The sequence below is a fragment of the Acomys minous genome (assembly GCF_964271855.1).
Source record: "Acomys minous genome assembly, chromosome: 13".
Lineage (NCBI taxonomy): Eukaryota > Metazoa > Chordata > Mammalia > Rodentia > Muridae > Acomys > Acomys minous.
Genome location: NC_140495.1, coordinates 20,155,676 through 20,299,489, shown reverse-complemented (window position 1 = coordinate 20,299,489; position 143,814 = coordinate 20,155,676). Strand labels below are relative to the sequence as shown.

Sequence of the window (143,814 nt, the reverse complement as noted above, 5' to 3'; positions counted from 1 at the left end):
TGGTGTGTGTGTAAAACAATAAACTCTCCAGATACGAAAGGAATGATGCATATTTTTTTTTAAAAAATTCTGTTAGTAATGCACAGTATGCTGCCTTAAATATCTGTAAGTAGGCAGGGGAGAGCTGGGCAGAGTGACGCATGCCTGTAATCTCGGCACTCAGTCAATCAGGAACTCAAGGTTCATCTGAACTGCCCAAGACCCTGTCTCAATAATAATAATAATAATAATAATAATAATAATAATAATAATAATACAAATGCAACACAGGGGTAGTGCACTGCATATGCGAAGCATATGCAAGGCCTTGGGTTTACTCCCTAGCACCAGAGAGATAGCAAGCAGGGAGTACAGACCCAGGTACACAGAATTCTCTTAGCTATAATTACAAAATTCAAAAACCTCTAATTAAAAAAAAATGGCAAAAGTATGTTTTGCAGCAAAAGCTAAATTCAACTGGCAGCTAATTATGGATTTATCTTATTGGTGCTGAAATATTAGTGTTTTATCACAGAGTGTGCACAATCCACAGAACAGCGCCTTTGTTCATTCCTTGAATTCCAAATTCCAAACTACACTGCTCCCACAGTTTCCAGATAAGGGATTATGGACCTATAACCTGGTTTATCTTTTTTTTCCCTCACTCTTGATATTAAAAATCTCCCTGCAAGAATGCAGGACAGACGAGCCCTGGTGGCCCCCATGAAGAAGCAGAGCTGCTGTGAATTCGAGGGGTGGGGTAGGGGGGAAGCACTTTTGAAGGTTTTACAAAATATTTGGATACTTTCAAAACAGGAAAAAAAAAATCAGATTTAAACCCTCAGTGCCTTCACTGAAGTCCTGCCCACTGCCCGTGCTGGGCGTGGCAGGCTGCCTGGGAACTTAGACCTGGAAAGTAGGGCTTGCGGGTGGGGCCAGGTGGCATGCGTGCCTCACCTCTGAATCATAGTGCTGCCCTGGGCACCGTAGCGTTGTCGCCTCCCTAGAAAAGTGCAGATGATGAGGGTGACTCACCCCGCCCCCCATCAGCCCCTCCACACTTTTTCCCACTAAGGGTTGAAAATCCACCCCTCACAACACCTCATCACATGTCCCCAACAAAGAATCAGGGCAGGGACACTGGGTCCCAGCATCAAAGGGCATTTGAAAAATGTTTAAAGTACCCAGCAATGTGGGGCCAGCCCCTAGCAAGCAGAGGAGAGTCGAGATTCTATCCTGGAAGGGACCATCTCAAGGCCACAAAGAATAAGAGAAGTCACACAGGCAAGCAGATGAGGACAGACAGGAGCAAGGCCTGGACGTGTGTGTGTGTGTGTGTGTGTGTGTGTATAGTTTTTATTGTATTTTTTATATCTTTTTCCCATGTATATGAGGGTTTGCCTGATGTATATATATATATTTATCATGTGGGTCTCTAGTATGCTGAAGGCCAGAAGAGGGTGTGGGGACCCCCCCCCCAATCTGAAGTTACAGATGCTGTGAGCCTTTGTGTGGGTGCTAGAACCAAACCTGGGTCCTCTGCAAGTGCGGCCCGTGCTTTTGATGGCCAAGCCCATCTCCCCACCTCCTTTGTCTTAGTTTTAAAAAAATGGTCTTGCTAATTTTCCCCAGGCTGGGCCTGAATTTCTGAGCTCAAGACATCCTCCTGCCTTAGCCTTCTGGGTAGCTGAGACCACAGGTATGGTCAGCAAATAATGGAAGGGATTCATTTTATTAAAACTGGGATGACCCAAATGGCAGTTGAATGTGACAGCCTGGGATGTATGGCAGTTCTTTCCTTCTTTCTTTTTTTTTTTTTTTTTTTTTTTTTTTTTTTTTTGGTTTTTCAAAACAGGGTTTCTCTGTGTAGCCCTGTCTATTCTGGAACTTTCTTTGTAGACCAGGCTGGCCTGGAACTCACAGAGATCCCCCTGCCTCTGCCTCTGCCTCCCCAGTGCTGGGATTAAAGGGTTGTGTCACCATGCCCCGGCTCTTTCATTATTATTATTATTACTACTACTATTATTCATGCAGTATTGTCAGCACATGTGCCTGCCTGCCACAGGAAGGCACTGGATCTCATTACAGAGGGTTGTGAACCACCATGTGATTGCTTGGAATTGAACTCAGGACTGTCAGAAGAGCATATAATACTCTTAACCTCTGAGCCATCTTTCCAGACCCTCTTTCTTTTATTTGTTTATTTATTTATTTATTTTTTTCAAGACAGGGTTTCTCTGTGTAGCCTTGGCTGTCCTGGACTCCCTTTGTAGATCAGGCTGGCCTTGAACTCACAGCGATCCACCTGCCTCTACCTTCCAGAGTGCTGGGATTAAAGATGAGCACCACTGTACCTGGCTGATTTATGGCATTTCTGTACAATCTTTTTTTTTTTTCTTTTCAAGAGGTCCTTGTAAAGTACGTGTGTTTCTTTCCATATTCTTCTCTAAATTTCTGCATGCAAATATACATGAGGATATAGATACGCAAATCTATTTGTATACATGATACACACTTATGCATATTCCATGTCTCCACAGGAATATTTGTACATATGTACCCACATTTATGCTCACACATACATTTATATACAAGCATATATACACAGATATGTGTCAAATATGTCACAAACTCAAGAATAAACCTGTCCATTATTCATTCACAGAATTTTTTCCCAATAAATCTCAGTCTCTCTCTTCTCTCTCATTTTTTGAGACAGGACTTCTGTAGGCTCTACCTTCTCCAAACCTACTTTATTTGGGGTTCTTTAATGCGTATACCTCCCTTCCAACCTACTTACCCTAGATGGGTGAGAAAAGAGGTTAATGGGAACAGGAGAAGTAGACCTTGCTTAATTCAGTTCCTGGGAGCGATTCCCCTGACATAGTTGGCAGGATTTCAGCAGGCCAGCAATTCCCAGGAAGTGGTTCGACTTCTAAGTGGAGAAGCATCACCTGTTCTCTCACAGAGTCTGTTCCCCATCCCACACTTGGGATCAAAACAAAAACATGTTTACATCCACTACAGGTTTCTCCGTATTTCTTCGGCTGTCCTGGAATCACTTTGTAGATTAGGCTGGCCTCGAACTCACAGTGATCCACCTGCCTCTGCCTCGCAAGTGCTGGGATTAAAGGCGTGCGCCATCCTTCCCAGACCCCATCAATGTCTTGAAACTCAAACCCCCAACTTGATGACTGATCCTTGGAGAATGCAAACCAATAAAACACACATACACATATATAAATATAAAGCACACACACAAGGCTTTATACATCAATGTTTTATAGTACTACAGCAACTATAATGATAATATTGTGCAGATATTGATAGGGGTTGTAGTATTGTCACAGCATTTTTCACAGTGTCTAAAAGCAATGTCCATTCATGAGTTACGGTCAAATAAATTACCTTGCATCCATGTTTAAGAATGATCTGCAAGGGGCTGGAGAGATGGCTCAGAGGTTAAGAGCATTGTCTGTTCTTACAGAGGCCCTGAGTTCAATTCCCAGCAACCACATGGTGGCTCACAACCATCTATAATGTGATCTTAAAAAAAAAAGGATGATTTGCAAGCCAGGTGGTGGTGGTGTATGCCTGTATCCCAGCACTCGGGAGGCAGAGGCAACTGGATCTCTGTGAGATTGAGGTCAGCCTGGTCTACAGAGTGAGTTCCAGGACAGCCAGGACTACACAGAAAAACCCTTTCTTGGACTCCGCCTCCACAAAAGTCCTTACCCCCTGCTTTTGAAGACGACCCAAGTTCAGTTCCCAGCGCCCACATGATGACTCACAACCATCTGTAAGCCCAGTTCCAGGGGACCTGACGCCTCTTCTGACCTTCATGAGCACCTGTACAAATGCATGCCCAGAAAATAAATATTTTTTAAGAGAAGAAACTGCCAGCGCCATTAAAAAGAGTGAAAAGGGGGCCACCGAGATGCCTTAACAGTTAAGAACACTGTCTGCACTTCCAGAGGACCTGGCCTTGAGTCCCAGCACCCACATGGCAGCTCACAAACACCTGTAACCCCAGTTCCAGGGGATCTGATGCCTCCTCCTGGCCTCCACAGGCAGCAGACACACTTGTGGCACACAGATACGTGTAGCCAAAAGATAGACACATTTAAAAATAAATAAATAAATATATTTTTTGAAAAAAATAAATGAAAGAATTAAACTACTCATGGACTTTTGTTCTTTATTTCAAAGAATATTATTTCTTTATTTTTTTTGAAACCTCCATACATATATACAATGTCAAGCTAGTGATAGATTTTTCACTGAGCATTAATGCATAAGAAAAGATATGCCCGGTATCTAAATATTGATTTTAAAGATTTACTTTAATTATATAAGTGTGTGTCTGTGCGTGTGCCCGCAAGTGTGTGTAGGGGTGTGTGCATTCAAGTGCACAATAAGGAGGCCAGAAGATGGCATCAGATCCCCTGTAGCTGGCGTTACAGGCAGTGATGAGTTGTGTTAGGAACTGAACTTAGGTCTTCTAGGGAAAAGTATGTGCCCTTAAGCACATAAGCCATTATTCATTTTATGTAACAATTTTAACTGAGTGGCTTTTGAATGGTCTAAATCTGTACATTAAACATCGTATCTGAACACTCCTTTATCTGTAAATATATTAGTAGTAACAGCGATGCATGTTATATTTCCTTTTCTTTTAAAAATTACTACATTTTGTTCAGTGTGTGTGTGTGTGTGTGTGTGTGCAGGGCACGCATGTGGTGTGTGCTTGCCATGGCATGCCTGCCTGTGGAGGGACTTGCTGAGTCAGCTCTCTCCTTCCACACCGCGTGCGTCTCTGGGACCGAACTCTGGTCATCAGACTTGGTAGCCAGCTGAGCCATCTTGCTGGCTCTAATTAGTTTGCTACTGTTCTCTTCCCAGTTATTTAGTTATTTACAGAATGTAGACGCGGTTGGTTCTCATTGTGACCTTGCTCTCAAGAACCTAATCCTCCTGCCTTAGCTTACCAGGGGTGCAGGCATGAGACTCTGCGCCCAGCACTTTTGTTTTCATGTTGACTTAGTCATATTAATACCAGTAAGTTCTCACGATTTTTTTGGCTTGCTGATGGCTCTTACATCAATTGCCAAAATGTCTACTGAGTCATTATTTTTTCCAATTTTTAGATAGTCATGCTTAAATATTCATCAGCTTTAGATTTGTGTGTGTGTGTGTGTGTGTGTGTGTGTGTGTGTGTGTGTGTGCCTTTTGTTCTCTGGTTTACAAATACTTTCCAAATTTGTTTGTTTGTCGTCTTTGTGCTTTTTTTTTTTTCAACACAAAGAGCTCAACAGTTTTGATGCAGTTAAATGTATGTCTCTCCTTTTTTAATTTTCAAAGCACTGGTACTTGTCAGGGCTTCTCTCTACCCTGTCTTTGTGGTTCAAGAAGGTTATTAGAACTCTAGCTATTCCATCTGCATCACAGGCAGCAAGAGAGAAAGGGTCTAGGAGAGGAGTCCACCTTCCTGTAAAGCAATGGCTCTCAGCTGGGCGTGGTGGCACACGCATATAATCCTAGCACAGGCAAATCAGAGACAGGCAGCTCTCCGTGAGTTCGAAGCCAGCCTGGTCTACAAAAGGAGTCCAGGACAGCCAAGACTACACAGAGAAGCCCTATTTTAAAAAAAAAAACACAACCATACAACAATATCAAATAAATAAATAAATAAACAAACAAATAAAGCAATGGTTCTCAACCTGTGGGTTGGATTTTTTTTTATAGAGGTTGCAGATCAGATACCTTGCATATCAAATATTTACATTACGATGCACAACTGCAGCAAAGTTACTATTATGAGGTAGCAACAAAAATAATTTTATGGTTGGGAGTCACCAGAACATGAGGAACTGTATTAAAGGATCAAAGCATTAGGAAGGTTGAGGGCCGCTGCTTTAAAGGCATCTTTCCAGAACCTTCTGCGTAATAATTCCTGCTCAGCCTTAGTTTGCTGTGATGTTGTCATGGCATGGTTGAGAAATGCAATCCTGCACTCACATTCGGAGCCAAGAACACCCTTTCCTCTCGGCACTCAGTAGACAGGAGAGAAAGCACACTACTGGGGGCAGCTAGAGCCTTGCAACCCATCTCTCGGGACAGAAAGAGCCTCTCTCCTGCCTACAGAGAACACTCGCTTGGCAGGGGCCTCAGCCCAGAGACCACCATGGTCAAAATCTCAGAATGGTTGTAGTTTCCCAAGGTGATGCCTCTGCCTCTGGCTGTTCTCTCTGTGACCACCCCAGGGTTATGGTTTGTGGCTGGGTGAGGTAGCTAAGCCTACTGCCTTGAAGGGTTGACGGTTCTGGACTGTGGGAACTACCACTAGGCGTTCCCAGGCAGATGGAGGCTTGAGAGAATTACTGTGATTCATGCTAATCGGATGGGTGTGTCTGTGCCAGAAGGAAAACAAACAAACAAACCATCAGAGGTACTTTCTAACTGGACTGCCTCCCTCCCTTGCCACCAGCAAGCCCATTTGTCTTTGACAAAAGGCCCAGATCAGGGCCAGGCATGTCTACCTAAGATCGAGTTGGTAAAGACATCGGGGAAAGAATGGTTCAATGGAGGGCTGGGGCCATGAAGGAAAGGAATTAGGAAGGCACAGCTTCCACCAGAGGCAAAGCATCCTGCCTGTTTGTGCGGTACTTGGATCCTCAGGACAGGCCTGCATGCGAAGGCCAGCTCTACCAGTGAGCGTCCTCTTCTTGGACTCCCCCAGCTACACTGAGCAAAGGGACAGTGGTGTGTGGTCCTGTCTCTGGTGTGGATGGATACGTGAGGAGGTGTCCGGTTAGGTCTTAGGCTTCTGTCTCAGGTATGAACATGTCTCATGTAGTTCTAATCTGAAGAACACTGCTACAGTGCTTGCTCTCTCTCTCTTTCTCTCTTTCTCTTTCTCTTTCTCTCTCTCCCTCCCTCCCTCCCCCCCCCTCTCTTTCTCGACAGACAGACAGACAGGGTTTCTCTGTGTAGTCCTGGCTGTCCTGGAACTTGCTCGAACTCACAAGGATCTGCCTGACTCCTGAGTGCTGGGATTAAAGGCTCGCGCCACCACTGCCAGCCTAAATTTTTGATATTTTGTTTACCATTAGCAAACTTGTTCCTCTGAGGCAGGATCTTAACCTGAGCTACTCTACCTGGGTCTCTCTGGGTTGACCTCTATTTGAAAACATGAGACGACAAAACATGTGTGCAGGCCTAGGGGTGTAGTTCAGTTGGTAGAATGCTTGTCTAATGCACATGATGACCTGGGTTTAATCCCCAGAACTCCATATGATGTGTGTTGGGGCTCATACCTGTAACCCCGGACCTCAGGAGTCTAAGGCAGAGGAATGATGAGTTTGAGGCCAGCCTGGGCTACATGAGACTCTGTCTCAAAATTAAATGAATAAATAAACTACTTTGAATATGAAGTTTTTGTTTGGTTGGTTTTGGTAATTCTACTTCTCTGGGCAATGGGTCCTGTGTCAGTGGACGGAGGCTTGAGAAAATTGTTGTGAGGGGTATGTCTGTGCGAGAGAGAAAAAACACACCATTGGAAATACTTTCTAGGGCTGGGGAGACGGCTCAGCAGTTAAGAGCACTGGCTGCTCTTCCAGAGGTCCTGAGTTCAATTCCCAGCAACCACATGGTGGCTCACAACCATCTGTGACGCGATCTGATGCCGTCTTCTAGTATTCATGAAGACAGAATGCTCATGTACATAAAACACATGAATAAACAAATCTTTAGAAATACTTCCTAGGGCTGGAGAAATGGCTCAGTGGTTAAGAGCACAAGATGCTCTTCTAGATGACTCTGGTCCAATTCCCAGCAACCACACGGCAGCTCACAACTATCTGTAACTCCAGTCCCAGGGCATCTGGCATACTCACACAGACATACATGCAGGCAAAACACTCAATGCACATAAAAATTAATGAATGTTAAAAAAGAAAAAAAAAGAAGGAAAGAAAAAAGGAAGGAAGAAAAGAAGGAAAGAAAAGAAAGAAAAAAAAGGAATATTTCTAGGCCAGGCAGTGGTGGCACACCTTTAATCTCAGCACTCAGGAGATAGAGGCAGGCAGATCTCTGAGTTTAAGTCCAGCTTGGTCTACAGAGTGGGTTTCAGGACAGTCAGGACTACACAGAGAAACCTCGTCTCAAAACAAAACAAAACAAAACAAGCAAACAAACAAACAAAACAAATACTTTCAAACTGGACTTCCTCCATACCTAGTCACGTAGAAGCCCACCTGACCTTTAACATAGGCCCAGACAAGGGCACATCTACCTATGTCTGCTTAGTAAAGGGCACTGGGGAAGGCATGGTCCAATGGAGGGCAGGGGTCATGAAGGAAAGGCGCCAAGATGGCATGGCTTCCACCAGCTCTACATTGTAGACTTTGTACCACTCACTGTTGGGAAGCTCAGCATAGTTTATTTGTTTGTTTGTTTGTTTCCACACAGGGTTTCTCTGTGTAGCCCCAGCTGTCCTGGAACTCACTCTTGCAGACCAAGCTGGACTCGAACTTAGAGATCTGCCTGCCTAAGCCTCCCACGTGTTGGGTCTAAAGGCGTGCACCACCACTGCCTGGCCTTTGCTTGTTTTCAAACTGTCCAGTTCGGCTCCGTGCTCCCAGCACTGTCTGGTAGGCACTCCATGCTCTTTGTGGGGTAGGTGAAGAAAATGAACTGGTAAAAGAGCTCAGACACTATGCACATCCTCATGTAGGCACATTTTTGCACACGTCACACAGACCAGAAGAGAAGGAAGAGAAACAGAAGCTACAGTGACAGCGTGGGTCCTAAGGTAAGCCGGGACAGCCTCTCTATTGGCCAGAGGTGGCTGCTCAATTTAAGTATCCCCCCCGCAGGCATACCTAGAAGCACTTTTGTGTGTCTTCATCATTTTCCCAAATGGAGCCATCACCACTGCTCTGGTCTGGACAGTTGACACCAAACCCCTGTCGCATCCCCACCGTGGAACTGGCGAGCACACACTCATGTAAAGGCACATGCACCCGGCCTGAGATCCTTCCCCCAGAGGATGGCTGCAAATCTCCCTTGGAGACTGGGGTCTGTTAGGCAGGCCGCTTCTCTTCCTGGGCATCAGTTCTGAACTCCTGCCTCTAGGCCTGCCTCCTCCTCCAAGCCAGGGCAGTAAGGGATTTTCCCAACCCCAACCCACTGACATGTGGAATTTAAAAATAACAAAGCCAGACTCCAAGAGAGGAAATTCTAAGAACATGAAATAAGTCGGGAGAGCAGAGGTGGGTGTTTATTTTCCATGACTGCCTCCTCCTCTGTGCCCCCACCTCCCCCGGGGCTGGGGGAGGGGTCAGATGAAAGTGCCACAAAGCCAGAGGAAACGCATCTTCCTGTGTTTGCAGAGGAACAATGCTGCAGGCGCCTTTCCAAGGCCTGCAACTTTTCCTCTGGACCTAGGGTTTTAGGCCTCCATGCATTCCTGGGAGGAGGTCCTCCAAGGAATGTCGGATGTAAACAGTGCCCTTTCAATTACTCCATTTCATATGCGACACACAAAAGCCATAATCCCCTGGAGACTCCTTTGCTCCGGTCCATCCTACCAGGTGGGCATGGGAGAGTGCATTTGGACTCCTGGCCCCACCCTGAGAGTGCTGCTCTCATTGGCTCCTCTGTCCCTACCTCCCAGCACTGCCTTCTGCCTATGCCTCCACTTCTGCCCACTCCTTCCCTGGACTCTTGCCCACCTCCAGCCTTGCTGGCCTCAGTGTGCATTGCCTCATGCATCCTGTCCCCAGCCCATGGACCATCCTCCACACTCTAGCCACGCCCTTTCCCCTCCTAGAACTGCCCATCAGCAGCACCAGGGGCCCTGGGTGTATTCTAGGACCTTTATGATAACCGGGACATACTAATCTCCACTGCTGCACATGACCATACCTGAAGGGGAGCCAACCAAGCTGCTTAGTGGGGTCTTGAGACGCTGCACAGTGTTTCATGGTGCTCTGCTCAAAGAGCATCAAAACCCCCATGTCCTGAGTCCCCAGTCCTCAGGCGGAGTGAAGGCGCCACAAACCAATCAACGTCATAGGCTGGCAGAGTAGACACTCCGTCTTCACTGTAATTCCGCTGGGCATTTTGGCAGGCCCTTTGGGTGGCCGCTCAGGTCACATGCTTTCCCTCCCTATGCAAGGTTCCCTTGGTCTAACAGTAACTCTCACTGGTCTTTCAGGTGACTAGCCAGGACCTCCCAGGGGCTCTTCCTGCATCTTGCCCCCCCCCACCCCCAATCTGGGCTATTCCAATTTTTACACACACACACACACACACACACACACACACACACACACACTCTCTGTATCACAGACTGATGTTAGAATCTTGGGGAGAGTGGATGCTTTTACTTCCGTGTCCCCAGAATTGAGCTGACGATCTGGCTGTGAGCAGAGGCTTAGTAAATATTTGTGGAATGAATTAAAGCCCTACTCTTGGGTATTCAGTCACTTTGGCTAGTGTGAGAGCATCTAATCCCTCACAGGGTCATCTGTCTTCCCCCGCTTCTCCGCCTTACACAGTAGGTCTCCCAAACTCAGCAAGTCTGGGGGATCTTGAGCCTGCATGCCTTGAGGCAAGTAGCCCAGAAGAACAAATCCTATGCCTCCTTCCACACAATGGCCATTTTCCAAACGTCCAAATATACTGCTTTGGGTTTTCCCTAAACCATAATTGGCCTCAACACTTCTCTGCAGGGGCCTAGGGCCAAATCCCCTGCTGTCCTGACAGCCCCAGGGACTCGGGACTTGTCCTTCACCTGGGTGGACAGGGCCCAGGGCTGCCGCATTCTGCAGGCTCAGTGGGGTGGCTGACCGGGTCCTGCCTTGTGTTCAACGGAGGGAGGAGGACCAGCTTGTGCATCCAGGGCGAACAGTGAACACCCTGTTCACATTCCTGCGCGAGCCGGAATGCTGGGACGAGCCAAAGGCCGCATTCCTCAGACACCGGCCAGATCCCTCCCGCCCCGCCTCCCTAGCTAGGCCAGGCAAGCCCTGCAGAGAACCTTGGCCCCAGTCCGTGAGGACGCCCCCTCGTGGCCGGGGCTATCATGGCTCCCTTGGGCTCTCCTCCGGTTCGCAGTTTGGATTGGAGCATGGATCACACCACCTTCCTTCGGCCGGAAGCGTCTAGATTCCAGGCACCGTGACTCCCTTCTACAACTCCGTTCTGCTGGTTGCAACCTCGACCTTTTCTAAATATCCTGGTACCCGCCTCCCATTTCCCGCCCCTAGCTGCCTCTCGGAGGAATCACCACCCAATGTGTCACCTTCCTGTAGATACTTTCAAGGCTAGATAAAGACCCAGATGAGTGAGTGGCAAGGCCTCACCTTGGCCCAGTTACTCAGTGCCCACAGAGTGACTTTTTCGAGATTCCAGTGAGGTCGAAGGGAAAGTGTAAATGTAGTTAAGCCCCTCTCCTTGGTGGCCCCGGGGCCACACATCAGGACTGTAGAGTTAAGATTGCTGGGAAGGTTGAGAGCTGAGGCCATAGGAAGGCAGCTTCCTCGATGTTGTAAGAATGTATACCTGTATTGGAATGCTGTTCAAAGACGTAAGCAAAGGATTTTTCTTTTTCTTTTTCCCTGAAGCCAGGATTAGGCAGTGAATGCTCCACTGAAGGGACAGTGGGATATCTAAGTTTCACCATAGTTGGTCAGTAGGGATGTTAGACAAGGAGGCAAACCGGTGGGCTTGTGCCCATTTCCCCGGTTTGTGGACTTGTTACATTGGAACCCAGGCATGGCTATCTGCCCTGGCAGCTGCTGATGTACCAGGGAGCCCAGCGACAGAAGGCAGCCTGGAACTCGCATTGCTAACCGGCAGGAGGGTGGTTACCTGGAAACGTGAGAAAGCAGGGGCCGATCGCTCATCGGCTAACATTTCTGCTTCTAGAAAGTGTGGGGACATAGGAGGGCTGTGCTCAGGGTTGAGTTTGGTGGTCAATTTGCCTTGTGTGGTGGCTGTTTTCTTGGCCTCGTCAAGCAGGAAGAAAAAGTGGCCTTTTCTTAGCTGGCGTAGGTCTTGGCCACCGTGTAGGCTATATAGGTAGGCCCACAGTGACAGGGAGGAAAGAGGCCATGAAGCTCTGAGTTTGAGGGTGCAGCCCTTGGCTCAAGTCCTACCTCCTCATGACACAGAAAGTGGAGGTTCCACACTTGTCACTCTGCCCTGGCACCTCGTCAAATAGACACACCAAGGAAATGTTTCAGCGGGCCGGGCGAATGCTTGGTGTGGTAATGACTAAGTCAGACTCAAAAGAAGCCTCACCAACGAGTCTACTCCTTTCTCAATGATTTACCAAACTCGGCTCCTATTCCCAAGAATCTCAGCGTTCCTTGGAGGCAACAGTGCATAAGTGACCAGACAGAGGCAGGTCCAGGCCCAGCGCAGGCACAGAGAGATGGGTGTTGGAGCCATCTAGAGTAGAGCAGAACACAGGGTGGGGCAAGGGGGGTAGGGCTCTAGAAAGGACTTTAGTGGTAGTGCAGCCCTGATAGAGGGATGTAGAAGGTTTTTCCAGAGGGGGCGGGGCTCTTCCCTGCCTCCTCCCCGCAGTCTTCTTTCACGCCTTGAGGCCACTCTGTCCCCGTGCAGATGTTTTGCCGGACCATTTCCATCGGTTCTGCAGGTCACATACCTAGATCAGGCTAGCCTGGAAGCCTAGTCACTTTCTGAAGATGCATGTGACCAAAGACTTCCCTAGGCAAGGGTCTGGTTTCAAGGAGGAATTAGTCCCAGGAATTTGGCCTCTTCCTCTTGGTAATACTTCTAGCCAGAGCCTTCTCTGTATCGAACCTCAGACCTCTCTGTGTGCCCAGGGGCTGCATGGAATGGAACAGGCAGGGCCCAGTCTCATAAGCAGGATGCATCCCCAGCACAGCGCCACCCCGTCCACTCCTACCTTTCCTAAATAGGTGGGCATCTGGCCTCTACCCTTATGCTTAGAAGGAATTGACAACTACAAGACTCTATCTATTCCGTAAGAAAGAAATGAGATTATAAGGGCTCATGAATGATGTGTGTTGGTGTTTTGTCTGCATGTATGTCTGTGCGCCATCTGTGTGCCTGGTCCCATCAGAGGCCCCAGAACTGGAGTCACAGATGGTTATAAGACACCATGTGGTGCTAGGCACCGAACCTGGGTCCTCTGGAAGAGGAGCCAGTGATCTTAACTACTGAGCCATCTCCCCAGCCCCCAGATAATAAGCTGTTTACAGTTTTTCTTTTTCTGTTCTATTCTTTATTTCTTTTACATTTATTGACTTGTTTTGTATGTGTGTGCGCCTGACGTGGCACTCTGTGGAGGTCAGAGGTCACCTTTAGGAAGCCGGTTCTCTCCTTTTGCCATGTGAGTTCCAAGGATCAAACTCAGGCTTGATGGCAAGAGCATCTCATTGGGCTTTCATTCTCTTCCATATCTTGGATAGAGTCTTTAACTTTGAATTCTTCTTCCTCTGCCTCCCAAGGGCTGGAATTACAGGCATGCGGCATTAAACCCAGTTAATGCTAGGGATTCAGCCTAAAGCTTCCTGCAGCCTAGGCTAGTGCACTCCCCACTTGAGACACAGCCCAGCCTTTGCTTTTTTTTCAAATGTATCCTGTAATGTTTCTCAAACATTGGCGTTGGGGTAGGGGGGCAGGCTTGTCAACATGCCTCCTGGTTCCACTCAGAGATTCCGAAGCAGGAGGTCTTCAGTGGCCTCCATGACTCTGCGCATTTGAAACTCATCCCAAGGAATCCTGCTGCCGCTGGATTCTGACCAGAATGGTAAAGGGGACTCTGCATTTCTTCCCAGATAATCCATTGAGTGTGGACTTTTCCTCAGTCAAGACTTGGACACATCCCACAAGATTACTTTTTAAAGCATCTGTCCCTAAAAAAAAAAAAAAAAAAAAAAAAAAAGAATTCCACAGAGGGACGCAGTTTCAAGGAAGGACCTTCCATTGTACAGGGAGGGAAAACACACAGCAAACTAAGATGGAGCCAGAAAAGCTCCACAGCGCCAGGAGACTTGCTCCAGTGAAAAAGACAGGGTACTGCGCAGTCGAACCAATGCCGTCTCCTTTCCTTCTGTACCAGGTGCCAGACGTTCATGAGGCAGAACAAAGCCAGACAAAGCCCAGCTGATATTAAAGGCTTTAGCCATCACAGAACCAAAGTCCTTATGGGTCATGGTTCTAGTATCTTTCGCTTGAGCCAGTAACAATCCAGTGGCCCAGGTCCTTGGCCCCAAACAAACTCAAAAGAGTTGATAAGGTCAGAACACTGCCTTCTTGGCTGTGGCACACACTTCCTCAGCCCTGGCGTATTTTTGCTTGCATTCCCACTACGGCATGAGCAAGCACTCGTGTCACTGACTGCTGTTAGTATCAAGGCACAGCGACCTTCGATATTACTTCAAGCTTCGTCAAAAGGGAGAGTTGATATCATTTCAAAAAGGTTTGACAGGTTTGAATTTAGAAGACACGCCTTGTCGGAGCTGTCAGTGGCTCAGTGTCATCCTTCAGCTAAGAGTTCGGACAGGCATGAAAGTGACAGTTTAGGCATTTCCCCCAGAGCATATGCAGGTACTGGTGGCTGTACTGCATTCAGCCCTCATCTCTAAAGGATGGGATGCTTGGCAGCCAGTGAGGACTCCTTTATTTACTTTGTGACATCCCGTTCCACCAGTAAGTAGAAATGTTGTAGGTTACAGAATCCTGGTCCAGGGAGGTGGCTCTGCCTTCCTCCCTAGTTTCCCATCACCTGCACTGCTCTTGATATTTTGAGCCAGTGTCTCTCATATTTCTATTTTTAAAGTTATAAGGTAAATACATAAATAAATGTTGCCGAATGTTCTTTCTCTTGCCCTTAACAGATCATCTTACATACTCCCAGTTTGGAGTCCATTGACCTGACTAGAATCTTCCCAACCCAGGACCCACAGCTCTGAAAGCCAGGTTTCCTCTTTCAAGAAGAGAGCCCTCTTCCCCGATCCCAACAAGCAAATAAAACCGGGTGGGCAGTCCCCTACCATGCAAAGAAATTCTATCCTAGGAGGAAAATTACACAGTCCAGTTCATACTCCTGCTTCTGAATCTGTGAAGCCACGCTCCTGATATTCTGTGTCGGGTAGGCCCAAGATTGGGGGAAGTGAAAGTGGAGAGGGTACCAGGGAGTCTGGATTTGCGTAATTTCCTTTGGACTCACAGGCAGTTCTCAAACTGCATTCCTGAAGGGACAGAGAGGGTGTGTGTTGCCGGTCTGAGCATGGAGAAACAGCGACCCCTGGTGGTGAAGACATGAAATGCTCCCCAAACTCTGGATTACAGGTATCCTCCACCACCAACCAATGCAGTTGTCTTAAAAGCCCTTAACGGGTTCACTTGCATATAGACTAGGCGCCTAGACTAGGTTTGGTGAAGGAGAAATGGGTAGGCTTGGTGTACCCAAAGAGGCACAAAGGATCTTATAAGTCTTAGTAAGGCTGTCATGAACCTTTTGTCCTTCCAAACTCTGTAAGCATTTTCAGAGTGGCGCAAAGAACCTGGAAGATAAAAATGTGGGCACCATTTGCTGCTGTGTTCCCTCTTCACGTAAGTACCAGCCTCTGACTTATGGGTAGCTATCGCCGCAGCTCTGAGAGGTATGAGATGGTATGGCATTTGCTAATGTCATCTACTCTGTGCGGGCAGGGCTCCCACGATGGGTGGTGAACGGCGTCCAGACTGAGGCTAGGGTTCCTGCCAGATGGAAGCTTCTCTCTCGGGCCTCTTCCGTCTCTCTTTGTCGCCCTCTCACTTAGGGACCCTGAAGCTCGATTTTAGCCTGCTTATCTCTCCACTAAAACATGAATCATCAGTGTTCATGTACCCCAGCACTGAAATACAAGAGGACCGCACAGTCGTTGGCTGCCTCATGGCTCCTTTCTCGGAAGACAACCTACTACACACCGTGGAAAGGTCTGACGCAGCCATTTCAGCTTGGAGCGGGCTGGCCTGGGAAATGGGTGAAGAAGCACCGATGATCACGATAAAGAAAACATGGTTCCCATAAAAACATCCGGAAGCCAGCTGATTTCCAAAGCTGGTCTCTGGATGCCTGTGGACGTTTTTCCTCTTCAGATTAGAGGACATGAAAACACTTCACCCTTCCCCTGCCTTGCTCCTTTCCCTGAAACGAGATCTGTCTCTCTTGCCCCTGTCCTTTCAGGGAGGAGAGAAATAAAGGAAGCAGTAAATCCATGGGCAAAGGCTCTCAAAAGCTCAAAGGAGCCGGGCATGGTGGCACACTCCTGTAATCCCAGCACTCTCTGAGTTCCAGGCCAGCCTGGTCTACAAAGTGAAGCCCTGTCTTGAAAAAACAAAACAAAACAAAACAGCGCAAAGGTATTTCCAGTTTTTTTTAAAGAATAGATATTGAACACCATCAACAGCAGGAAAGGGCCAAGTAAACACACCACAACGAAGTTTACTCCACTGAGATATGACACATTTATGTGAAAAAAATTGCCATAATTTGACTAGATGGTGAGGGTGCACGTCTTTAATGCCAGCACTCAGGAGGCAGAGGAAGGCAGATTTCTCTGAGTTCAAGGCCAGCCTGGTCTACAGGTCCACATGGAGAAACCCTGACTTGAACTACCTGCCTCTCCCCTTTAAAAAAGAAAAAGAAAAAGAAAAAAATGTGATAATTTAACAAAAACTTGGGAGACAAAACTATCGCAGTAAGACTGAGGAAATAGGCATGAGAGACAGAGATGGTGTGACCGCTCAACACTTGTTTTCTAGGAAAGGAAGCTAAAAGATACCATCTGGGGATCTGGAGAGATGGTGCAGCTTGTGGCCAAACCAGATGACTTGAGTTTGATCCCCAGAAATCATACAGCGGAAGGAGAAAACCAACTTTTGAAATCATCCTCCAACCTCCGCATATGTTTATAGTGGATGTAAACATGTTTTTGTTTTGATCCCAAGTGTGGGGTGTGAAACAGACTTGTGTGAGGGTGTGTGGTGTTTGTCTGATAGAAGAAGGACTACCTCATGCCGGGACATGGTTTTTTGACAACTGCTAAACATCTTGGTACGGACTCTGAGAAGAGATCTATGTGAGCCCCCAAAACAGAGACTGGATTTTTGGTTTGGGGCCTTTCCCATCGCTTTACATCACTTGGCTGTTCATTGCTCCTCTTCGAGATGTTCCTAGAGAGAAACTCTGCAGAGAATACTTCAAGATTCCAACTTCCAGCCGGCTGCTGCTCTCGTTCCAGCTGGTGTGGTTGCAGTCACTGTTAGGATTCTGCTTCAGTCCGCCTACTTGTGATGTCATTGCTTACCTGCCACGGGGGCGTAGCCCTGTCCAGGGCCATATAAAAGGACAAACTGTCCACTTGGTTCTCTCTCTTCTCTCTCTCTCTCTCTCTCTCTCTCTCTCTCTCTCTCCCTCCCTCCCTCCCTCTCTCCCTCTCCTCTCTTCTCTCTCTCTCCCTCTCTACTCTCTTTCTCTCTCCCTCTCTCTCCTCTCCCTCTCCCTCTCTCTCTCTCTCTCTCTCTCTCTCTCTCTCTCTCCCCCACCCTCCTTCCCTCTTCCTCTTTACTCTCTTCTCATACTCTTGAGAATGTAGACCAAGTTGGCCTCAAATGCATACAGATCTGCCCACCTCTCTCCCAAGTGCTGGGATTAAAGGCATGTCCCACCAAATTTAAAGATAGGAATTAGGAGTAAAAATTGAAGGTGAATGCCATATATATATATTTTTTAAAACCATGAGCTGTATCTATTTTAATTATTTTAAATGAGCTTCACGCCAGGCATGGTGGTGCATGCCTTTAATCCCAGCACTCGGGAGGCAGAGGCAGGTGAATCGCTGTGAGTTCAAGGTCAGCCTGTTCTACAAAGCGAGTCCAGGACAGCCAAGGCTAACATGAGAGACCCTGTCTTGAAAAACAAGATAATAAATAAATAAATAAAATGAGCTTCACATGCTTTTTTGATTTTTCAAATATAATAATATAGAATTTTAAAGAAACAAGTAAAATCGATGATAATGTTGATAAACATTTTAAGTGATTTATTTATTTTCACGTTATGTGCATTGGTGCCCTGCCTGCTTGTATGTGTGTGAGAGAGTGTTGTAGCCTCTGGAACTGGAGTTACAGACAGGTGTGAGCTGCCATGTGGGTGCTGGGAATCGAACATGGGTCCTTTGGAAGAGCAGCCAGTGCTCTTAACCACTGAGCCATCTCTCCAGCCTCAGTAAACATTTTAAAAGCAGTATAAAAAGGCCAAAAGCTGAAAGGTGTGGGCTGAAAATAAAAGGACACTCAGACCAGTCCAGATGTCTGACTCCAGGACAGTGGCCGAGATGGCAGAAGATGAAGCCAGGGGAGACAGGAAAGGACACTTCCCTGAGAAGACACACACGGCCATTGAGATCCATGAGGCAGGAATATGAAGAGGGAAGGAAGTCAAGGAAGAGAAACACCCATGGCCAGCGGTCGGAAGAAACAATACTAAGCTGCAAATACAGAAGGAAATGAAGCTCAAACACCAAAGTCTGAGGCCTGTGACTGTGGCCTGATGGGAGAGTTCATGCCTGGCATGACCAAGCATCTGAATTTAATGTCTAGCACTTAAAAAAATAAAAATTTAAAAAAAAAAAAGCCAAACTCTATTTTGTTTTTTTTTACTTCTTTTGTTGTTGTTGTTTTCTGTGACAAGTTTCCTTTATGTAGCCCTAGATGTCCTGGAACTAGCTATGTAGACTAGGTTGGCCTCAGACTCACAGAGAGCCCTCCCTCCCCCCCACCCCCCTCCAATGCTGGGATTAAAGGTTTGTGCCAACAAGCCAACAAGGGCTCCTCTGCTTGTTTTGAAGCAGAATCTCCCATGGCCCAGGCTAGCCTTAGATGCTACGTGCTGAAAGGAAGATGAGCTTGAATCGCTAATCCTCCTGCTGTGACCTCTCAAGTTCTGGAATGACAGGCACGCACCACTCCACGTCCCCAGAAATGGTGATTAATATCTGGCATTATTCATATTAGCTGGCCAAGGAATCAGACACCCAAATAACACTACAGAGAATGTAATGATACAACCTTTTTGTGGCATAAATTAGCCTCTAAAAATCAAAAGTTTTAAATGTCTAAAGGCTGAGAGTGTCTTTCAGTGGTAGAGCACCAGCCCAGTATGGAGAAGGCCCCGGGTTTGATCTCTGCACTACAAAAAATAATAACAATTACACAAAATATCTCACTTTTTATTCCAGTACTTCTGATCTAAGGAGCCATTCCTTGAATAAGTTTATTTATTTGTTTGTTTGTTTGTTTTATGTACATTGGTGTTTGACTGCATGTATGTCTACATGAGGGTATCAGATTCCCTGGGAACAGGAGTCATGGACCGTTGTGAGCTGCCATGTGGGTGCTGGGAATTGAACCTGGGTCCTCTGGAGGAGTAGTCAGTGCTCTTTAACAGCTGAGCTATCTCTACAGCCTCCTTGAATAAATTTGTTAATGGGTTTCCTGCTGATTTTATGTAGAGCATCAAATTTTAAATGAGCAAAACTTCTGTCAATCATGTACTGATGCGACCAGTTTTGATGCACTCACTAAGCAAAGTGAGGGGAAACTGGCTGACTGTGAGCTCTACTGCCACCTAAGATACGGTGAATATGTGGGACATGCACTTCATATTTCTAATTTTTTTAATGATGTGTTTATTTTGTATGGTGTTTTGCCTGCATGTACACCTGCAGGCCAGAAGAGGGCACCAGATCACATTATAGATGGTTGTGAGCCCCCATGTGGTTGCTGGGAATTGAACTCAGGACCTCCGCAAGAGCAGCCAGTGCTCTTAACCTCTGAGCCATCTATCCAGCCCCATATTTCTATTTTTTATCTTCTTATCTTCATTTATTTTTATATGATGTGTGTGTGTGTGTGTGTGTGTGTGTGTGTGTGTGTGTGTGTGTGTGTGCGTGTGTGTGTCTGAGTGCATGCATATTTGGGTTTATGTGCACCATGTGTGTGCAGGTGCTGGTAGAGGCCATAGGATCCTCTGGAACTGGAGTTGTAGGCTATTATGGGCTGTCTGATAGGAGTGGAGGAACCGAACCCAGGTCAAGTAGAGGAGCAGTATTCTCCCCCCCCCCCCCCCACCTCCCTCTTTCTTTGGTTTTTCGAGACAAGGTCTTTCTGTGTAGCCTTGGCTGTCCTGGACTCGCTTTGTAGACCAGGCTGGCCTTGAACTCACATGAATCCGCCTGCCTCTGGGATTACAGGCATGTGCCACCATGCCTGGCTCTTCTTTTTTTTTTTAATATTTTGTTTATTATTATACAATATTCTACCTGCATGTGTGCCTGCATGTGTGCCTGCATGCTAGAAGGAGGCATTGGATCTCACTATAGATGATTATCAGTCACCATGTGGTTGCTAGGAATTGAACTCAGGACCTTTGGAAGAACAGCCTGTGCTCTTAACCTCTGAGCCATCTCTCCAGCCCAACAGTAAGCATTCTTAACCACTGACCTTTCACCAGGTCCTACGTTGTAAAAAGTAAACAACATATGCCAGCATAAAATTCTTAAAACTAAAAAAAAAAAAAAAAAAATCTTAAAACTGGCTGGATGCCCACCAAACCAGAGAGGCTGGTGCTGTGTGAGGGGAGGGGCTATGGGTGAAGACGCAGGAGAGCTGTTTCTTTCAACACAGACTGGAAGAATCCTTCCACTCTTCGCAAGCTAATATACTGTCTCATGCATGAAGAACATAAATTGGCATCCTCTGGATGGTGGTGTTTTAAGTCCAGTAGTCATAGTTTTCCTAATATCTTTGGTATTAAATAAAAAAATTTAGTCTTGTGATATATATATTATATATACATACATACATACACACACACACACACACACACACACAAGCATGCACTGCTACACCTGGATTTTACATTTGTGCTAGGGGATTTGAACTCAGATCCTTATGCTTGCAATGCAAACATTTAACAAAGGAAACAGATAGAATGTAAACGCTACAATCCTTGACCAAGTGGGGAAACAGTTCTGACAGTCAAGAAGCTAAATTCTCACCCCACCTCTCTTTCCCTTTCCCCTCTCTTCTCTCTCTTCCTTCCTCCTCCTCCCGTTCCTCCCTTCCTCCTTTCCTCCCCACCTCTCCCTCAGACATGGCTTCTTGATGTGTGCCAGGCTGGCTTTCATAGCTCAAAAGTATCCTCAGACAGAACATGAAGGGAGCAAGGCTGGCCTGGCTGTGTTCCAACAGCACCTTTATATATGAGACAGTATTTACCAGTCCCAGGGCCCTGTGTCTCAGACAAATCCCTCAGGAGGGATGGGGAGGAGAGTCCCTTAGCAGCCACATATGTGAGGCAAAGATTCCCCTTCCTGGCTTCTTTGGGGTTCCACACGGCTTGCAGGGGGTCTAGAAGTCCCTGTGACGTAAAGATGCTATATCAGACAGAAATTGTTTTTACAGTTAGCATCGAAGTACACACCTTAATAGTGTCTTAGAATATACATGCAGACTTGTTTCATCACATAAAAGCCTGAAGGGTGCCACCCAGGCTGGTAAAATGTGCAAGACCCATGCCATCTGTTTTTTTTTTTTCCTTTCTTTCTTTCTCTACCTTTCCTGTGTGTCTGTCTGTGGCCCTCATTCACTCAGTCTAAGCTAGTGGTGGAAGCTGTTGCCATGTGCCCACCACAGCCAACTAGCAGGAAGAGGAAAGCAGTGTGGTGTTGGAGACAATAGACTATATGGCCAATGTTCAGCCATGTTGTCAGAGCCTGCACCTCTAAGTCTCTGTTTTTCCCAGAGCTTGCCTTTCACCAGAAACTAGCTGACTCTGTTATGGGTCGGCAGTTAGACTAAAGACAGATAGAGATGGAGCAACCCTGTTATGATTTAGCAGTTAGACTAGACAAAGATGGAGCCAGATACCCTGTGTGGCAGGACATTATGACCCTGCCTGGAATTCCCTTTGTTTTGAGATAAGCATGCAGCTGGGTTGCTATAGCAATATGCATCCCTGCCTTCTGACTTATAAAAGCTGCTGCCTGACTAATAAAGTTTGAGAGTTTGATCAATCAGACTTGCTCTCCTTCTTTGTGTCTTGCATTTTCCACAGGTGAACTTCCTCCCGAGTTTTAGTCGAACCCCGCAGGCAGGGGCGGGGTGGGTCAGCCCTCCACCCTCTGTCTGAAGGCTCTTCCCAGAGACTGTATTCCTAGCTGAGCCTCAGGGCTCAGTGGCTGTATCTAGCTGGAAGTGGTGAGGATGCCCCCTTGAGCTTTAAGGGCTAAGCGGAAGAGGGGAGCAGACAGCAGACAGCAGACAGCTAGCAGTCTCCATCGCAGTTGCCTGGAGGAACCGTGAACTGGCAGAGACCAGGGGTTGCTTAGAAACGCAGTTCACAGGGAGGTGGTCCCTCCTGCAGAGGGTGTCAGTGTGCATGGCCAGCTTCCTGGCCTGGTGGGCCTCAGAGGCCTCCTGCTCAGAACCCCTGCACTAGGTTTCGTGGTAGGCTGTCAGCATCTTGGAATTCTTTGTCATCTAATGGAGCACTGGATATGAGCCTGACGTCAGAACGGAGTGGGTCTTTGCGGTTCCTTTCCTCATATTGCGTCAGTGGTGTCCACAGCACATTCAGCCAGTACGAGGGTCTACACTTGTACACAGGCACTACTTTATTGTTTTCCTTTTTCTTTTTCTTTCTTTCTTTCTTTCTTCCTCTCATCTGTTTGTTTTTGTGTGTTTCTATACGTATGGAGGTCAGAGGACAAATTGTGGGAGCTGGATCTCTCCTTCCACTATGTGGATCCACATCCAGGGATCAAATTCAGGCCACCAGTCTTGGCATCACATACACCTTTATCCACTGAGCCATCTCATTGACCTTGCTATATGGGTTTCGCTGTTACGTTTAAATTAGTCTTATATTTGCCTCATATTTTCCTTTTGTTCCTGTTTGTGCCCCCTCCCATTTTTTCCTTTTCCTTTTCTTTTCTTTTCTTTCTTTCTTTTTTTTTTTTTGAGACAAGGTCTCACTGGCTCCTGGCTCCCTAGGACTTGCTCTATAGACACAGAGACTCACCCTTCTACGCCTCCAGAGTGCCGGGAGTAAAGGTCTTGCCCCCTCCTCTTAAGTCAGGGCCTCGTGTACCCCAATGGCCTCAAACTTGCTATACAATTGAGAGTAACCCTGAAATATGACCCTCCCACCTCCCCCTCCATGGGATTACAGGCATGTGTTTCTCCTGGTATTATGGGGTGCTGGAGATCAAATCTAGGGCCTTGTGCATGGGACACAGGGACTCTGCCCTCTAGTTCCGTCCCCACTCCTGCATGTGGTTTTATAGGTGCAATCCAGAGAGAAGGGGTGTGTACCCCCATTCTACTGCACTTGCAATATCCCAGAATCATGTTCGCAATATCACAGAATCATGGGATCCTGGCAGACCCACAGTGTTAGTGTCGCAGCAAGATCCAAAGCAAGTCCAAGGTAGCCGTGCCGTGTCTAGGATTCCCACAGGGGAAATCCCGTGCTTAGAGACTAACCTTGCCATTCAAAACTGAACCCATTTTGCATGGGAAAGGAGGCAGGGCACGGTCTGGGAAATACGAAAAGAACTAAGAAACATCCTTCTAACAGTGCTTCCCTAGGTTAGCTAGTCCCTAACAGTGAACGGGATAGCAGGCACATAGGGCAAACACATCCGTTCTTTTATCGTTCGGTCTTGTAACAAGCAGGTGAAGGGAGCAAGAATGCCAATACCATGTGTACTTTCCAAAGAAGTAAAACTACTGGCTGGACCGGCTGGGAGAGATGGCTCCTTGGATAAAACACTTGCCTGGCGTTTACATCTCTAGAACCCATTTAAAAGATGGGCGTGTGTGGTGGCTGGCTACCTGTAATCCCAGCCCCTGTGAGACAGAGACAGGGGAGCCTGTGGCAAGCCAGCGAGCTAGCTATGCAGAACTGGCAAGCCCTGAGTCAATGAGGAAGAAACGTGACATCAACTCTGAGCCTCCACATGCATGTAACACACGCACACATACACACACACACACACACACACACACACACACACACACACACACTGGGGATGTCACTTAGCTGGCAGGAAGCTTGCCCAGCATGCTTTCCATTCCCAGCACCACACAGAGTTTGTACCTGTGCATTCCTGGGATCCTAGCATTCTGGAGGTGGCGGCAGGAGGATCAAGTCATCCTCCACCACACATGGAGATCAAGGCCAGTGTAGCTGAAGTGAAGTCCTGGCTCAAAAACAACAAGGTTCTACTGTGCCACGTTTCTATTTGTTCTAATAATAATGTAACACACATCTGGTAACCTATAAAATGAACTATAAACTCCCCATAATTTTGGTTTTTTGTTTTGGTTTTGGTTTTTTGGTTTTTTGAGACAGGGTTTCTCTGCGTAGCCTTGATTGTCCTGGACTCGCTTTTGTAGCCCAGGCTGACCTCGAACTCACAGCTATCCGCCTGCCTCTGCCTTCCAAGCGCTGGGATGAAAGGCGTGCGCCACCACCGCCCAGCCTCTTCCCATAATTTTGTATGTAAGTTAAATGCTCTTATATTTTCACTTAAAACTGGGGAGGCAGAATATAATAATGAATGGGTGGAATTCATACTAACTGGAAAAATTTCATTTTCCCTTCCTTAGAATGACATTAAGTAGCAAATAAAATGCCACAATAAATCAAGAAGAAAGAAAAACATTCATAGGCCAGGTTCTTTGGTAGTGTTTTCTGTGTTTGGAGCAAGGAGCCTCTGTACTCGGGTTTTTGCACAGCACTCTGCCCATCCTGTAACCAAGGATAAAAGAATGCTGCTTCGGGCTTCTACACAGGAGGGTCATGCATATCCCAGGTCCCTGCTAAGGGCAGATGTCTCCGCTCACAGCGTGGGCCAGACACCCCAACATATGAGGCTCTTGTCACACAAAGCCTTGGGCACAGAGGATACCTGTTCTGCACATACAGCCCTCATCCTGGCTCAGGAAGATAAAGTGAGGGCTCTTGTTTAGCAAATACCCAAACTGACATCTTGGAGAGTAGGAGGAAATGTGGACAGAGCTCAGAAACACAGAACTCGGAGACCCTGTATTTTCCAAAGGCCCCTCGGGAAGCAGCCAAACTAGGATGTTCCACTCCAGACAGACCCAAGGTGGAGCCTGTTCTAAGAGAGGGGGGTGTGAATGGTTCAAAGGCAAGCCTAGGCTGCCCACTACCCAGGGGGTGGGTCTACTCAGGATGCTTGTCTGTGTATTCTGTCCCAGGCAGGGGTGATGGGGTGTGCCTAGAATCAAACCCACAAATAAAACAAGGCCAGTCACATGAAGCAATGCTTCTATTTTTTTCTGATAAAAATGCAATATGCATGGGTCTGGAGAAGATGACTCAGCGATTAAGAACACCAATTGCTCTTCCAGAGGATCCAGGTTCAATTCCTAGCACCCACAAGGCATCTCACATCTGTCTGTCTGTTACTCCAGTTCCAGGAGATCTGACACCCACACACAGGCACCTGAAACACCAGTGCACATAAAATTTAAACAATGTTTAAATGAAAAAAAAAATGCCATATGCATAGGATAACCAATGAAACAAGCAAAAACCAAAACAAGACTTGGGATGTGGAGGCTAGAGGGTCAGTTGAAGACCAGCCTTGCTGACATAAGGGCATTCCCACAAAAAACAAAGCCAGGCAGTGATGGCACATGCCTTTAGTCCTAGCTTTCAGGAGGCAGAGGAAGGTGGAGTTCTGAGTTCGAGACCAGCCTGGTCTACGGCATGAGATCCAGCCCTGACTTGAAAAACCAAGGGGAAAAAAAGTACAGCCATAAACACACAAAATGTTTTATTGAGAATATCTATTTTTTCTATGAGACACATAGTGACACAGAAATAAAAGACCATAATGTATGTATCAGCCTCATCTTATGCAAAGTGCACCTGATGGGACTCAGCCAGTGCTACAGGGGATCTCGTAGCTTTTTAGTGATAACGATCTGTAGGTGCCTTCCTTGTTCTCTGAGAATCCTTAGCAAACTGGCTCACAACAAAAGATGCAGTCACGTCATGCCAGCTGTGGTAGTGCATGCCTTTAATCCCAGTACTCAGGAGGCAGAGGTTGGTGGATCACTGTGAGTTCAAGGCCTGCCTGGTCTACAAAGTAAGTCCAGGACAGTCAAGGCTACACAGAGAGACCCCATCTCGGGAAAAAAAATAAAAATAAGATGCAGTTATAGTGGACAGTTCCCCCAACAGGCTCTCTCCCACGCTTCCCTGCTGAGAAGCTCACTGTTAGCACCCAGCAAAAAGACAGGGCACCAAAAAGGAAGTGTCACAGCCAGAGGTTTTCCTGTCACTCCACAGGGGCTGACCACCAATGTCCCTGAGCAGGAAGGAGAGGTACTTTTGGGTGAACTTATGCTATTTTCATGGTTTCCCTAAAATGATAGGAAACTTGTGGTGAAACCCACTTCCTTCCCTTATGCTAGAAGGTTCTGCCCACGTCCACTGCACTAACTACCATCCTTTCTATTTGGGGTGGTACAAGGAACTGACACAGCTCTCGTACAGGGGATGGGGGAGGTTGTGTACATGTGGAATTCAACTGGATCTCATCACCTGCCCTCTGCCTCCCTTCCCAGTGTGGATCATCTCCCACCTGGTTCACCAGAACACACCTGTGCTGTTTTCTTCATCTCACTCTAACGTCCTAAATCCCTTTGTCCATGTTTGGGTGGCCAGGTAAACTGTAGGACACTAGAGTTAACATTTTCCTTCCAGGTAAGCAACGGATGATGCTTTTTAGTAAAAAAAAAATGTCACCAATATCATATACATTTGTTATCGTCGGATATGTAGTATATACTAATACTAACAAGCATCTGTCTGAAACTGATTTAACTGGACGTCGTGAAGGCTTGGTTTGGTTTCGTTTTTTTTTTTTTTTTTAATATTTTGTTTTGTTGTTTTTTTTTTTTTATTTTGAAACGGTTCTCACCGCGTAGCCCTGCGTGGCTTGGGACATGCATGTAGATCAGGGCTGGCCTTAAACTTGCTGTGGTGCTCTCAGGTCTGCTACCCAAGTACAGGTGTTCAACCCCTCCAACGCCCCACCCCCACCCCACCCCCATGCTCAAATAACATCATGAAATTTTTATTTGCGAATTCTCATAGCTCTTCCCTGTCTGTGGCAGGAGAGCCAGATGTAAATTAGCTGCGTCACTCACTCCTGCTCCAAATCCACCCAATTTCCCATCTCTGAGCAGTGTCCTGAGGTAGAAATCCTCAGATGTGCTCTCCCAGGACTTCCGGCCCCTCACTTACTCCTTTTCCCTCCTCCACTTGCTCCAACCACAGAGGCTTCCTTGTTCCTTGCCCTTCTCCCAAATTTCTAGCTCCTTCTCCTTCTTCTGTTTTCGCACATGGTAGTTCTCTGGAAAGCTCTCTCTCTGACACCCCATTAGAACCTGAAGCCTCACTACTCTCACACCTCTCTCTGTTTCTTTCTCTGTGTCCCCCACTTTCCAACCTACCACACACAGATTGGAAGCGGAGCCTCTGAGGACAGGGTCTGTGCCTTGCTCAAGCTGAGTCTTCAGGCCCTGCCTCTGCCCAGCAACCACAGACACTCAATAAGGATTTTGTGAATCAATGAGGAAACCCAAGGGCAGGAAGTACAGCCAGAAGGCCAGGAATCGGCCTTCGCTTTGTCTGCCCTCCACAGGCTTGTGTTAGACTAGATCCACTTACTTTTCTTGCCTAAGGCCACCCTTGGCCACTGTCCCAGGTCTCGCTAGGACTTTTCCAAGCACTGTAGAGAATGGTAATCTATTCTCCCTTTCCTTCCCTCCCTCCAGTTCCCCCACTTCTCTCTCATCTCTCCCTCCCCGTTAGCATTTATAATTTAAAAAAAAAATAAGTTAGTGGTGCTGATGGCTCAGAGGTAAAGTGCTTGCCAGACACACACGAGAACCTGAGTCCAATCCTGGCTTTGGTGGCATAAGCTTGTAATCCCAGCAGTGGGGAGACAGGCAGATCCCTGAAGCTTACTGGCTAGCCAGCCTACCTGAGCTGAAGAGCTCCAGGCTTTAGGCCAGAGAAGAGGCCTGTGTGTCTGTCATTAAAAAAATAAAAATAAAAATAAAATAAAATAAAAACAAAAAACCCAAGGAACAATATCTGAGGTTGACCTTTGACCTCTAAACATAGGTGCACATGCCCCTCCCTGCACTCTACCCACACCCCCTACCAACACATACACAAAATAAGTGAGTAATGTTCCTAGAAAACACCTCACTTTGTAAATGCTGGCATTGAAGACTGGTTTGGGGGCTCTGAAAGCCAAGAACAATGCCAGCCAACATCCCCCTCTAGTCATGATGTCCCAAGCTTGGGTTCCCTGCTGAGAGTCACCAGCCTATAGGGTTCCAGTCGGAGGGGAGGCCTTTACTCTGGAAGCACAGCTGCAGGCACTGAAAACAGCTCTTCACTTCCGGCTCTCCCCGGGAGTCCAGTGGGAATTGGCAGGCGCTGCACAGTGCCGTGTCTTAGACGTGTAGGATGACCTTACTGTCATCTGCTGAAGTATGGTCACATGATCTGGTCATTGCCTTCAGAGCAGGGAGCAATACAGAGGACATATGCAGGCTCCTAATCTCATTTGCATATTAGTGAACGTCATCTTATTGTCCAGGATCCGTCTGGATTCTGGATTTGTAGCTCTTATGTCCCTGGGGAGGAGTACATGTCTTTTCCCAGAAGCACTCTTCAGGGAGAGGCAGAGTGAGTGAGGAGGAGCCTGTTCAAATGCAGCGGGCCCCCTACTCACGCATCCCACCTCTCAGGCAATAGCAGAGAATTAGGACAAAATTGTCTTTTATTTATCCTGAGCCAAGACTTTTTGGTTTGTTTTAATGCAGTAAGTACATGGAGACCATTCCTCTCTGCCGAGGGAATGTTACAGGCTCAGAGAAGCTAAGAGAACTAAGGGCTTTGCTGGCGCCTCAGTAACCCCCCTGAGGCACACCACGGTTCCTCTGAGGGAATGTTCTAATTTCATTTCTGTTGCTGTGATTAAAAAAAAAAAAAAATACCGTGACACACACCTTTACTCCCGGCACTCAGGAAGAAGAAGCAGGTGCATTTCTGTGAGTTCAAGGCCAGCCTGGTCTATGTAGCCAGGGCTATCTTAAACAAAAAACAAAACATCTTGACAAAAAGGCGACTCAAGAGATAAAGGGTTTTATTTCAGCTTACAAGTGTTCCAGGTTATAATGCATCATTTTAGGGAAGTCAAGGCAGGAACTTCAACCAGCTAGTTTTGCATCATATTCACAGCCAAGAGCAGGGCCTGAATGCATGCTCACTTGCTTGTACTCAGTTGGATTTCTCCACTCTTATACAACTCAGGATCCCTTGCCTAGGGAATGGTGCTGCCCGCAGTGAGCTGGGTCTTCCCACATCAATTAACTTAACTAAGACAATCCCCTACAGAGATGCCCAGAGGCCAAACCCAACATAAACTTTTTTTTTTTTTTTGACACAGGGTCTTACTATGTGCTGGAACTCATTCTGTAGACCAGGCTGGTCTCAAACTCATAGAGATCCACCTGCCTTCCTCCCAAGTGCTGCTAGGATTAAAGGCATACACCACCACACCAGGCTTGTACACAATCTCTCGCTCTTCATGTAATTCTAGGCTGTGTGAAGGTGACAAACGTAACTGTCACAGGAAAGAGCCCAACTGCTGCCTCAGATCTCTTCAGCCACATTTGTTGGAAACCCTCACTGCAAACCCTCTACTACTCACAAAAGGCTGACTTGTAAGCACTATAAAGTACAGCGTAGGAAACAGAACTTGTATCTCCATGTAGAAAACAGAACTTGTATCCCTAGGTGGGAAGTGGGGCAAGAGAAGGGGATTCAAAGCATAAAGATTAGGGAAATCTCAATAGGATCACACCCCTCTCCACTTCCCCAGTGGGCTGAGCTGTTACTCTAAGCATATTGGTTGCAAGCAAGGACATCCTGAATTTGGGTCCTGGCTCTGCCACCTGCATGCCACTCAACCTCATGTGAATGCCATCCTTACTCAATCGGTTCCCATGCCTATAGGTGGTCATTACAGCATCTGCTTTCTGTGGGGGTTGGGCGAACATGTTGCAGGCTTCTGTGGAGGCCAGCACACAGCTGACCTTCTATTAATTGTGGTTGTGTAGGTTAAAAGGAAGCCCAGAGGAACCGTGAGGTTCAGAAGGAAGAGCAAAAGAAGCCAGAGGGACCCTCCCAACATTTCCTTCCCTTTCCTCCCTCTCTTTCTCTGTCTTTCACATCATCATAATCATCGGCGGCAGCAGCAACAGTAGTAGTAATAACTGATATGCTGCAATAATGCAAATGGAAAAGTTTAGGGGAAAGAAGGAAATAAGAGAATAAATACCCATATTGCATTATGGCAAACAAAATATTTTGTTTATAAATAAGCTTAAATCCTCTAGATGCTGTGTCTTGAAATCTTTTCTATGCTGCTCTCAAGGAATAAAACAAGTCCAGTGCCAAGCAACACCTAGGTCTCAGGGGCTCATTCCTTATTCCTCAAGAGTCTCCCTTAGCTCAGAGTGACTCTCACACAGGCTGGCCTCCACCAAATGACTTAATGATGGAGGCCGCTTAGACCCGTGGCGCCTTGGGCTAACGTAAGCCTTGATGTAATAGAGACGTCACACAGAGGCTCTGGAAGGCTTGAGTCCAGAATAAATATTTATCACCTCCCAGTGATGGTCAGAGCTAGTCCTGAGGCCATGTCTTGCTGCAAGACAGCGTCGGGAGGCCTGGGAAATGCAGCCAGCCAAGAGCCCAGGAGAGGAGAATTGAGAGCGACACTGAGTAACGCTTTCAGTCTTAGATGTGCATACCTTCCGTGAACGACACATTCCACAGACATTTTGACTCTTGCTAGTTTTTCAGTATCACAACATAATTTGCCTCTCCCAGTTTCACTGTGGTTGTAGTTGGGGGTCAGCACTAGCTTTGATAGGGTGCTATTACGCGATCTGGGAACCACCCACTTTGGGCAGCTCCTCAGCTCCATCTCCATCTCCCCAAACCACACTGTGTGCGTAGGTTGAGGGTCATCACCCAACTTCTCAGAAATTTGTATCAAGGGTTGCATGTGAGACTCTGCTCCTGACATAGCTGTGGGTACTGGTCAGCGCCTGGGACAGATGCGGTCCCTGCACCCATGCTGCAACACCTACCCACACCACCTCAGCTGCAGAGAGCATCACAGAATGCTCTGAGAACGCCTGCACACACAGCGTGCTGGTCCGTGGTGCCAGGGAGAAGTACACAGTGTGCTTCTGCCAGCTCTGTATAAACTTGGCTGCGTGGGGCTGGAAGCTGCACTGTTTGGACACAGGACCTCTTAGAGTCCTTCATCAATTCTGAGCCTTCCGCTTCTCCCATAAATGCTCAACGCTCGTTGAGGCATCTATTTGTAGGGTGATGAAGACTCAAACACTGTCATCTCTCAAGGCCCTCACTGAGGAGGAGGGATCTCAGCTCCCTTAATGTTTATGTCCTGTCTGATTGGATCTAGGGTCTCAATGAATAAATATAAGAGCAGATTAAGAGCACCAAGGTGTTTCTAAACCGCTTGCACATGAGAATCTTCACCAGAGGATGAATTGGTGAGGGTGTGTGTGTGCTGATTTTATGCTTTTTAAGACTAAGAGTGTTATATTTATGAAATGACAGGACAGTGGAGAGCTGGATGGAATACTACCTTCTAGAGACATCACTATGCTGAATGGGGTGACGAAGAAGCTACTAGAAGATAAAGTGAGTTCTGCACGTGTGTGTGTGTGTGTGTGTGTGTGTGTGTGTGTGTGTGTATGTTTGGGATCATTGCTGCCTTGCCAGCCTCCAGGACCAAGGCCATTTTCTAGCCTTGTATGATGTGTAATCTTGGTTGTCAGCTTAGTTAGGTATTTGGAGCCACCTGGCAGACATATCTCTGGGCACGTCTGGGAAGGATTCCCAGAGAGGATTGACTGAGGGGGAAGGCCTGGAACTCACTATGTACCTCTGGCTGGCCTCCAAATCATAATGATCAGCCTGCCTCTGCCTCTGGAGTGCTGGGGTTGAAGGTGTGAACCGCTTAACTAGCCCAAACTAAAGCCCTTTCTAAAGTTCTAGTTCTTTTTTATTTTGTCTTGTTTTTGTTGTTTGTTTGTTTGTTTGTTTTGAGACAGGGTTTCTCTGTGTAGTCATGGCTGTCCTAGACTCCCTTTGTAGACCAGGCTGGCCTCGAACTCACAGCAATCTGCCTGCCTCTGCCTCCCACTGCTGGGATTAAAGGTATGTGCCACCAGGCCCGGCCAAAGCTCTAGTTCTTGAAACCATTTCTGCTTGAACTAATCAACGTTCCAACTTGGCATATTTTGGGATGGTTTTCTTTATCCTCTATTCTGGTGCGCCTTACTTTTGTCACCACTATAAACAAATCGCCTGGTGGATGCATCTAATGGGAGGAGGCATTGATTTTGGCCTAGACTTCAAAAGCTGTCTTGCGTCATTGTGGAAAGGACATGGTAGAGCAAGCAGAGACCCTTGCAGCTTCCTTCTTCCTCTTAGTCCACCCAGGCTCCTACACACAACCAGAATAGGTCTTCTCCACTAATAAGTGGAAACAAAGACTCAGCCTACAGGTGTGCTTCCTTGAGAAGCAACCATGTATCATTGAGAAGGTCATGGGGAAAGGCTCAAAGCAATCAAGTTGACAGTTCACCATTAACTATCACAAACCTCAGTGTTGCCTTCCTACCCATGTCTTACACATTCTTCAACCCAGATCTCTAAGCTACCCTGCAGATTAACAGATATAAACTCCTACATGTATAGAGGACCTTCCTCTACCACAGCGGTTCTCAACTTGTGGCTGTGACCCTTTTGGCAAACTTCTGTTTCCCAAAATATTTACAGTACGATTCATAACAGTAGCAATGAAGTAGCAGTGAAGATGGTTTTATGGTTGGGAGGGATCACTACAGCATGAGGAGCCATAGTAAAGCATTGCAGCCTTAGGAAGGTTGAGAACCACTGCTCTACCATCACTCACTGAGCTCTGGGGCTCAGGGCAATCCAGAACTTTCTGGAAATCGCTAATGCTTGCCACCATCTAGAAGAGTGCCAGGCTTCATTTAGGTTACTCCTTGGTGTAAAGTTTCAGAAGTAGGGTAACACGGTCCAATCATAACAACATTGTTCATGCCTCTTAGTTCAAGTTCACAAATTGTCTTCCTCCATTCACGTGATGGGACAAGAACTGTACATAATCCTTGCATAGTTTCCAGGAGCAGTGACTGTCTTCAGTTTTGCCATTGTCCTCAACAGAATAATAATGCCTCTCCTTTTTTTGATTCATGTTTCTGAGACACCCTCAGGCTTTCATCCTTTGCCGTGCTTGTTCGTAGAAGTGTCTCCACTCGGGTGATTTGTGGGTGCAGATGTCGGGTAACGTCTTCAGGCCTTAATTTCTTAAACCGATTTTGGGAAGCTCTTTATATGACAAAGATGCTGGGCTTCTGTCTGTGGTAATTGCGTCTTTGAACTTCTGTGCAACCACACTCATTCCCATGTGTTTGTTTCTTATTTTGGTTACTTAATTTTCATTGTTTTGTTTTTGCTTTGTAATGCAGAAGTTTTAAATTTTCATTTATACAAGTTTGTCAGTCTTTTGTGGCTTCTCTCTCTCTCTTCTTTGTTTTTACCACAAAGCTTACACATATACTTCCTATCCAAAAAGTATTAGTATTTGACTCTGTTTTTCTCTACTTTGTCAGATATATTATATATAATTACCTATTATGTTAAATATAATATATACATATGTGAACTAAATAAAGTATTTTTGGATCATGACATTTTATACTTTTTAGTAATAATAATTTCTAATTATTATTATTAAGACAGAGTCTCCTTGGCCTGAAATTCACTATGTAGATCAGGCTGGCCTCAGACTCATACAGAGCTGCTGGCCTAGTGATGAAATTAATGATATTTGCCACCATGCCCAGCCTGATTTTTTTAAAGGTTATTTTATTATTGTATTTTACATACATGGTTATTTTGCCTGAGTGTATGTGTACCATTCTCATTCCTGGTACCCGTGGAGGCCAGCAGTGAGTAACAGATTTTCTGGGACTAAAGTTACAGACAGTTGTGAGCCACAATGGGGGGGGGGGGTGTGCGTGCTAGGTCAAACTCGAGTCCTCTGGAAAAGCCTGTGATCTTAATCCCTGATCCATCTCTCCAGCCTCAGATTTTTTTCTTTTTTTAAAGTAAGAATCAACTCCTTTTTTTTTGGTAAAAATTTATTTATTTTTATGTTATGTGCATTGGTGTCTTGCATGCATCTATGTCTCTGTGAGGGTATTGAGTCCTCTGGATTCAAGCGGGAGTTACAGACAGCTTTGAGCAGCCATGTGGTTTCTGGGAATTGTACCCTGCTCCTTTGGAAGAGCAAGCAGTGGCCTTAACTGCTGAGCCATCTCTCCAGCCCCCAAGAATAAACTCTTAAGGCAGGGGCGGTGTGGAGGAGTGAGGGGAGACTGCCATCTGTACAAGAGGTACGCTGACTGAGTGAGAAGCCAATGGAGCAGGCTGCCCTGAGAGGAAGCAATGTTGGGGACATTCACACTTCCAAATTTTGTGAACAGTGCTTTGTTGTCTTTTCTTCTTCCCACAGGAGTAAAATTTACAATTGTCCCCTGTAGCTCTGCTCCCTGGTGGGAGTTCTTCCTCTCAACCTCTACGCGGGGGTAGGGGTGGGGGTGGGGGTGGGGGGTGTCTCTAAGGAACAGAGCCCATGGGCTGGGGAGATGGCTCAGAGGTTAAGAGCACTGACTGCTCTTCCAGAGGTCCTGAGTTCAATTTCCAACAACCACATGGTGGCTCACAACCATCTGTAATGTGATCTAATGTGCACTGTATACATAATAAATGAATAAATCTTTAAAAAAAAAAAAAAAAGGAACAGAGCCCATAGAGTGAATATATATTAACAGAATTATTAAATCGGCTTACGGTAAAGCAGCAATGACGACAGCTGTTTCACACCTGAGAGGTTGAGAACTTGATAGTTACCCGTCTGTGGGTCTGGATGCCCCAACAGTCCTCATCCGGTGCGGGAAAACCTGGAAGGTTCCTGGAGAGCTGCTGATCCTCAGTCTCCCCTGCCTCCCGCTCTGCCCCCCCCCCACCCGCCCCGCTCCCCACCCCATGGACCCAGCAAAGGACTCAGCCGCAGCAAGAGGATGAACCAGTTGGGCTGCAAGACAAGAGGCCAAGTGAGCGAAAGGTGAGCGAGCTTTCTTCGGCCACGCCCCTTTTCATCTGGACTGCTGCGCGAAGGCGCTAGGCACAGGATGGGTCTTCCCACGTCAATTAAGGCAATTGAGGCAGTTCTTCAGGTGAGGGCTCCTACTCAGGTGATTGTAAATTGTGGCAGGCTGACAATAAAACCATCCGGTCACTCCCACAGGCCGAGCACTGAAAAGCAGTGTGGCCCCCCCTTCTCCTACTTCCTCCCCTTTTCTCCCTCCTTTTACTCTTTGATTCCCCCGCCCCCCCCCCAGCCCCTCACTCCTGTCCCCACCCCCACCCGCATTCTTGTCTCCACTTATGGCAGCCAGAAAGAGGAGGGGACAATTACTAAAAGCCACCAACCTCACCTCTCTTCTCTACCATTTTAGTTCGCCTTAGCAGGGGAAACTGTTTTGCTTCCAGGAGTAAGAGAATATATTTAGGGTTTTGAATTCCAGGCCCACGGGGCCAAATGTTAAGTTCTGGTCGTTGTTGGCTGGAAGGATCTGGAACAGCTGGCTCCCTTGTTTCAGGCTTACCGAACTACACACTGCACCCTATCTCTGATTCCTCTCCTTGCTTGCTCTGTCTCTTGGCATTTTAGAGTTTGGGCAGAGCCTGCTCAGGCAAGCCTTCCTTTCTGTTTTTAGAGAAGGAAGCGGGATACTCGTCTATTCATCAACTTTGGCTGCGCCGAAGCCACACTTGGCCCAGCCATGCATCCAGAGCCAACAAAAATCCATTTCTAAAAGCTTGCAGTCACAACAGCCTTTACTGGATGTTTTCCCAAAAAGGTTCAATAAAGAGAAGTTTATGCCACCTGACCTAGAAAGTCTCCTGGTCTTCATTTATGGCTCTCTCTGGTCCCTCCTTGGGCCACTGGCCACTCGCTCGCTCTGTCTCTTCCTTTCTTTCCTTCTTGAGTCCTCAGGAGAGCATCCAGGCCCTGCTTTCCACCCTGCATCCCGCAGACCTAGCTGGTCCTGACAAGACGCCTCCTGTCTCTGAGTGTTAGCAGTCAGAAGTGATGTGCATCCCATGACCCCATGACCCCAGTGAGAAGGCTCCCGTTGTAATTGTTCAGGCCTGTGTCCATTCCCTGGTGCCACTGTCACACGTTGTCACAAGTTGAGCATCTTTACACAACAGAAAAGTATTGCCTCTTATTAGGCTGCAGTCTAGAAATCAAATGTGCATTTCCTGCCTCTTTCAGCTCCTAGAGAGGTGCCCGTGTTGGCCAAGCTTCACCATCTACAAAGCACCAATCTCATCCTTTGGACCTCTGTGTTCACTGATACAGTTCTGTCTCTGACTGCTGTCTGCCTTTGCCATCTGTGCTGGCTGGTTCTATCAACTTGCCACAAGCTAGAGTCATCAGAGAAGAGGGAGCCACAACTGGGAAAAATGCCTCTTTAACATCAGGCTGCAAGCAAGCCTGTAGGGCCTTTTCTTTTCTTTCTTTTTTTTAAATTTATTTATTTATTTATTTATTTATTTATTTATTTTTTGGTTTTTCAAGACAGGTTTCTCTGTGTAGCCTTGGCTGTCCTAGACTTGCTTTGTAGACCAGGCTGGCCTCGAACTCACAGCGATCCGCCTGCCTCTGCCTCCCAAGTGCTGGGATTATAGGATTAAAGGTGTGTGTCACCACTGCCCGGCTGTAGGGCATTTTCTTAATCAGTGCTCAGTGTGGGAGGGCCCAGGCCAGTGTGAGTGGGGACAGTCCTGGGCTGGTGGTCCTGAGTTCTATAGGTAAACAAGTTGAACAAGCCAGTAAGTAGCATTCTCCCATGGCTTCTGCCTCAGCTCCTGCCTCCAGGTTCCTGCCCTGTTCCTCCCCAAGTTGCTTTGGTCATGGTATTTCATCACAGCAACAATAAGCCTAACTAAGACACCATCACATACTCAGAATAACATTAAGTCCTCATTCAGGGAGGAAGAAAAACACCATTTCTAGACGAGAGACTGCAGAGTGCTCACGTCTTTTGATCTGAGAGCCAACTCCAGATTCTGATGTTTATTAAGCCTGGAGAGATAGTCTCCAAAGATGGCTGCCAACAATCCCTTACCTCTGTAAGCGCACTTGATGCTCCTTAGAGACAAGTGGCATCACCCCCAGGCTAGCCAAGGTGTATCGTTTGACTAATGAAATGTTGTGGAAGTCCTGGGTCTCTTGAGGCTAAGTCACAATAGGCTTTCGCATGGTGTAGTGAGAATTTCGGTTTCTCAAAAAACCCAGGTATGTTAGGTGACTATGTTTTGGTTTTAGTCCCAGGTATGGGATATGGGGCTGCTTCAGACTGTCCACAGCTGCTAACTATGATTTGTCCCCTGCTCTAGGTCGGGTGTGGTTTTGTCAGCAGCAGATAGTTTCTGCAAGTGTGTGACCTCTAGAATTCTGGCAGCTTTTCGGAGGGTATAAAGGTCAGAACCCCAGAGGAACCAGAGGTGCTCTGTGATTCCCCTGCTCTCATGGTTGCTGGCAAGTAGTTTGAGAAGAAGTTGTAGCTATCCTGACAACAAACATTAGACTTGCCCCAAGCAACCCAGTGGCCCAAGTCAGCAGGAAATAGTTTAAAGAGGTCTATGTCCCCTCTCCCCTCTGACCTTCTTTCTCACCTACCTAGTATTGTGGGGGTTGGAAAGGGAGGTAGAGGTGTAAGACTCCAAAATAGCTAAAAAAAAAAAAAAAAAAAAAAAAGGATACTGACAGCATGGTCTTCAAACCATTACTTCCTGAACCCCAGCAGAGTTCTGTGAGGAGCCCAGGATATAGGGGACTCCAGATGACTGATGGGATTAGATCAGTTTCCAGTCAACAGTAGCATGAACTCTCTTGTATCGCCCATGGAATACTTCTGAGACTGGCTCTTCATGGTCACTCAGGGACCCTGGTCCTCCAAGTCAGCACTTTGCTATCTTGACAATGTGGTTGTCACCACTAGATCTAGGCTTCTAGCCACTGATGCCCATGCCGAGAAGTGGCCTCATCATTTTCCTTGGGTATCTTTTGTTTTTTGTTTTTTGGGGGGTTTATTTGTTTGTTTGTTTTTTGAGACAGGACTTCTCTGTCTTGGCTGTCCTGGACTCACTTTGAAGGCCATCCGCCTCTTACTCCTGAGTGTTGGGATTAAAGGCGTGCACCACCATGCCCAGCTCCTCAGGTATCTTTACTGAGAACTTGATCCTATGTGTGACCACACCTAAACGCAAAGGAAAATGGGAAATGTAGTCCAGGAGGCAGTGGCTAAACCAGGATTTTGATTACCGGGAAGAAGCCAAGTTGATGAGGTCAGTGACACAAGTTAGGTCACAAGTTCTTATCTTTTTCTCATTCTGAGAGCTGAGTCCAGGCATGAACCACACGTTCATCTTGGCCCCTAGCGCTGAGCCAGTGATGCCCCAGAGTGGTGCTCCACTCCTGGCTTCTGAGAGGCCACAGCAGCAGTCTAGGCTGGTACAGTTAAAGGTGTGAGCAAATGTAGAGAGACCTGAGTTAGGAAAGAGAAGACAGCTGTGGAGGAAAACAGGGAGCACACAGGGCTTGATGGATCTTGCCAGAACACAGAACTGTTAATGTTATGCTTTGGGGAGGGGGGGATTTAAGTTGACAGCTCCTTGGCACAAGTTGAAAGACCTCGAGATGAATACCTCACTTTGCAGCAATTTATTGAACAGATTCCAAAATTAAGAAATTCCTCAACTGTTTCAAAATCGTGTTAGGAAAACATGCGTGCCTGGAGCTAAAAGGCTCTTTGGGTCACTGCCACCCCGGCTACTATCAACAGGCCGGAGCAACCCGGGCGCACATCAGGGCCTCACCTGGCTGCCATGCCGCATCCCCATCGGGTCTTCTTGGTTCCAGCAATACTTCCTGGATATTAGCAGTACCCAGAACACGGATGCTCACGCTCACACACAGATGCCAGGCACCGGCTTTGTGGCTGAGCCTCGGTTGGACACACCATCTCTGGAAGTCAGCACAGACTTTGGAGTCTGAGTTCTGGATCAGCAACGTACTTTGGCTGAATGACTTCACCTGTTCAACTCTGCCCCCTTCATCTGTGAAACAGGGATGTATTGGGGCTACATTACTGGGTATGCGGGAATGGAATGGGATTCTGTGCATTGGGCCCTTGCTCCCACCAAACAGCAGTTAACAGTGAACAATAGTTCAAACGATTATGAAAGCTGGGTTTCCAGGCCTGTGTGGTACTTCAAGGATATTAGTAACCATCCCAAAGCCAGGAGTAGTGGCTCATGCCTGCAATCCCAGCACTTGGGAGGCAGAGGCAGGCAGATTATTATGGAGTTGAGGCCAGCCTGGGCTAAATAGTCAAAATTGTAGACCAGACACAACTACAGAGTGAGGCCCTATCTTAAATGAGCGAATGAATTAAATAAATAAATAGGAAATAATACCTAATTATAGCCATGGACAAAACAACTGTGCAGAAATGGGATATTATTCATTTTTAACCCTGTGGCTCTGGCCTGACTCCTGCTGTGTTTGACCTCACTCCATGACTTCTGGGCTAAGTTTGTTGTCGCTACATTCCACACCCGCCCCATGTCCATGTCCTCTGACCTCCTCCTGGGCTCAGCTGTAATCTGAGGATTTTCCCATCAGCCACCTCGAGGAGGGAGCAGTGACTCCCTCTTTAGGTTACCCATGCCTTGGGAGCCACGCTGTCGTTGGCTGCTGACGGTCTGTGGCCTGTGTGTGGTGCTTTCTCAGTGGCCTTGTGATCTCCAGTCAGCGGCGGAGTGTTCTGTTCCATCCTCCAGCTCTTTCTCTTGTCCTTCCCTCACCCACAGCAGTCAGGCCTGTCCCTTCCTTCTTCTAGGCTGAAGCCATCCTTCTGGTGGGTGGGTGTCACTCAGGTCATTGTGGCTCCTAATACCAGCTGACAAGGAGCTCACAGAAGGTCTACAGGCCTCAAGCCACCATTCTTCCGGCTTCTCTTGACCAGAGAATGAAAGCCCTAGGTGAGCAACTGCAATTGGGAAGCAGAGCCCACTGCACGGTCCTTCACTCACACACCCATGCCCTCCCAGGGATACGGTCCTTCTCCCCTCACAGCGGAGCTCACAGTGAAAAGATGGATCATTTACTATTTACCACCTGCTCTTCCTCTGTAATTCTCTTCCCCAGCACAAAGCTTGGCTACTTTGTGTAAGTTGCAGGGACACACACACACACACACACACACACACACACACAGAGAGAGAGAGAGAGAGAGAGAGAGAGAGAGAGAGAGAGAGAGAGAGAGAGAGAGAACACGAAGGGGGCCAAATTCTCCAAATTTGTATACGCTAGCTTTTCCGGTAGAGCTCCTTTGACATGCTGGGTAAAGGAGTTGGCTCCTCTTGTTATCATCAGCCATTTATGGTGGTTGATGGGATTAACAGGCTATGTGAGGGCTCAGCTATCAGCTGCCATAAATGGATACTTCACGTTCTAGCTTGTCTCGTAAGTCACACTGGTTCTTACTAAACTCATGTTGGAAAGAGGCTGCGGGGCCACTCACTCACCAAAGTGCATAGAGTTGCCCTCAGCAAGCTCGGTTCATGCTCCACATCTCATTCTGATATTTTTAGTGAACTTTTCTTCTCATCAAGGTTATGCCATTATGAACAAACAAACAAAACGAATGGTGAGCAGCATCCCTCTGTCTTTCCTGGAACTTCCTTCTCATTTTGTTCTCCCAGCTGACTGATTTGATGTTTCCTACTATATTGTCAAAGAATAGGGCTATAGTGCTGCTTTTTGGAGTTTTCAGTTAGGCATTATTTGCTAGTTTTTCAGTATGGGAAATGAAAGTTTGTTGTTGTTGTTTTGTTTGTTTTTGGGAAAAAAAACTTCTGCAACATTCTATTAGCTTCCCCTCCCTCCACTAATATTAGAATTTATTATTACTGTATTATAGTATCATATATATATTATAGTGTTATATAATATATACTATTATATATATTATAGTATTATGTTATATATAACATATATATTATTATTACTGTATTATATTACTGTAATAATATAAACACTAATGTGAAAAGTGTAGCATTTTAATAATTGTCTCCCCTATTTTAAACAACTTTTTGTTTTTCCTGGAGTTAGTAATCACCTCTTCCATAGTTTTCTGTACACTTAACTCTAAACTAGTGCTCTAGCGGCTGTCCTGGGAGACCCCTGGTGGTCTCTATGGGGACTCTTAGTCTTCTCAATATTGTACTTTTTGTTTTCTAGAACCCATGGGTTGGTAATCTGATTCAATTTGGCCATTCCACATGTTTTAGATTCTTTTGATAAAGTCCCATGGCTTCGCTGGGGTGGGAGAGATGGGAGGATAAAGGGGGTGTCGCACTCATTTAATCCCAGCACTTGGGCGGCAGAGGCAGGTGGATCACTGTGAGTTCAAGGCCAGCCTGGTCTACAAAGTGAGGGTAGGACAGCCAAGATAACATAGAGAAACCCTGTCTTGAAAAACCAAAAAACAAAACAAAGCAAAACAAACACAAAACAAAACAAAAACCAAAAACAAATAAACAAACAAACAAATAAAACAAAAACAAAAACAAAAACCCCATGGCTTCTAGGGTTAGTTTCTTCTTATTACTTGGCCACCTAATATATATAGTAGAGCAAATTCTGCCAGTGTTCAGATTTTTTAAAAATAAGCAAGCATAAAGAATCACAGAGCTGCCGGGTGGTGGTGGCGCACGCCTTTAATCCCAGCACTCGGGAGGCAGAGGCAGGCGAATCACTGTAAGTTCGAGGCCAGCCTGGTCTACAAAGCGAGTCCAGGACAGCCAAGGCTACACAGAGAAACCCTGTCTCGAAAAAGCAAAAAAAAAAAAAAAAAAAAAAAAAAAAAAGAATCACAGAGCTTCTTCTTGCAACCTGAGGGATGCCTTCTGCTTCTATCCATGGATAGTCTGATGAGTTCTTAGTTTTTAGAAAAATAGTCACTAAGGTATATGCAATGCATTTTGACAACAGAACAGCCTACATTGTATGTGTCCATGAAATGTGTGTTTGTGTGTTTGAGATACAGAACCAATGAGATGCTAAACCTCAAAAACTGTTTTTGAAGGTATGAGGCTTCTGAGCTTGAGAGATTTTTATTACTTTATTTGTACAAGAATAGTTTTTTTTTTTAAAGATTTATTTATTTTTATGTATACAGTGCTCTGCCTGCATGTACACCTGCACACCAGAAGAGGGCATTAGATCACATTGCAGGGAATTGAATTCAGGACCTCTGGAAGAGCAGTCAGTGCTCTTGACCTCTGAGTCATCTCTACAGCCCACAAGAATAGTTTTAATAGCTGAAAAGATTAATGCCACCGATCTCGGGGTGTGAGTGCTTACGTCACTGGGGCCTTTGAAATGCCAGTTCACTCTCTCCGTCTGGTTCTGTTGGCTGACAGCATGGCTGCTGTCCTGGTCTATCCCTTCAGCATCTTCCCAAGGATTCTCTCCATGGCTGTCCTCTATAAAGGACCATATTTCCTGAAATCCGTGTGTCATGTGATCTGAATCAGCCTGGCCATTTCACATCTTTTAGATTATTTTGGTAAATATCCATAGATTCTAAGTCTCTTCTTGATAATACTATTGACAAATGACACTACCGCCCCTTTAAGGATCTCCATGGAAGGTTTTAGAATTCTATTTGATATATGGATGAAATACATTTATGTATTTTCTTAAGGATCTGGAAAGACAATTCAAATTTATTATTATTATTATTATTATTATTATTATTATTATTATTATTATTTTGAGTTTTCAAGACAGACTTTCTCTGTGTAGCCTTAGCTGTCCTGGATTTGCTTTGTAGACCAGGCTGTCCTCCAACTCACAGCGATCTGCCTGCCTCTGCCTCCTGAGTGCTGGGATTAAAGGCGTGTGCCACCACCGCCCGGCGTCTACCTAATCTTTTATAGGCTTTCTATTTATTTTGATCTCTGCCTTTAATGTAGAAGAACTGCCTCAGTTGTCTGATGGTCTTCAGATTCCCTTTCATGCTTAGGGGTGTAGTGCTAAAAATTTAATGACCTTTGACTGTCGACCTTTACCCAGAGCAATCTGAGTAAGAGAACACCAAATGCCAGTATCTTTAAGTATTTTCTCTTAGATCAGATTTCCTGGGGGGGGGGGGGGGGAAGTTCCCTTCCGGGTTTCTGAGAATGAAGTGTAAGAAGAGAGCTGAAGGTGCAAGGAGGGGTCTTCCCATTCAATATATCACTTCTACTTCAGTGTCCCAACTCAGCTGTCATCGGTTCCTGTTGTCCTTTGTCCTTTCCAGAACACCATCTTCACATTAAGGAGACTGCATATCTGTGTTTCTCCTTGAGATAGTTTACCCTCCCACTCCTAGTTCTTGCTCTCCCTTTTCAGAGATGCCTGCAGCCTCTGCCCCTGAGTTTCAGCCAAGTCGGTTGCCATCACTCGCCTGCCATTAGCTTTCAAAATATCCGCCGGTTGTTGCTGTCTCGCTAGTCCCACTTTCCCTTTGGCCGTCTGGGTTTGCGAAAAATCCACTTCCTGCTATTTCATGAAGGTTTGTGGAGATTGCTGAGATAAAATCTGTGTTTGATTTGCCACCATTTTACTTTAAATATAATTTTAAAACTTGTTCTTTTTATCTTCATGTTGGTGTGAATGTGTATGTGTGTTTATGAGTGTGTTTATTGGGTTTTTGTTTTTGTTTTTGTTTTGTTTTGTTTTTGTCTGAGACAGGGTCTCTCTGTGTAGCCTTGGCTGTCCTGGACTTGCTTTGTAGACCAGACTGGCCTGGAACTCACAGAGATCCAACTGCCTCTGCCTCCCTGAGTGCTGGGATTACAGGCATGCACCACCGCACCTGGCTGTGTATATGTTTATTTTAGTGTGCCTCTATATGTGAACATTTGGAGGACAGACGTCAATACCAGCTGTTTTCTTCTATTTTTGGACAGAGTCTCTTACTAAACCTGGAACTTGGGGCTCAGCGGGTAAGGGCCCTTGCCTTCAGCTGACACTGGATTTTAATCCCTGGAATTCACAAGATGGAAAGAGAGAATCAACTTCTGCAATTTGTCCTGAAACCTTTGGTTGTGTTCCATCGTATGCTTGCATGCCTGTGCATGTGTATATGCCATGTACACAGACACACACACACATGTAATCCAGGAGCTCTCCAATTGGCCAGGTTGGCTAGCCAATGACTGTCAGGGATGCTCCTCTATCCTTTTCCCAGTGCTAGGCTCACATGATCTTGCCACCATGCTCATGACTTACCACCTTCTTTTTCTCTTCTTCTTCCTCCTCCTCCTTTTTTAAATGTATGAATGCTTTGTCTGTGTGTATGTACGTGCAACACATGCAGTGCCTGTAGAGGTTAGGAGAGGGCCTTGGGTCCACCTAGGACTGAAATTACAATTGTGAGCTGCCACGTAATTGCTGGGAATCAAACCCAGATCCTCTGGAAGAGCAACCAGTGCTCTTAACCTCTGAGCCATCTCTCCACCCTCCTCCTCCTTCTCCTCTTCTCTAAAGCAAAAGGGTCTCATTGTTTTTGGTCCCACTATCTAGTTTGGAAACTACCCAAACTCGATCAGCTGATGTATCCCTCTAAATATCCCCTGCAGCCTTGTTCCATTTTCTCTCCACAGCTCAGGTTCTGCATACAACAGCCCAACCCCCTGGGCCACCTTCTGCTTTGCCACCAGACTGTGTCTGCGCATCATATCCCAGAGAAAATAGAAGTGACAGAACACGTGCTTCTTCACTCTTCTTTACCACTTCACGAAAGTATCTACACCTGTAGCCGTCCATATCTCCAACTCAGCATACACTGGCCCACCTCTGCGACAGGCCCTTTCTGAAACTGTCCAGGGTGTCTCAGGGCATCCTGCTTACCACAGAGACCAGAGGGTGGCTTTCAGGACCAAGCTGTCTGCGTCTTTGGGAAATTGCCCCATTTCCCTTTGTGCTTTGTGTCTTTGACCTCCTTAGCACATTCCTTTCTACTTAAAAACAGCTTTAAAGTTTCCAGTATGTGTGTGTGTGTGTGTGTGTGTGTGTGTGTGTGTGTGTTAACAGAGATGGAACCCAGGACCTGACACATATTTGGCAAGTGCTCTACCACCAAGCCATATCCTAGCCCTAGGTTTTTTCCCCCCATGTTTAAGGACGCGCTCTAAATCTTTTTTGAGCCATGTGGTGGTGGCAGTGGTGGTGGTGGTGCACGCCTTTAATCTCAGCACTTGAGAGGCAGAGGCAGGCGGATCTCTAACTAATATACATTGAGCCTACTGGGAAAGCCAGGCAGCCTGGTCCCCAGCCTCCCGCTCTACCATTTTCCCCCTCAGTGCATCTTCTAACTCTTTGCTGCAATGAGCCATCCAACATGCTTGTGCTGTGCTGCCACATCTCTCGTAGGCACGTTTCCATCGTGATTAGAATTGCAGTAGAGAAGAGGAAAGGTAACATTTAGAGTCCTAACAGATCACAGCTGCTTCTTCCCCTGGGGCGGACAGCCCTCCCTCTTCAGCACAAGGCTCTTTGTTTGGCAAAACACCTGGGTAGACACAGAAGGTGCGCTGTTGTGGAAATGAAACAAAGAGGGCCAAGCTTCTCTGCAGAGGACACAGGGACCGGAGGGAGTGGAGGACATCTAGAAAGAGAAGAACATAGAGGAAAGCTTTGGAGGGGAAAATACCACCTCATTATCTCTGGAGGAGGCTTCAGGGAAATTGGCTGGGCTGGGAGTGGGGGGGGGAGCTCATGCGAAAAGCACAAATGTCCAGTATGATCTTCCAAGGCTCAGACCATTTCACACTGCTCTAAAGACCTTCACCGTTATGCCCATAACCTTACATCTCGAGGATGATGCTCTTTATACAAACACTTCCCTGTAGGAGCTCACAGATGGAAGAAGGAGCCTGTGTTCTTTTGGATCTGCTAAGAGCAGAGAGCTGAGGTGGGAAGGGGCCTCTGCGCTTCTGGAGATTTTCAGTAGGATGGGATTGAACCACTGGACTGGAGGACGAGAGAGGTGCGGAGAGGGTCAAGTCTGATGCAAGCAAAGGTAAGGCTTCAAATACAAGCTGTTTCTACTTCATCAAGCCTTCAGTCCTCTTCTTAGGGACAGCTTTACTTTAACAGTGTTGTTATGGTGCTATATGGCAGCCATGTTCCCTCAGGGCCAGGCAAGGGATTGAGATTTGCAAGCACAGTCTCATATCACTTTCTTCTAGGCCCACTGTGGAGCTGGCATTACCAATTCCACCTACAAGGGTTTGTGATGTGCTGGGAGGCATAGAAATTGAGGGTTCTAGGTGTTGGGGTCTGAAGTCACATGATCATAGAGAATCTCTCTGCTTGCTGGTCAGTACTCTCCCTTTACTCTTGGATAAATAGTCAGCCCCAGTCTTAAATTACTTAAATTACTATTTATACAGTACTCTGCCTGCATATATCCCTTATACCAGAAGAGGGCACCAGATCTCATCATAGATGGTTGTGAGCCACCATATGGTGGCTAGGAATTGAACTCGGGACCTTTGGAAGAACAACCAGTGTTCCTAACCTCTGAGCCATCTCTCCAACCCCCCAAAACTCTTATTTAGTCACTGTTCTGAACAAAACTAGCAGGCCTATCAACTCAAATACAGAGAGCCAACTCCAGGGAAGTAGAGGAAGCCATGTTGACTTGAACAAAGTTCCTTTTATCCTGAGTCTGGTGTTCTTTCCGCTACATCAGAATCCCAGAGTGAGTCTGCAGAGCTAACAGTGCCAACAGATGTACCATGAGAGAAGTGCCCTGCAGCTAAACAAGCCTGAAACGATTGAGGTGATCGCAGCTTTTTAACATACTTCTCAGCATCTCCCATGCTAATGTGCATCTGATTCTCCCAAAACAGACACTAGTAGGCTGGGCTTTCCAAACTCAAGGACGTGCCGCGTGGTGGTGGCACATACCTTTAATCCCAGCACTTGGGAGGCAGAGGCAGGCAGATTGCTGTGAGTTCGAGGCCAGCCTAGTCTACAAAATGAGTCAAGTGAGTTCAGGACAGCCAAGGCTACACAGAGAAACCCTGTCTCGAAAAACAAAAGCAAAAAACAAACAAACAAACAAACACAAAAAAGAAAAGAAAAAATACCTTAAAAACAAACCATTCAAATTCATGGATAAAGCATTTGCTGCAACAGCAATTAACCTCTTATGAAACTGGTATAGCATGGAACAGTTTGAGAACGCCAGCTGTCCATGCAGAAGAACGCTTAATTTGCAGAAATAAGGGCACTGCGATAAGCAAGAGGTTCTGGTAATGTAAATGAACTCTGTAAGAGGTTGTGTTTCTGCAGGAAGAAGAGGGAATCTCCAGAGTCCTGGGACTCCTGAGAGAAAGAACACTGGAGTAATGACGCTACAAAGGATAGGCTTTGGAGTAAACAGAACTTAGTGCGAGGGGCCTGAGAGCCGAGCTAAATATCGAAGAGCGCATACTTTCTAGCTAGCAAGGATGCCTCTAAGCGCAAGAATGACACTACCTTTATTTTATTTTCTCCAATTAAAAAAATCTGTCTCTGAGGCCAGCACCATGGTCTGCAGCAAATGCTGTGACGGTCATTTCCTGTGTTCTCTCTCCTTCTCTTTGATCATTCTGGGAACCAAGCTTTCAAGTCAGTAACATTTGGGGGGAGATGACTTTTGGTCTTGGGGTATCCCCTAGGATAGTATTGCCCCAGGTCTGCTTTTTCCCTCCCGGTGTCCAGGCATGTTAGCCTGGAGCCGGTGGGCTAAGCAGGAGCTCAGTCTTGGTTGGTAGGCGTGAGTGCGGAAGAAAACAGCGTACTCCAGAGACAATCTTCAGTGAAACAGCTCTCTTTATTGGGGGTTGGGGGGATAAGGGCTATATAAACTTTGAGGAGTGGGTAGGGGGTTTTGGGGGTGAGTGTACGTCATTGGCTGGGGCCAATGTGCTGGGAATGCTTCATTTGCATGAAGAGGAATTCCAGGTGCTTGCTGGACATGACTTTATAGGGAGAGAGCAAGTTTAACTGGTAACCTAGCTGCCAGGCTACAGGACTAACTACATCAAGGATGGCAGAGGTGGGGGTCATAAGGCTACATGAGCTGGGACATGCAGGGAGGTAGCAGTCCTACTCCTGTTGGTCAGCTGGACTGCCGAATATCCTGACAACTGAGACTGATAGTCCCCCAAAGAGCCGGACGACCCTTCCCAGCTGGAAATAGTAAAGAGACCTACCCCGACCACCACCACCTTTCCCCACTAGCCTTTCTCTCCTACCTAGTGTTGGGGGGTTGGTGGAAGGGAGGTAGAGGCATAAGAAACCTATATAAAATAGTTTTTAAAAGTAACACCAACAAAAGAGCCTTCTTGTTTGTTTTTATACTAGAGTCTTATATAGCCCATGGTAGTCTCAAGCTCACGATGCAGTCAAATATAACCTTCAACTTACAGTCTTTTTGTCTCTACCTCCCAAATCCTAGGATTATCTGTATATCTCACAGGTCTGCTTTATGCTTTGTTAGGGATCAAACCCAGGGCTTCATGCACACTGGATAAGACCTCTACTGACCGAGCCACATCCCCTGGCCAAAGACCCTCTTGACTAGGGAAGACATGTCTTCTTTCTTTGACTAATGAAAATATAGCAGATATCTCTGACAGCATTATTTTTTTTTAAAGGTGTCTTTTTAAACTTTTAAAATGGATTCTTTATGAATTTCATATAATGCACCCATTTCTCGCATCTCCCCATCCCTCCAATATCTTCCCCTCCATGCCTGCAACCTCCCCCAACTAAAAAACAAAAACAAAACAAAATCTCGTCCCAGAAGCTGCAGTATGTCCCAACGTGTCATGCAGAATACCCTTTTGCCCACATATCTTTACTTGCAAATGTTCGTTGCAGTGAGTCATTGGTCTGGTTTGAGTCCCCTGGCTTCTGCTACACTATCAATATCAGTGTATTGCCAATGGGACTGCTCTTGGATAGCCTGTCCTTGCCCTGTGTCATGGAGATCCTGCAGCTTTGGTTCTGTGGGACCAGCACCTTCGTATGTCCCAGCAGTTCATAGATGGGGTAGATGTTGGGGTGGGCCAACCCAAAGCCCTGGATCTGGGCCTGGGTGGTGGCTGAGTTGGTTTGTGTTTTTAAAAAATGTTTTATGTCACAAAAACACAGGCAAGGCTCTTGTAGTGGCTATCATTATATTTTTATTATCGTCGGTTTGCTTTGAAACAACCCAGTCTCCAAGGTGCTGTGAGACCAAGAAAAATAAAAAATAAAAAACAAAAAACAAACCAAACCAAAATAACAACAACAAAAACAACAACAACAACAACAAAACAAAACCCAATCAATTGGGGGTGGAGGAGAACCCAACAACAGCAGCAACCAACCAACCAAAGAGGCAGACAGATTCAGAATTACACACAATATAGCTCATCATGAGATGCACTGACAGAAGTGAGGTCCTGGGATGCAACAAGACCAAGTAGATACTCACAGTTTGGGTCAGAAGGAGAGGTGCATATATTGTTTAGACCAAGAGTGACCTCATAAAAGCAGAATGTACCTGGTTTATCTTAAGCTAGTATCAAAGAGACAGGCACATCCCCAGAACCACTCTAATGGCTGTGTCGGTTTACAGTTTGCTGAGAAACTATGCAGGAAAACCCAACCAGGTTATTCTGGGGCCCGTCCTGTCTGCTAAAACTCAAGATGGCTGCCATTATGTCAAGATGAATTCGTTCAATAAAGAAGCCGGCAGAAGGACACACACTTCAATGGGGGCCCTAGTTCCTGTGGGAAATCCTTCCGTTAATGTTTAGGGGAAACCATGGAATGATTCTGACATGAGTGACAATGACATGCCTGTGATCTCTGCTGTGGCGCAGGTGTCTGGAAAGTGTCACAGCTGAGCGCCGGAGTGAGCGTGTTGATGGCAACGCAGGCGGAGCAAGCCGGGCCTCGCTGCTTGAAGCATGCCAACTTGATTAAGCTATGGTGCCCAGCTGTTTGGTAAACACCAGTGTAAACAATGCCAGGAAAGGTGTATTTTAGATGTAATTCACATTCAAATCTTTAGACTCTGAGATTGCCTTCCACCGCTGGGTGGGCCCCACTTAGTTGTAGCCCTGACAGCAAACGCTGGTTTCCAGATAACAAAGAAAGCCTGGGCTGAGGTTTCATTCTGCCTGAAGGCTTGCAAGGTAACCCTTCCCTCAATAGTCAATGCCTTTGACTGCTACAGGTTTCAGCTTTGCCTGTCCCACTGTCGTGTCATGTGAGCTGATTCCTTAAAATCCATTTCAGGCTCACTATCCGTGTCTTATCTTTCTCCATGTGTGTGCACTCACACTATTTTGAGCATGACCGTATTCAGTAGATTAAAAACTAAAGGGATACGTAGATTGAATGGGACCGTGGGTTTCAGTCCTGACACTGCAAAAACAAATGAATTTATACATGCATAAATAAAAATAAAATCGAATCCAAAGACCAGACAGAAATATGGTGCAAAGGGGGGTACACACTTCTTATCCCCCTCTCAAATCCCAAATTCTTTTCCTGAAATCGGAGACAGCATAGAAAAGAGAAGAGACCAGGGCGGCAGGAAGGAAGAGTTAATAATAGCAGCAGAAAATTAGAAAGCGTCTATTCAAGGAAGAACAGTCCCCTGGATCTGAAAGTCTAGAAAGTACCACAGGTCTGCAGGGAACTTTCTCTCTCACCCTGGGTCCCTGTGCGTTTGCCCTGGGTAGTCATTCTCTGTGCACTGAAGATTCAAGCATTCAAACTGTATTTTCATCCCTCTTCTGGCTCTCTAAGCTTCCCTGAGCGCATCCATACACTAAAGAGGTTTCTCAGTTTCCTTTATAGCCCTAAACCCAGGTGCACTCACTATGGCCTGTTAACCCTGCGAGGTTGATGAGCAGGTGCTTCCCCCCACCCCCCAGCCCCGGCCCCCCTACCCCTCAGCTCCCCACCCCCCAACCCTCCCCCCCTCCCCACCCCCTCAACCATGCTATGAAAACAATGCAACGAGTGGCTGAGCTGTCTGGCATTTTTGAGGAATCACCTCCATCAGATTGGCCCGTGAGCGATTCTGTGAGGCATTTTTTTGATTAATGATCAAAGCAGGAGGGTTCAGACCACTGTGGGCAGTGCTGCCTGTGGGCAGGTGGTCCTGGATTGTCTAAGGAAACAAGGTGAGCAAGCCGGAGGGAGATGTTTCATACCCTCTCCGTTAGTTTCTGTGACCAGGTTCCTGTCCTGAGTCCCCTCGATGATGAGCTGTGATGAGGAAACGTAAAGTGAAATAAATCCGTTCTTTCCCAAGTTGCTTTTGGTCACGGTGTTTGTCACAGCAATAGAAGCAAATCCGGGCAGCAGCCTTGATTGTGCACCTAATGTGCAAAAATACCTCCAGACTGAAGTACCAGAAGTGGTACAAATATGCACTTGTGAAATGGACAGATGATTATAAAAGTGTATAGGAGACTCTAGTGGTTTTTGCTCCATCAATCAATTATTATGAAAGTACCTGTTTCCCCACACTGTCAAACTGTTGAGAGTGGACTAGCTAATCATTGTATTAGATTCTAATGGGTTTGTAGGCATACTTTTAAAGTCTATTTTATTTATTTATTATTATTATTATTATTATTATTATTATTATTATTATTTATTTATTTTTTTTTGGTTTTTTGAGACAGGGTTTCTCTGTGTAGCCTTGGCTGTCCTGGACTCGCTTTGTAGACCAGGCTGGCCTCGAACTCACAGCGATCCACCTGCCTCTGCCTCCTGAGTGCTGGGGTTAAAGGCGTGCGCCACCACCGCCCGGCTTAAAGTCTATTTTTATTTTGGCTTCTTCTATCTTTTTCCCTTCTCCTCCTTTATCCCCTTCAACACCCCAACACCAGGTAGAGGAGAAAGAAGGTGAGTGGGAGAAGAAGCATCATGTTCCTTAGCTACTTCCTGCTGTTTAGGGTTGTCTGTCTCCTTGGAGCAAGTCCAATCCTCGTTTGAGGACATCTTGGACTTCTCATGAAATTGCATCAACACAAGCTGGACATGGTGGCGCACGCCTTTTATCCCAGCACTCGGGAGGCAGAGGCAGGCGTATCACTGTGAGTTCAAGACCAGCCTGGTCTACAAATCGAGTCCAGGACAGCCAAGGCCAACACAGAGAGACCCTGTCTCAAAAAACCAAAAATAAAAAAAATCGCATCAACAGCAAGCAGGAGCAGCAGGGGGAAGCACCAGCAGCCTTCTTCTTTCTCGGAGCGCCCCCAGTCTCTCTCTGGGCCTGGCATTTATTCCCACTGGCAAAGACCACACCCCCCGCATGAGGCAGTTCCCAGCTGACAAAGATCACATGCCCTCTCAGGAGTCGGTCATCAGCTGTGGACAAACTGGAGCAGCCCCCATATCCCATACCTGGGATTAAAACAAAAAACTGTTTACATATCATAACCCAGAACTTCCGTAACATGTGTTAAGTATGGATTACTGATCAGGGAAGGTTAAATTTGTTTTTTTTCTCATGACCTCGATTAAGGAGGCCAGGGAAACTGCTCAATGGTTTAAAACACTGATTCCTGGTGCAGGGTTTGATTCCCAGCATCCACATGGTGGACTACAAAAGTGGGCACTGCATGCAAATGATACACATATACAGATGGACAAAATATCCATACACATAAAAAGATTTAAAATTAAGCATTTTAACACATTTCCGAATTATTTGCATTTTTTTATGAATTGTCTGGTCTTCACCTATTTTTTTTTTTTACTGTTGTTGAATGGTAGGTACAATGGTGTGGTATGCATGTACATGTGTGTACACCAGTGTCTGTTTATTTCAGATGGCGAAAGTTCCTCACATAACACAGGTTTTTGACACTGGTGATACTGCAAAGATTTCTCTCAATCTGTCTTCTGGTTTTTTTGGGGGTTTTTTTTTTTGGCCTTTGTTTATAGTTATTTTGCCACGCAGAAACATTTTATTTCTTATGAATGGATCTCAAAAAGAAATGGAAAAACCATGTAAAAGAAAGCAGATGCTATCAAATTAACAGCAAAACAAGATCAGAGAGAATCCACATGGTAAACCACACCCGGAGAAAGTCCCACTTTGGAGGTGGGAGTGATTTTGGAACACTTCCAAGTTCTGGGTCAAGGGACTCAAGGAAGGCAGAGGTGGGGGTGGGGGTGGGGTGGGGTGGTACCCCTGGGCAAACACCAGCGTATTTAATTCGGAGCGTCTGGTTGGAGAAACCCTCATTTTGTCCCTTCTGTGCTGAGCAGGCAATCGCAGTAGGGTTGTCCCCTGGGGAGTGACTGTGAGCTGGGAGCAGAGAGGCAGAATGATGTCCTGGCAGCAAATAGCCCCAGGACAGAGAAAGCTTGGGTACAAGATAAGTCAGCAGAGGGTTTGTGTGCCTCCCAGAGCATACCACAGTCTATAGAACCTGTGCCCCCCGAGACTTAAAAAAGTTCACAAGACACAAGCATCTGGAGAGATGGTCCAGTGGTTAAGATCACTGACCACTCTTCCAGAGGACCTGGATTTGCTTCCCAGCACCCATATGGTAAGTCACAACTGTCTGCAATTCCTTTCCCAGGCTTTTCTGGCTCCATAGGCACCGGACATGAAAATGATTGCTCAGATATAACACGTAGGCAAAACATTCATAGAGAGAAAAAAAATTTTTTTAAAGGTCACAGTACACAAGACCAGGGTGGCAGATGGTCAATGGCTAGGAATTCACAGAGGAAAACAACACCCTGAAAGAGAACAGATATCTTTTTTCCCCCTGACATTCCACCAGTGAGAAACTTAGGTAAGTCGCAAGGGAGGCTGGGAGATTGGCATAGCCAAAACAGTATGTGTGTTGTCAAAGAGGAGAATGGATTCAGGGGACATCTTGTGCCTGCCAGGAGTATTAATGTTTCTTCCTTTTGGCTCTAACCATATCCCCAACCCAGGGTCTAGGTGGTTACTCACTTACATCTTCTCTGCCATACTGGTGATGGATCATAAACATGGACACCTCTTACTGACAGACCTCCAGCTTCCAATCTCTTGGCAGACAGTACTTCAAAGGTTATCTATAATATAAACTCTTACACACATATAGATAGATGCTTAAGGAAGGTATCTATACAGTCTTAATGCCCTCTGGAGAATCTGCATCAGTTGAAACCTCAGCCAGCAATGTATTAAACTGTCAGTTTTCTCACATAGGTGACAATAGAATGTGTTAATAAAGTTTTGACATTTGTTGTTCTAGTGAGAAATGTTTCCACACTGCAATTTTTAATATGGCTTCCAGCCAAATCAAGACCCCTGGTTCCTTTTAGCACCACAAACAGGCATCTCCAGGCTTTAGCCCAAGGCACTGCATAGGAAGGACATACTCAGTGGTTATGAGCACTTACTGCTTGTGCACACGATCTGGGTTTGATTTGCAGCACCCAAATGGTACATTACAACTGTCCATAACTCCAATTCCAGGGGATCTGACGCCCTCTTCTGGTATCAGGCACCAGATGCTCACTCACATGGTGCCCAGACACACATTCATATACAATTTTTAAAAATCTAAAAATAAAAATTTAATAAAAATTATATATGTGCATATATGTATTTCTTTGAGTGTGTGTGTGTGTGTGTGTGTGTGTGTGTGTGTGTGTGTGTGTGTGTATAGGACAGAGGTTGATGCTTGGTGTTGTCCCATTCCCAACTGCTCAATTGCTTATCTTTTGGGGACAGGGTCTCTCACTGAACCTGAGCTTGCTGATTGGGCTAGGATGGTTGGCCAGCAAGACCCAGAGATCCTCGTCTCTAGTCTCTTCAGTTCTGGAATTAGAAGCGTGTGTCCAGACACATGCCTTTTCTTTCTTTTTTCTTTGTTAAGATTCATTTATTTATTATTTACATAGTATTCTGCTCGCATGTACAACCACACGCCAGAAGAGGGCACACGGTCTCATTTTAGATGGTTGTGAACCACTGTGTGTTTTCTGGGAATTGAACTCAGGACCTTTGGAAGAACCCCTGAGCCATGTCTTCAGCCCTGACATTTTGTCTTTTTATGTAGGTTCTGGAGGATTGAACTCAGGTCCTCAAACTTGTGTGGCAAGTGCTTTACCAACAGGGCAGACTCCCTATTCATTTCAAATGCCAAAGTAATGTTTTACTTGGATGAAAGTTGTATCATTTTTATAGCATTTCTTTTACACTTCGGGTTGGCTTTAATAACTTTGGTGTGTGTGTGTGTTATGCTTATAAGAGATAAAGACTACCTATGATACTGTGGCTGTTATAATACCTGCCTGCTTTCGTTTCTGTTATTGTACAATTTATGCAATTGGTCAACTGTTTAAAGTGCCATGAAAAATGTAACTCATTAAAATGAAATCCTGAGCAATCTGGAAGTCCAAGCAAGACCATCACTCCCTAGGAGGAATACACATGAATTAGCTATGTGGCTTTCAAGAGGGTAAAAAAAAAAGAAACAAGTGAAATAAACTTCAACAAGATAATTTAGCACAAAATATTTAAAATAGCATCACTGGAAGGCTGGAGCGATGGCTCAGTGGTTAAGAGTGTCGCCTGCTCTTCCAGAGGTCCTGAGTTCAATTCCCAGCAACCACATGGTGGCTCACAACCATCCATAATGTGATATGATGCCCTCTTTGGCAGATAAAGCACTCATATACAAATAAAGTTAAAAAAAAAAGTGTCACTGGAATGTGATCAACATAATACAGATCAATGACACTTGTATATTCTTCAAAATCTGGTGTATATTTCACCAGTAGCTTCTTTCAGTTCCTACCAGCCATATGGCAGGCACTCAGTTGCCATGCATGCATGACTAATGTTTGGTACCATGGGCTGGGGGGCGGCAGTTCCGGAGAGCCCTGTGTGGAGGGGTGGAGAGAAGGAGGAGGCAGAAGAAGGTGCAAGCTCTTGCTTTGCTTCAAGTTCTAGTTTGCTTCTGAGTGGAATATACAATATGCAATATAGCATACATGGTGTTTTCAGCAAATGGTTCCCCATGTGGAAAAAATAAAATTGTATCATGTGCTTCTGCGCATAAACATACATTCCAGATGGATGAAGAAAGCAATTTTTTTAAAGAGAGGAAAGCACAAAACATTAAAAATATAACAACGATTAACTGGTAGGTCCTTCTTAAACGAGACACAAGATACAGAAACTATAACAGAAAAGATTGCCAGCTATGAAAGATAAAAACCCAAACTGGAACCAAAAAAAAAAAAAAATAAGCAAAGTTATGGGACAATGGGTACACGAGAAGAAACACAAACGATTAGAAGCCAACCAACCAGCCGAAAACCATGCCACAGTTACAAATATTTTATTATGCTCAGTATTTATTTATTTATTTCTAGTGTGTGTGGGGGGGTCATGCACACACCATGGTACATGTGTGGAGGAGTCCCTTATCCTTTCACCTGCACATCGGCCCCAGGAACAGTCAGCTCCAAACACTGAATCCTAGCCATCAGGCACTTTTACCCACATCTCACAGCACCCACCCCTCCTCCCCCCAATACTTTAACATGTAAATCAAAGTGCATACAAATCTCTCTCTGTACAAATTGACTATGTAAAGGATATAAATGTATACAGAATGCTCAAGCTCATTAGTGATGGGAAGAAATAAAGGTCAAGCAGTAATGAATTACTTTTCTTTCTCCAGTTGCTGTGAAAAAACAATGGCCAAACAAAACAATACAAAACAACAATAATCACCCCAAAATACCTGGGCGACGGAAGGGTTTGTTTGGCTTATAGCTTACAGTCCATCATTGGGAGACGCCAAGGCAGGAACTCAAGACAGGAACCTCGAGGCAGGAACTGAAACAGAGACCATAGAGAAAAGCTGCTTACTGGCTTGCTAAGCTTGCTTTCTTATACAACCCAGGAATGGCACCACCTATAATGCGTTTGGCCTTGCCTCATCAATCACCAATCCAAAAAAAAAAAAAATGCCCTATAGACATGACCTAGGTGACTCTAGCTTGTATCAAGTGACAGCTAACCAATACAAATGACCTATTAAGCTCTCCAGCAGAAATGTGCACTGGTAATAAGTCTTTTGGAGAGAAACTGAACAGACTGCATCCAATTAAAATGTAACATCCTTTAGCTCAGTGATTTCATTTCATGGAGTCCACCCTCTGAAACATCTAGCTACGCGCAGTAGGATGTATGTGCAAGGAAGTAAAGTGTAAGCTCTCTCAGGGGCCATCTCAATCTGGAGTACCCTGGTGGTAGCTCTTGTCATAGAAGACTCCTTAAAATCTCAAGTTATTTTGATGAGTTAAGAAGCACAGCATGTGCTGGGCATGCCTTTAATCCCAGCACTCAGGGAGGCACAGGCTATGAGTTCGAGGCCAGCCTGGACTACAGATGGAATTCCAGGACAGCCAGGGCTACACAGAGAAACCCTGTCTTGAAAAAAAAACAAGAAGAAGAAGAAGGAGGAGGAGGAGGAGGAGGAGGAGAAGAAGAAGAAGAAAGAGAAGAAAAAGAAAAAGAAAGAGAAGAAGGAGGAGGAGGAGCATCAGCAGCAGCATCAACAGCAGCAGCAGCAGCAGCAGCAGCAGCAGCAGCAAGACATGCGCCTAGCAGTGGAGCCTGGTGGGTAGAGTGCTTGTGGAGCATTTATAAGGTCCAGGGTTCATTCTCCAGAATGCACATAACTCAGGCATGGTGAAGTCTGCGTGCAATCCTGGCACTCAGGAAGTGAAGGGAGGCAGATCAGAAGTTCAAGAACATTATCAACCATATACTGAGTTTGAGGTCGGTCTGGGCTAGTGGCTCCTGGCTCAAACAACAACAACAACAACAACAACCACCACCACCACCACCTAAACCACAATCACGTAAATCATGAACCTACGTATGAAATGGGAAAATTTTAAACACAGATGTAGATCTAATATATATGGGTGTGTAAATGCCTAGAGACAGGGCTATGGGACCAAGCACCAAGCTAGGTCACCGGGAAGAACAGTGAAGGTGTATGTGAAGGAGAAAGTCTGTATTTTATGCCATGTACTTCTTCACTGATTGACCCATTTACAGTGCAGCTGGGTAGGTTGATGTATTATGTGAGGAACGGGAAGGTTTACAGAGTGGCATTCTCAGACGACCCAGCAGATGACGATAGTGGAGATGTAAGCCAGTCACAGGTAGGGGTGGGGTCATCCCTGGCTCTGTGAACTCTGGGTTACCTACATATCTTGGAGGGTATCGGCTAGTGCCAGAGGCTGTGCCAGAGCTGTGCACAGGATGCCTGCCAACTCCATTTCACGGCCCCTAAACCACCTGCAGTGTTTTTATTCACTACCCTGTGGCATCTCAAGCCCAAAGCTGGCCTGTCTTTAGAGTAGTGAACACCAAGTGCTATGTTATTTCCTGATTTTCCTTAGCTGTGTCTTCTGTAGAAGAGTAAGGTCAACCGTGGTGACAGGAAAACCCAAGGAGGTTGGTGTGTGTGTGTGTGTGTACAGTGTGGTCATGGCTGTGGCCTTCATTTTGCCTGGGGGCAAAGAAACCTCAGGCTGAGGGCATGACTTCCCAGCATGGAGATGGTGAGAGTTATTGGGAAATATCAGAAATTGCCACCCAAACCTTGGCAGGGGACAGAAAGGAGTTAGAGGGTTATGTGGTGCAGAGACCTCTGTGTGTACATCAGAAAGAGTGCAATTGGAACCTGAGGGTTCTTTTTTTTTTTTTTTTTTTTTTTTTTGTATTTTTTTGAGACAGGGTTTCTCGGTGTAGCCTTGGCTGTCCTGGACTTGCTTTGTAGACCAGGCTGGCCTCACAGAGCTCTCCCTGCCTCTGCCTCTCAAGTGCTGGGATTGAAGGTGTGCACCACCATGCCCGGCCCCTGAACCTGAGGGCTCAATAAGAGTGTTGCAATTTTACTCTTATTCAGAGATTAACATGTGAGTGTGGAAGTGAGAAATGAAGCTACATGGATGTCAGAAGGAAGCGCATTCCAAGTCTGAGGAAGGATCGTGTCCAAGCTGGAAGAGAAAGACAGCCATAGTAGCAGTCATGGTAGCTGAAGGAAGAAGAGCAGGAGATCCAGTCAGAAGGGAAAGGGAGAGGTGGGGCCTGAGGCCTGCCCTCTCATCTCGAAAGAAACTGGCCCTTTCTTCTCGCTGAGCCAGGGAGGCGTTGGCAGTGAATGATACACCAGGCTCATGTTTTACAGGATGACTCTGGCTGGCCTGGTGGGAATACACTGTGAGTAAGGGAAGAGAGTGGCAGGCAGGTGCCCTAGTGGGTGATGGGGAGGCACCTGCAGCAGACCAAAGAAGAGATGAAAGCCGAGCCTTTCTTAACTGAGTGGCCAATACCAGATGCTCTTCTTCCTGGTCTGGGGTGAGGCCCAGCATTTGCATTGCTATAATTCCCAGGGGATGCAGCTGGTTTAGGAATCACACACACACACACGTGTGTGTGTGTGTGTGTGTGTGTGTGTGTGTGACATTTTCCTTCACAGCACTGATGAAGACTTGGTATTAGTGGCTGCTCACTGTAAGGGCTCAGGGAAGCTCTTTGTCATTCCTGCGTTTCACACCAGCCAAAATGTATGCTGGGCACAGGCTATGGGCCATGCGCTGGGTTAGCAAAGGAACTTTTGGAAGGTCCCTCATTTGAACTGTTGGGTGGTGTATGGTGATGAAACTTCACACAAGTGGCCATTACAGGGAAGGATTCGTCCTGTCAACAGTGGTAATAACAGGCATGGCATTTACCCAGTGCCTACCCAGGTGTTTTATTTATAGCTTCTCCAATTAAATCCCTGTAAAAGCCCTGCAACTCAGGCCTTAGTGCCTCTGTTTTACGGACGAAGAAACCAAGGCTCGGAGAACTGAATTTTCCCAAGGCCGGACCATTAGTAAATACCAGAGCCTGGCCTGGCTTGACTGACAGCTCTGGAATGCACTGTACCATAGCGTCTCAAGATATCACTGGCCAACGATGTCACTGGACGTATGAAAGGCCCTCTGCAAGACTTGGCTTCCTTCCTTGGGATTATTATCTTGCTCTGAAAATGTAGCCACCATACCGCCTTAAAAATGCACCACCCGCCTCCTTTTGTGTTCTTGGGAAGAGAGCTCTGCTCATAAATCATGACCCAGCCTCCAGTCCTTTCTGGTAGAGTGCTGGCTCCTTACAAGGTAGCAGAGGCCACAGCTGACTTCTGTGTTCTTCATCTTTTACTGTTGGCAGGCTTTTGTTCAGTCCATGCCCACTTCCTCGTCTCTTCCTGCAGGGCTACGGGCACTGTGTTCTGTGCTGGGGAATTGAAGCTTGACAAATTGAGGCCAGCTTGTCTCCAAATGGAATCCATCCCTCTCACTAGAGGTGGGGGGGGGGGGAATCCTAAGATCCAATACTACTCTCCTCCTCAGTCTCTCTCCATGCCCTGGCAGGGGATAAAAATAGTGTCTCTCAGAGCCTGAGTGTGGATGGGGCAACTGTGAGCTTGAAGCTGGGCTGGGTCGTGAGCAGCTGCTCTCTCTCTCTCTCTCTCTCTCTCTCTCTCTCTCTCTCTCTCTCTCCCTGCAGGCAAGGAGGGAGGCATGACGTCAGAGCACCGGCTGCAGGGATGGGATGACCCTTGTCTGGAGGCATGCTTGGGAGCCAACCTGAGTGATGACTCTTGGAGTAAGCTTGACTGTTATGGGAGGGTGCTCCCCAAAAATTCTTCATCACAGTCTCTGATGTGTATCAGGGGTTCTTAACCTGTTTTGGGAGACAAGAGATGAAATGTGAAAATCACTGCAGTGTATATGTGAGCATCCATGCACACAGACAGCAATTCGCAGCCAGAAGCACGCACTGTCACAGACACTGTATGTTTTGGGGTGGGGGTGGGGATATTGTTTTTAAAATTATCTGTATTAATTGTAGGCCCGGCTAGCGATCAATCAAGACACAGACACTTGTTATATTTTAAAATAGCCTTAGTTAACCTGGGGCAGGGCAGATATCAATCCTCTAAACTACCTCCCATAGTGGGGCAGGCATGGGATCCCTACCTCAATCCCATGCCATCTGCTTCTAATAACTTCTATCAAGCTGCCTCCCATCCATAATCCCAAATAGTTGCTAATGTTCTTCATCTGGGCCGGATTCTCCATGCAGGCCACCGGCCATGTGCTTCTCCTCCAGCTAACCCATGGCAGCCTTCCTCCCTTCACTTCAGGTCTCGCTCCTTCTCCTGGTGGAGATCCTTCTTCTTCCCAGAATTCCTCTCTCTCTTGGCCCCACCTATCTCTTGCCCTGCCCAGGTAGGATGGCTTTTTATTAAGCAAAAGGTGGGTCAGACAGCAAGTAGTAATTAGCATCAAAATACATCGGATTATCCCAACAGGGAGAGGCTGGCTTGGACCACAGGTTAAAACTCCCGATGCAGGTTGGTTTAGAGTAAAGTAGATCTAGAATGAGAAATACAAATTTGTCACATAGAAAAACAAGCTTGCTGGGCTTGGTGGCACAGGCCTTTCATCCTAGCACTTGAGCAGCAGAGGCAGGCGGATCTCTGAGAGTTTGCCTAGTTTACAGAGCAAGTTCAAGACTGATCAGGCTACATAGTGAGAGCCTGTCTCAAACAAAACAAACAAACCCCCCAAACCAAGTCAAAACAAAACGCACAATAAAAACACGTTTATTCAACCTTGCTAAGGTCTTTCTGGAAAGTGTGTGTGGCATGCAAATCCCAGGGAACATACAGGCTGACCTTTGATGGTGGGATAACGCAAGATTTCTACTTACCCGTACCGTCTCACTAAACAGAGCAGCACGCTTTTCTTTTGAGATCACATCCAAGGCCCGGAACGCACCTGGGGAAGAATAAAGGGACCAGAGGCTCACAGTAGACCAACCAACCCGACTCCTCAACGACGTGGGCTGGGGACTGGCTATGTATCTATACAGAGGGTGCACTGAGAGCCTGGCCACGGAGCTTCATTAAAAAAAAATTTTTTTTTATTAACTTGTTCCTCTTTAACTCGTTTCCTTCATTCTTTGCACATTTCACACACGGGAACAAAGTATGTTATTTATACCAACTCCGACCGGCGGGGCCCCCTACCCCGACTTCACTTCTGTGACGCTAGCGCGCGCCCCCGAACCAGGCGCTCTCTGTCCGGCGGCGCGTGCGTGCGCGTCCTCGCGCACGGCGGCCACGCGCACGCGCGCGCCTCCGCCGGCAGCTCGCCCCCACCCCCTCCCGTTCCCCGGGCGGCGGGTCTAAAGCGGCGGCGCGATGAGCTGGCCGGCCGCCCCCGGCTCGGGGCTGTGAGGCGCTCGGGGCCGGGGTGCGCGGCGGCGCGGCGGGCGGCGGACGCTCCTGCTCGGCGGCGGCCATGCGCGCGGGCCGGGGCGGCGTCCCGGGGACCGGCGGCCTGAGGGCCCCGCCGCCGCCGCTGCTGCTGCTGCTGCTGGCGATGCTGCCCGCCGCCGCCCCGCGGTCCCCGGCCCTGGCCGCCGCTCCTGCGGGGCCCAGCGTGAGCCTCTATCTGAGCGAGGACGAGGTGCGCCGGCTGCTCGGTGAGTGGCGCCGCTCTCGGGGCCTCGTGAGCCTCGCTGCACCGCCCGCGCGCGCTCTCTCCGCAGTCTCCCTGCGCGTGTCACTCTAGGCCGCGGAGCTCCGGAGCCTCCGACGCTTCGGACCCGGGTGGCCGTTCCTTAGCTTGCGGTGGGTGGCCCAAAGGCCACGCTGCTGCGCGCGCGCTTTCTGGTTAAGCGAGTGGGGGCAAGGTGAGCGGGGAGCCCCGGGTGTGTGGCATCCTGCTCACCTTGGGGCCGACCGGGACCAGCAGCTTTGGGGTTTGTTTTGGGTTCGTTGAGTTTGACCTGGTGCCGCAAATTCCAGGCCATTCGCCTTACCCTGCAGACCCTGAAGTGAGAGGAGAGGAGACCTTGGCTTTGGGTCCGTCTGTGGTTCCGTTTACCTGTTAGGCTCCGTTGTTTGGGGATAGTTTGAAAAAGGACTCTCCCCCTCTGGCTGCTTGGAACTTTGTGGAGTCTGAAAATCAGCCTTTCGAGGAAGGCCGGGCCAGCCATCAAAAGGGAGGCTCTGATACTTGGGAATAGCCAACCTTCACCTTCTTTTGTGCATTAAGGCAAATCCTTTTACTTGGTCTCAGGGTGTGGCGTTTCTTGGGTGAATTGTTGGAAATGAAAAAGTTGTATCCTAAACATCCATTTTCTGTCACTTTTATTTTAGTGGGCGCGCATGTTTCAACCCTCCGCCGGCCCCGTTCTGTATTAGAGGGGTTTTCTTTTTTTCTTTCTTTTTGAGACAGGGACTCTTATGTACCCCAGGCTGTTCTGGAACCCACTATGTAGACCAGGTTGGCCTCAAGCTCACAGAGATCCATCCGCTTATTAGTGGAATGTCTTAAGGTCGGTTGAGAGAGTTCAGCCTGGGAATGAAATTGCTTTTAGCAGACTGTTTAGACATTGTTATATGTATGGGTTTATACTCTTTAACCAAAGAAGAATTGTGTTTTTGTCATGTGCTATCTTCGTCCTGCTTATAGTCTAGCTAGAAGTAGCTAAATTTGGTCTAGCAGAATTGAAACCGCATCTGAGTTACTCCAGGAGCATGGAAGAAATGGAAAAAACAACGATTTGTAAAGCAGCTCAGAGGCATGCATGTTTGTACAGTGTTGTTAAAAGAACTTACATAATTGTGCCTTTATTTACGTGAGCTTCCTTTCCTCCTGTCTGAGCCAGCATGGGAGTAGAGGGACCAAGACAGCAGCAGACATAGACAGAGAACTTGCTAGAATCTTGCTGTTAACACCTTACTTATTTATTTATTTGTGTGTGTGTGTGTGTGTGTGTGTGTGTGTGTGTGTACACCACGGTGTGTTCTGTGGAGGTCAGAGGACAGCTCAAACTCAGGCGATCAGGCTGGACAGTAACCACCTTTACCTGCTGAGCCATCTTGCTGGGGCCTGGTAGGGACTGACACATGTTACTTCATCTCAGTTGCTTGTTACTCAGTGGGGTGTCATAGGGGAAAAGTGAGGCTTTAAGTCACTTCACTTAAAGCAAAGTGGTTTATTTCATATATTACGCATATAACAGATACCCACACAAAACATTGCTGGCTGCAGACTTAAGTTTTATTGAAAGGCATGAAGCTGACTGTGCCTATCCAGAAGTTTGTTTATGGCACGTTGGAAAAGTGACCACTACTCAGGAGTACTTGAAGTGATTCCTTTGCAGCTAGGAACTGATTACCTTAGGACTGTAGCCGAGTCGTTGCCCGATGGATGAGCACCTTAGCAAGTATGTGCGGAAGTGGGCAGTGTGTGGAGTGGAGCGGGAGCTTGCTTCCTTAGCCAGCCTTAGGTGTTTCAGTTCAGTGCAGACTGAGTTGTCATATTACAGTGTGGTCTCCAGATCTTCCTCGTCCAGAGCCAGGGCCTCGATCTGTCCCCTTCTGCCTTCCTCAGGTGTGCTGCCGTTAAAGTGTTCCCTGGCTTTGTCTGGGTGCCTGGAGTAGTGCTTTTCGGGTGCTTAAAAGCTTAAGTGCCTTCATTTTCCAGTGTTCCGAAGACTGTGGGTTCAGTATGCCAAGTGAGAACTTAGAAGTCTGTAGTGACAGCTTTGTTGAACTAGTTGTGCTTGTAGGAAAAGTGTTTTAATCCAGTCACTATATGCATATAGTAAAACAAAACAAAACAAAACAAAAAACCAATCAACTAGCAAGGGCTTAAACCAGAAACCATCAGCATCCTGCCTTTGGCATTTTTGTCCTCCAGGCTTTACTCCCTCAGGGGTCATAGCTTTCTTAACTGTTCTTCTCTTTCTTTTTTCTTTTGAATTTCTAGACTAGTGTGAAATGAGCATCTGTCTTCTGGAATCATCCTTGTACTCCATACTCTCCAGTGCTATTTTTTAAAAAAATGATTTATTTTTATTTCATGTGCATTGGAGTTTTACCTGTATGAGGGTGTTGGATCCCCTGGAACTGGAGTTACAGACAGTTGTCACCTGCCACGTGGTTGCTGGGAATTGAACCCTGTCCTCTGGAAGGACAGCCAGTGCTCTTCACCACTGAGCCAGCTCTCCAGCCCCTCCAGCCCATTTTTTAAGCCAGCAGTCAGTATTGATACCACTGTGTATAAATACACTACCCTTTCCTGAGTTAAATAAGAACTGGTGGTGTCCCCACCACCACCCTTTTGGTTTTCCTCAGAGCAAATAATTGGATTTTAAACTTTTCTGATTTATCTGCTTTGTGTCTGTGCATATATTCCCTCAGGTACCCCGGGAGACATTCAGAGTGCCCTTTGACCCTCCCGCACTTCAGGTACCGCATCAGGCCATCTGTTAGTTCCATTGGGCTCTTCTCAGCCACGTCTTGGTTTAGCATCATCCATCCCCTTGATTCAGGCTGGACAGTAGCGCTTTGTGCCTCTTCTGGCCTCTCTTGGTTGCTTGTGCTCTTTCTTTTTTTTTTTTTCCTTTGCTGATTGTGTGTATCCTCAGTAGAGTGCTGCTAAGAATAGGGAAAGAGAAATTATTTGGGGACCTTCGTGTTTGAAAATATTCATTTTATCCTTACACTTTGTAGATGGTCTGGCTGACTTTAGAATATTTGGATTGAACATAGTTTTTTTTACCCCCACAAATTTGACAGTATTTTCTCTTGTAAGAATTTCAGATGAAGGCTCCAAAGCTACTTCTACTTCATTGCCTCTCTCCCCTCACAGTTTTTAGAATTTCCGAGTGTTTTCCTGTGGCATTCTGAAGTTTTATTAGTGGACATGTGCTTTATTTGTTAATCTGGATGCAAAGCCTTTCATTTTTGGGAGTGTCTCTTCACATTTCAAATAAATTCTTATACCTTTTAAAAAACATATATATATATATATATATATATATTTTTTTTTTTTTTTAAACTGAGATGACTGGGGTGTGTGTGTGTGTGTGTGTGTGTGTGTGTGTGTGTGTCCTAGAGTTGAACTTTGTTTTCTTACCTTGCCTTTTATTTCTTTGTATTGAAATTAGTAGACAGAATTCTCCTTCTTAATTTTATCTTCCCAGCTTTCATGTAAAAAAATGATACCGATGTTTGTAATTTTTAGAATGTTTGTACTCTACATTTCATTTCATCTTGTTAATGTTTTGTCTTCATTTTTCTTTGCTATTACTTTTTGGGGGCCTTTATGTTTAAGTGTTTTTAGAGTTCTTCTGCTTATGGTCATAGATGTGTGATCCATGGCTTTGTGCAGCAAAGAGTGAGAAGCTGAGATCCTTAGAAGGGAGAGACACGCGCGTGTGCTGACAACCCCTGATGTCTGCTGACGTGCAGGTGGTTTCAGTGGAAGCCTGTCCAAAACACCAGTACAGAATTTTGGATCTAATTAGGGCTCTGCTTAGTGTCTGTAAAGAAGCCTCAGGAAACTTCCTGCCTCTGGAATGCTGGGTGATAAATCAGCTGCCAGCCTTGGGTTACCTGGTTGGGGGAGGAGTGGAAGTTATGACCCTTCAGGCTGTAGACTCTGACGCCTGCTTAGTTACAGCTCCCTGCGCTTGCCACTCACTTTTCTTAGACCCTGCTCTCCTGCTGAACCTGGGGACCTGTTGGCTTTGAATATTCGCACAGCGGCTTCCCCTCTGTGAGGCCTGAGCTTCAGGGCAGCCTTTGGTACCTCCCAGGTACCTCTAGGCCTGAGCCTCTTTGTGTCATGGGGGGGGGGGGGGTTCGTGATCTCTCCCCTACCTTGCTTTTCATCATGCAAAAGTTTGTTAAAATATATGATATTTTTCTTTTCCTGTCCTGGCTTGATACATGCGGTTCCTTTACAGTCTTAAGGGCTTGGGTCATGCTTCGCTGTGTGTTGGCAGCCAAGCTTGGGCCTTCCTGAAGCTGAGATGTGGCAGTTGTTTTGTAAGGACAGTGGGGATCAGTAGTGGTAGACAGAGGGCTGCTCATGTGTGGTAGTAGTTTCCCCATGTCAAATGCTTACCTGTTTCCACCCTGTATACAAGCAGGCCGCTGAAGTAAGATTTCATAAACTAAGATAACCTTAGAGGCAACAGAAATGTATTTTTCACAGTTCTGGATGCTGGGAAAGCCAACATTAAAGTGCTTAGTTTCTGGTGAGGACCTGCTTTCTGGTCCCTGGATATCCTAGCTGCCTCCTCACATAGCGGGAGAGTGGAAAGAGCTCTGAGGTCTTCATTACAAGGGCAGTAATCCCACTCCTGTCTTTATGACCTAATCCCCTCCCAAAGGCCCTGCTTGCTTATCTGCTCACCGTGGGGGCTAGAGTCACATGAATTCTGGGGAAATAGAAAGGTTTTTACTTTATTTAGCAAGGCTTGGAGTGGGTCCTTCATTGGTCCAGGCCCACTGCCTGCTGTCCTGGTGGAAATCCGCCTGTGTTCTGAAGACTCCAGATCTTTGGAGCATTTAATCTCTGTGTGCTTTTCTCCATGTCACTAGGCCCTGCCTCACTGCTACTATTACTACCCTTAGCAGACTACAGTACTAGCTACTGTGCCCACATTTTAACTCTGAGGCCCTTGATTCAGGGTGTTATGTACATTGAGTAGAAAGCCAGGCCCTTGACTCAGTTTTGTGTCCCTGGAGCAGCTGCAGTTAAGCCAGAACTCAGACAGTGCTGGCTTGTGGTCCTGGTTACTGTCAGTGTCCTCCGAGGTTGATTACCGTAACTGCTGGAGCAGTGCCAGAGGTTTGGGTGGGAAGGCGTGGTGGTAGTGATGGCTGTGCTAGGGAGCTGTCGTCCATAGGGGTGAGGACAGCTTCTGAGAGAATTTGGGTAGCTTGCTTCTCCTTTCAAACTAAACAGCTTCTGGGAAAATCATGCTTGTTCACACCTTATTTAAAGTCAGTTCTCACCAGTTTAGACATTTGCTCCTCAGAGCCGACTAGGGAAAGAAAACTGAAGCCAAATCAAGGATTACATACTGTAGAGGCAATCACTAAGGATGATTAGATTCCTTTCCTTGAGGCACTGAGGATGTTGTGCGGGGGAAGACTGTCCTGTGCAGGGCTGTAGCTCTGAGAGAGGAGTTACATTGTGGATTGACACATTAGTAGAGGTGTGGTCACTCTTGACTGTGATCGATAGGGCTAGGCGATGTGCAGGGTTCCTTTGCACTGTGCTTGTTGGTGGAGGCCTTTTTTTTTTTTTTGTCTGAATAATTACTTTTGAGAGAGAAAAGAGAGGCTTGAAGAGTTTGGGTGAAGGGATTCCCAGGAAAGAAAACATTTCCATCTTATCTCAAGGTTGAGCTGGACAGGCAGAAGAGAGAAGTAGTTAAGGCCAGGCAGAGAGCATGGCATAGCGTGTGAAATGCAGAACTCTGACTGGGATGAAAACAGTGAGCAAACTGAGAGGCAGAGAAATCAGCCGGGAGGTCCGTGCGTGGGTGGTGGATTAGGCGTCTGAACTGTTTCTTCAGGAATGGGAAGCTATAGGAGTGTTCAGGCAGCCCTCGGGAGGTGGAGGCAGGAGGATCATCAGGACTTGCAGGCCAGCCTCTATATGTGAGACTCTGACTGCCCACCTTCTCACTCCACAAACAAAACAACAACAAGACCCAGCCAACAAAACAAAACACTGCAGAGCAAGTAAAGCAGAATTTAGCAAGGGAGAATGCAGTCAGTGCTGGGTTATAGAACAGTCCCAGTGTGTGGCTCCTTGTCCATAGTAAGACACCTGTCATGGTTCGTGGGTTGGAGGAGCAGGTGAAGACGTGGGATGGATTTATGAGGAATTTGCAGTGAATTGGGAGGTTCAGCAGGTGGAGTCGTCAGGGCTAAAGAGAAGGTATTCTGTAGAGTCCATGTTTTAGATTTTGGGTGTCTGAACCAAGGGACCCTGCCTCTATGGGAAAGGCAGTTGAGGAAAAGGAAAACGGATGAGCCAAGTATTCTCCCTGCCAAGCTCCTCTCTGCCCTCCAACATCTCAGGCCAAATGCTCGGCTGGGGAGGGGTAGTGTCCTCCCTGCCGGTGGTCTGGCATGACCTGCCACAGGGCGGCTTTGGCAGGAGCGAGTTAGCATCCTGAAGTGAACCCTTAACCCTAGGCGTTATGTTGGGGTTGGTGGTATTGGCACGGCTTAATCTGAGCCCATGTGTTCTTCATCGGGAGAGCGGGGCTGAGACATTGTGCAATTGCGGGTTTGAGTTTCTTTCCCTCCTGCACATATGAGGGAAAATTCTGTCCAATTATGGCTAAACTCATCCCCTATGAGTCACATCCTGAGTTAATTAGTGAATTCTGAAGGTGCTGCCTAAAATGCTGCTTGGGTTTTAAGGGTCACTTCAAGAGTACAGAACTGAGGCGCTCACCATCATTGCTTTGGGGGTTCAGTCGCTGCCTCGCACATCTTGCTAGCCTGAGAAATAAGAAAAACCTGCCCTTGAGACCAAACCATTAAGTTACTCTTACGTTATAGTAAAAGCACACTGTGTGTGTGTGTGTGTGTGTGTGTATGTGTGTGTTACCCTTGTTGATGTAAGTTTGTTCTAATCTGGATGTTACTAAGCAAGGTTCCATTGTGTAGGTCTACCTAGGGTGTCACTCGCCAAAACAAATGTGTGTGTAGGGCTGAGTTGTAGAGTAAACACTTACTGAGGGTTTATTTTGTGGTTCCCAGCAATGACATTGCTGTGTGACTGTCCTTCTTTAGAATACTTTAAGCCGGAATAGAATGCACACAGCTCTTAACTTGGGAGATGCATGTAATCTAGAGAGAACAAACACATCTTATGCATGCCAGGTACTTCACACGTGTTCTTCAGCAATGTCACGGAGCGTTGCTCCCTTTCTAAGCAGCTAAAGCCAAGATTGTGGAAAATTACACAATTTGCTGGAGGTCTCAGATGCGTGCAGTTGCTTGGCTCTGAAGTGCATGCTTTGTGCCCGGTTGCTGGGTAGGTTAGCAGTCCTCTCAGCTCCCAGGGAAGTCCCCATGGAGCTGCAACAGCATGGAGCTGCAACAGCATGGAGCTGCAACAGCATGCATATTCCTAGATGTAACCTTACTAGCCAGTGTAGTGATCTCACCTACTGATCCTCCTGCCTTCTCTCCCAAGCCCTGGCTTTCTGGGTGCCCACCACTCCTGGTTTGTGTCATTGAATGCCAGGCAGGCGCCGCGCCAGCTGAGCCAGGTCCTCAGCCTCTGCAGTTGATCCGAGATGGAGCTCAGATGAGTCTGCCTCTTTCTTGGCTTCTGAGTGCTCTGCTTTCATTGACTACAAGGTGCACAGCTTGTGACATAGTTAGTGGGTGCCCTCAGTTAAGAGAAGGCTTTCCCCCTAGTGGTATCTTCAGATAAAGTGACTTACAAGAGGTGATACTGTGACAACACAACCCGCTTAGCAGTTCAGCCCAACTGCAGAGGTGCTGTGGTGAAAAATGCCAGTGGTTTTTCTTTTTTTCTGGTGAAAGCCTTAGGTTTTCTTGGAGGCAGGGGTCCGTATAGTAAGTGTACATGCTTTGCCAGAAAGTTCCTAGGTTTCGGGTGTCACAGAACTCCTGGTAAAGTTCATGGATGTGTCCGAGTCCTGTAGAAGCTGGCTTTTGTTACATTTTGTCTGTTTATTTCCTTCATGAATTAAAAAACCAATTATCATGGGGCTAGAGAGACTGCTTAGTAGTTAAGAGCACTTGTTTTTGTGGAGGACTTGGGTTTGATTCCTGGCAACAACATGGTAGTTCAAAACTGTCCGTAACTAGTTCTGGGGATCCAGTGCCCTCTTCTGTAGCCTCAGGCACCAGACACACATGTGATGCTCAGATGTACGTGTGAGCAAAATTCTCACACACATAAAAGAAATCTAAAAACAACATTTAAATAAAAATTGTCTTTAAGAGTTAATTCTGGGGCTGGAGAAATGGCTGAGGGTAGAGTGCGTGTTGTACAATCCTGAAGACCTCAGTTTGGTCCCCAGGACCCATGTGGGAGAACTGACTCTAACAAGCTGTCCTCCACACACTAGCCCCTGCCCATAAATGAATGTATGTATGTATGTATGTATGTATGTATGTATGTATGTATGTAATTAAAAATTTCACTGTGCTTTAAGCTTTATGGACTTTGACATAGTGTCCTGTATGCACTGCATCAAACACCATATAGAGACTATTTTATACTAAATAGTCTTACTTCCCTGAAAAAAAAAATCCTATGAAGCCCGGTGGCAGTGTCACATGTCTTTAATTCCAGCACTTGGGAAGCAGCTGCATGTAAATTCCTGAATTTGAGGCCAGCCAGCGCTGCATGGTAAGTTCCAGGCCAGGGCTATGTAGAGATACCTGTCTGAAAAAACAACAACAACAGCAGCAGCAACAAAAACCCTCAAACTCTTTGCTCTTTTTTTTTTTTTTTTTTTTTTGGTTTTTCGAGACAGGGTTTCTCTGTGTTGTCTTGGCTGTCCTGAACTCACTTTGTAGACCAGGCTGGCCTCGAACTCACAGTGATCCACCTGCCTCTGCCTCCTGAGTGCTGGGGTTAAAGGCGTGCGCCACCACGCCCAGCCAACTTGAAGTGGGTTTGTTTTGTTTTATGTTTGTGGGTATGAAACAAATGGTGAGAATTTGAATTGGTCCCTCTTATTATAGTCTTGAAATTAAGTCTACTTAATCTATCAAGTTATGTTCATGCCCTGACTTAATATAGTTGTATCTATCAATAAGCATTGTGGCATTAAAAAAAAAAAAACCACCCAAATCCTGCGAAGGGGCATTTGCATTTATAACAACAAAAACCCAAACAAACAAAACCAAAGAGCGGGGAAAGAAAATTTCCGGTATTCATTTTTCTGAAATCCCTGTTACTCTGACCCAGTGCCTTTTTTCCTGGTCTGCTGCATTGTAGTTCTCATTTCTAGAGTTAGACTTTAGTCTTTTTTTTTTTTTTTTTTTAACTATCTTTTACTGTTCTATGTTTCTGCTGACATTGTTGGCCACTTGGAGTATAGTTATGTACTTAATAATGTCTCTGTGCTTATTGTGGGTTGGTTTAGTTGATTATCTAGCTCTCTCCCTCCCTCCCCCTTCCTCCCCTTCCCTCCCCTTCCCTCCTGTGTGTGTGTGTGTGTGTGTATGTGTGTGTGTGTGTGTGTGTGTATGTGTGTATGTGTGTATGTGTGTGTGTGTGTGTGTGTGTGTGTGTATGTGTGTGTTGAATATATATTTGATTGGACAGCAGACACTGTGAATGAACATCTGAGTGCTGAATGTGTGTGTGTGTGTGTGTGTTACAATTTTGAGCCTGGCTCTATTGCTTGCCCTAGAACTTGCTGATAAAGAGCAGCTGGGTGGCTGTCAAGGGACCCTCCTGTCCCCACCTCTACAGTGCTGGAATTACAAGCACATGCCGCTGTGCTCAGCGTTTATGTGGGTGCTGAGATCTCAACTCGGGCTCTCACGCTTGTGTAGCAAGTGTGTTACCAACTGAACACCAGCCTGCCCTCCTGCCTTTCTTTCCCTTCCTTTTCTGTTTTTGCTTTTGTTTGTTTTAGGCAGCATGTAACCCAGGCTAGCCTTGAACACGTGATCCTCCTGCTTCATTTTCCCACATGCTGGAATTGGAGGTGTGTGCCAGCATGCCTGGCTGCTAAATATTTATGTATTCTTTTAAATAGTCTTGGATTTTGTTCTGGGGTGCAGTTTAATTACTTGGAAACAGTTTGGGCCTCGTGGGTGTTGCTTATAAGGCTTGCTGGATGGAACAAAAGCAGTACGCCATAATCAGGCTCATTATCCCCCACTCGTGAGTTAAGACACCCCTATACTTACCGCCAATGAACCGTGAAGCGTGAGGGCCTCCAGTCTGGCTGGTGGGAACAGATCCAAATTTGGAGTGCTGGGTGCTGATCACTTTTATCCTTTCTCTGCCCTTGCCTGACTTCCTTAAATGCATGCTCCATCATGACTTAGATCAGCACTGCAGTGCAACTCTCCAGATCGTGAATATTTCATCTGGTAATCTGCTCTGTGCACCATATCTCTAGAATTTTATCTTTCTGGACTTTCATCCTTTAAACATTTATTTTATTTTTTTATCTTTTGGTTTTTTTGAGACCAGATCTCACTCTGTAGCTCAGGCTAGCTGCTGCTGCTCCTCCTCTTCTTCCTTCTTCTCCTTCTCCTTCTTCTTTTTTGGAGACAGGGTTTCTCTGTGTAGTCTTGGCTGTCCTGGATTTGCTTTGTAGACCTGGCTGGCCTCAAACTCAGAGATCCACTTGCCTCTGCCTCTCGAGTGCTGGGATTACAGGCGTGCGCCACCACTGTCCAGTTCAGGTTAGCCTCTTGAGTACTGAGATTATAGGTGTGTAGCAAAGCCTAGTTTACCTTTGTTGATTCAGTTTTTTTCCTTGAGCCCCCTTCCCCCATCTCCCTACTCCTATCTATCCATTATCTATTTATCTACCTATCTCTCTACCTGTCTATCTATTTTCTATCTACCTATGCCCATCCACCTATTTATCTTCCACACATGCCACAACATTCATGTGGAAGTCGAAGGACAGCTCTGAGGAGCCAGTTTTCTCTTTCTACTCTGTTGAATTTTGGTCATCAAACTCAGTCATCAGACTCTGTGGTGAGTGGTCACCTGCTGAGCCATCTCACTTGCCCTCCGCATCCTTCTCTGCACTGTAATTGTAGAGCTCACCTACTTGTGGTCTTTGTTCCAGGGGTCACTGTTGCTTGGTGGTGGGTGCTTTAAACTACTGAATCAGTTGTGTCCAATCTTGATTATTTCAGATGAGAGAGACAATCAAGCTCTTGTTACTCCAGTTAAATGTTTATTGTTTGTATCTCCCCCTAAGGTTAATTCCTTAATGAATTATTAGAGGAAAAATATAGTCCCTCTGAAAGAAGCAGCGTGCAAGGTTTGGCTCTGTTTGTGCACACACACTTGTGAGCATCTAGTAGGTAGCAAGTGTAGGAGGCTATTGGATTGGGAATCCCCATGTTTGAGTGTTAATTCCATCCCTCCCTTCCACTCTACGTGGGTAGCATGTGTGGCAGCCAATCTTCATGGCCAACTTGGCACCCTTGGAAAGAGGGAACCTCAGATTCAAGAGACGGCTCAGCTGTTAAAGGCTAGGCCCACAACCAAAAATAAAAGAATTGCTTCGGCCAGCTTGGCCTGTGGACATATTTGTGGGGCATTTTTTTGACTAAAAATTGATTTGGGAGAGCCTAGCCCACTGTGGGCTGTGTCACTTCTGGGCATGTGGGTCTGGGCTTTATAAGAAAGCTATCTGAGCCGAGTGGTGGGGTACACCTTTACCCCAGCACTCGGGAGGTGGAGGCAGCCTATGTTGGAGAGTTTTTCTGTTTCTTAGTGTGTTCTGCTTCATTTGCTGCCTGGACTTCCCTTGTTGATTGTGACCTTTGGATTATAAACCGAAATAAAACCTTTCTTCCTCAAGTTGCTTTGGGCTGTGATGTTCATCACAACAACAGAAAAGCAAACTGGAGCAGCATATAACTGAGGATTCCTTTCTGCATATGTAAGATGGGTTGCTCTTAGCAAGGGGCTGTAATGCATTTGAGTATGCTGCATGGGCCTCAAAATTTTAGTCACTGGTGCAGATTTCTGTATCTTTGCATTAAAAAAAATATCCCAGACATTTTGGGCTGCTTCTTTTCTGCTTGGGCTCTGCCAAGGAAGGTAGGCTAGCATATCTGTTTGGTTATGAAACAGGACTGGGAGTAAAGACACAAAGAAGGACCCTATTGGTCATCCCTGGGAACAGTCAGGCACGTGAGCCCCTTTCCTTACTTTCAACTGCACGAGGAAACACTCTCCATGGCCTAAGCCAACAAACAGACAACTTAAGCACAACCCTCTGGAATGTCTATTGTTTGCCAATACTGGTTTTTTGTTGTTTTGTTTTGGTTTGTTTATTTGTTTGTTTGTTTTGAGACACGTTTCTCTATATAGCCTTGGCTTTGTAGACCAAGCCGTCCTCAAACTCACAGAGATCTGCTTATCTCTGCCTTCTGAGTGCGGGGATTAAAGGCATACAGCATCACTCCCAGCTATTTGCCACTATTTTCACAGGACCAAGCCTTAGGTTACTTGGTCACTTAGATATTTGGTTGGTTGCCTTCAGTAGCAATATTCTGTTACACGTGTAACATGACTTTATTTTAGGAGCATCGGATGTATATTTCGGTGAATAAAATAGAAAAGGAACCTGGCCTGTGGAACCAACTTTTGACAGAGAGCTATGGGATTTGCCTTTGAAAAAAAAAATCATATAGCTTTGAAACTGAATTCCTGAGATAGCAAGCACTCTTCTTCTGCCTGTTGCTGGCAGGGAAAAGCGATGCTTGTGAGTTTCCCTGTGTTTTATGATAACAGCCTAGAGAAACAAGCAAGTCCTAGCCAGTCCAGCCTCTGGGGTAAAGTGAGCTCTGTTTGCAGTGGGGGCAGTGCTGGTGTGAAGCAGTGGGTACGTTCTCATCTCTGTGGCTGTGTCAGTGGTACAAGTGTGAACTGGTCAAATCGTTCTCTTTCTTTAGGTCAGGCAACAATGCCAAGCTGTTGTCCAGAGTCTGTCTTTCCAGATGCTGGGGATTCTGGCCTCTGTGGCAGGGAGGTCGTGTTTTACATTTTCGCACTGTGCTCTTGAAAAGGATTTGGGAAGTACCTTGCATACTCTTGGCTATTGTACAAATCACATGTAATCATAGTTTTTAGGGAAATTCTCTTATGCATTTTTGTTTGACCTATGTTTTCATGGGAAGTAAAGATTTTTTTTGGGGGGGGTTTGGTTTAAAATTTAAAGTCTCAGCCATTTGCTGACAGTATTTGCTGATTAGAGAAGGTGACAATGTAACTATTTGAAATCAATGACTGTACTCTTCCTCCAAGTCTACCTAACTTCTCCCAAACTCTAGCAGAGACAAACCAGGACACAGATTTGTGATGATGTCTTTGAGTTTCTGTGATGAGGTATCACAGAATTCCCATGGGTTTTATGGAGACAGGGCTTAGTCTGAGGGAGGTTGCCTGAAATAAAAGAAGTCCAAAATGAGGGCATAGTGATCTTTTGTTGATCATAGCGCACTCTCTTTCTTTTGTTAAAACACCCATGGCTTGCCTTGTATTCTTTGTTAACTCCAGTCTGCCAAGATATTTAAGGTTGAAAGAAACACATGAAGCCAATACTGAGTGTGGTGGAGTAGTGCATGAAAGTTCTCAGTTTAGGGCTGAAGAGATGGCTCAGAGGTTAAGAGCATTGCTTGCTCTTCCAAAGGTCCTGAGTTCAATTCCCACCACCACATGGTGGCTCACAACCACCTATAGTGAGATCTGGTGCCCTCTTGCCTGCAGGTGTACCCGCAGGCAGAACACTGTATACATAGTAAACAAGTACATCTTTAAAAAAAAGTTCTCAGTTTGCATGACTTGTGCTTGAATAGCCACAAGGCTTGAAGACTCTACTTTCTTAATTGTGAAAAAAGAAATTATTTTCCTGCCATCCAACATTGGCAGTTCTCTGCTGTGAGCCACCATGTGTATGTTGGGAACCAAACTCAGTGCCTCTGAAAGAGCAGCCATCTCTCCCACCCTGGCAGTCTTGGTTGTGTGTACTTAAATACTGGTTCTCAGTAAATTGTTTGAGTGTACTCTATGGGTGTAACTAGATTTACTAGATTTTGATGAACAAATGTGTTTATTTTCAGTTTATTAGTTTACATAAATTGGAAACATTTGAAGAGCTCTTTACTTTCATTTTCCATCACTAAGTTTATTTATTTCATGGTTTAAAAAATATTGATTACTTTTCTCTGATTAGACCTAAAAGATTGTCTTGACTTCATGGTTCTTTTTTAAAGTTTTGATTGATATGTGGAGTTAACGGATGATATCATAGAATACTTATTCTTTGCTGACATTTGGAAACTACTGCCGTTGTCATAAAACTATAGAACTTTTCAGTGGAGGAGAGAATTAACATCTACCACTTTTCTCCTGTAGTTGAGAAAGTTAACTTGAAGGTGATGGCTCAGGGGCTGAATGCCAAAGGCCTTCAACTGCGTAGCCTCAGAGCCAGGAAGAGAAATCTGCACTGTGAATGCCAGCTTAATTCTGTCTCCACAATGTTACTTCTGTTTTCTTATTTTAACTGATTCCTGACATTTTTAAAAATAACTTTTAAAAAGCCCGTTCTGTCAAGTTCTGTGAAGGTAGCACTCTTCACTGACATGCAGCTTGCCAACAGAGGGACAGCATTGGAACTGGTAGTTACTGTAGTGGGGTGCGTGGTTCTCCTCCCAGTCCCAAGCTCCCGGAATAATGAATGACTCATGAGACTCAACATATATTTACAAATACCTAGGCCTTACAGCTAGGCTCCTGTGACTAACACATAACCCGTTTATACTAATCTACATTCTGCCATGTGGCTGGTTACCTCTGCTCAGGAAACATGCATTTGTCCTCCTCACATCTTTCCAGGCGAATCACCTGGGCCTGGCTCTTTCCCAGAATCCTTTCTCCCTGCCAGATGTCCCACCTTCTGTTTTACCCTTTCCTATAGGCCGTGGTTTTTGTTTTGTTTTTAATTGTCAGGCAATGCATCCATACAATACATAAGATATCCTCTCTATAGTTAACTTTAAAGTTACTTGGAACAATTTTTTATTAGTAGATTATTAAACTTTGTATTAAGCTGGACAGGCCACCCTTAAATTTAATTTGGGATGTAACCCTGTATAGTGAAAAACATTTTTCTTGATGAGGTCATGATAATTTTGCAGGAATGACTTAAGTTTTTCAGCATTAAATATGGGTTGTTTAAAAATTAAATCATAAACAAATGCTATCCTTTTTGTTGTTGTTGTTTATTTTGTTTTGTTTTTTCATGATAGGGTTTCTCTGTGTAGCCTTGACTATCCTGGACTCGCTTTGTAGACCAGGCTGGCCTCGAACTCACAGCAATCCCCCTGCCTCTGCCTTCCAAGGGCTGGGATTAAAGGTGTGCGTCACCACCGCTTGGCTTATCCTTTCTTATAAGAGAGTAACATTCCTACTTTGCTGGAATTGGCAACAAGAAACTTAAGTCTGGCTACTGAAGCTGAGCAGTTGAAGTGTTTATCCTAAGTCAGAATGGTAATATCCTGTGCATTCTGATGACAAATGCCACCTAGTCACTTTATGGCTGGTGGCCTTTGCCTTGTCTTCCTCCACAGAACCTTTCCTACTCTGCCTAGTCTACTTTCCTGTTTTGTTCCCTCCTCTCTTGGCTCTCCATTTTTGTATGCTAGAGACTCAGCTCTTGTGTCTTCTCTGAGTCTCCATAGTGCTGCTGCGTTTTAAAAATTTATCTATCTACTTCCCTATTTATCTACCAATCATCCCTCTAGCTGTTTACCTATCATCTATCTATTATCCCTCCATTATCTATAGGTCTATCTATCTATCTATCTATCGTGTGTGTGTGTGTGTGTGTGTGTGTGTGTGGTATGTGTGTGAGCTATGCACACACAGAAGTTTGAGGAGAACTTGTAGGAATTGATTATCTCCACTCTTTGGTTTCTGGGGGTCAAACTCAGGTCATCATTTGTGGCAGATACCTGTACCTGCTTAACATCTCACTGACCAGTTCTAGATATTTATATCAGTGGAGTCACACACTGTGTGATGTGTTTTGTTGACTACTTTCATGTAGCATAATGTTATGGGGGCTCACATATATCTTTTTATTCTGTTTTTATACCACAATTTACTTTTCATCTTTCATAGACATTTGAGTTATTTACACATTTTGGCTGTTATGAATAATGGTGTTGAGAGTATGTAAATATCCAATTGGATACATGTTCAAGTTACATATATACATAGAATAGAACTGAGGATCATCTAGTTACCCTGTTTAACTTTTTGAGGCGTTGCTAGAGGTATTTTTGGTGGCTGACTGTTTTGAGTTCCTAACAAGACTTCAGGGTGCTATTTCTCTGTGTCTTTGCCAACCTTGCTATTTTCTGCCTATTTTTTTTTTTTAAACTTATTCTGGGCAGTACCGAGTACTTCATTTTTGTTTTGGCTTTCCTAGTATTGAATGACGTGGAACATCTTTTCATGTGGTCATTTATGTGTCTTCTCTGGAGAAATGGGTGTTCAAGCCCCTTGTCCATTTTAGATTGCAGGGTTAGATTGTTGAATTGTGAGGGTTGTTTATATATCCAGAATTTACAGGCGTACCAGGTGTGGTTTGCAGGCATCATCTTCCGTTCTATCTGTCACCTTGTTTTTGTTGTTCTTGTTTTATAATAGTGGGTGTGTTTTGGGTTTTGTTTTGTATAGAATTTTAACTGTTTTATGAACTTTGGATTATTAACATTTTCCTTCCTTCCTTCCTTTGTTTGTTTGTTTTGTTTTCAAGACGGTTTCTCTGTGTAGCCCTGGCTGTCCTAGAACACTCTCTGTAGACCATAGTAGCTTCAAATTCAGAGATATGTCTGCCTCTGCCACCCGAGTATTGGGATTAAAGGCATGTGCCACTACACTACCACCTGGCTTGGTTTATCTACCTATTTAATCCATTGCTTGTGCTTTTGGTATCCAATTTTAAGAATTCATTACCAAGGTATGAAGCCATGCTTTTATTTTTTTTCCCAAGAGATTTATGGTTTTAAACCTTATATTTAGGTCACCTATTTTGAATTAATCTTTGTATGAGGTGTGAGGTAGGGATCCAATTTCATTCTTCTGACTGAATACCCAGTTAATCCCACCACTATTTGTTGAAGGTAACTAGTCTTTCTTTGGCAAGTGATCTTGGTACCCTTATCAAAACTTGAGTCTTTCCATTTTGGGGGAGTGGTTATCAAGACAGGGTTTCTCTGTAGTCTTGGCTGTCCTGGAACTCGCTTTGTAGACCAGAGCTGGCCTTGAATTCAGAGAGATCTACTTGTGTCTGCCTCTCAAGTTCTGGAATTAAGGAGGTGCGGACCACCACCTCCTGGCAAGTCTTAGGAATTTTATAACTTCATTTCTGGGCTCAATTTTATTCTATTGGTTTACATGGCTACCATTAGGTTAGAATCATCATTTTTTTAAAACTTTTTGAAATTATAATCACATTATTTCCCCCTTCAACCTTCCCATATATCCCTCATTCATCTCTTTCAAATTCATGGTCTCTCTCTTTTTTAGGGCGGGAAGGAAGGAGAGAGAGAGAGAGAGAGAGAGAGAGAGAGAGAGAGAGAGAGAGAGAGAAGAGATATCAAGATCCTAATATATAAATACAACCTGCTCAGTCTGCATAATGTTACTTACATGTATGTTTCCAGGGCTGACCACTTTGTATTGCTGTGCTTGTCCCTAGGAAGACTATTTCTCTGGCTCTCAGCATTCCTTAGTTGCTTGTAATTATTTCTGTGGATTTGAGGCCTCATGAGCTTTCCCTCATCCACTTTAGATGTCTGTTGTTGTCCTTGTTAGCTCATGTTTAAGCAGCCATATTGGCGAGACTTTATGGGTATAGCTTCTGATATTCTCACAGTAAACTTCCTGTTCCTCTGGTTCATACAGTCTTTCCTTCCCCTCTTCTGCAGTGATCCTTGAGCCCTGGCTGTGTAGGTATTGCGTTGTAGCTACATCTGTTGGGACTGGGCTCCTTAACTCTGCATCTTGATTGGTTCTGGTTTTCTATAATGATCTCTTTCCATTGTAAAACAGAAAACCTTCCTTGATGAGGGGTGAAGATTTACCTGTGGGTATAGGATAAATATTTAGAATGTGGTTAGTGTTTGTGCTGGTTTAGTAAAGTGGCAGTTGTGGGTTGTCCTCTGAGATATGTGACCTCACTAGCTGTGGGCAGTTGGCTAGGTCTCTAGGACCAGGGATGATCTCCCTCTTGTTGAACAAGCAGGCTTAAGTCCAATTAGAGAGCGCTGGTTACCACTAAGGTAGGTGTGCCACCACTGCAGTTTTGATCTAAGTACCTGTGTCATGAGTTTTGAAACTGTGAAATGTAATCTTGTATACATTTGCTTTTAAGATTGATTTGACTATTTGGAGCAACTTTGCAATTCCATATTTATTTCAGGATCTACTTTTCTATTTGTGCATAAAAGGCAAGTGGAATTTTGATAAGAGATTGCACTGACATTGTACGTTTGGGGTATATTGTCTTTTCTCTTTGTATAGTTCTTTCAGTGGTTTTTTTTTTTTTTTAAACTTAGTTTTTCACTTCATTGGTTACATTGCTTCCTAGGAATTTTATCCTTTGGGATGTGGCTATAAATGGAATTGGTTTCTTAATTTCCTTTTGGAATTGTTCTTTGAGGAACCAGCTCTTATTATGCATCTATTTTCCCTTCTGTTACTTTGCCCAGGATCATGACTCGTATCATCTTCTCTTTTGTTGTGTGATCTTTACTGTATATCGCCTTATGCTAGTTAGTATTGGAATCGAAAGACCTCTACAAAGTGTTCCCCAAAGACTTTATTTTCTAAATCCAATTATCTTTACTTACCTTCCTTTATTCCCCCATAATCCCAGAAACTGTTCTGATTTTCTTTCAGCTCTTTGGACCATGATGGTCCCAGTTTCTCAGAGTCTTTTCTAAAGGTCCATGTTGGAGTAAGTAACCCTGAGATTGATTCTGTTCTTGTCCTGACCCAGCACTGAGCCTTCCTTCTGCTGCTTTTCCTGGTTCATGATCTTAGAGCATTCCTCTCCTTATGGCCTGCAGTAAAGCTGGCTCACTGATGTGCTGTGGAATGTGTTATTTTCCTCACTGCCTCACCACCGCTCCTCAGTGCCCATGCTTGCCCCACCGTTCTCCATTGGCCTAACCTCTGCCAGCCCCTCTCCTTGAGCTCAGTCTGCATTTAATTACAGTGGTTACAGTTGAAGCACTGAAAATTGCTAACAATTGGGAAGGGCTAGATTGTATTATCTTCGTTTGCTTTTTTCCCACTTGGAGTATATGATGGGAAAGGAAAGAAAAAGGAAATTAAGTCCAGAAATATAAAGTGTAATACTCCCTATAAATTTAATATTTGTCAAAAACCAAGATAAAGTTGTTAAGAAATTTTTATTTCCTTAATTTTATTTCATGGATGTCAGTGTGAAACATAGTTTTTATTGACCATTTGCAAAATATATGTTCATAAAGAAAAAGAAAAATAGTAAATGTTCATTACCAACTTTTGGTAAATAATCTTTCTAGCCTGTTTTCCATACTCTTGTTTTTCTTTATGTGAGTGAGTTCTTATAAAGGTGAGGAAACTGGGCAGATTGCACTTTATAACCTACATGTGTTTTCTGTCTCTGTGTCACTTCACTCTTTGGTGGCCAAATGTGGCCTGGACATTTTCTGCCTTATGAAGTTGATTGTGCATTTCTTTACAGCTGATAACTTTTAAGATTAAAAAAAAATACTATTTATATACCTGGGGAGGGATGTGGAGGTCAGAGGGCAACTTTCAGGGGTTCTGCTTTGGGATCTGGGCATTGGATTTAGCTCACCAGGCTTGTCTAACAAGCCCCTTTACCCACTGGGCCATCTCGTTAGCCCAGCATTTTGATTTGTTTTTGTTTGTTTGTTTGAGAACGCTGTCTTATATAGTCCAAACTAACTAAAAACCTGGTAAGTAGCTGAGATGCCTTGAACTCCTGCTGCCTCCATACCCCAAATGCTGGAGTTACTAGTGTGTCACCAGCCTGGCTGCTGATAACTTTATATAACTGTCTGGTGGGTGATTTGAGAGATATTTCTACAGTGTACCATCTTAATGTGTGCCTTAATTATAGCTATACTAATTATGGGTGTATATGTCTTCTATTCTCTGTATACTAATTTCATAGTCCAGTTATACCTAACATTGGGTTCTTTATATTTCTGTGTTTAGAAATGTTTTACCTTAAAAAAGATTCATTTATTTTTATTGATATGCATGTTTGTCTGCATGTATGTATGTGCACTATGTGGGTGTGGTGCCTGTGGAGACCAGAAGAGGGCATCGGATCACCATGAATAGTAGCTACAGACAGTTGTGAGCCACCATGCAGGTGCTGGGAATCAAACCTGCGTCCTCTGCAAGAGCAGCAGTGCACTTAACCACTGAGCCATCTCTCTAGCCCCAGAAACACTTTACATTTTGATTTAGATCAGTGAAGATTGAAAGTTATTTTTATCATCATAAGTCTATCAGTGTAAATGATTCTCTGTTCCCTGTTAAAAATGAAACTTTTATGCTCTGTCAGCGTGATTTAGAGTTACCTACTGGGGTATGACTATGTAATGGGCTGTTTTCTGAACCCTCTGAGAATAAGCTTTCTTTGCATAGGATCAGAATTTATCTGTTAATGGATTTTCTTGCTGGTCTCTTCTTCCCTGGAAAATTCTTGCTTTGTTCTAGCATTTTAGGGTTTTCCATGTCAGTTTCCACAGCTAGTGAACAGGGCCACTTGGAAACTTTCTTTTACATCAATCCCTCATCAGTGCTGTAGGTGGAGATTTTTCCTAAAATTTGGTCTTTAGTTTTAGCAATTACCAAATTTTGCTTTTTGGTATCTCTTGGTGTTTTAAGGGAAGGCAGAGGAAGGGCTTTCAGCTATTAATGAGTTGTCATTACAAGTGTTAGCTTTAATATACCAAAGATGATGTCTTCCAGTAATTTTTTCTTTTTCTTTTCCAAGCAGGGTTTCTCTGTGTAGCCATGGCTGTCCTGGACTTACTTTGTAGACCAGGCTGGCCTCAAACTCACAGAGATCCACCTGCCTCTGCCTCCTGTGTGTTGGGTTTAAAAGCGTGTGCCACTGTGGCTGGCTTGTAATTTTTTTAAGTGAAAGAAATTGAGGTGGGCAAGCATGTACAACCTTTTTTTCCTAGCTCTTATAAACCTTAATGGATTTTAAAAATAAAGTGTCTTAGTTGTTTTTCTGTTGTCATGAGGAGACACCATGGCCAAGGCAACTTAGAAAAGCATTTAGCTGGGAGCCTGTTTACAGTTTTAGCTGGTGAGTTCGTGATCATCATGGTGAGGAGCAAGGCTGCCAGCAAGTGGGCATGGTGTTGGAGCAGTAGCTGAGAACTTACATCAGCTCCATACCCACAAGGTGCACAGAGAGCTAACCATAGTGACGTGGGTTTTTGAAACCTCAAAGCCTGTCTCCAGTGGAGACAAGGCCACACCTCCCAGCCCTTACCAAACAGTTCCATCAGCAGGACCAAGCATTCAAATTTATGAATCTGTTAGGGCCATTCGCATTCAAACCACCACAAAAAGCAATTGGATTTTGGCTTTAGTGACTTGCAAAAGCTTGTTTTTAAGATGAGGTCTCAGTATATTGTCCTGGCTGCTCTGGAACTCACTATGCAGACTCTACCTGCTTCTGCCTCCCAGATGCTTGGGTTAAAGGCATGTAGTACCATGCCCATCCTTCATAGAAAACTTCAGGAGAAGGAATAGAATAAACGATACATAAAAAACACTCATAGTCCACTATTTAAAATTAACTACTTAGTATATTCTGATATTCACTTTTTTTTTTAAATGGAACATGCATATTGTGCGCTTTAATTTCTTGGACAGATATTGAACACTTTTAGGTGCCAGGCATTTTTGAAAATTTGCTACATACTGTTTGCATCTTCCCTGTTTTCATGTCTTTCTTTCTTTTCTCTCCCCCATCCCCTTCCTTGTTCCTTCCTTCCTTTCTTTCTTTTTTCTTCTTTTCATCAGAGTTATTTTTGTGTTGCTGGGACCAAAACCTTGATGGAAGCAAGTTGAAGAAGGGAAGAGTGACGTTGGCTTTCCATTGCAGAGGGCCCAGTCTGTCAGACAGGGAGGCATGGCAGCAGGAGTGCAGTCAGGGGCTTGTCCACATGGCAGAACAGGCCGCCTGCAGCCAGTGCTCTTAGTCACCTGCTTCTGATAGGCAGGGCCTGCTCCTTGAAGGCTTGCTGCACAGCCTTCAAAATAGAGGCACAGCTGAGCACCTAGCATTTAAAGCATGAATCTGTCAACAGACCAGATTCAGACCATAGCAGGTGTGAATGGAGACTGATTGAATTATTGAAAGGCCATACTTCCTGGAGTACTGCTTTTAGGTGGTCTTCTACAAAGAAAGAAATGTGTAGGATCATTGTTTTCTTACAGATGTGGCTGTTATTTGTTTATTTTGATTTTTTGAGGAAAGGTTTCTATGTGTAGCTCTCACTGTCCTGGAACTCACTCTGTAGATCAGGCTGGCCTCGAACTCACAGAGATCCATCTGCCTTTGCACCACTGCCCAGCATGACTGTTGTTTATTAATCATTGCTGTCCTGCTAGGAATTTATATTACCTATAAGTTTATAGTCACAAATTGTTGCCACACTCTGCCCACCATTCAGTGTTATATTTAAAGAACATAAGCATTTCTGTTATAATATGAAAACCACTCCTAAGAAAACTTTCGAGAGTGGGTATTCACTAAAAATAACAGGATTATGGTGAAAAGAAGGTTCAAGGCAGACCACTCAAGACTTCTACTATTTCAGACCAGAGAGCACTAACAATAGTATAATTGGTACCTTATGAGGGAAGGTGGGTCGCCTACTCAAACCACTTATTGTGGCTAGGGCTGCCTGAGAGCAGAGCAAAGCTGTTAAAGTGTGAGAGGATGGAAATTGCAGGCCTCATGGTGGTGAGCTGTGGGGCTGCCCTAGAGTGGTCCAGGGGAAGTTCAGCCTGCCCTGCCAAGCCATGCGCAGAGCAGACTCCACTCCTCTGGAGACAGAGCGCTTATGCATGTGCTTACTTTTAATATTCCTGAAATGGAGCTGACAGGGCCCTGACTTACCAGAGCTGAGTTGGTTTGAGGGTCTTCCATTGGAATAAAGGATTCTCTTCCTGGACCAGCCCTGTTGTTGTGTTATCAGGATCAGTTCCTTATTTCCTGGCAAAGTATTCCGTGTTGAAATTTGGAAAAAAAATACTTACGACTAATCTTTTCTCTAAAATGATTTATTGGTGCTATCTTATTTTGTGAGTCGCAGGTTTTGCTTGTTTGCTTGTTTGTTTTTGTTTTGTTTTGTTTTAGTTTTGTTTAAGATAAAAAAATCTTTGAGTGTTGTCTTTCACTCATCTCAGAAAATTGAGATAGACTTATATAAAATGGGATACATGGATGAGCTTTAGGTATTCAAGTAGATTGCTCTTTAAGGACTACTGAGATGCACTTAGTACTTGCCTAGCCTGGGAAGCCCTGAGCTCAATCTCCAGCAGCACCAAAACAAACAAACAAGCAAATAAAAACCCACACGCATGCACATATGCTTACCTTGGGGCTGGAGAGGCGGCTCAGCTGTTAAGGGCATGTACAACTTTTGCAGAAGACCCAAGTTCATTTCTCAGCACCCACCGCAGGAGGCTAACAACTACCTCTATCTCTAGCTCAAAGGCTCCAACACCTTCTTCTGGATTCTGCAAATAGCTGCACTCACATGTGCACATACTCCTCTTCCCCTAAGATAAAAATAAAATAAATTCTTTACATACAGCTCTATGATTTAGATTCAAATCAAGATATTGAGCATTGCCATTGTCACAGGAAGTTGCCTGTAACCCCCATCTCCCATCCTTCTCTCTAGCTGGCCACGGTTCAGAGGTTTATCACTATAAGTTAGTTCTGTATGATCTAGAAGTTTTATCTAAATAGAACCAAATAGTTGGTATTCTCATGTGTCAAGTTTCTTTCACTCTAAGAAGTCCATCCTTGTTACAGAGTCTTGTTTTTCTTGTAGAGCAGTATTCCGTTGATGAGTGTAAACAGTTGGTATCAAGTCAGTGTGGGCTGAGGACAATTGTGTTGTTTTATTTCTACTTAGTAAAAGGCTTGTGAGCATCTGCACAAGTGTTTTGTGGACACAGCGTTTTCATTTCCTTTGTGTAATGACCTCAAGCGGAATTGCTGGCCATAGAGTAGGTGTGTCTTTAATCTATAGAGTAGGTGTGTCTTTAATCTATAGAGTAGGTGTGTCTTTAATCCATAGAGTAGGTGTGTCTTTAATCCATAGAGTAGGTGTGTCTTTAATCCATAGAGTAGGTGTGTCTTTAATCCATAGAGTAGGTGTGTCTTTAATCCATAGAGTAGGTGTGTCTTTAATCCATAGAGTAGGTGTGTCTTTAATCCATAGAGTAGGTGTGTCTTTAATCCATAGAGTAGGTGTGTCTTTAATCCATAGAGTAGGTGTGTCTTTAATCTATAGAGTAGGTGTGTCTTTAATCTGTAAGCAACTGTTAACTTTTCAGAGCAGCTGGACATTTTTTCCCACTCCCGGGGATGCTCTGAGCTGACTTGCCAGGGTCAGTTGTAGTTATTCTCTTGGGTGCCAGCGGCTTTCATTGTAGTTCTAACCTTTGCTTTTCTGAAGATAAATGATGTGTTTTTACCACCTCTTCACATTTTCATGGCCCCGTGTATATCTTACTATGAAATGCACCAATTTCCCTTCCACTCGTATAGCGTGGTTGAACAAAGTTTGCTTAGGTTGTAAGAAGAGGCCTGGGCTTCTTCAAGCCCATTCCTTGTGGTTTCTCTGCACAGCCCTGTCTAAAACACAAGAAGAAGGCTGACCAGCATTTAAAGGAGCAGCAGGTCGTTCCCAGAAGTGGAGTGTTCTCCTAAAAGCACTTGTCTAGCACAAATTCTCCACTGCTTGTTTTTCAGATTGTTTAGTAGATTTTTGTGGTGTTCTGCACCTGTAATGTCTTGACATTGGCAAGGACCCCTAGTGTGAAATTGAGGAGTAGGGGCATTCTTACCTTGTTAATGATTTTAGAAATAAGAATTTAAGAACTCACTATTGAGCATGCTAGCTGTATGGCTTTGTAAATGTTCTTTACCAGACCGAGAAAGTATCTGCCCATTCATTATTTGTTTTTATCAGTATAGGTTTTCAATCTGAGATGTCCTCAGTGCTTTGTTTAGAAATGTGTTTCCCAGGTTGGCCTCAAACTTGCTAAATAGCCAGGGATGACTTTGAACTCCTGACCTTCCTACTTCCTGACCTTCCAGCACTTACAAAGTGCTGGGATTACTAGTGTGAATCACCAAACCTGCCTTTATTATTTTCTCTTTTTCTACTAATGTGGTGAATTACTGACGTTTTAGAGGTTATAATATGCTTCCCCTTCTATATACTTTTCATATTTCATAATTATTCAAATCATAAGTCCACTCTTTGGGTTCTGAGGAGCTGATGGCTGTTGCTGTGGCTGTGGGTTGTGTGTCTTCTCTCTTGGCTTTTGTTTTCTATATATGAAGCTTTCTTTGTTGCAGTGTATCTTTTGTATATAGAGAATCACAGTTGTATGTTTTCCTTGTTTTTTGCTTTTTTGTTTTTTTAAGACAGGGTTTCTCTGTGTTTTCTTGGCTGTATTGGACTCGCTTTGTAGACCAGGCTGGCCACGAACTCACAGTGATCTGCCTGCCTCTGTGTGTGCCACCATACCCAGCTTTCACAGTCGTGTTATTAGCTAAAACTGGGTGTGGTGGCGCGTGTTTTAATCCTAGCACTTGAGAGGCAGAGGCAGAGGCAGGTAGATCTCTGTGAGTTGGAGGTCAGCCTGGTTTACAAAGTGAGTCCAGGACAGCCAAGGCTACACAGAGAAACCCTGGCTTGAAAAGCTAAATAAATAAATAAATAAATAAATAAAAATTAACTAATAGCGAGTCATTTTACCTTGAGTTATAACTGTGTGCTGTTACTTCTGCCTCATCTATCTTTCCATTACTTGTCTGAACTTTGTTTTAGCCCTGTCTTTATAAATTTATCTAGAGTAGCATATCTCAGGCTTGAGTGATTCTTTTTCTTTTCTTTTCCTTTTCTTTTTCTTTCTTTCTTTCTTTCTTTTTTTTTTTTGAGACAGGATTTCTCTGTGTAACTGTCCTGGACTCACTTAGTAGACCAGGCTGGCCTGGAACTCACAGAGATCCACCTGCCTCTGCCTCCTAGAGTGCTTGGATTATAGGTGTGCGCCACCACTCTTGGCTTGAGTGAGTTTTTGTAAACATCATATGTGTATAGTTGTTTGCCCGTGTGCATGTTTGTGTACCTCATATGTGCAGTGCCCACAGAGGCCAGACGCAGGCATTAGGCCCCCAGGACTAGAGTAATGGACTGTTTGTTGTGAGGTGCCATGTGGGTGGTGGGAATCGAACTCAGGTCCTCTAAAAGAGCAATCAATATTCTTAACTCCAAGCTACCTCTCCAGTTCTTAGATGAATTTAAATTTAATTATTGTGATTATAAGTGTTTTCTTTGAATTCCTCTTCCTTTTCTATCCAATCCCTACATCCCTCTGCCTCCTTTACATCTTTCTCTAACACCACCAGCCCCACCTTATGTTCCTTAGCATTTCCGGGCCTGTCAGCAGGGAGAGCCTTCTGTACAGGCTTCCAGCCTCCTCTTGGGGCATCGGGCACCCCCTGTAGGATGCAAACAGCAGTGCTACTCAAATCTCGTTTTGACTTAAAGGGACTGTCAGATCTGGGTCAGAAATGACCCACGTCTTTGACAGGTGAACTATCTGTGAGAGAGTTGTTGGTCTTTCTCTGTGCTTAGGAAGTCTGAGGTATCCAGCTTGACCTCTTTACACCACCCTGGGGGTGCAGACCTGCATGTTCAGTAAATGTGCAATTTAAACTTCCATTTGTCCTACCTGAGGACTAGGGACATCTGGACTAAACAGTAAATAAGTTTAAAGGAAGTTACTCTGCCATTATTCTTTTCTTCACCTGTCTCTAACCCTTGCTAATGCCTCCCTCTCCCTTTTGTCAACAGTGCCCAGGGCGCAAGTTCACTGCCTTGGTAGCACCAGTGATCGGCTTTGTTAGTACTATTGTTTTATTTTCCTCCTCCTCCTCCTCCTCTTCCTCCTCCTCCTCCTCCTCCTCCTCCTTCTTCTTTTTAATTGTATTTTTCACAAAAGGTTGATTTCCACTGAAGGTAGTAGTTCAAGGTTTTCTGCAGAAGCTGGAGTGATGGTTTAACAGTTACGAGCACAGACTCACATGGTAGTGGCTGACAACCTCCTGTGACTTGAGTGCAGGCAGTCTCCCTCCTTTCTGAATCTTTGTAAGTCTGGGCCAGCGATGGAGGCGTGAGTGGTGTTTCTCCGAGAGGCACCATTTTCAGAAGGCAGAGTGGCTGCAGGTGGTCTTGGCACGACTGTCTCAGAAGGAGAGCTATTTTCCGAGTGTCCGAGTGCCAGTCTCTCTGTCTGTGGGCTGTGACGCTGCAGCGTCCTGCCTCATGAGGCAGCTCATGTGTCAGCTGTTTGCCGCGCACACTTGTGTATCAGTGTTTTCCCTCTTCACTCTACGGAGTATCTGTAGTACTGACGGCTGTTACGTTGAAGACACGTGGATGGCTAACTGTTCTTCTTTTTTTTTTCCCTAGGTCTTGACGCAGAGCTCTATTATGTGAGGAATGACCTGATCAGTCACTACGCTCTCTCCTTTAACCTGCTAGTGCCCAGTGACACCAACTTCCTGCATTTCACCTGGCATGCAAAGTCCAAGGTAAGAGCTGCTGGCAGACGCGTGCTGAGCTCACCCAGTGTCCAGTAGCACGGGCTGTCCCTGGGCACGACCTGCCCCTCCACAGGCGGGGCAGTGGTGCTGTGCTGTGGAGCACTGCACCTTTACAGCTTTATATCTTACAGATACAGGCTTGACCCTGTTCCTCTGAAACGTTAGATTTAGGTGGCCACAGGTGGATGATCAATGCATCACACAGGACTGGGTCCTTCCAGGATTTTCCAGGGGCATCTGGATCTAGCACAGGAAGAGGGCAGGTGGGTCTGATGATGACTCTGCCTTTAGGGAGAAGCCATATGTGGCTGGAGGATGGGTGTTGTGGGGGGATGGGGAGAAGCACTGCTGAGTGGGTCTCTGAACACACTTGGTGACTGACTTGGACCTAGTTTTCCCATTCACAGTGGAAGCAAGGCGCAGTGCATGCATCCTCCCATGCCACCGTGCTGAGCCTCAGGAACCTCAGAGGCCGAGCCGAGCCTGGTGTACTTATTGGAGAATTCCTCACGCCCCTGACTGCCTAGGTTCTTCCAGCCCAAGGATCCTTTGCGTCCTCATTTCCCAGACTTGCCAGATAACACTGTTTGCTCCCCACTCCCTCCCCACCATTGCCCTTGAACTATTTGAAAACTGCTTGAAAGAATTGTGTCGCCTCACCCCTAAATACCTTAGTCTGTAATTTCTAAGGGCACTGGTGTCGTTTACATAATCAGAGCATAGTTATGAAAACCAGAGAGTTTAGTGTCTAACTCACAGCACTCACAGTCCGTCAGTTCCTGTCAACATCTTCATGGTTGATGTTTCACTAGTGATTGATGCTGCTTTAGTTTGTGTCAGCTTGAAGTTTTGTTGCCCTGTCCGTGTTCTTCAGCCTCTGAAGTTAATAGTGATGAGGAACCTGTCTTAGAAGGGTCCTCTATGAACATACACGCTTGCAGGGGGAAACACTGAAGGTGCTCAGTATAACTCTAATCATTCTATTATCTTGTAGACTTGTTTCTTTTCTTCTTCTTCTTCTTCTTTTTTTTTTTTTGGAGACAGGGTCTCATTCTAAAGCTCTGGCTATATGTAGAGCAGGCTGGCCTGGGACTCACAGAGATCCACCTGCCTCTGCCTCCCAAGTGCTGAGATCAAAGGCGTGCACCACCATACCTGGCTAGAGCCTGTTTTAAAACTACACCTTTGGGCTTCTTCTCAATGATATTGCAGCCCCTAATCATAGTTCTCAGGTATGGTGCCTGGTGATCTTTAGCGCAGTTGACTAGTTGCAGTTTATGTAAAAAGTTCATCATATGAGTGAGCAGTGTATGGCTTGGTACAAATTCTGAAGGCCTGTACGAGTACCCAATGAAAAGGAAGGTTTTCTACTGTCATAGTAGCATGCTGAGCAAGCCCATCCAGATCTCTGTCCTCATCAGGCATTGTTCCCTGATTCTTGTCTCGTAAAGAAAGGTAGTGCATGTGTGTGCAGTGTGCATATGTACCCGTCAATGCTTCCTGCTTTTGTGTGGTGCAGAGTTCTGAACAATGTGTCCTGGAAAAGGATCTCTGTTCCTTTGTATTGATTTGTGTGTTTCCCCCGTCAAATAACTGTATCATATTTTCTTGTATAGTTGTGCTTTGGTTTATTGATCACTTCCAGCAAGAGGAAACCATGGCCCAGGTATGGGAAGGACTTGCTTAAGTGAGTCTGGAGGCAGAGAAGCAGGAGCTGTGGGGGAGCTAACATATCCGAGTCACCTGAGAGGGCAGGAGTGGGGTGTTGGGGTCGCTTATCACTTGACTCTGAGATGTTGTCATAGACTTCAGAAGGAGAGCTGTCTCTCTCAGTTTCTAACACTCTGTCAGAAACTCTCAGTCTGGGCTGTTTAAGCTCTTGCCAGAAGATGAAATACTTGCTTCCGAGGATCTCCAGACTCCCTGGTGTATCACTCCGACAGCGCAGATATTTCCACATCAGTTTTCCACATCAAAGGTTTTTGCTGGTAGTGTTCTCCAGTGTTTACTTGACTGGTCTTGCCAAAGATTTCCCTCAGAGGCTGGGGCTGTGTGTGTCTTTTTCTTAATATTTAAGTCACGTGCGCCTCAGTGAGTGGTTGAGGATGTGTTAATTGTATTTTAAGATGGGAGTAGAACTCTGGTATTGATTCTCTCCCAAGAGTAGACTACTAGGCGGTCTTAACAGATAATTAGTTTCTTGTATGTTCCAGGACATTCCCCAGTGTTCAAGAAACAACATGCAACCGTGTCTGTTAAGTGTCAGTAGCTATGCTAGCTAGCCAAAAGGCAGAAACATACTAAGACGTGGCAGAAGACTCCCACCACCCACTGCCCTTGGTCTCCGTCCAGCAGAGTCTGCGGGGAGCTTGTCAGAGTTCCAGCAGCTGCCTCTGGGGGCCAGCCTGCTGTGTCCCAGTGGAGCGAAGTAGCTGTGAGAAAGGCGGTTCTGGCAATTTCAGAGAAATTAAAAGGCCGTTGACTGTAGGCAAGCACATTCGCTTTAGATCTGTGTTCCAGAAGGAGATGGCTTCACTCATCATCTGCCTATTCACATAGCCATGTGTTCCAGGAAAGGAAAAATACCAAACATGTTTATTTTTTTAGCTTATTCAAATATTTATATTTTCTCTAGTTACTTTCCTGAAGTATTTTGGCTCATTTATTTTCTGATAAACAACTGCTGTTCAGAGTTTTTTGTTTGGTAGGCTGTGATGTAGTTTCTAAATAGATCTGTTTCTTCAAAGGTGATTGACAAATGGTGTTCTTTACAGATCAGTACATGCCAAAGTAGAGAAAATTGGATTTCAATGAATGGAAGCCTCTTCTCGGACTCCAAAAACTGCATTTAAAAACTAGGTAGCCTAAGGACCCCAGTGTGAGGAGAGAGCTGCCTGTGATGCTTCCATGTGCGGTAGTCTATCAAAGAGGGGGTCTTAGGCTAAGGGCAGCCCCCTCGCTTCTGACCGTGTGTTCCTGGAAGCTGCTGTTGATTTTCTCACTCCTCTTTGTCACCTCTAACTGTGTCCTGGCTCCACATGTCACCTCTACCTGTGTCCTGGCTCCGCATGTTGCCTGCCTCCACTTACAACATCATTTCTTTCCCCTTTTTCCCTCTCCCTGTGGCCACCCTGAGATAACCCTGCTACTACTCTTGGTCCTTGCCCTCAGCTCTGCTGTTTGGGCCCTTTGACTCCTTGGCTGTGCTCAGTCTTTGCTAGGGTTTTTGGTCCCTGGGCAGCTATTTCTCAGCTTATAATAACTGAGACTTTTAATAAAAGAGGCTGAAAGAGTCGGGGGATTTTCAGGAGGGACACTGAGGGGCAATGCTAGGGAGGAGGGAGTTTCTGGAAAAGCTATTAATGCCATGGACAGACAGAGAAGCAGCAGTATGACAGGGCCCTAGCATCAGGACTGACAGCATGGCAGGACCTCTAGAGAGCGGAGGCATCAGAGCCATGTGATGGAAGTGGGGTCTCGGTGTGTGTTTGTTTTTATCTGAGGATGGAGTAAGTTTCATAGCATTTACCTGCAGGCAGGTTCTCTGATTCCTAGGCAGGAGGCAGTGATGGGAGTGGGGACCCAATGTGGCACCAAGTAACTCGCTTCCCAGGTGAGAGATCCTGGGAATGTCTGTTAGCTAGGAACTTAAAGACAGTGTCCCAGCAGGGTGCCTGTCTGTGTCTGTGAGAGGAGGCTGCTACAGGTTGTAGCCTGAGCAAAGGCTGGATTCTAGTGTGGCGTTCTACAGAAACTTGGTGAGTTTGGTGACAGGTAAGCTCAACTCTGACCACGTGGTGGCCCTCCCTCAATGCTGAGGAGGGTATGCCTGGTAGGTAGTCACAGGGGAAGGAGAGTGAGAGACAAGCTGAAAGTTTATCCTGGCACAGGAAGGATGGAGCCTCCCTTGGGACTGCAGCTCAGAGGGTCGATGCTCCGACAGGATGAAGAGCGGCCATCGAGCACAGGACTGCGGGGTCATCATGTGTAAACGCTGCTCTCCAGCATTTCATTCCCTCAGCAAGCCGTGCCAAGGCCAGTGGGGCTGTAGGTGCTGCCGCCAAGTGTGTAGGAGAGGGAAGAGCCAAAGGTGTCAAAACGACTGTGTCAGTGATGTCCCTTTTGGGGCACAGGCTGTGGGAACATGAAACCAAGTGGTCCTGGCTGTGCTGGGAAGGAAGGAAGGAAGGAAGTGGTTTAATTGACCACTGCATTCCCCCTCTACAAGCGCAGCCCTTGGCTCATAAACATGCCTCGTAAATGTTGACTGACCTAGAGTAGTGAACACAAAGAACTGCTTTTGTAGGGACCAGGGGTGGGTGGCCAGAGGTAGTGCTGGGGTCTTGGATGCAGACAGTATTTTTGTATCTGTTTTGGACATGGAGAAGTTGAGTGGTGTGTCAGTGAACCCTGAATTTCAAAGTTAACAGAAAGATGGCAGGAGACAAAATGAGCCAGCTGTCAAAAACTCTTGTCTGTTAATGTGGAGGGCATGAGACATGCCACTGTGAGTCGCCGTGAGCTTCAGAATAAAGAGCGTGGTTCCGCACAGGATGTCTAGAGAGGGCCTCAGAGCCTTACATGAACACTGACCCTATGTGTAGGCCCAGCGGTCAGGAGGATGCCTGAGGGGACGCTACATCGAGGGAGATGAGAGTGTGAGAGGCTGTGTAGAAGAGGGAGGTTCCTCACACCAGGGAGAACCGGACTGCAGCAGTGTTGGCAGCTCAGGAGGGTGTGTGTGAGAGTCCCTGGGGTGAGCACGAGGCTGGTGACTCCTGACAAGTGGAGCCTGGCAATGGCAGAGGCTGCCGAGGCCGCTGGGCCTTCAGTGAGCAGAGGGCCGCGTCACAGGCGTGTGCTAACGTCAGTCAGCGTATTTGCTTCTCATGCTGTATGATCCTCGCTTTCTAAATGCTGAAACTTATTTGTGTAGGTCATACGGCCTCATAATTCCACATCCATGCTGGTTTTCTTCATGCACCTCCGTGGCTTTATGGTCCTGCTCAGAGATCACATGGCATACTCTCACAGTCAATACCTCCTCTTGATGTTTTATTGCTGGAAAGCCGCAGGGTGCCTCAATGATAGCTCTCTAGCGCCCCTCGGTGGCAGACGTGGTGCTGTGGTGCGCTAAGTAAGAGTGAGCGCTTCCTCTCAGGGTAGCGGTTAACTCACTGGCTATATCGTTCTTTCTAGGAAGGCTGGTAGGTTGTAGGGAAAAGGGTGGTCCTGTTCTAGATACCAAACAGGCGGTGGCCTTCAGGTTGAATTTTTATTTGTTTGAAAGTTCCTAGTTTTGTTTTGTTTCGTTTCGTTTTGTTTTTTTTAAAGACAGGGCCTCATTTTTATAGCCCTGGTTGGCCTAGAACTCATATATAGACCAAACTGGCCTGGAACTCACAGAAATCAATCATGTCACCTGCCTCTTCCTGCTAAGTGCTGGGGTTAAATGCCTGCTCTTAGGAATCATTTTGGTACTGGATTGTTTGCACCTGTGCACAGCTCACATAACTGCTTACCTAATAAGCTCAGTAATAAAGTCCTTTCTGAGCTGGGGGTGGTGGCGCATGCCCTTAATCCCAGCACTCTGGCAGCAGAGGCAGGTGGATCTCTGTGACTTCGAGGCCAGCCTGGTCTACAAAGTAAGTCTAGGACAGCCAAGGCTACACAGAGAAACCCTGTCTTGAAAAAAACAAAAAACAAACAAGAACAAAACAAAACAACAACAAAAAGTATTTTCTGTTGCCACAGGTCCAGTGTTCTCTCTCTCTTCATTTTACAGGTTGAATATAAGCTGGGATTCCAAGTAGACAACTTTGTGGCTATGGGCATGCCCCAGGTCAATATTTCTGCTCAAGGGGAGGTCCCACGCACTTTATCAGGTGAGCCAGTGAAGACAGACAGCACACTGCTTTCAGCCGTCTCCCTCATATCCCTACAAGGACAGTGCTTTTAGTGAATTGTTATGTCTTTGTAGAAGTGTCTTTGATTAGCTTGTCCTTGTCTCTTCTTTGCCGCATTGTTGGTATCCCCATCTCAGTCCCTGCCTCTGCCTCTGTCCCTGCCTCTGCCTCTGTCCCTGCCTCTGCCTCTGTCCCTGCCTCTGCCTCTGTCCCTGCCTCTGTCCCTGCCTCTGCTCTGCCTCTGCCTCTGTCCCTGCCTCTGCTCTTACTCCCTACCCCCAACTATTGGCTTGGGTGGCCATTGTACATTGTATATCACCACAGGGTTATCAAGGCTGTCAGTGCCTCCTGCTCCAGTCAGCTAGCACATCACACGTTTCTCAGCTTTGCCCTGTGTCATTTTACCACTTACTCTTGCCTGCTGCCCATGGCCCAGCACCCCAAGAGTCCAGTCGGTGTTCAGTTCTCATACCCAGGCCTTTGCACATGCTGGCCTCAATTTGGAATCGTTGTTCCCTTATTTCTTCCTGTGAATTTACACCCATCCATTCTATAAAATGCAAAGTCTACTCCATCGCTTTCCTGTCCCACCTCCCATTGGTAACTCCTCTGTGTTTCCTGCTCATACCAACTTGCATGTAATTGTTAATGAATTCATTACAGCACTGTGGTTCCTTGCACAGCAGTTGGTATGCCATAGGTGCTCAGTATGTGTCTGAATAAATGGACTGACTGCCTTACTATAGCTTGTGAGCGGACACCTTGAAGGTGTCCTAGGCAGCTTTCTGTTGCTGTCACAAACATCCCTGGGGAGGAAAGGGTTTATTTCAGCTGCCTAGAGTCCATCTTTAAGGGAAGCCAAGGCAAGACCTCAGAGCAGGAACCCGGAGCCAGGAACTGAAGCGGAGATGATGGAGGATTGTTGCTCACTGGCTTACTTCCATGCCTTGCTCAGTTTGCTTTCTTATATAACCTAGGACCACCTTATATAACCTAGGACCACCTGCCATGGCAATAATCAAGAAAATGCCCCACAGACATGCCCAGCCAGTCTGATGGAGGCAGTTCCTTAGTTGGAGACTCCAGTCTCAGATGACTTTGGTTTGTGTCAAGCTGATAAAAGCTAAACAATATGGAAAGGCTAAGACTTGGGGGGCTTTAGAAGGATGCTGGTGCTGGTGCTGGTGCTGGTGCTGATGGTGGCAGTGCTGATGGTCATGATGATTTTAAAGAAAGCTACTGGGTGTTGTAGAGCTTCTCCTGGCAGTGTTATTCACCATGCTTAGTGTCATGTCATACAAGATCAGCTAGCATTCAAGGCAGTGCTGGAAGGCTGGTTAATTTTGTGGATCAGCAAGAATGTTCAGAAATGTCTAAATCTATAATCCACTCATATAGAAGGTGAAATAATATCTTCTAAACTTGTAGGAAAGGAATCTTAAACTAAATAAAAAGTTACTAAAATCTACTATTTCATCAACATTTCTAGAAAGACCTTTAAAAGCTGATCCTATTTAGAAGGGCAGGGTTGTTTTTTATTCATAGCTGAGAACTAGTCAGTTTAATTTATGGGTTTATTATAATTTCCCCCAGTAACAATGTCTTTATTTCCTAGGTGTATTTATGAGTAATTCCTTTTTTGAATGAGACAGTTTTTAATTAAATCCACATATACATGTTCCACAAAGTACTTCCAGACATGCTGTATACCTGTCAGCTCGTCTGTGGATATGTTTGTTATTGGTGGTGTGCTTATTTATATACTTGCCCACCTGTCATGTCATAGCTCTGAGCCCAACAGGAACTCACCTGCCACCAAATTCAGTATGGCTTTGGTTTCCCCACATTAGCCAACCAATGGGAAAGAGTGTCTCTGCCATAGGAATATGATGACATGTTTTATTCTGGGTATCTCATACGTGCCCTGCAGACAGCACTACACATGCTGTTGTCAACACTACCTTCTTGACACTTACATCCTTTAAACTGCTAGGAGCAGTAAATAAATGCACTCGGTCCTGTTTAGTCTTTCCTTTCATGCTGTAGTTTTTGTTACTGTTGCTGGTGAGGTTGGTAAGGCCAGCAGGGTTTGCCTTATGATTCTGTAGCTTCAGTATATTGGGAAGCAGAATATATAAGACAAGCTAGTATATTCAGAATCACAAGCAAGGATTGTCCCTTCATCTGTGCTTTCCTCTTGCAGCCAAGGAAATACAAATGTCCAGGCGATGCAGGGTCTGAAAGCTTCTGCCTGGTCTACTTCTTTAGATGTGTTTTCTTGTTTTGTTTGATTAGAAATAAATGAAAATATTGAATGGTATTGATCCTGATTTTTAGGATACTAAAGCATTTTCTCTTATTTCTTTTGAACAGTGTTTCGGGTCGAGCTTTCCTGTACCGGCAAAGTAGACTCCGAAGTTATGATACTAATGCAGCTCAACCTGACAGTAAATTCTTCCAAAAATTTTACAGTTTTAAATTTTAAACGAAGGAAAATGTGCTACAAAAGTAAGGAACTTACTTAACAAAATGTGTTTCATGTAGATAAGAGGGCAATAGAAGGTTGTTGTCTGCTTACTGATTTAATTATGACTAAGTCTTGGTTATAGTTGCAAGAAAAGGGAGGCACATTAGGAGATGAAGTTCTGGGGTAAGCCCCAGATCGTATGTAGCAGGACCCCACTCAGCCCCTGATTCTCTGCTCTGCCAGAGGCACATGATTGTGTCCATTAGGAGTGGAAGTGGTGCTGTGTAGTGGGAGGGTAACCCTCACAGGCGCCCAGCAGCGGAGAGCTGAGTATCTGCTTGACGGACGTGGGCTCTGCAGGACCTTTGCTTTGGGGTTGCATGGGCCTGGGTTGGAACCAAGTCTCTATTGTTTTCAGGATGGGGGCTACGTTATCACACCCCTGTACAGCTCAGGCTCTGGTCTGTAAAATATGCATGATGCTATTTCAGAGAAGTTTTAAAGGATAATTAAATCTAGCCCAGAAATAGAAAGTCATATGTGGGCACTTAATAATTAACAGGTGTTTAGGAATTGAGTTATATTGTCTATCACTCAGGAAATCAGCACAAATACTAGTGAGTTCTAGCACAGCAAGGCTGAGTTCTGAGAATTTAAGGCTCCTCAAGGCTATCTAATCTCCATGTAGGCAGAGGAGAAGTTTCCAGAACTTATAAATAGGTAGAAACAAAACAAACCTTAAACTCAGCTATGTTTCCCATGGTCTGTGCCTTACACGTCGAAACCCGTGTATTATTCTGACATCAACTTCAGGTCGTATGTTTTCTGAAAGTGAGTGGCCTGGTCAAGGTCTGACAAAGTCCTGCAGCTGAGCCTGTATTCTTGGTTTCTTTGTGAAACTGTCTATTTACACATTTCCCAGTTGAAATTAGTGCTGGGTATTGTTCAAACACCCAAGGTCCACAAGTGAGTTACAGTGGCAAATGCCACGATAAAGGCTAACAGAGAATCTATATTGTGTTGAAAAGAGACATTTAAAAAAACTAGCACCCTTAGCTTTCGTTCTGTGAGTTATATACCTACTTCAGTTTAAGTTTAGAGCCTGAGGGGACTGTGGAGGCTCTGCTGCAGCCTAACCTCTGTGTGGCTGCCATGAGGACACCCGGCCTTGACTGAGGCCGTGTAGGCTTGTATAACTGGTCAGTGAGGATCGGTGGATTGTAGGGTTGGACCCAGGGTGTGCTCGGACAGTGCTCAGCACTGGGATATAGCCAGAACTCTAGTTTAGAATTTGTATTTTGAGACAGGGTTTTGCTAAGTTACCCAAGCTAGCCTAAACTCACTTTGTAACCTAGTCAAGCCTTGAACTTGCGATCCTCTTGCCTCAGCCTCCTTGGTAGCTGAGATTAAAGTGTGCACCACCATGCCTGACTTCTGAAGACTGTCCCATTTTAGATTTAATATATACCTCCTTACTTTGGTAGTCATTTTTTGTCCACTTTAATCATAAAATTTTTGTTCGTGACTCTTTTAATATGTAATTCTATTGGATTTATCTAGATTCCAAGCCTATGACACTTAAAAAAAGCTGCACTAGCAAGCGTGCCTGATCTGTGTGGAATGCTAAGAGCTGTTACTCCCTAGAAGGAATTTCTGTAGCTCATGGGTGAGAATTAGGGTCAGGAAGTTTTGTTCCTCTAGAACTCTAGAGCCTTCCCATTCAGCCGGTCGTGCCATGGGTTCCATGAAGGCAGCGTAAGTTCGTGGATTTCCCTGTGCTCTTGGCATGGAGTGCATTTCTCTGGGGCTCTAAGTGACTGGCAGAGGCTGTTTCTAGACTGGTGATTGTGCTGAGGCTGGTGCAGGAGTTTTCTTTATCTTACGGCTTGTGACTTAGCTCAAGCAGTGTTCAGGAGGTGTGTCACTGTACAAGGACCTTTATGGAAGACAGTTTCTAAAGTACCTTTTCTTTCCCTGTTTATCCAGAACTTGAAGAAGTGAGAACTTCAGCCTTGGATAAAAACGCTAGCAGAACTATTTGTAAGTGTCACTGTTGCTTTCTCCATCACGAGAGTGAGGAGTCCCCGAGTGCCTGTGAGCAGGGCTGCTCGAAGCTTGAAGCCCGGTTCCAGGGGCGGCCTCGGTGTGCTGCCCAGTTCCAGGGGCGGCCTCGGTGTGCTGCCCAGTTCCAGGGGCGGCCTCAGTGTGCTGCCCGGTTCCAGGGGCGGCCTCGGTGTGCCCCGGTTCCAGGGGCGGCCTCGGTGTGCTGCCTGTTCTGCTGTCCTTTTGTAGATTGATTCATAGAGCAAATGAGGCTGCTAGGATATTGAAGATTTTGAGAATTCAAACTTAAACATACTTTACTGCAAACTAATGCTTTAGAAGCAAGAATTTTGTGTTGTGGTTTTTCTCAGGTAGGTCCAATAAAGGAACAGATATTAAAAAGTGTGTGTAAGACCTTCTTTAGCAGAGTGGTTGAAGATCTGACTCGTGCCCTGGCCCCAACCCTTAGCTAATTTATCTAGGTGAAAATGCAAAGTTATGTTATTTATTTCATATTTTATTTTGAGATAGGGAGGTGACTTGGTAAAGTACTTGCTATGCAAACATAAAGACTTGCTCAGATTCCTAGCACCCATGTGAAAGCCAGGTGCTTTATATTCCTGCAGTGTCAGCACTGTGGGGGATGGGAAGGTGGGAGGTGGTAGAGGGGCAGAGACAGGCAGATCTACACACACACACACACACACACACACACACAGAGAGAGAGAGAGAGAGAGAGAGAGAGAGAGAGAGAGAGAGAGAGAGAGAGAGAGAGAGAGAGAGAGAGAGAGAAAGAGAGAGATTGAACACTCGTGAGACTGACGCTCTGCTTCAGGTTGGCCTGGAGAGCTGCTGTACGGGCTTGAGGGTGACCGTGAGTTTCTGATTCTCCGTCCCCTACTCTGGAGTGCTGGGAATTGAACTGGCGCCTCACACATGCTAGGCCAGCGCTGTACTCCTAACAGAGCTACACTTCTAGCCAAGTTTATATCATTTAAACTCATGAAGAAAACATTTTGCTAGGCCAATTAGATTGATTTATTTGTTGATTGTGTTTAGACACTATTAATAGGCCCTTACATTTTCAAGGGAAATGCGAGTATACTGAGGTACACTTGCTGGTGGGCCTCCTGGTGGACATTCATGTCCTCACTGTCACATGTACCAGTGCTCCTCCATGCGTTACTACTTCCAGTTTGATGGGTTAGGGGGTAAAAGTGTTCTAAAGCACATCCCCAACAGCACATCCTTTAATGCCACTTAAAAGTCCCCAGTTTCCAACACGTACACTTGATTTATCACATGCAGCAAAAATACCAGCAATTCTGTAGCAACTTCTCCTGTCTAGTCCGTGTTCACATTTACCTAATTGTGTCTAAACCATCTTTTTATAGTGTCCTTCCCCAAAATCAGAATCTAATTGAAGTCTGTACACACTGTGTTTGGTTAAAATGTGTTTATATTAATCAGAAACACCCCTTCTTTATTCACTGATCAAATTGTCTTGTGTTATCTAACCAGCGTCTAACTCTTTCTTATAACTGGTCGTTAAATTTTGCCCTTGATTAATCTTAGGGTCACCTCTTTTGGCAAGACTATTTCATGGGTGGTTCTGTGTGCTTCTTTTTGTCTTTTTAGCACCTCATTGCACAAAGTGTCTGCCCCAAAGTAGGCTTTTTTTTTTTAAGGCAAAAATAATATGAGAGGCTGTGTACTTGCCACATTATTTCCTTTAATTTATCTCCAGAGAAGGAAAAAAGAAAAGAATTTCAATGTCACTGCTTCTCAAGCTTACTTAAAAACTTTTGGTGCCTTTTGTTTGGTTGGTTTTTTTATGCTCTTAGATTACACTCACTAAGAGCAATGTACAATGGTCTGGGCTTTCGTCCTTTCTTGCTTTTTCCCTTCCAACTTTTATCACTCTATTCAACGTTTATTGAATGTTGGCTTTAATCTTTCTCTTCCTTGCTCTTTCCCTTCTAACTTTTATCACTCTAGTCAACATTTATTGAATCTACAGTGTACCAAGTGATAGGACCGAGGCAGAGGATTACACTGAGCAGACAGCCCAGCCTTGAGGCTCCTAGAGTGTTCCAGGGGAGATGGACAGGCACCAGGCAGGGACAGCATGGTAGGCTGAGTGATCAGGTGAGCAGAAGGGGCTTTGGGAACCCCGAGGAGGGACACGTAACCTCTTCTGAAGGAGAGTGACAGCAGCTGTCTAAGGAAAGTGTCTGAGACCTAAGAGTAGCTAGATTCTGAGAGGTCAGTGTCAAGAGTGAGGAGTCAGAACCAGGCCACACAGGCTGAAAGCCTGCCCAGCGGACCTCTCTGCTCTGGCCACTGCTTGGGTCACATTGTCCACACAAGTTTTGGGACTTTTCTACCTCTGCCAAGACTTTACAACTCTTCCATGGTATGCATACATTCTTGAGAGTCTTGTTTTCATTTGGTCCACATCTAGCTGTCCTCCTTGGTCTCTTGGATTATTAATCTTTTAGATTTTATTTTATTTTTCACTCAGTTTAATTGGTTGTTGGTTTTTGAGCAGAGTTTTACTATGTAGTCTAGGCTAGCCTCAAGCTCAGAATCCTCCTGCTCAGCCTTCTTCCCAGTGCTAGGACTACAAGCAGCCATGTCCAGCTTGGGGTTTGGATTTTTGAAAGCAATCTTGTTTCTCCTTTTACTGTTAAAAGAAATCTGATGCTGTTGGATATGGGTATTGGGGGGTATTGCTTTTCTAATACTGCCTCAGTTCCCAAATAATGGACACAGAGATCCATTGGGTTTATTCCACAAGCTTTAAGCACTATGACTGGGCAAATATTCATCTTTTCTACTCAGTTATGCTAGTCTGGCTACTTCCCAGCCATGTGCCCATTTACCTGCCATTTAGTCTCACCCTGCTCATTCCTGCTCTGTCTTTGTCTCTCTGTCCTCATGGCGCCTTCTTTTTCTCTTTCTCCTCCTTCTCCTTTTCCTTCTGGTCCCTACCTGTGACCCCCTGACTGGGCATGGAAATCCTGCCTCCTGTCTCCTCTGCCAGTCACTGGCTATTTAGCATTTTGTTAACCAATCAGAGATAATTGGGGTGTATTCTTTATGTAACATTGATACAGGAGATTGTTCATAGAAATGATAGCGCCCACATCCAGACTGCAGCCAGATATCAGGGCACAGAAATCAGCATATGAATACACAGTGTACAAGACCATCCCCCAGCAGGATATTTTTAGCTATTCTTCAGGAATTTCTCATATGTACACAACATATTTTGATCTACTCCCCTTCCAGTTCTTCCTGGGTTTCCTTTCCACACACACATTCCCTCCTTTAAAAGCTGTAATTATTTTGTCCAGACCTACATTCCTATATCTTGTTTGTTTGTTTCTTTGTTTTTGTTTTTTGTTTTTTGTTTTGAGACAGTATTTCTTTGTGTAGCCTCGGCTCTCTGGACTCATTTTCATATCTATTTCTGTGAGTAAGTGAGTGAGTAAGTGACTGCGTGCGTGCGTGTATGTGTGTACATGTTCATGTGTGTGCATAGCACCCTTAAGGGAAGTCAGAATTTAGGGGAGTTTGAGTCAGGGTCACCTCCCCCTTGTGGTAGGAGTGCTGTATTACATGTGCGCACCACCACATCTGGCCTCTGTGTGGGTCCTTTAGATGGCCAGGGTTGTGCGTTAGTCACTGAGCCGTTTCCAGTGCCCAGTGCTTAGCTGTTTTTGTTTTGTTTGTTTTTTGTTTTTTGTTTTTTAAATTTGGCATCTCTACACAAATGTGTGCTCATAAATTCAAACTTAACTTGCACACAAGGAAAACCACATCTCAAGGATCTCAATATTCTCCAACCTGTTTCTTTTTTACCTTTTTTAATGTGGCTTCCAAGCGATTCCTTTTTTTTTTTCATTTTTTAAAGATTTCTTTATTTATTTATTATGTATACCGTGTTCTGCCTGCATGTATGCCTGCAAGCCAGGAGAGGACATCAGATCACGTTACAGATGGTTGTGAGCTACTATGTGGGTGCTGGGAATTGAACTGAGGACCTCTAGAAGAGAAGCAAGTGCTCTTAACCACTGAGCCATCTCTCCAGCCCCAAGTGATTCCTTAAGCCAAAGCTTTGATCCCTTTTCCTGTTAACCTTATAAGGTTCATCATCTGCTTCAGGTCTACTGGCTCTCCGCCTTCGCCGACCCTCCTGGCAAAGCCGCAGTAGTCTCTTTCTTGGCTGACCCCCTTAACGCTCTGATTCATTCCTGCTTCTGCCTGTACTCCCTCCGTGACAGCCTGTGTCTCTGCTTTGCTTGATACCTTGCGGGGATTGCCCATCTCATTTAGAATAAATTCCAAATTCCTTGGGTACTTTAACAATAGGATCATGATGTGAATACACACAGAGTTGAAACATCTGCAGCTCTGTCTCACCAGCTTTGCTCATGATGTGTGTACCTTTGTTCCTGTGAGCCCTTCACATTATGCCTCCTCTATCCTCTGATCAGCCTCAGAGAGAGTGTGTGTGTGTGTGTGAGAGAGAGAGACAGAGAGACAGAGAGACAGAGAGAGGCAGAGAGAGAGAGAGACAGAGACAGAGAGAGAGACAGAGACAGAGAGAGAGACACACACAGAGAGAGAGAGAGAGAGAGAAAGAGAGAGACAGAGAGAGACAGAGAGAGAGAAAGACAGAGAGAGAGAGAGACAGAGAGAGAAAGAGTGTGTTAGAGTTGTATGTGTAGCGTACTCACGCGTGTGTTGAATTAATTTCCCTATTCCTGAAGTGTTTTTTGTCTGTAAATAATGTTAGCTGTGCATAATCATATTTAATCAATACAACCTTTTTAAAAAGCTAGCTGCGCAGTTTGAGGCTAGCCTGGTCTACAAAGCAAGTCCAGGACAGCCAAGGCTACACACAAAAAAAACCCTCTCTTGAAGTCCCTCCGCCCCCCCAAAAACTAGCTGTGTATAATTATATTTAATCAATAGAAGCTTTTTAAAAAATTAAGCAACATCATATTTATTGATTAAAAGAACTGTGCTGTCTGCCCAGCAGGGTGACTGTTAGCTGTGTTTAACCTTGAAGCTGTAAATTCATTAGCATGATATAAAGTAGAATATGGTGAAGTTGTTCTAATTGTTTTTCATATCCATAGCCAAGGTGGCAAGTGGCTACTGTGTTGGACAGTGTATTCCATTTCTCCGGTCTTGTGAATATGCTCCAGAACTTTGTTTTACTGAAGGGCATTCTGTGGGACAGCATTGCTTTGTGTCTTATGTACTGGGGATTTTGTATATATCACTTGTGAGGGACTATGGTTCTCATTAGCCAGGAATTTTATATTCTATTCTTAAAACTATAACAAAACCACCAAAATTTGTGTGAGCACTGCACTGCAGTTATCTGATTTTATCAGAGACTGAGTGTGATGGAATGCAGGCCTTTTGTGAGGAACAGTGTACTCACTGTGTCAGGCTACAGACCACTCCGGCCTCTTTGTGTAAAAAGCCTAACGTGCTTTTCATTTTTGTTTCAGATGATCCTGTACATGCAGCTCCAACTACGTCCACGCGTGTGTTTTATATCAGTGTAGGGGTTTGTTGTGCAGTAATATTTCTTGTAGCAATAATATTAGCCGTTTTGCACCTTCATAGCATGAAAAGGATTGAACTGGACGACAGGTACTGTACATGCTTTGGGAAACACGTTACTTGCATATGCATGAGTGCTTACCCCACCCCCACCCCCAGCTCTCCCCATCTGTGCTCGCTGGTACAGGGGAGGAGGGAGGATGATCAAGCCCCAGCCAAAGAGGAAATAAGATACCTTGGCTACTACAACCTTTATGGTTTTTTGTTTTTATTTTTATCTTTTACATTTTGTGGAGTTATAACCTGGGGGAGAAGTAGAGGTCACATTATGTTTTTCATCTTCATTATCCTGACTCCTCCAGACTCCGATTGCCTTTTTGAAATTGCTCCTTCTAGTTCCCCCAGCCCCCTCCCTCCCACCTGCCTTCTCTCCCCATTCCCCGATTGACTATCTGCTGTGCTTTAAAGTTTCCTGGATGATCCTAATGTAGAGCAGAGTAGAAACACTCTAGGTGGATAATTACACGAACTGTGGGGATTACAAAGATTAATGATAAGCTTCATGGTATCAAGCTTCTTTGATGTTAACCCATAATTATAGTATAGAACTGGTGATTGTGATGTGTATAATGTAGTGTGGGAATGCAGAAGGTGCCCGCTTAACCTGGGTGAGTCAGAGATGAGATGTAGCTAGAATGCAGTGAGAGGTAAGGATGGAATGAGAGATACGTGCTCATAACCCACAATCTTTACTGACTATAGACATTCTTAGCATTGTATTCGGCTTTGAACTTGGAACCCTTTCGGCCCATCTTGCTGAATCCTTAGTTGTGACTTGTCGGGTGATCCCTACCCCTCACTCTGTGCCCTACACCTTACCTGTCAGAGCGTTTGTTCCTACTGGGGCTGTGGACTTCCTGCTAGTCCAAACCCACTCTTCATAGTCCAGATCCATAACCATCCTTTCCACAACTAAAATGTTAGCTCTTTCCAGGTAGGGAGCAGAGTGCCTTCTCTCCCTAAACTCAGTCCTAACACTGTGTGGTAAACCCATGAGCTAAGCGTTCACTCCTTATTAAACAAGATCTGGGAGCTGGTTGGATTCAGTACTCCTAAGTGCTTTGGGTCCAGCACTCAGTACTTCACCTCCATTGGGCTCCTTCCCTTCCCTGAGTAGAGAAGGGAGCGAGAAGTGATGGGAGGGCAGTGGGACACGTCCAGGTGCTCTGGTTTGCTTGTCTGTTGCTGTTGGTCAAACACTGTGACCAAACCAACATGAGGAATGGATTTATTTCAGTTTACACTTTCAGGGCACAGTCTACCAGTAAGGGGAATCAAGGCAGGAACTGGAAGGCAGGAACCTGGAGCGGAAAGCATGGCGGATGGATGCTAACTGCCTTGCTTTCTCTTTCCTGTTCAGCTATCTTTCTTACGCTGGACCCTCTCACATCAATCATTAATTAAGACATTTCCTCATATATGTAGGCACAGGCCATCTGATTGGGCAGTTCCTCTATTGAGAGTCCTTCATATGACTGAGGCAGTATTAGAAAAGGCCCCTACTAATCCACTATATTATAGCTAACTAGGATAGTGGATGCTGTATTTCAGACTGTTCAGTGTGCACTGTGAAAATGGAGCTCATTGATTTTACAGAGGAAGAACTGGCATTTGGAAGCAGCTGGGGGGATAATAGGATTTTGTATACGATTTTGAGAGATGACGTGAATGATGAGAGTCACTGAAGAGCCCGATAGGCATGAGCCACACTTTCTGGTTTCTGAGGCAGGATCTCATGTAGCCCAGGCTGGTCTTGGTCTCAAATTGTTGATCTTCCTGCCTCCACTTCCTCACAGGCACATACTGTTAGACTCAGCTCACAGATCTGTCCTGATGCACATAGAGTTGTATTTCCCCTGGCTGCTGGTGTGTGTAAAGGCCATGCTCAGAGTGATGCAGCGTGCGAATTGTGGGTTCTTCAGGTAGTCCCATGCAGTTATGACATACCAGGTGACCAACAGCACCAAAGAGACCCCTGTGCTCCTCTCCACACAGAGTCTTCTTGCTAATTGTTATCAAGACCCGGAAACAGACTTAAGGACAGTGACTTCTGGGATTGTACTGTTACACTAGCAGAAAGCAGGAAGGCCTCATTCTGTCATTTCTGTATTGTAGTCACATAAAGTTTGTGCTGTGTGCCAGGCCCTGTTCCCTGGGAGCCTTCATGGCACCCATGGTGCTGTGAACTCTTGGGGTGGTAGATAGCTCATTCATTGTGAGCACCCAAGAGCTAGTGTCTTGTCACATATAAAGTGTCTTTGAAGGCAGGATGTATACCTGTCCTGAGATGTGTTCTCAGCAGGGACACATGGAGTTCATGTATGTGGCTTTCCCTCTCTCCCAACGCAGCAAACTGATCTGTTGTTCATTACACCAGATGAGTCAGTCCTGAAGGGGCAGAGCGTGTGTCTCCCAAAGAGAGCACAGTCTGCAGCTGCCCACTCTGTGTTCTCCTCACTCGTGACTAGGAAATCCATTCCTTGCGTATGAGAGCTTAGGTGTGCTGTTTGGTTGCATTTTCACTTTTCTTTTCTACTTTTCTTTTTTTTCCCCTAGCAGCCTACTAACCGCATCATTAAGGTGGCAAAGTGTTGAGGGTTTTTTTCTTTCTTTCTGTATTTGTTTTTACATTTACTGTTGTAACAGACTGGCACACATAGTAACATACAGAGTCTTTTAGAGTTTCTCTTGTTATCTTCTTTGAGCCAAGGTATCTCTGTATATCCCTGTCCTGGAATTTACTCTGTAGACCAGACTAGCCTTGAACTCGGAGATCAGCCTCCCTCTGCCTTCTGAGTGACAGGACTAAAGGCATGTGCCACTGCTGCCCAGCTTAGAGTTTTTGTTGCTGTGATACACCATCCTGACCAAAAGCAGTTTGGAGAGGAAAGAGTATATTTCGGTTTGTAACTCTCAGATCACAATCATGGAGGGAAGTCTGGGCTGAAGCCCAAGGCAGGAGCTGATGTAGAGGATACGAAGGAAGGGGTGCTGCTTATTGGCTCCCCCAGCCTGCTTTCTTATATACCCAGGACCACCAGCTCAGGGGAGGCCCCACCCTCAGTGGTGGCCTCACACATGGGTCATTCATCAAGCAGGGGAATGTCTCACAGGCCCCTCTGATGGGAGCACTTTCTCAATAGAAGTTCCCTCTTCTGAAACAACTCTAGCTTGACCAAACAAACAAACAAACAAACACCCAACAACAACAACAACCTATCTAGGATACACAGCAGCCCTTTTGAATGAAGAATGAATAGAAGCAGGAAAGTCCATTTCTTGCACTAAGTAACTCTTTTTTCATCATGTATCAGCAGCTACGTCAGCAGCAAGCATTCTGTCTGGCTTCTCCCCATGGCTTCTTTCTCACTGAGTAGTTAGCTTACTGTGTTTTGGGCTCTAAGGAACCTATTTGGGCCCATTTGGTAATGGAGAGGCCAGAGTAAACAGGCCCTTAGTTGTCCCCGTAAAGTATGTGGTCTGCCTTGATGAGACACTCTGCAAGAAGTTCCAGTGGGTGGGGAATTATGTTCACTGTTGGGTCCTGAACAGCCAGAGCAGTGCCTGTCACATGACAGACACTTGATAAATATTTATTGAATGAATGGATAAATAGATGACTCACTGAAAATAGAGAGGATTTTAGTATTTTGAGGGTTTTTCTCTAAATTCTTAGCTTATCCTAACTTGAGGTGCTTACCTGCTTATGAAAATCAAATTTATTTAGACTAGTCTTAGACTTTTAAGTGTTAGCAAATATACATTTTCATCTTTTCTTCTTCCTGTGATGTAGCTTTGAAGGTGCAGATTTTCATGGGTGTCAGGGCAGGTCTCTGATGGTCCCTTGCTTTTTCTCATAATAGTAAGTTCTGGGTTCCAAAGAATGTTTCTTTTATCCACTGTTGCCTTGCTCATTTCTTACTAGTGCATTTCTCACCCAGTATCTGTTAAGGAAATGAGAATGTGACATAAATAGCCATAAAGCTTCACAGCTCACCCTCGTAAACATTTTTAGGTGGCACAAGAGTGCCACCTACTGTTCAGTTGTCGAAGTTTAATAGCCATAGGCCCTGTTCTTGAACTTTCACATATCTCATAAATTTGAGCATCACAGAAGTCCTGTGAGGTAGGTTTTCTCACTCCACTTCTGTGGAGGAATTCCTCATCTGCTTCCCCTTTGAGATGCAGCCTTCCCTTCTCTGCACTCAATGCTGAACTTCTCACATTTGACTTTTAGTGAGATTGCTGAGAAGTACTCGGCAACAACACAAACCTTGTAGGTCCTTCTCGTTCTAAGGTTGGGGAGTTGGGGCCATGTTGGGAGTAGCTTATGCCCTTCTTTCCGGAAGAGTTTGAGGCCCCAGAAGGATTGACTCACTTGCCTGAGCCGTGCAGCTGGTGATGTGGGCAATTACAACTTACAGGTTTATGTTCTCCATTTGCTTATGGCCATCTACATATGTAAACCCACATAAATCACTACGTAATAACTTCCAGAACTCCGACCACACGACGGCCTGACAAATGTTACATTCTCTGAGTTGAAAGTCCTTCAGTCAAGTTGCTGGGAAGCCAAGCTCCTGCAGGCTCACAGGAAGGAGTAATAATCTGAAATGTGAGCGACTCCAGGGAAGGCATGCTGAGGGCATCTCATTAGACAAACAGGCATTCCACATGGAGGATGTGCTGAGCAAAGGGTCCTGTGCGCACGGATACTCTCCCAATGTTTGTCAAAGGACACCCCATCTTAGTACCATCGTAGTTAGCCATCGTAGTAGGTAACTTTAAATTGCCCTAGTGGTAAAAGGCTACAGAGATCTTACAATACTCATTACTTGTATGCTTTATGGTTTGCGTTTTCACATACATGTTGGGCTCTTGAAATTGATAAAATACAAATTCACATGTAAGTGTTCCAGATTAAATAGCAATTGATCACCAGTTCCATTGTAATCACTAGGTTTTGGAAATACAGTGATATGGTAGAAAGAGCAGTCAGTCAAAGCTTGTTCATATATAATACATTTGGAGCCTCTGGTGGGCTCCACCGCCTGCCTCTGTAGTTAAGGAAGTCCTGTCGGCTGTCTGGTTTTAGTCTTTGGCCTGAATCTTTCTGCTTTACTTCTCCATGACTACAAAATTAAAGGAATAAGGCAAGGAGATGGAAATGTGCCCTAGGGCAACCTGGAACAAGGCCGCTACCCACCGAAAAGATGGAAGAATGTGTCTGGGAGCCACTGATTTACAGTGATTACAAACACCCGATTAACAAGATTTCTGCCTGCCACCTTCAGGGGCTCCCCTTACTTAGAAAGTATGATGTAATGTAATGTTTCAAGTTCTAGAGACTTCCGAGAACCATGAATTCCAAAAGTGGGGTGAGGGAGGTGATGATCAAACGAGTATGATTAAACAACGAGCCAGAGAGGATGCCGCGTCCCGTGCTCTGCACATGGCACATGATTTAGTTTGTGGCTTCTTGACTAAAGTGCATTTGATTTGGACCACTACTTAAAGGGGCTTGTTTTCCTCCCAGTTCAGCTGGACGGCATGAGCCATAGTTCCCTGACATACCTTGTTCTGGATAATGTTGCTCAGGTGACATGCTCAGTCATTTTGGAAGCACACATTACAGACAGAATGGAGCCCTGCATTATGAAGTCACTTAGGAGTGCAGTGTGGAAAGATGATAGAGATGAATGCATTATGTGGTCTTTTTCAGAACTTTAGGCAGGTTATAAAACTGCATGTATTTTCTATGTGTGGAAAAGAAAGTTGTCATTGAGGCTCACTTGTCATATCTTTCTCTCTTAAAATTATTTGCAGCATCAGTGCCAGCAGTAGTTCCCAAGGGCTGTCTCAGCCATCCACCCAGACGACTCAGTATCTGAGAGCTGACACACCCAACAATGCAACTCCTATCACCAGTAAGAGTTAATTTAGTTTTAAAGCTGTCTGCGTTATGGTCTCTGTGTGTGGCCCTAATATGGTTAGAGTATTTGTGGAATAAAGGTACAGGCATCTAATTTATGCAAAAGTTGGTTTGATCTTCAATTCTTGTTTCTTAGAGCATCAAATACAAATTTGGAGTATTTAAAGTAAAAATAATTGTTATAGCTACTTTTGCTTTGGGGAGATTTCCATAGTTAACTATATTAAAAGAGCCAGTAAGTCAGTTTTATACAAATCTATCCTGAAGGTTTTCAGGTAGTTTTATGGGTAAGCTAATATTCTCATGGGGCATGTGAAGACTTTGCATTGGTTTTACTCATCTGATGTTGGAGTTGAACCCAGGGTCTTCAGCATGCCAGCTGTGTCATAGAGCACTCTACCGGTCCTTAACACTGACTTCTAATCTTAATACAAGTCTAGCTACCGTATCTATGTTATGTGCATGGAAATTTTGTTTTGTTTTGTTTTTCAATATGGGTTTCCCTGTGTAGCCCCAGCTGTCCTGGAACTCACTCTGTAGACCAGGCTAGCCTCAAACTCAGAGATCCCTGTGCCTCTGCCTTCCAAGTGCTGGAATTACAGGTGTGTGCCCCCACCATCTCCCAGCTCCCCTCCCCTCCCCTCCCCTCCCCTCCCCTCCCCTCCCCTCCCCTCCCCTCCCCTCCCCTCCCCTCCTCTTTGTGCCATGCTGGGATCCTTCACACAGACTACAAGTATTTACTACTGAGTGACTAACTTCTAGCTTCTAACTTTCTTCTTAAAAAGAAAAACTTAAACCTTGTCTGTTTGTGAAACTGTCTGATTTGGGTGCTGGGAACTGAACTTAGGTCCTTTAGAAGAGCATTGAATGCTCTTGGTTACAGAGCCATCTTTCTAGCCCTAATTTCCTTCTTACTAACAAAATTCTGATGAATGTTTTTACCTAACTAGTTTTTATCTTAGGATGGCCTGGAACTCTTAGCAGGCAGCTTAGATTGGCCTTATATGGGTCACCATTTCCGGCCCATTTTTATCTTCATACACTCAGGTATTTTGGGAAAAGTAATTTGGGGGAGGGGGTATTCTTGAGATAGGGCTTCTCTGTGTACCCCTGGCTATTCTGGAACTCACTCTGTAGGCCAAACTGGCCTAGAAATCAAAGATCCACTTCCCCCTGCCTTCCAGGGATTAAAGGTGTGCACCACATAGCCCAGCTAAAGTTTTTTTAAATTAATTGACAAATTTATTATATACAATATGATATGAAATGCACATGTAATAATGTAGTCTTTGTTGGAATATAATTTAGATATAGTGGAGAATCAGTTAACATGAAAACAAAACAAAAGAACAAAACATAAGAGAGAGAAAGGCCTAAATAGCCAAAGATCAGGTCTTGGCTTGGAAAGGCTGCTGATTAATTAGGATTTTGTAGGCAATTTGCTATATTCCTTGGATTGGCATTCTCCTATTAATAAAATTAGATCAAGATTGTCTTCCTCCCTGTCTTGGTCAGTATTCTATTACTATGAAGAGACTCTACCACCAAGTTCACTGTCATAACAGAAAACATGTAGTTGGGGGCTTGCTTACAGTTTCAGAGGGCTAGTCTGTTCTCATGGCTGGGAACATGGTACATGTATGGTGCTTGGACAGTAATTGAGAGCCACATCCTGATCCACAGGCAAAGAAAGTGAGCCTAGGCTCGGCATGGGTTTTAGAACCTCACAGCCCGCCCCCAGTGACACATTTCCTCCAACAAGCCCACACCTCCTAATCCTTCTAATCTTCTCAAACAGTTCCACTCCCTGGTGACTAAGCATTCAAGTATATGAGCCTGTGGGGGCTGTTTGCATTGAAATCACCACACTCTCAATGCCCTGTTGTGCTCTTCTAAAGTGTTTCCAATGCAAAAGAGTAAGAATTGATAGGAGAAGGAGCAAATTTCAGGTCCGGGTCAGGAAATGAACAGGGCAAATCTGAGACATGTTGCTGAGCAACATATTACTGCAGATGGAAGCTCCCACTGATGAAGGGTGGAGCCATTGAGTATACAAGAGAATAATGACTGCAGTGAGTTGGAAGGAAAGATGTGTAATAATCCACACATTTATAATAGTTAAGATTGCTCAGTGTAATCGGCAACTAGGGCTCCATCCATACCTTATTATTCTGACAGCTGGCTAAATGATTTGTACTGCAGGGTAACGAGCGAGTGCTGGGAGATTAGAACAAATGTGTCTTTACAGAAGGCTCCCAGCTAGAGAATGGGAAAGGATTAATACAGTTAGGAAATGACAGTGACAGTCCTCAACAGAGTACTTGATTTAGGAAAGATTGTCATTGATGAAAAAAACCCTAAGAACAAAGGGAAATGGAGGCTTTACCATTAGCTAGCTCAAATCCTTACCTAAATCCACTGATATACTTAAGAGTACACAAAGTGTGACAACCAGATACTTTGTACCTGTAGATATGATGTTGCAACCCATAATAATTAGCCTGGATTTAATCAAGGCTGTAGGACTTGCAGCTGTCATGAAAGGGGACAGAGGAAGAAGATAAGTGATATGCCAGCTCTACGTAATTGATCTATTTCTTTCACTAAGACAGTGGCAGGAAAGAAGGGGAGACAAGAGACTTAATAACAGCACCTGCGGTCACTCTCGAGAAAGAAACACAGTCAACCGTCCTTCATGAAAGAGGCTGTCATGGTAGATGGGAAAGTCATCCCTGCTCAGAACAGGCACACTGTTGCTTTTAATGCTGTCATGCCAGGTTTTTCTTATTGGAGCCTGTTCTTACTTGTGGATATGACTTTATAAACTAGATAAGTCAGTGAGTATAAATGCTAAAATTTTTTTCTTTCAAGAAAGACAGTGAAAATATACTTACATATTAAAAATTTGTTAGTAATGAACATTATCATAAAGAGTCTGATTACTCGTCTATTAGTAGATCCTGAAAACAAAACACTGAAAAAATTTTAGCCTTTATTTTTATTTTATATGTATGAGGGTTTTGCCTTCATGCGTATGTGTGACCATGTGCTTGAAGTGCCTGCAGAGGTCAGAAGGGGGCATTGGATCCCCTGGAGTTAGAGTTGCAGATAGTTGTAGGCTGCCGTATGGGTGCTGGGAATTTAATCTACATCCTCTATAAGAGTAGCAAGTACTCTTAAACACTGAGCTTTCTATCCAACGGCACAAAATATTGCTTTAAAAGCTCGATATAAATGCATTTGTTTTATGACTAGAAAAGGAAGGCCATGCATGGTCGTGCACACCTCTAGTCCTAGCAGGCAGGAGGCAGAGGCAGGTGGATCTCAAAATAGTAGTAGCAATGAAAACAGTGGGGTGTAGTGGACACCTAGAATCTCAGTCCTTGGGAAGCTGAGGCAGATTATGGGTTCTGATCCAGCATGGGCTACCTAGTGAGATCTTGCCTCAAAAACTAAAGAAAAAGGGGCAGAAAAACCATTTAAAAATACGCTGGCCAAAAAATTTTCAAAATAGCAAAATAGAACAGACCACAGATCCAAGATATTACAAAACTTGAAGTAGACTTCCTTTTTTCTTTTTTAAGATTTATTTATTTATCGTATATACAGTGTTTTGCCTGCATGCACATCAGAAGAGGGCACCACATCTCATTATAGATGCTTGTGAGCTGCCATATGGTTGCTGGGAATTGAACTCAGGACCTTTGGAAGAGCAGGCAGCGTTCTTAACCTCTGAGCCATCTCTCCAGCCCCCACTTGAAGTAGACTTAAACATATAAAAATGACTCATCACTGGGTGCAGGCATTGCCTGATGGCATCCGTTATAAAATCCTGCAGTCCTGTATAGTCCTCCAGAGTCCTCCAGCACCCACTGCTGTGACCCATTAATTTTTAAAACTTAAGATGGAATCGCATTGTCTTTTCCCTTCCCTTCCTCTAACCATGCCCACCCCTTTCCTTGCTTTCTTTCCATTATCTATTAAAGGTAATAAGTCATCAAAATGCCATTTCAGTTTCTGCCTGCCAGCACCGGTTCTTCTTTTTATCCTAATTTTTTTTTTCTTGGCATGAAAACTTTAAGGCTGTAAATTCTGTTTTTGTTGTCATTGTATTAAGAATGGATGGAGGGGCTGGAGAGATGGCTCAGTGGTTAAGAGCATTGCTGCTCTTCCAGAGGTCCTGAGTTCAATTCCCAGCACCCACATGGTGGCTCACAACCATCTGTATTATGATCTGATGCCCTCTTCTGGTGTACATGAAGACAGTGTACTCATATAATAAATAAATAAATAAATAAATAAATAAATAAATAAATATCATAAAAAAAGAATGGATGGAAATTGAGTGAACTTAAATTTGAACCTCACATTGGCATGAACAGGCTAGACTATGGGAGAGAACAAACAAGAGTGATTAAACTGATGATGTATTTTATTAGAAGTGATAATTTTCAAACATATTTTCATTTGAAAAGATCTTTTGTTACAGGATGTATTGAAAAATCATTTGGGAACAAACACTAGAAGAGGCACTAAAGTCTGTAAATCAAACCTTGTGTCATTTGTCTCTAGGACATTCAGAGTGATAGTAATTGTGATTTTAGCATTTCTTGTTTTAACGTTTGGGGTAGTATTTTGGTGGATGGCACTGTTCTTTATATATCTTAAATTTATTTTTATTTTATGTGCATTGATGTTTTGCCTGCATAATCTCTGTGTGAGGGTGTCAGATCCTAAGCTGCCATGTAGGATTTGAACCTGGGTCCTCTAGAAGAGAACACAGTGCTCTTAAGCACTGAGCCATCTCTCTAGCCCCTTTCCTTAACATGTTATGTGCCTTTTATCAGTAACTTATCTGTTTGCTGTGTACAGTTGTTTTGCTTCTATGTTGCTTCATTGTTCACTGCTATGACCTAAATCCTCGGGTTATCAGTGACTAGTGACCCCAGGGCCACAGCAGGGTATTTATATTGCTTGGTCTGGCCTTGTTGGCTCCTCAGGTTATCCTACCTTGCGGATAGAGAAGAACGACTTGCGAAGTGTCACTCTGTTGGAAGCCAAAGCCAAGGTGAAGGATATAGCAATATCCAGGGAAAGGATAACTCTGAAAGATGTACTCCAAGAAGGTACTTATTTTCTCAATATTTTTAGTTTTCTTAAAAATAATGATTTCATTACTCTTTTCTTTGGATTTTATTCAATATTCAATTTATTCAACGAACATGTTGATTTTTGAAGTGTGATAAAACCACATACAAGTATTTGTTATCTATAAGCGTATTTTATTTTTATTTAAAGTGATCAGTACCCAGCAGGTGTATTTGAAATATTCAAATTAGTTTACTCTCTCCTAGGTTGTGGGTGATCAAGTGGATGGATGGGCTTTGGGGCTAGACTCAGGTTCCAGGCCCAGGACTTTAGAGAAATCACACAGTATCTTAGAATTCCTGTAGACTAACAGTGTGGAGGTCTTGATCACTCTTAGGCTAGTTCAGAGGTGAGATGAAATGATGCATATGAAAAGCCACATTTGTATTTGGCTTATCCAGTTCTCTTTCCGCCCTGCTTGCAGGTCCTAGCTTTCTGTTTTGAGTTTTAGGGTCTTGATGAAGGAAACAGTGAAATTAACAATAAAATACTGCACTGAACTTTTCACATTGATAGATGGCGGATGCTTGTTTCCTTGACCCCAGATCATTCTGGGAGTTTTTGGTCTGTGTGAGCCAATTCTGTTTGCTGGGACTCTTGGAAGCTAGCCTCAGAGCGAGGAACCTAAAAAGCCTTAGAAGCAAATGGTACTTAATGGAAGCAGATTTTTATTTCTGGTCTGTGTTTTAGTGTGTGAATGCTGCTCCTGCAGTTGTCCATTTTCTAAGAATAACTAGTTTTCAGGTCTATCTGCAGTCTAAAGAGAATAACCAGGCCAGACAGTGTTTCCTACGGAGTTCATGGCTGTGTTCATAGGTTCCTGGATCTCCAAACAGGATGGAGCAAGTAATGTTAACTTCAGGTTACTTGCTCGTAATTTGAGAAAATTTGGAACCAGCTGTTTTCCTTGCTGTTTTTTTGAGCCATAATAGTGTTGGTTTCTTGTTTTTTGTTTTTGTTTTTTAAAGAACTTTCGCTTCCAGAAAAGAAAATCTGGCTGGCTATGTTTTGAAAAGTGGCGAGGTTCACTGGAAATCTGATAGGTACAAATCAAACAATAGTTACATGCCACTTTTCATCTGTCAAATTAGACAGATATCCAGACAGGGTAGGAGGGAATAAACTGTTTCGCATCGTGACCTGTGGTGAGGTGACCTCTGTGCACACGTGCTTCACCCATAGCTGCTTTTGCTTTTATTTATTTATTATTATGTATACAGTGCTCTGTCTGCATGTACACCTGCAGGCCAGAAGAGGGCATCAGATCACATTGTAGATGGTTGTGAGCTACCATGTGGTTGCTGGGAATTGAACTCAGGACCTTTGGAAGAGCAGTCAGTGCTCTTAACCTCTGAGCCATCTCTCTCCAGCTTTTGCCTTTAAAGTCTGTGTTTGGAATATGTGAAGCAGGACTAGGGGTGGAGACAGGAGACAGCAGGAGGTCTGTACTGCTGAGCAGGTAGAAGGGAGGAGCTCCTTTGACTGCACTCTTCCTGCCTGCAGCATCTGTGTCACTCAGAGTCTGTGACTCATTGGGACCTTCCACACAGGCACCAGTGACTTCAGCACAGTGAAAGACATTAAAGCCCAGGGTGTGTGTGGTGTCCATAGTTAAGCTAAACTTTCAGGCCTTTTAAATTATGAAGGAAAGAAAGTGAAAATGGTCTTGTGAGAAAGAATAACAGGTCATTACATTTTTTTTTTGAGATCATTTCATTAGGAACCTTTTGTAAAATTAAAATTAAAGTTTTTGTTTTTTTTTAACCAATCAGGAAATTACTAATAAATCTGTATGGATTTTCACATTCCTGTTTTAACTACTGCTTTGCCCCCACAGAAATGTCATTATTTCTCTCTGCCTTAATAGCTGTTTAGGAACACACCTGACCTGAGAGTCTGGCCACCTTGTCTGAGACTGAGTGGTAAAAGACATTGAACAAGCCCCTGTCTAGAGCCAGGATTTGCATTCCTTGACCCTTTCTTCATTAAAGTCTGCATTGGCAGAAAGGAGAGGCCAGTTTTCTCACTTCGTTATTGCTTTGAGGGAACTGCCCGGGCTCACACCTGTGACTGCCACATTGTTCCTGATCATGTCACTAGCTTACTTAGGGAAATTAAGAAAAATATTCTCATATACTTAGTTTAGATGTGGGATTTCCCAAGGCAAGCTGCTTTGTAGTCACGAATGACTTTTAACAGCTTTGGTCCAGTTTATTCTGGAATGAGAATTAACAGCAACCACACCTGTAACAGTTTGCTCGCATTGCTAGAAAGCTTTGTGATACTGTGAAGATCATCATGTGTCCTCATTGACTGTTATTTTTCCTCTTAGGTACTTTTGGGCGTATTTTCCATGGGATTTTAGTAGATGAAAAAGATCCAAATAAAGAAAAACAAACGTTCGTAAAAACAGTTAAAGGTAGGTTTTTGGTTTTTGTGTTTTTACATGCTGTTTCCATAATAGTTTTCTTGTAGATGACTGAAGCTAGCAAGACTCTGCCCCCTGTCTCAGTGCATGCCAGACCTTTGGAATTAGTCTGTAGTAGTGTGACTCATAGGCTATATTTTGAGAATTATGTTTTTCTCACCAGGTATAGAAAATAGTTCTCTAACCTACTAAGCATTTATTAGATATGATACCAACTTTAGTTAAATTACGTAGTTACACGTGCTTAACTTGGCTCTTGCTGTATCTAACTTTTTTTTTCCTGTTAAAACTCTCTCGTACCATCTTTATCCTACATAAGAAGACGTTGCCATCAGTTTTCTTTTCAGCACACATATAAAAAAATAGTGCAGTGTGCTCAGATCCACAGCACTTTATGTAGATATGTGCTGTTTACCTTTCATTCCCTGTCCCTCTTGTTCTCTTACAGGCCTTATAGGACCCTAAAAGAGATGCCTGTTTGACACAACCCCAACTGCTACCCCGAACCCACTCCATTGTTGTATGTGTATATGCAGAGGCCAGGAATCAACTTTAGGTTTCTTTAATCAAGTGCTAACCACCTTTTTTGTTTTGTTTTGAAATTATTTTTATTTTATTTTATGTATATGAGTGTTTTGCCTCCATGTGTATATTTGTACCATGTGGGTGTCCCAGTCCTCAAGGAGTATGTTGGATCCCCTGGAACAGATAGTTGTGAGCCAACATGTAGATGCTGGGAATTGAACCCTGGTCCTCCTGAAAAGCAGCCAGTACTCTTAGCCACTGAGCCATCTCCAGCCAGTCCACGTTGTTTTTAGACAGGCCTCTCTCTGGGACTGAGGCCTTTCCAGATAGGCCAGGAAGCCTGGTTAACAAGCTCCAGGGCTCCACCTGGATCTGCCTTAACAGTGCAAGGGCTATAAGCACGTGCCCCCATGCCTGGCCTTTCCACATGACCATCAAGTTTGTTCCTTGTGCTTCTAAGGCAACTGCTTTACAGACTAGGCTTTCTTTCCAACCCACTAAGTACTTTGCAGGACTGAGGGGAAATTACTTTTGGGGTAGAAGGTGACAAAAGTTTTTGAGATTTACAAAGTTAAATGATAATAATGGTTTCTAAATTTTTGTAAAGGAATATGTGAAAAGGTTTGAGGGCTTATGTATGTTATTTCTAAAAATTTGGGCTTTAGTAATCTAGCTAAAATGTCTGGAATTTATTGCCTGTAATTTAACAAAATTGCCCACTTAAGGCTGCTGCAAATACTTAAAACCCTCCACATCTTCTTACCTTGTCTAAACAAATGGTAACTTGTGTTTTCTTTAGTATTTGTTTACCAACTCCCCTTAGCTCTCAAAACATTTAATAATTTGTTAGTGTATAGTGGGCTCACTAAACTTGAAGGATAGTTTATATGACTCTTTCTGTATTTTCCTCTTTATAAATATGAGGTTTGAGCTGCAAGTTTAGTGGCTGAAGTTTAGTTAAAGAACTGCCTTTTGTTTTCTTATTTTTCTTAAGGAAATATCTTAATGCCAATACCTTTTAGATTTATAAATACTCTATGGATTGTAATGAATCCTGAGTTAACAAAAGAAGTTTCCTCACAGAATTGATTTGATTTAGGGTTGAAAGGAAATAATAATGATATGAAAACACAGCGGGGATCCTGCAGTCTGCGATAAGCCTTCAGGGGTGGAGCCGTGGCCACTGCCTGGCCTCCTTGTAACCACTGTGCTCTCTCCTTAGTTGGAGGAAGCAGGAGAAAGCGCAGTGAGCCCTAAGCAGCCATGGCTGTGTAGGGCTGAGGGCCGTGTGGTGGGTGCTCATAGCAGTGCTGCATGACTGAGGCACCCCACAGTTTCTCTTTCAGACTTGAAACTTGTGAAGTACTGCCAACAGACTTCCCTCACAGGGTTGTGTGCTTTATTTCATCTTACTTCATGTTGCACAAATAGTAGTTCTACAAAGAACAAGTTTGGGGTTTGAGGGTTTTGTTTTAGGGAACACAGATATTTTTAATGGAAAAAAATGGAAGGTTTTTTTTTTTAAGTTTAATAATTTTGAAGGGAGAACTAATGGATATCCAGTGTCAAGACTAAAGTCAGATATCTGGTTATCTGGGTCAAAACCCATGAATGTAGAGGCTAATAATAAAATGGAGCCAAGCACAGTACAGCTTGCCTGCCATCACAGCATTTAGGGCTGAAGCAGGAGCATCAGACACTGGAGGCTACCCTAGGCTACACAGTGAGACTTTGTAAGTTCAGAAAGTTTAAGCAGTACAGAAAGGTGCAAAATTTAGGTTATCTCATCCCAAAGTAACCAGCATAAAGAGTATATGGTTCTTTCCACCAGTCAGGGAAAAATATGCTCCAGGGTTTCTGAGTTTTCAAGTGATTTTGATTTTAAAACATAATAATCACACAGACCGTTGCACTTTGCTTCTGAAATTCAGTGTGCAGCTTCCACTGTCAAGTAAGCCTCTGTGTGGGTGGGGTGCTCCAGGGAGCCCACGTGGCTCTTGATGGCTGAATATTTCGTGATGATGCATGAGCAAGTGCATTCTCAGGTTTGTCAATGTCGCTTCTCCCATCCACCTCCCAAGGACTTTACTGATGAGCCTGTCTGCACACGCTCTGACCCAAACTGGCAGGCAACTAAACATTTTATCCATATCACTCTGAGGGGGAAATGGCCTCTCCTAGTTTAATCTGGGAATCTTTACTTAGTAGTAAGACTGGAAGTGATTTTATAATTTTGTTGGGCTCCATCTGGGCTTCAGTATTCCCTAAATGTTTGTATAGTGTCTTAAGGAAGAGGGAATGAGCCCTCTGGGTGCCTCAGGTGTTTTCCTAATCTGCTGCCGCCTGTCCTGCATGGCGTATGGAACCTTACCACATTCTGTCATCTGCTCAGGAGTTTGTGTGAAAGCTGACCTCTTCAGCAAGCTTTTGTCAACTGCCTTGGAACTTCAGGCTATTTGTAACTTACAATGAAAATTTACTTTAGAGTAAAAGATATTTACTAATGAAATGTTAGTGTCAAGAATACAGCGTTATTCACGGCAGTGTTTTTTCTTTGTATAGACCAAGCTTCTGAAATTCAGGTGACAATGATGCTTACTGAGAGCTGTAAGCTGCGAGGTCTCCATCACAGGTGAGAGCAGCGGCCGCATCTCAGCACCAAGCACAGAGTGACACTGCGCTCTTACTTACTTATTTATTTTGTTAAGAATGTTATATCTGGTTCTGAATTGAGTTCTTTTGGAAGAGCTTAATTTTTTTCTGAATATAAAGGTGAATGCATGCTCATTAAACACATTTGCAAACGGTAAGGGATGAAGAGGAAGCTGGAGAACAGTGAGTAAGCCACATACGCGTTAAATGGGCACAACTAAGTGCTCTAAAGCAGTGCGCTCATATTTATGCACCTCTCTCCCTTTAAAGAGTGTGGGGCATACAGTAAAGATAATTATGATGAAAAATGTAAATGTATAGAATACCAGGTGACGAAAATAGTTAAGCACCCTTGGATGCAGTAAGGTTAATGGTCTGCTGTGTTTGCTGTGTGGGCTCTCGTGAATACATGCGTGCCTATGCCCGTGGATGTGTGTGCCTGTATGTGTCTGTGGTAGAGATTGTTATATAGAAATAGCCATTTATGTATTTGTAGAGATGTCTTATAATAAGTTAGATATCTCAATACTTAAATGTGTTTCCAATATACATTTTGTTTGTTTGTTTGTTTGTTTTTGTTTTTGTTTTTTCGAGACAGGGTGTAGCCTTGGCTATCCTGGACTTACTTTGTAGACCAGGCTGGCTTCGAACTCACAGCAATCCACCTGCCTCTGCCTCCCCAGTGCTGGGATTAAAGGCGTGTGTCACCAGACCTGCCCCAATATACATTTTAAAAGGACAATATCGTTATCTTTAATAAAATTAATGCATATAAACATTTTTTATTTTATGTGCATTAGTGTTTTTCCTGCATGTATGTCTGTAAGGGTGTCAGATCTTGGAGTTACAGATAGTTGTAAGCTGCCATGTGGGAGCTTACCCACATGGTCCTCTGGAAGAGCAGTCAGTGCTCTTACCCACTGAACCATCTCTCCAGCCCCAATTTTTGAATTTCTTACTATAACAACAACAACAACAACAACAACAACAACAACAACAAAAATCTTGTTTTTAGGTTTTATATGTTGGTAACTATAAGTCTCTGTCTCCATTTAGAAAGGCTACTTTGTGGTTTATTGAATGGCTGTACCACATTTTATTCAATTCATCTCTTACATATGGTCTTAAAATCATAGTATGATTTCAAAAAAGGTACTTGTAGGAAGATCTTTTAACAGCTTCTTCTAGACCAGCAATCATTGTGGACAGTAGCATCATTATCATGGCAAAGTATTTGTTTGTTTGTTTGTCTGTTTGTCTGTCTGTTTTGAGACAGCATTTGAGACAGCCCTGGTTGCCCTGGAGCTCACTGTGTAGACCTGCCTGCCTCTACTTCCCAAGTGCTGGGATTAAAGGCATGCACTTTTAAGTGTAGCTGCTAAAGTTTTGTTTTTTTTTTTAAAGTATCGTCTAGAGGTCTGGGAGGTGGTACACATCTGTGACATAAAGTTGTTAGGGTGCAGACAAGTAGGTTTCTGGGGCTCATTGGCCAGCCTAACTGAATCAGTGTGTTCCAGGTCAGAGAGACCAAAATGGAGAACAGTCAAGAAAGGCACAAGATGGTGACCTCTGACCTCTATGCACATGCTCAGACATGTGCATATATTACACACCCACATGTACATATACCACACACAAGTACTGTATAGACGCAGCTTAATTTGTATAACTGCTGAGAATTTATGAAAAATTTTCATGTCTGAAAAGTGAACCCTGACTTTGCATGTTGTAAGAGTCTGTGGACTTCTGGGAAAGACAAGCGATATGCGAAGAGGGCACCATCAGTTTCCATTTCAATGACTTGGACAACTGCCTAGTCCTGATAAAAAGTATGAATACACAGAACTTCCGTTTTTTCATTTTGTTTTTATTATGTTTTTTGAGGGCTTAAAAAAGATGACAGCCACATAAAAATAAGTACAGTGGTAGTGAAAATGAGACAGAGTTTTGGCATTTGTGGTGGTAAAAAAGAAAGCAAGCCAAGAGTAAAAGATAACTGTTTGGGCTTGGGTTAAACAACATAATTCTGAGCTTCTGATCAGCTGAGATGAAGGCGACTTAAAGTCCAGTAAATCTCAGAAGCAGAAGAAAAAGAAAACATGCTTTGTTTATAGTAGGAAGCTAAAAAGGTTTTTAGTTTCAGATCCTAAGACAGATGCAACATTAGGTTTATTATATGATGTAATACTGACTAATATAAAAGTAAATGTTCATTTTTAAATTCTCATTGAAAAAGAAACCAGGCTTTTGAGAAAAAGTTGAACGCAGTATTGAGGAACAGTGTGGGTGCTCCTTGGAGGAGTTAAGTTACATAATCCAAGAATGTTGCCTTCCATTGGCCAGATTCATCCTCAGGAGTAGCCGTCCTCATCTGTAGAGGAATGGATAGGAACACCACCGCCCCCTCTCCACCTTAGGCTATGTTTACTTAGGAAGGAAAGTTAGTTTTATTTGCTTTAAAAAACAAACAAACAAACAAATAACAAAAACAAAGAGCGCTGGGCATGGTGGCGCACCCCTTTAATCCCAGCAACTCGGGAGGCAGAGGCAGGCGGATCACTGTGAGTTCGAGGCCAGCCTGGTCTACAAAGCGAGTCCAGGACAGTGAAAGCTACACAGAGAAACATTATCTCAAAAAACAAAAACAAACAAACAAACAAACAAGAAAACCAAAGAGCATGTTTTGTTTTCTCAGCCTTTGGGCAGTGCTGTGAGCAGGAGCCTGATGTCAGTTACACCGAGTCTAGAAGGAAGTGCCAGCAGCAGCTTCCAAAACCACTCTACTGTGCTAGCTGAGAACTTACAAGCTAGTTCTCTCAGCCGGTGAAACCTGCACCCATCTGCACAGAAGCATGCAACCCACGTAAATGCAGACAAAGGCAGATTTTTTCCAAGTAGGTGTTTTAGGTAGCCCTGAGCGTGCCTTGGCTCAGCAACTTTGCAGGCAAGCATTCCCTCATGCAGCTTTAGGCTCTGTGTCTTCTCAGCACCTTGCCATGATGGATTAGCTGTCCCATGACACCCCACAGAATAGAGCAGTGATGCTGAGTGTCATTGGACACTGAATGAGAGGGGAAGCGTGTAAAAGCAAGCTTGTTCAGTTCCTTGTCTGTGAAGTGACATCAAGGCTCTTAGTTTTAGGAATAAAATTGTTAGTATGCCACATTCCTTGCAACACTTCATCTCACCACAGCTTCTTAACTGAGTATTTACATATTTAGCTGAGTATTTTACCATGGCTGTTTGTTTGTTCACTTTGATTTAATTCATTAACTGCCCATTTTTGCACTTAGAGCTGAACTAGGCATAAAAAGTGTCTATGATGCAGACTCAGTGCAGGCAGCAAGGAATGTCGCCTGTTTCCACAGGGCACCTCCTTACCCGGTCTGTAATTCAGAAGGTTTGTTGTGTGTTCTGACATTCTGTGATGAAGGGTTATGATTCACTGACACATTTAAAGTATCTTGAAATTCTATCTTTTGTTTGTTTTTTGCTTTTCTACTGGAACTTGTAGGCATCAGTTTTAAAACTCATAAGCAAATAGTTTTATAAATTAAAAATAATCTGCTTTCATTACTTCATGGCTGAGAACCTTAAGCCATTTCTTTTGGATTGAAGTCCCCATTGGCCCAGCATGCCTGGTGTTGACACTTACTAAAGCTGACTGGCATACAGCTTTAAGGGTTGCACTATGCTCAGCATGGGAGGCCATTGTGCCCAGCCCCCACGGCCTGCCTTGTCTACCCTCTCAGCACACCTTTTTTACATCCATCTATCCATTCTTAGATTCTTAGACCTTTTTCTTTGCCCTCCTTTCCTTGGTAAAATGGGCAGAGTGAAGAGCAAGCATTGGTCCTTTGAAACACTTTTATAAAGCTTATTACTGCTTCCAGAGTAGTTTATTTTCCCTTTTTACTTTTTATTTTATGTATATGGATGTTTTGCATATATGTCTGTCTGTCACCACATGCATGCATGTGCCTGAAGGGCACAGAAGAAGCATTGGATCTCCTGAGACTGGAGTTACATGCAGTTGTGAGCCGCCGTGTGGGTGCTAGGAACCAACCCTGGTCCTTCTGCAAGAACATCCAGTACTCTTAACCATCAGTCCAGAGGATTTTTAATCCTGGAGTTATAGAATAAAAGTTTTGATTGTATTAGCTTATTTGTTGTGTCTTGATAAAATGCCGGTAAATCTGCTAAGCAATTTTGGTCATGAGTGAAAGAGCAGAGGTAGGCCTTTAGGGCTAAAGGAGTGGGCCATCTCACCTGCTCATCCTGAAATCAGGGTTTGCCTTGGCTGATCCTCAAGGGGAGTCTTGAGTTGCAGTGTGCACTGGGGCTTCTGGAAACGGGCTCCGGTGTCCTTTGTGTTCCTCTTTGTCCCTGGGAGGAAGTGCCCAGCAGCCCAGGGGAAATGACACCTGATGAGTCTATGGGTTACCTAACCTTTCTCCCTGGCTGGCTGCCACTCCACTGCCTCTAAGCCACTGATGCCTCTCACAGTTCTGCTCAATGGGGACATTTTTAGGACACAAAGAAAGGCAAAGTGGAAATTTACTGTAGCTTTACAAGTCAAAGAGAACTCCTTGGTGCATTTCTGCAGTTTCCCCTCTGTCTTTGTGACTGTCCTGTGAATGTGTGTTTGTGTCTCATTTCCTTAATTCTGGTCATGTTTTCTTACTGTCTCTCTTTGATCATTCAGCTGTAACGTGTTGTTTCATTATTCTTGGGCATTCGTGTTATTTACAACTTTAACTACTGATATCCCATTGACTATTCTTGTTAATGTAGCCTTTTATGTTTCTTATTAAATTTTTTTGTATTAATTCTTTATGAAACCATGCCTAGGAACATAATTTACTAAGAAATATGAGTGCTTTTAGTGTGTGTTTCAAATATGCATTAAATGTAATGACACAGGATGTGACACACTGAATATATAAATTGAATCTATGATTACTTCTGACTTAGTAGAGAGGAGATAATTACTTAAATACTTATAACCTAGAGGAAAATTGGTTATTCCCATATATCAGTTGGCCTATCATTACACAGGTGTGCGTCCCACGATAAAGTGGAACACGATTGTTCACCACATGCTTTTTTTGCATGCTAATTTGCATGTTTATTTTGCAAATTAGAACTGTTTGTGGCGAGTGAAATCCACATGTTGTAAGTTTGAAAACTAAGGCCAAGTTGGGGAGGTGGGGAATGGCATGCATTTGCATATGTGTGTGTGTGTGTGTGTGTGTGTGTGTGTGTGTGTGTGTGTGTGTGTGTGTGTTTCAAGATCGAGTCTCTCTGTGTGGCCCTGGCTGTCGTGGAACTCACTCTGTAGACCAGATTGACCTTGAACTCATAGAGATCCTCCTTCCTCTGCCTCCCCGAGTGCTGGGATTATAGGCGTGCACCACCACAGCCTGCCGTAAATCTTTTAATGATAATTTTTTAAGTGTGTTTGAGATTTTGTTTTGCTTTCGATTATCTTTACTACTTTTAAGATAAACTGATATGGTTTTAGATTTCATTTGTATTTTTCCCAACTTCTTACTGTATTCTAGAAACCTCCTTCCTATTACCCATGTGTGCATAGAAGAGGGAGAGAAGCCCATGGTGATACTGCCATACATGAATTGGGGAAATCTTAAATTGTTTCTACGGCAGTGCAAATTAGTAGAAGCCAATAATCCACAGGTGAGAAAATATCCCTAAATGTGGATAGTTTCTGATGTTTTTGGGATTAGATATTAATAACCATACACACAGTGTCTAAAGACCTTCAAAACAAAAAACCTCAGAATGAACCAGGAGATATTGATACGCTATTGACTTAGAGGAAAACGAGCACGGCATATGGTTCCCCAATGGAGCACCCTCGGCTGATGCCGTTTTCTGTTGTTCACTACGTGTTCGTTCATAATCACCTCTGATGCCCTATGACGGCATCTCAAAGTCCTTTCTGGGATAACATCTGGAGACATGTCCAGGATTTCCCTTCTAGGAGTGGAAGCCATTATAGAGCTATCCGACCAGATGTGCTGACAGCAGTGACGGGTGGAGGTCAGGATTGTGGGAGATAACTGGGAATATTCTTAATGTGCCTGAATATAGATGCCATCATTTAAGAGTTTCTTGTTGCTACCCGTGTCCTTGACTGTGAACCTCTGATCAGATTCCAGACATGTTATAACAGTGAAGAAAGTCTGCTGGGTGCTGTGCTCTCTGCTATATTTTGTGACTTTGTGAAGTTGATTTTAAGATTTATAATGGCATAGTTGTTATAGTTAATAAGAAAAATACACTCAGATCTGCATTGAGTATTTGGATTAAGTATATGATATGTTGTTTAAACTAAAAGAGTAAAGCTGTGATTTGAACCGTGTGATTGGAGGCTGTGGCCCATGAGCATCACCAGGGGAAGAACTTCCTTCCCCAGCCTGCAGTGCTGGTGTGCATCTAGAGAGGAGCATGTCCGTAGAGAGGCTTGTCTTAGCAGAATGCCCCCCTCTCACCCCCCTGAGAGGGAAGGTAATCTGATAAAACCTACTATTATAAAAGAAGAGAACAAGTCATTGAAATACTGCTTTAGAGACTGTGTTTCTTGAGTAGGAATCACTGAAAAGCTGTTCTGTAATGCTGATTTTAGATAAATGCAAAAGATAAGTCTCATGATAAAGTCACATAGATGGTAAATCCCATTAGAGAACAGGAGCTGTTATAATGGAGGAAGGAGTACAGTGCTCCCAGAGCACATCTTGTTTGGGAAATAGACTTTAAAAACTCAGTAAGTAGGTGTAAGGGACTGTGGCAGTCAGATCACAGACCTGCTTTGTACTCTCTGCAAACTGTGTTGTTTTCTGTTATGACAGGCAATTTCCCAACAAGATCTGGTACACATGGCTATTCAGGTTGCCTGTGGGATGAGCTACCTGGCAAGAAGGGAAGTGATCCACAAAGACCTGGCTGCTAGGAACTGTGTGTAGGTGTCGGGGGCAGATGGGTAGTGCTGCCTGGGTTTGGGCTTCTGTCCGGGAGTCTCAGTGGGACTCAGGCTGTCTGTGGGTAATGCTGGGTCTTCTTAACACCCTGATGCCTTTCATGTCTGTCTTCTTACTTCTCAGCATCGACGACACTCTTCAAGTGAAAATCACAGACAATGCCCTTTCCCGAGACTTGTTTCCCATGGACTACCACTGTCTAGGGGACAACGAGAACAGGCCAGTGAGGTGGATGGCTCTGGAAAGTCTGGTCAATAACGAATTCTCTAGTGCTAGTGATGTGGTGAGTACTGGAGCCCGGTGCCAACTGCATGTAGAGGAAGGCTCTCTCCTTGTGACGGTTCCTTGACATTTCACCCGGCGTGCATGCATTATGCTCATCGTCTTCCCTGTGCAACTCTCAGAATGCGCAGGCGGCTACTAAAGCACAGAATGCGTTGCTTTCCGGAGGGGCCTCTTCTTCTCATCTGAGTCCAGACACGGTGTGTGTTAAGTGGCACTGTAGTTCTGTCTCCTCATCCAGGTCACACAGTGGGCCCTCCTCCGCAGTGATGCGGTTTCAGAAACTGCATCTACTCATCTCTTGTAAGTTTTCCATCGCTGCTTGGCTTTTTATTCTGGTTTAGGTCATAATCATGCTAGGCATAGAGGCATATGCCTATAGTCCCAGCCAGAAGGCAGAGACAGCAGGACCGTGAGTTCCAGACACACCTAGGATGTATTGTGACTGTATCTCAAGAAAAAAATGAAATGAAAAATATACGTGTTTTTGTAATCTCTTGTCTGTTACATATTATAGCTGTGTATTTGGAAATTAGGTAAAAAGTTTTGCTGTGAAGGTCCCTAAATCATCACTCCATAATGTATTACTTGTAAAGTAATTGAGATTTGATCTCATATTTCAACATTGAGGAACTGGGCTTGTGTTTTGTGTCCCTGTGTTTTTTATTTATTATTCAGAGTTGGCTTTTCATCTCAGTTTGTATGCTTAACACTTTTCCCTTTTAATACTGTATTCCTGACACCAGTTTTACTAGTTCCTTACTTATAATGATTAGTTTCATGCTTTCCCTCAGTGTATTAGTTCTTGCTGGTTGCTATAATAAATTACTACAACCTCAGTGGTTTAAAACAATAGATTATTTGCTCACTGTCAGTTCTAGAGGCCAAATATAAAAAGTAAACACTTTTCCCATTAATTATAGGTGTTCAATGTATATATTGTCAAATTTTTTTTTAACTTATTTTAAAATTAGCTATTCTCTTAAAAAACAAAGCACCAAAATTTGAAATGGGCAGTGTAGGCGTGCATGGTTATAAGAATGGGTGTTGCCTGGCTGGAAGAGGAGCTACAGGGCTGACAGCAGAGGGAGCCCGCCTCATGTTCCTCACAGAGAAGCCTAGGGGCATGCTGGGAAGAAAGTGGCAGGTGGGGAAAAATAAATGCAATCCTAGATACTGAACCCTAAGGGTTCAGCTGGAGGACACAGAGAACCCGGTCTAGGCTGTCTGGCCAGAGCTTCTTTTATCATGAGACAGCTTCTTTCTCTAACGTTGATGTGCAGGAGTTAAAATTCCATTGAAATTGAAATCAGTAGATGTACATAGCTTGGCTGAAATCACAGTTCTGTGAACTCAAAACTGTTTGATGGGCAGGAAAAAGGAGACGTTTCTTAGATGATAATCTGCAGGCATTTTATGTTATTTTAATGTAAACTTCAAGAGACTTGGAAACTTTAATTTTTTTCTTAGTAAAAGGAATATTGATAGGTAATATTCCAGAAGGGCATGTAAGACGTCTGGAAGTGCCGCAGCGTGAGCTGCTCATGTGATGTCCAGGGGTGTGTCAACGTGAATTACCTAGTTGATTTGTTTGTTTTTGTGTAGGTGTTCTGTTATGTAATTAATCAACAATGGCATTTTTATTTTTATTTTATTATTTTTTGTATATAGGTATTTTGCCGGCATGTATGTCTGGATCCCTGGAATTGGAGTTAGAGACAGTTGTGAGCTGCCATGCAGGTGCTAGGAATTGAATCTGGGTTTTCTAGAACAACAGAAAATGCTCTTAATTAGTTCAGGCCCAACAATGGAATTTTAAAATCACACTTACGTTCACATACATCCTAGGACTCTTAGAACAAACTGAATGAATGGGATTCAAGTTAATGTAATCCATGTCTAAATGATACAGCCAGACCGAATGAATGGGCTAAGTGAATATAACGCATGTCTAAACAGGATAGATAGTGCCTGAATGCACTGCTCTGGGCTACTGGAACATCATGCTTTAAAAAAAAAAAATCACAGAATCATACTTATAATTAGTTATCTTTACAGTCATGATATTTTATAAAACTTGTGAGCATTAATTTATGTAAGAATTTGTCTTAGTCAGAATGCAGTTATATCAAATACTTTTTTAACAGCTTTATTTTTTGTTATTTAAAAATTATTATTATTTAAAAAAATTTCACCTTCCAATTGAAATTTTATACAATATATTTTAATTGAGGTTTCTCCTCTCTCATCTTTTCCCAGATCCTGCCCACATCTCCACCTATCCAACTCCTTGCTTTTTTCCCTCTCTTTAGAAAACAAACAAGCAAATGTAAACAAACAGCAGAATTTTTAAAAAAATAAATAACAACAACAAAGAAACACTTTAAGAAATACACATACAAATAAAACAAACCCATAAAAAACAAAATCAGAAATAATATACAAAGGACCAGTAAGAATACAAAGAGTAATAATGCCTAAACAAAGCCAAAGGAGAACGAGGCCTTCACCACTGAGCGTGGGCCTGCCGGCAAGTGTTTACATGCCCAGTGAGATCCACTGCAGAGAAATGACTTTGCTTTGTAAGCGGTTAGCCATCGGAGATCCCTTCTGGGTTAGGGATTGTGTCCGCTTTCCCCTCTCAGCCCTGGGACCCCATCTGACTTAGGCCTACACAGGCGCTGTGTCTGCTCCCCGATCCCTGTGAGTTTGTATGTACGTCAGTCCTGTTGTGTTTGGAAGTCACTGTGTCCTTGGTGTCATCTGTCTCATAGCCTTTCTGCCTCCTCTTCCACATAGCTCTTGAGCTCTGAGAGGAGGACTGGATGAGAACATCCCATTTAGGACTGTGTGTTCTCAGGTCTCACTATCTACATGGTGTAGGTCTCTGTATTAGTTCCCATATACTGCAGGAAGAAGCTTCTCATACGTGTATAGGCAGAATGTCATTAGGAGTCACTTTGTTGCTAAATTCCTTTTGCATAACAATAGTATTTGGCTTTCTTATAGGCCGATGGTCTATCTAAGCTCAGGTCACCCAAGCAGTGTCAGGCCTGAGCTCTATCTCATGAAGTGGACCTTAAATCTAGTCAGATAGTTGTTGGTTTTTCCCACAACATTCGTATCATGCTGGCAGGTCACCGTTGTAGATTACAGAGTTTGTCACTGGGTTGATGGTTACCTTTCTCCTCCTGTAATGTGAAGAGTACCTTCTAGTGCCACGAACAGCAGAACACTAGTCAGTAGGGGTGAAGAGTCTAGTTAGGCACCAGTGCAACTTCTCCGTGTTCAGTGAGTTCTGTCGGCATTGTCTTCAGCAGTGGGGCCTTTCCATCAATTTGTGGAGATCAACCAGCAGCCTTGGCAATAGCATGAGTTGTTTGGGGTTCTCATGGGGCCCCTTTTGGCAACAGCTCAATTAAAGGTAACGTGTTCGTGTCACTGAAGGTTCCCTGGTGGTGAAAGATGTCTAGTTGGGGCATTCTCTCCTCCGTTATTGGGGCATTCCATTTATATTTCTTACAGTAGAAACATCTACTGTAGGTTTCCATATGACCCTCAAATGGCCCAGCTTTATTTTGTTTTAAGCACTATGAGTTTAGTAATGGATATCTTAACAGAATTCTGCAAACTTAGACTAGTAACCCCCATTTCAACAAAGTTTTCATTCTTACAGCCCAGGCTGGTCTTGAACATGAAATCTTGCCTCAGCCTCCTAAATGCTAGGGTTACAGGCATGTGCCATCATGGGTTAAGTATTCTGTTTCTGTCTTATTCAAAACTGTTTTTTAGTTAGGTTTAGCATGTCATTATAAGAATGTTCCTTGGTTACATTTAGTGTTCAGATTTTTCTCTCTTAAATTCTTACAGATTTCATGCACACAGATACGTCCTATAAGTGTCTTTTGCCTTGAATAACTGGCACCGAAAGGACTAGTTTTGTCTTTTCCGTGACTGTGATTCTGGTGACCATGTAAAAATTCTGCCTTTCAGTTTGGGGCATTAAAGATTATTAAATTCAATTAAATTACATCCTCATACTGGGGTTGAAAATGCTAACAACTCCACAGACACAGGTTGAGTTTGTTAGTAATCAGGCAGTGATACAGTCACCCCTAAAGATCCCGATGACAGTGGGAAAACAGGCAGCTCCAAAGCCACTACAGAAGCATGTTGGCGGAAACACGGCACTACTCCCCAGGACTCAGGCACCTTCAGGGCGTGTGTATGTACGTCCTGAGCATGCGCTAGGTGGTTGGTTTATAAAGGGGATTCCTCCTATTCCCCGCTCTCTCTTCCCTAATAAACCTCTGAAGTGGATCTGCCGCGTGGCGTGATTCCGTTCCTCCTTGCAGCTCCGCCGTTCACTTCTTAACAGTTCTTTTGCCCTCTTTGGGTACAGTTGCGGTTTCATTCATTCACTTATTTGTCTATTTTATTTTTCAAGACAGGGTTTCTCTGTGTAACCCTGGCTGTCCTTGAACTTGCTCTGTAGATGAGGCTGGCTTTGAGTTTAGGGATCCACTTGCCTCAGCCTTCTGAGTGCTAGGAGGTAGGGTGTCAAAGTTGAACTCACTATCATATTTAGGGGATACTAAACAGTTTTCACCATCATGTACTAAGAAATGTAACCCCACTCCCACTGGAATCTGCACATGTAAAATGTACACTTGCAGGTGTGTAAAATGCACACTTAAAGGACCCTTTTCTCCTTGAAAGAACTTTACAGATCTGCATTTTTTTGTAGTTAAGAATTCTTCATGATTTGGTTAGAAATACATTAGTTTTTGTTTTGTCGTTAAAGTAATGCATTTGTTTGTAACTCTCTCTAGAAACATCCAGTATTTCGGTACGTTAAGATTCTAATAATGTTAACATCAGCCTTCAACTGTTGGCTTAGGGAGTACATACGAGATCCAGCTACTTGTAAATGTCTGCTGTTCCAAGATGTGACATCACATAGGCACTCTGAAGGCCCAGTGGATATTGTTAATGGTCTATACTTTCCTCAAATGTAGGCACAACCACAGATTTCTTTGTGACTTTCTTTTCCTTTATTTGAAAAAATGCTTTTTGATTGATGACTCCTTTGGCTTATTTAGATAATTATAGCAGCCAACAGCTTAGCTGTCAAGATCTACCACCGATTGAGTAGTGAATGCAATCAGGAAAGCACAGTTGAGAGTTTCATGTTGGTTTTCTTGTCTTTATGGTACTACATTGTATTTAAAAAGCATTTTCTCGGGAAAAACAAATCAAGGAAATGACTTCCATGCTAATCTTATCAGCATGACTTATGGTACTCAGGGGATCCTTTTTTAAAAGGCATTTGAATAGTTTTTAGGACACAGGGTAAATCAAATGTGCCCTGTGTGCCTGCTGGTTCTTTGTAAACAGTAGACATTGTCCTAGGAGGAAAATCTGTGGTTCTTCAGGGCTTGTATCTGTGGTATGGTTCATCTTACCCCAATTTGTCTAGTGCTCTAGAGGCCATTGCTGTGCGCTGAGCAGACTCACTTGGGAGACCCTTGTGTTTACAGTATTTCCACCAAGAGCAGTCTTTGGAACCATGATGGTATCAAAGAGAAAACTGCAATTACCGGAAGATGCTTACTATTTTTAAAAGTATAGAACTCCTTCTTTTGTATATTTTCCATTACTAATTTTACAGGAGTGCTCAGAAGATTTGCAGTAGTTGCTTGTTTCCTTCATGGTTGCAGATTTTACACACCAACAATCTCAGTCCTAGTATTTAAGTATCAGATTCACAGTAAGAGATTAATATAAGGGCAAAAGAACATGTAGAGATGAAAGGATCAGTTCAGACCTTAGTTAGGAAATAGAGGTTTAACATTTAGTATTCTTGCTAGGTGTGGTGGTGCATGCCTTCAATCCCAGTGCTTGGGAGACAGAGGCAGGTGGATCTCTGAGTTTGAGGCCGGCCTGGTGTACAAAGTGAGTCCAGAACAGATAAGTTTATACAGAGAAGCCTGTCTCGAAAAAAAAGTTAATATTCTTGATGTTAAGATACTGCTTAGTTGTATTACTGTGATTTTAATTGTCATGATCATTTTCTAAGAATAAGGAATTACTTGAAGAACAGTTCGAGCATTTCCAGAAGTGAGCGGTTTCCCCTTTCAGTGTTATCTGTAGCTGCTGAACTTTCAGGATCTCGTGAGTCTCTGAGCATCTCTCCTGGTTGCTTTGGAGACTTATTCTTACTCTCTGCTTTATTTCTCTTAGAAGACCCCAGTATTCAAAAGAAGCCGTGTATGAGTGTCTGTTCATGGAGAAAGTGGCATGAACAACCAGTTCTGTGTTAGTCTTGAGTTGTGTTGCAGATGTCTAAGGATTAGTCACACTAAGAGCTACAGATGCTGATTTTGAGGTTAAGCAGTGTCTTCGTAGATTAAGCCTGATAGGCTGAGTAGCTCAGGACACAGGCTGTGTTCCTCGAAGCTCTGAAGCCTGAGAAGTCCAGCTTGAGGGTACAGATCAGAAGTGTTCTTCCTGCTGTGTCTTCACACGACACAAGGAAATGTGGACTTTGCTGAGGTCTTTAAAAGGCACTAATCTCATTCCTGGGAGCCCCACCCTTACGATGTAAACTCCTCCCAAAGCCCCCCCTGCCAGCTCCATCACACGGGGCATGGGGAGTGCAACCTGGGAATGGCGGGGCCACAAACAGTAAGTCTGTCGTGTTCTGCTGCTGGGCCTCCTAATTCACATGCTTCATACCGTAGATGGCTTTTGTTCCCTCCTGACAGCCCTGAAAGCCTTAGCTCATTTGCCTAAAACCAGTCTCATCAGATCTGAGTGAGCCTTCAGCTTTAAGTTTTGGAAACCAAGCAAGTTACAGACTTCCAAAATGCAGTGTTGGGGAGGGTTTAGGTTGGTGCATCTGTCTCCAAAAGGATACAACAGAAAGGAAAACAAACAAAACAGTGGTAAAACCCAGCAAACAAACACAATGAAAACTTAGACTCAGTTCTCTTTAGCTCAGTACTGTGCCATCCAGGTCGACCTACAGCTGCTCATGAAAGTTCATTTGTGGCTCTCTGTCAGAGTGCCATCCAGGCAAGGCAGAGTATAGAGTGCATTTCATTGCACTGCTTTCCCACTGAATAGTAATATTTATTTACTCTCAGTTACCTGGCTAGGGGAGACTACTGTGCTAAAGCCAGCCTGGTGTTTTAAGTTCCCAGAGTAATGACACAAAAGTTTTGCCATCCAGTGGCCTCAGCCTCATATGTTAAGATGAAAACAACGGTGTACTTCCTGAGAAGCCATGTCAGTATATATTGTTAGTGAAAAAGTAGTTTTTGTCCTTCCTCTTCAATAGCAAGATCACAAGCTATGTGCCAGGGCTCATGCCTGTAACGTCAGCATTCTAGCAAGATGAGGAAGGAGTGTTGCTGGAGTCTCAGGCCAGCCTGGGTTACAGAGAAGGACTCCTACCAAGCCCCCAAAATAGAGAATAGCATCCATCTGTACCTCCTTCTGCAAAGTGACCCCAAACTCTGATGGCTCTGGTGCTCACCATGTGAAAGGACAGCAGATTCTGAGAGGCAGTGCTGCTGCTTGAGAGTTCACATAGCATTGTGTCGTGGGTTGGATTGTATTGGCTCCCCACCCCCATTCTCCAAATGGTATATTGGAAACGTTAATCCCTGTAACTAAGAATGTGACTTTAAGAAACACCAAGGACAGCTGGGCGTGGTGGCGCATGCCTTTAATCCCAGCACTCAGGAGGCAGCAGCAGGAGGATCACTGTGAGTTCAAGGCCAGCCTGATCTACAAAACAAGACCAGCCAAAGCTACACAGAGAGACCCTGTCTCAAAAACCCAAAACAAAACAAAAACAAACAAAAGAAACACCAAGGACTGCCGGTGGCCAGCAGAAATTGGAACTAGGAAGAAAGGGGCCACTTTTTGGAGTAATGTTTAATGTCATTCCATTGTTGCTTTTTGTTTGTTTTGTTTTCTATAGATTCTGTTAAGAAGTGTGGCTGTTGTTTACTAATGTAGGTCGAGTATCCTTCATCCAAAATGCCTGGATTTTTTTCTCAGTCTCAAGAATAATATATATATTGAGATGCTATGGAAATGGTACTCAAGCCTAAACACTTCTATTTTGTGTAATATTTTTAATGATTTTGTGCATGAAACAGTTTGATGCTGTGGAAATTTCTTCATTGTCATGCCAGCTCTGTAACTTCGATTTTGGAGCATTTTGCATTAGGGATGTTCAACCTGTGAAAGACTTAAAAAAAAAAAATCCATGTATTTTACACAGTGTTTCCAGATTTTGTTAATACTGACAAACAATAACCCCAAGCTTAATGCGCTGAGCTGGGATTTCACAGAAAGGCTTGTGTTTGCCTGTGTGCCCCACCCCTCAGTGCTGCTCTTTCACTCACCGAGAAATGTGTGGTTGGGCATGACTTTCGCCTGTTTTCTCTCCTTAAAAACCTAAGCTACCAGTGCGAGTTTCTCAGGGTTTGTTGTGAAAACCGAAAGTGATTAGAGACTCATTGCAAATACATGTGAGAACTTTCTAGCTGTTGCGCAGGCGTTGTTCTCTTTGTACAGCTTCCATTGTCGTGAGCTCCTCAGGGTGGCAGCAGGCTGGAGGTCGTCCCACCCAAGCCCTTCACGGCAGAGTGGCAGCAGCTCTGGGTGTGCTTGGGGCCCCTGTCCCACATGTCTCCAGGCCTGGGCCTTCTCAGGAAGGGACGGCCTCGTCAGTGCCCAGGGCTCCTGCTGCCTCCGCTCAGGCTCTCTTCTTACCGGTCACTCGCTTGCTGGTTTTGAGTAAATCTGACCTTTTACTCAGCTGTTGTAAGAGGTGTTTCAGGGTGTTTCCATGTCAAGATAGACGTCATGATGCTCCTCTGTGTGCATGATGCTAGAGCTCTATCCCCAGCTCTGCAAAATACGCAGATCACAAACCCAGACGTCATATGTTTTATATAAGCTGCATACTTCACTCATTGAGGATGTTCTGTCAATTGAGACCATTTTCCATTTCCCAGCATAATTAACTAATTTTGGGGTAGCATGATTTATGGCCAGTTTAAAAAAGTGGTTTCTTCAAACAGACCCAGTTACTCAGAACAAATAATACCAGTATTCACATTAAAGAACGAACGCATTAAAATGTTTTCTTTCCTACCCCAGCTGGAGAAACTAACCAGTATGGTAGATGCACAGTACTCATCTTCTTTAAGAATTTGTTCAGCTGCTATTTTTGACCTGTAGCTGTCTGTAGTCACCAGCACCCAGTTTTAAAATGTCGCCTCCTTATGCTGCTGTTCCTCTCCTAGTGGGCTTTTGGAGTGACGCTGTGGGAGCTCATGACTCTGGGCCAGACGCCCTACGTGGACATCGACCCCTTTGAGATGGCCGCTTACCTGAAAGATGGTTACCGAATAGCCCAGCCAATCAACTGTCCTGATGAACTGTGAGTTTTTGGATCTTGGACATGAGCTTTGATGCATTTTACTGTTTTATTATAAAAGTGGGAGAGCACGGCCCTGTGCTCACACAGAGCCTTCCCCTTGGAGAATGATGACTCTGCAGATGAGACCAGACATTGTGGAAACAGCAAAGTCACTTGTTATTGCTCTTGGCATCTTGTGTCAGCGGTGGATAATCTTAAGATACTAAAATTTAACCTGAGAATCTAACATAATAGTGAAGAAACTGATGGCGTACTGTGTGAGTTATCTGGCTTGTCTAAACAGTTAAAAAGATACAGTACTTAGAAAAACTTTCCTCGGGGTCAAAATTTGGATCGCCAACTCCCACTAAAGACATGTATCACAGTGTCTGTGACCTACAACAGGGGTGTGTGGAGAAAGGCAGATTCCTGAAGCTCCTGGCCATCATCCTAGCTGCATCTGTGAGCTCCAGGTACTCTGTCTGGAAAAAGAAAACGAGAGAGGACAGTACTCAACATTGTCCTCTGACCTCCACATATTTGTACATATACCACCCAGTGGTAAAAACACACAGACACACATCTAACTCATTATGACTTTGACAGACATCAGTTGATGCTTAAGGAAGATGCTCTGGGCTAGTGAGTGACAGGTACTTCCTGCCTCCTGCCATCATGTGGTTGACCTTACCTGTCTTGTCAGTGGAGTGCTCAGGGGCTGCTTAGGGAAGTGGGAGCAGAAATGAATGTTGTCTGGAGAGGCCCTAGAACGTTTCTCTGCCAGGTTTAGGCAGCAGCTTTGCTACAGATCCAAGAGTCTTGATTTCAGAGAACACTTCCTCAGAGTCTTTCCCCAAATGTTCAGGCTGACACAGGCCATGACTTGGTGTTCTGTGTATTTACACAAAGCTCTAAATCTGATGAATATATTTTGTATTCTTAGGAAGAATTAAGATTACCGTGTGTAATCCAAAATCTCAGCCTGTAATTCTGAAACTGCTGACACATAGTGTAACTGCGTGATTGTTTGTAGCATGCCCTCTCCACACCACCCTTGAACAGAACACATAACTGGCAGCAAACTGACTGAGGCCGTTACTAGCCACGTTTCCATGTCTCTGCAGGTTTGCTGTGATGGCCTGTTGCTGGGCCTTGGACCCAGAGGAGAGGCCTAAGTTTCAGCAGCTGGTCCAGTGCCTCACGGAGTTCCATGCCGCTCTGGGAGCCTACGTCTGACTTCTCTCCCAGCCCCACAGCTCGGAAGAAAGTGCCTGGTGCAGATGCTTCGTGTAGTGCAGTGCCTGCAGGAGCACGTTTGCCTCCCAGAACACCGTGCCTTAGGAATGCTTTCAGACCTGAACTTTTAAAGACAGACTTAATAATGTGGAGTATTTTTTAGATACCACTTTTATTAGGTTCACTCGAAAAGGGTTTTGTAAATTTCTTGGCCAAAAAATTTTTAAAAAATATAGTTACTTTGGACTAGGGGGTGCATTCTTAAAAAATAAACAGTTTTAAAAAATATTTAGACACAGATATTTGGAATAGCTGTCTTAGTGCCAACTGCTTTTATTTTTATGTTTTACTTCATTGAGGTAATGTAAGTGACTCATCTTTAAAGTTATTTTAATATTTTTGTCACTATTTTTGGGAACAGTTTGTCTTCAAAATGCGGTACTTTTCTTAGGGAAAACAGCACAAAAAGGTGTCTGATTTGCCTTATACAAGGAAAGACAGTATATTAGCAGAAGGAAAATTGAAGAAAAGGTAAAGAGAAAAAGAAATTACAAAACAAAAATAAAACATATTGCCCCTGCATGGAACATGGCTTTTGTGAACATGTTTAGTGAAGATGGCTCTGCTCTCTTGTTTAGGGAAGTAGGCCTGAGTTCGTCACATCTCACTCACCCTTCCTGTGCGCTGGAAGAAGGCTGAGGGCAGATTTGTAGGAAATAGTAGTGATCTTATTTATTTTCGCTCTCTAGGCTAGGAAATGACGCAGTTCCAGACAGTGAGCCCTCTCTAGCGCTGTGGTCCCTCTGCGCATACCTGGGCCTCGCCTCACGAAGAGTCGGTGCTTCAGTTGTTGTGGGTTTGGGGTTTTTTTGTTTTTTGTTTTGTTTAAATTGGTAATTTTTATGCTTATCTTCAAGGCTGGCTTAAGTATAAATTTGTTTTTTTAAAAACACTTGAAAAATTAAAGGAGTCATTTTATACGCAGGTATTCAAAATACTGCTCCTATGTGTGGTTGGTGGTTGCGTCTCAAAAGTCTTTGAACATGCAGCAGCTAGATAGTCATGTTTTTATCCTGTGAGAGTTTGACTCAGGTTACAAAACCCTAACAGAACAGCTGGCTCTGCTCAGCCTCCGTGGCACGTTAAGAAGTCGGATTACTCTTACAAGGAAGTATCACACAGAAACATGTCTGCAGAGCCAGTAAGTACTATGTATGTAGTTAGCACAGGGTTAGTCCACATGAGGGAAAGTTCTGTGGTTCTGTGAACAGCCTGGGCCAGCAAGTGCCTGCCTCTGTGTCCATCCTCTCAGAGATATAAGGGAGAATGTGGGTCTGTTATATTAAAATAAGCCTTACGACTGAAAAGACAGCTTCCACAGCACAAGGCTCCCACAAGCAAGCCAGGAGCTCAGTGTCCTGCGTACAATGTCCTGCATATGACCTAACATGTGGTATTTTGTTCCTGATGTACTTTGTCCCAAAATGTCAGGGTTTTAAATGTTCCCGTTGAACCTTTTGTAGTTGAGAGGCTTTGTTAATGGCCTGCACCTTGGCATCCAGTCAGCAAGCAGTGGTGTACACATGGCCTGCGTAGAGCAGTCCTGCTCACCCCTTTCCAGCACTCAGTGCATCCGTTTTGTTTTCAGATGGAAACAATAGTGAGAAGTCATATTTCTCTGTATAGAAGTTGGTTTAAAAAGGCAACGTGCTGGGGCCTTCCTTTTTTTGTACCAATCTATATTTAGGCTCGCAAAGTTAAATATCTTCTCTGTACTCGGCACTGTGAAGTCTACCTCAGGGTGCCTTTGCTCTCGCTTTGTGATCTAACGACCTAGGACCTTTGGCCTCTGGAGACAATGCAGAAATCGGCCACATGCCTATGCACAAATTCATAGTGAAAGAGTGTAAGCCATTACCTAGTGACACATAAATCTTGGACTAGGTCTTAAGTGTTTATCTTTGCATGTACAAGAGGCTTATTAACATGTTCTTCTGGAGTCCAAATCTCATTTGTAGCCTAC

General features: G+C 44.6%; 1 protein-coding gene and 2 long non-coding RNA genes across 4 annotated transcripts; 1 reads left to right on the top strand and 2 right to left on the bottom strand.

Moving 5' to 3' along the window:
* Positions 1 to 56,826: 56,826 nt before the first annotated feature.
* LOC311580285 lies at positions 56,827 to 62,651 on the bottom strand. Its single transcript, XR_014773415.1, has 3 exons — positions 62,290 to 62,651; positions 61,161 to 61,257; positions 56,827 to 57,345 (listed from the first exon to the last, which is right to left on the bottom strand). It is a non-coding gene; the product is annotated as an uncharacterized lncRNA (long non-coding RNA).
* A 93-nt stretch (positions 62,652 to 62,744) lies between these two features.
* Positions 62,745 to 142,775, top strand: RYK (receptor like tyrosine kinase). Of its 2 annotated transcripts, none has more exons than XM_084751713.1 (15): positions 62,745 to 63,066; positions 90,950 to 91,071; positions 96,869 to 96,968; positions 99,363 to 99,497; positions 101,443 to 101,496; positions 107,031 to 107,175; positions 112,972 to 113,072; positions 118,078 to 118,203; positions 120,558 to 120,644; positions 123,741 to 123,810; positions 129,395 to 129,527; positions 130,703 to 130,812; positions 130,955 to 131,114; positions 140,440 to 140,576; positions 141,680 to 142,775. In XM_084751713.1, exons 1-15 carry the CDS (start codon positions 62,883 to 62,885, stop codon positions 141,789 to 141,791), a joined length of 1,776 nt encoding a protein of 591 aa, XP_084607839.1. In that variant the 5' UTR covers positions 62,745 to 62,882; the 3' UTR covers positions 141,792 to 142,775. The 2 variants fall into 2 exon arrangements, with proteins under 2 accessions (XP_084607839.1, XP_084607838.1); XM_084751712.1 differs by having other exon boundaries at positions 112,972 to 113,073; positions 118,070 to 118,203.
* On the bottom strand, positions 110,966 to 112,955 carry LOC311580286. The gene is made up of 2 exons (XR_014773416.1): positions 112,720 to 112,955; positions 110,966 to 111,089 (listed from the first exon to the last, which is right to left on the bottom strand). It is a non-coding gene; the product is annotated as an uncharacterized lncRNA (long non-coding RNA).
* Positions 142,776 to 143,814: the final 1,039 nt, after the last annotated feature.

Bases quoted from the DNA above. Each gene is read 5' to 3' on its own strand.
- RYK (XM_084751712.1), top strand. From the start codon at position 62,883: ATGCGCGCGGGCCGGGGCGGCGTCCCGGGGACCGGCGGCCTGAGGGCC. The intron at 91,072-96,868 runs GTAAGAGCTGCT...TTCATTTTACAG, and splicing joins CCTGGCATGCAAAGTCCAAG to GTTGAATATAAGCTGGGATT. The intron at 107,176-112,971 runs GTACTGTACATG...AATTATTTGCAG, and splicing joins AGGATTGAACTGGACGACAG to CATCAGTGCCAGCAGTAGTT.